Source organism: Panthera leo, chromosome B4 (assembly GCF_018350215.1).
Source record: "Panthera leo isolate Ple1 chromosome B4, P.leo_Ple1_pat1.1, whole genome shotgun sequence".
NCBI lineage: Eukaryota > Metazoa > Chordata > Mammalia > Carnivora > Felidae > Panthera > Panthera leo.
In genome coordinates this window covers 76,149,658-76,279,473 of record NC_056685.1, presented here as the reverse complement: position 1 = coordinate 76,279,473, position 129,816 = coordinate 76,149,658, and the positions used below count along the sequence as shown (strand labels likewise).

The window sequence follows — 129,816 nt, the reverse complement described above, 5'->3', positions numbered from 1 at the left end:
GAGCCAAGGTCACAGGGGTGTCTGGCAGGGAGTAGAGCTGGGCCCATTCACAAGTTGGTTAAACCACTGGTTCCTTCCTGTGCTCTGGCCAGCCCAAGGAAGCTTAGGGTGGGGAGGATGTCAGGGCCCCCCTTTATACTAGCTCCTTCCACCAGTGTCTCCAGCCCCTGAATGCTCCAGAGAGTGGTAGAACTCCCTCCATTAAAATAAACACCTACCATGCCACCAGCCTCCTGGTCCCTAACCACCTCCCCCCACCAAGCCTCATTTCAGAGATGAAGATGCCAAGGCTCTGAGATGTTCAATGGTTTTTCCAAGGCTGAGAAGTGATGGAGCCTGATGGGAGTGGTTCGCTTCTGAGGATGAAGCTTTCCTTTCTTCTGGCAGGACTTTAATCCCCTCCTCCCTTTTTGGCCGATGGATCAGTCCTAATGGACAGGGCTTGAGAGCACTAGACTGGAAGTTAAGAGTCTTGGCCATGGAGTCTGGTTTTGTGGGAAAGTTCCATCCTTTCTCTGGGTTTTGGTTTTCCTTCCCTATGGAAGATTAGGAGGTTGGGTCAGACCACCTCCGTCCTTAGCTCTCTAGTCTTCCTACGCCTCCCTCAGTCTGGCCTCTCTCCCTCTTGTTTCCCTTGGTTGATGTTGTCGAAGAAATTAACAAGATTTCTAGAAGGGTCAAGTCAGAGATCTTGGGTTTTCTTACTTCCACCTTCTACTTACAAGTCCTATCCCACTGTCCCTTCTACTTCTATGGGCTTAAGTATGATATTGCCATGCTGCTAATCTGCCTCTTGCCGGGAGGGCGTATAAAAGTCCTACATCCTTCTAACTTTTTATTTCTGGGGTTTTCAAGCCCCTTTCTCTGTTTGAACCTGTTGTATGACCTCATTTCCTTGTTAGAACAGAATTGTTTGCCTGCGGGATATTTATCCTATTTCCTTTCCGGGAAAGAGTTTGGCGCGGTGGGTTTGACTCTGGGCTCCACCTCTCGCAAGCTGATACCAAAGGGTCCATCCATGTTTCTGTCACCAGGGTCTGGTCAGTGGGCAGCCAGGCTCTGTTCCGCAGTGTTTGCAAATGCAAGGTGTCACCGTGGCCCCTAGGGCAGCGTAGGCCAAGCAACATCAGCCACACCTGGTTCTTTGGAACCAGCCCAGCCCTACTGACTGTTCCAAGGCGAGCAGCTCTCATTTCTAAGTACCCCCCCCCCCCCCGCCCACCCCGCTCCAGGGTGCTGCTAAGGAGTGGTAGGCCCCTGTGAGCCATCTCATAGCCCACATAACCATGTGTGCCCTCCATAGAGACCAAAATAGTCCATCTCAAGTAATTCTGTGGAAGGGGACATGCAAGTGAGTTAAAGACAGTCCTGGGGAATCAGTTTCTCCTTGTACTTCAAGAAAAGGGTTTGGCTAAAAGACGACTTGATCTTCACTATGGGGGAACACTTCATATCTCGGTTTGCAACATCTGCTTGCAGGATTAAGGTGACCTCACTATTTTCTCCATGAACAATGGGTGAATGTTTGTCTTACCATTGTGTGTGACCCTCTCTGCTGAATTTCCCAAACAGAGGAAGCCAAAACTGCCAGCCCCCCCCCCGCCTTATCCCTCCAAATGGCACCAGAGCATCAGCAAAAGACTGATAAGGTTTCAGGTTCCACCTCTCTGGGCACCCTGCCTTTTACAGGAAATGTCCTAAAATGTTAACAGGTTTTCTCTGGGTTGCCAAGAGTTTCTGTTGCTAGCTTTTCTACAAATGGTGTGTTTTGTTTTCTTCATCAAAAAAAAAAGTTTTAAAAAAGAAACAGTCACGGTCCGCAGCAAACTCTAGATATACACACCCATTCTGTAATCCTGTGTGAGTTAAATCAAATATAGATTTTTTTTTAAGACAAGTGAATTTGAAGTAAATATAGGTGAGCATTTCTATGACCTTGGGGTGGGGAAGAACTTTTAAAAATCTTTTTTATAGGGGCACCTGGGTTTATCACTCAGAGAGTGATAAAGAATAAACTATAGAGAGTATTTGGCTTTGGCTCAGGTCATGACCTCACGGTTTATGAGTTCAAGCCCTGCATTCGGTTCTGTGCTAACAGCTCAGAGCCTGGAGCCTGCTTCAGATTCTGTGTCTCCCTCTCTCTCTGCCCCTCCCCTGCTCACGCTGTCTCTCTCTCAAAAATAAATAAACATTAAAAAAATTGTTTAAATCTTTTTTTATAATTATTAAAGACATACAAATTATAAAAGTGCATGTTCACACTTTTTTCTTTTTTTTTTAAAGGAATTGAAGTTGAATAGAATGTTATATACAAGGAAGAAACATCTCTTTCATACTCCAATCCCAACCTCACTCCCCAGACAGAACCCAGGTTGATTGGTAATCTTTTAAAATAATTTTTGTGTGTTTTTTAAAAATTTTGAGAGAGAAAGAGAGAGAGAGAGAGAGCACGAGTACAAGTTGGGAAGGGGCAGAGAGAGAGGGAGAGAGAGAGAATCCCAAGCAGGCTCCATAATGTCAGTACACAGAGCCCCTTGTGGGGCTTGAACTCACAAACCGTGAAATCATGACCTGAACTGAAGTAGGACGCTTAACCAACTGAACCACCCAGGCACTCTGCAAATCATATTTTAGATGTGGGCACACACCTTCATATATAGAGTGTGTTTGTATTGACCTTTTATTAGACAATGAGATTATTGTATCATGACTGATCTGCTTCTTTTAGCATTTAGTAATATGCCTTGGAGATCTTTCCAAAGCCCATGAATCTCCATTACCATACATGGTCTTCCATTGTATGGAAGTGCCTTGTTAATTTGTGTTCCCATGACAAGCAGTGCTGCAGTGAATATTGCATCTGTGTCTTTGGCCATTTGTGATGAATTCTCACAAATGGAAGTCATAGCATATGCTTAATTTAAATTTTTCATAGATATTAACAAATTGCATTTCTCTAACAATGTATAAGTGGGACTATCTTCTACATCATTCAGTATTAGCACACTTTTTATTCTTAGCCAATCTGGTCAGAGTAAGCGATCATGTAGACAGTCTTGTAGCCCAATGGTAGGGACTTTGACTTTTACTCAGGGTGAAATGGGGAGCCATTAGAGGGTAATAAAGAATAAACTATAGAGGGCAAGTATGGAAGCAGACCAGTAAGGGGGCCTCTTGGGCAACTCCAGTGATAGATGGTGGTGACCTGTTCCAGGGTGGGGGCACTGTAGATAATAAAACCTGCTAATGTAATTGATGTGAAGAAAGGAGAAGAGCCAAGGGTAACTCCAAGGTTTTTGGAGCAATTGGTAGGAAGAAATTGTCACTAACTGATAAGGAGGAGGGTAAATAGAGCAGACTTCAGGGAGGGAAGATCAGGAGTTAAGTGTTGGCCATGTTAAATTTGAGATGTCTATTGGACAACATCCAATGGAAAATGTGGAGTAAGCAATTGGTTATACAAGTCCAGAGTTTAGAAAAGAAGCCTGGGCTAGAGATATAAATTAGTAAGTCATAAACATATGGATGTTATTTAAAGCCAGGGGACTGGATGAGATCAACAAGGGAGTAAGAAGAGGAAAGGTCTGAGTCCTAAATCCTGGGATATTTCATTTCTTTAGAGGTCAGTGGGAATGAGGAGAGATCACACAAGAGGCAGTAAAGACAGTAGTACCAAGAAAATGTGGGGTTCTGGAATACCAGTGAAGCAAATGTTTCAAGGCGCACCTGGGTGGCTCAGTTAGTTAAGCGTCCGACTTCAGCTCAGGTCATGATCTCACGGTTCATGAGTTCGAGCCCATGTCGGGCTCTGTGCTGATAGCTCAGAGCCTAGATCCTGCTTCAGATTCTGTCTCCCTTTCTCTCTGCTCCTTCTCCCTCATGCTCTGTCTCTTTCTCTCAGAAATAAACATTAAAGAAAATTTAAAAAAAAAAGAAAAGAAAATGTTTCCAGAGAGATTAATCAGTGTCAAATTCTGCTGACACACCAAGATGAGGATTGAAAATTGTTTTTTCGGGGTGCCTGGTGGCTCAGTCAGTTAAGTGTCCAACTCTTGGTTCTGACTCAGGTCATGATCTCATGGTTCGTGAGTTGGAGCCCCACATTGGGCTCCATGCTGATGGTGCAGAGCCTGCCTGGGATTCTCTCTCTTTCTCTCTTTCTCTCTCCCCATCCTGCACACTGTCTCAAAATAAATAAACTTAAAAAAAAAATAAAATTGTTTTTTTCAATTTAGCAATATGGAAGTCACTGGTAACCTTAGCAAGAGCATTAGTGGAAATGAAAGCTGCTTGGAGCAGTTCAAGAAAAAACGGGAAAGGAAGGATTGGAGTATAGACAACTCTTGTAAGAAGTAGTGAAGAGAACGGGAGAGGAGAGTGGAGTCAAGAGTGCAATTTTTTAAGTCTTATTTTTGAAACTATTTCAAACTTACACAAATGTTTCCAGTACAGTACAAAAAACTCTCTTCTCCCAAACTATTTGAAAGTTACCAATCTGATGCTTCATCACCCAATACTTGACTATAGATTTCCTACAAACAAGGGCATTCTCTTATATACCCTCGTACCATCATCAAAATCAGGAATTAAGATATGATAATCTAATCCCCAGACCACATCCGAGTTTCACCAGTTGTCCCAATGTCTTTTATACCCAGTTCAATAGTCACATATGGCTTTTAATCATATTCTTTTTTTTTTTTTTTTAATGTTTATTTTGAAAGAGAGAGAGAGAGAGAATGAGTGGGGAACAAGCAGAGAGAGAAGAGAGAATCCCAAGCAGGCTCTGCACTGTCAGCATAGAGCTGGACACAGGCCTCTATCTCACAAACTGTGAGATCATGACCTGAGCTGAAATCAAGAGTCTGATGCTTAACTGAGTCACCCAGGCGCCCCAGTCATATTTCTTTAGTGTCCTTCAAACTGGAACAAACTTCAGTCTGTCCTTAACCTTGGGACCTGACTTTTTTTTTTTAAACTTTACAGGCCATTATTTTCATTTACCTCATAACTAAGGATGTTCATGGTCATTACTTAAGTTGGTATTTGCCCGACTTCGTCACTGTACATTTACAATTTTTCCCTATATACTTAATAAGAATCTAGCGGGGAGGTACTTTGAAACTGTGTAAATGGTTCATTTTCGTCAAACTGTCTCTTTATTCATTTGTTTATATCTGTATGGACTCATGACTTCCTATTTTATTCAATGGTTTGTAAGCCATTACTGTCATCATTTACTCTGGTGCTCAAAATGTCCATGATTTGGCCAGTAGGAGCCCCTTCAGGCTGGCTTCCTTTTCTTTGACAAACGCCCGTCATTCTTTGAGGATGTACTTTCTGGCACAATGTGCTCGAGATTCATCTTGGACTTTCCCCAACCCAGCCTTGGAACCAGCCATTTTTCCAAAGGACCCTGGTTTCTTTTGGTGGGGAATGATATTTAGAAACCAAGATCTGGAGGGGCACCTGGGTGGCTCAGTCGGTTAAGCGTCCGATTCTTATTTCAGTTCAGAGCATGGCCTCATGGTTTGCGAGTTCGAGCCCCACATTGGGCTCTGCACTGTCAGCATAGAGTCTGCTTGGGATTCTCTCTCGCCCTCTCCCTCTTTGTGCCTCTTTCCCCCCAACATAAATAAACTTCAAACAAACGAACAAACAAACAAACAAACCAAGACCTGGAGGCTGGGTATGCTCATTGCTACTGGGGAGTTGCAGCTCCTAGGCCCTAAGAAAGGATTTCTTTTTTTTCTTTCTTTCTTTTTTTCTTTCTTTTTTTTTAATTATTTTTTTTAATGTTTATTTTTGAGACAGGGGGAGACAGAGTGCGAGTGGGGGAGGGGCAGAGAGAGGGAGACACAGAATCTGAAACAGGCTCCAGGCTCTGAGCTGTCAGCACAGAGCCTGATGCAGGGCTCGAACCCACGAACCATGAGATCATGACCTGGGTCGAAGTCGGACGCTTAACCGACTGAGCCACCCAGGTGCCCCTCTTTCTTTCTTTTTAGTGGGGTTATTTATTTTAAGTAATCGCTACATCCAATGTGGGGCTTGAACTCATGTCCCATGCTCTTCTGACTGAGCCAGCCAGGCACCTCTAAGAGAGGAATTCTTAAAGATAGAAGAAATTAAAGCATTTTCTTATACTTATGGGAAAGATAAAATAGAGAAAATTTGATGATCCCGCAAGAGAGAAAAGGTAATTGTTGGGCTCTAGAGCGTGAGTGGCCCTAAGCAGCATCCACAGGTACAGGAGGGAGGAAGGCACAGAAACAGTTGGGTGTATGAGGGTCTATTTTATAGAAGTACTCTTCTGGGGTGCTTGGGTGGCTCTATTAGCCAAGAGTTCAACTTCAGCTCAGGTTACAATCTCGCTGTTCCTGTTCGAGAGTTTGAGCCCTGCCTCGGGCTCTGTGTTGACAGCTCAGAGCCTGGAGACTGCTCCTGATTCTGTGTCTCCCTCTCTCTCTCTGCCCCTCCTCCACTCATGCTGTCTCTTTTTCTCTCTCTCAAAAATAAATAAACATTTAAAAATGTAAAAAAAAAAAAAAAAAAAAAAAGAAGAAGAAGTCTTCTAATGGCTTTTATTTTCTCAAGAAAATAATCAAGGTCATCAGTTAAGAGGAAGAATGGGAAAAGAAGTGCTGGAGATTTGAGAAGAGAAGATATAGTATGAGTAGCCACGTGGAAGGTCAAGAGTGAATACTCTAGGGAACACAGTTGGGGTATCGAGCAGCATGAAGGGTCCACTTGAGATGACTAGGAATTTAAAGTGAGACTTATTAACACAAACATGTGGGGTCTTTCTCCTGCCATGTTAGGTACAGAATAGGCAGGATTATCGCTTCTCTGCCTTTTGGCTAAGATCAAGTGCAGAATAGGCATGATCAGCCAGGGCTGCCAATTCACCAAATGAGTACAAAATAGGAAAGAGAGAGGCCAGGGGACTGAAGGTGTATGCAAGAGAGCGATTCTACTAGTTGGTTGTGGGCTTTACATGGGTGAAAGAGGGAAGAGGGAATGATAAAGGAGAGAGGCATGGTGGAGATGCGGGTCTTGCCAAGACCACGGGAATTTTGGAGATAGGGCACTAGAGGAATGAGTTGGGAAGAAGTGAGGTGATGATCAGAGGGTGGAAAGCATGAGATTGAGACGATAGGAGGTGTTATGGGTTGAATTGTGACCCCCTCAAAAAATGTTGACGTCCTAACCCCTGGTACCTCAGAATGTGACCTTACTTGGAGATGGAGACTTTACAGAGATAATCAAGTTAAATTGAAGTCATTTGGGTGACCCCTAATCCAATATGACTGGTGTCCTTATAAAAAGTGGAAAGTCAGACACAAGGACAGGTAGCACATGGGGAGAGGCCATGTGAAGGTGCAGGCAGAGGTCATGATGGTGCATCCACAGGCCGAGGAAGGCCAGCGACGGGCAGCAAACCACCTGAAGTTAGGAGAGGGGTATGAAGGGAACAGATGCTCCCTCACAGTCCTCAAGGAGAAACCAAGGGGTGCCTAGGTGGCTTAGTCGGTTGAGCGTCCGACTTCGGCTCAGGTCATGATCTCGTGGTCCATGAGTTCGAGCCCCGCGTCGGGCTCTGTGCTGACAGCTCAGAGCCAGGAGCCTGCTTCGGATTCTGTGTCTCCCTCTTTGTCTGACCCTCCCCCGCTCATTCTCTGTCTCTCTATCTGTCAAAAATAAATAAACATAAGAAAAAAAGTTTAAGCTTTAAAAAAAAAGAAGAAGAAACCAAGCCTGAGGGCACCTTGATCTCAGACTTCCAGCCTCCAGAACTGTGAGGCAATACACTTCTGCTGTTCAAGCCACCCAGTCGGTGGTACTTTGTTACAGCAGCCCTGGGACACTAATACAGAGGGGTAGCAGTCATAGGTAATGATGAGGACCAGAAAATGACCACCGAGTGGGTAATTCAGATAGGGTCAGGCCAGGTCATTAGAGGAGAAGAGATCATGGAACTCTCTATGTGGACACTGAAATCTCTAAGCATTAGGACAGAATTAGGATCAGAGGGGATGACCGCGAGGCAGGAGCCAAAGCCTTCAAGAAATGAGAGGAAATAACCCAGGGAGTGTAGATGAGTAGAAAAGGGAGGCATAGCAGGTGGTATAGTCTGTCGAGAGGAGATTCAAAGCCGAGGGACTTTAGGGTCTGAAAGCAGCACTGAAGAGCAAGGAAGACACCTGCCCACCTTTTGGCCTGGTGACACATGAGCTGAAGGAGAGAGAGCAGTGTCCTCAGGGAGAGGTGGCAGGGCAGAGGGACCCTTCACAGGGGCTATGTCCAGAGGGAGCTTGCTGATGGGGAGTAGTGAGCTCTAGAGGGACCAGGGGAATGGTTTTAGGAGATGGGAACAGAGCAGGGAATGTGCAAGGTTAGGAGAATCAGAGCGTGGGAGATGAGGGATCATCACACGCCAGGGGGAACAGTTACAAAATATCGTGGCCACGTTTATCAACTTACCACAATCCAATGTGCGTGTTTGTACCTTTTGAACTTCACAGCATGTGCGAGGGGAATGTGGTAAAGAATGTGGAATGGTCACTGCAGATAGAGAAGAGGGATCGGGCTAAGGACAGGTCAAGGATTTTCAAGCGAGGCTGGAGCCCAGTGGAGGCTGAAGGGCAGGAATGTCTAGTGGCACCAACCTACAGAATCGTGGAATTTGTGTGGCTTCTATTTCGTTTCTTGCTGGGGTGCAGAGGCCTGGTTCTAAGCCTAGTGAAGGAAGATTGTGGGATTTGTGCAAGGGTGGGTTTTGCTGATGAGGGCGTTGACGTGGCTGGTGAGGTCATCCACACAGGCTCCAGCTTAAGCAATAATAATAATATATCAGCGTATATGATATATCATCATTCACAGCATGCCAGGGACTGTTCTAAGTGCTCTCCGTATCAATTCAGTTACCCTCGCCAGTCTTTCAGGCAGGCATTATTGTTATCCCCACTTTAATATGAATGAGAGTGTGAGGCTCAGAGAGCTCAAGTAAGCGTCCAAGTTCAAAGCCTGTCTGTGGAAGAGCTGTGATTCCACCGAGGCAGTTCAGCCCCAGCGGGGCGACAGAGGGAGGAGCTGAAAGGAGCAGAAAAACCGCGGAAGGGTGAAGGGGCAGGGCTGGGGTTTGGGTGCGACCACAGCGCAGGGGAGAGGCAGAGGAAGTGAGAGCGGGACCCAGGTGTGGTTGTGGTCTGAGAGCGGAAGGGTAGACTTTTACATCCGGTGCAGCTGGCTGAGGTGAGGTAGAGGTGAAAGTCCCTGCAGAACTGGGAGATTTGGGGAACCGGGGAGCAGGGTGGTCCAGGTGGAGGGTCATCCACGGGACGCTGAAGTGTCCCAAAGTGACACGGACATGGAGGGAGAGGACACCTGGAGACAGGACTCTGATAAATACGGAGACTGCTTCCTGCAGCAGAGTGGGTAGGCAGGGAAGAGCCTGGGCAGAGGGCCACTGGGGCCTCAGGTGGCAGAAGCCATCAGGAAATCGGGGTTGTCACTGCCTCGTGTGGAAGGCAACAGGGTAGCACCGGGGGTCTTCTCTAAGGCAGGAGCACTCCAAAGAGTTATTTTAAAGTTACAAAATTAAGTTTGCCGCGTATTTTCTTGGCGATTTTTTGTACTCCAAAAAATCACTTCCCGCAGAACGGTTGGAAAATATATTGCCATCAGGTGGTGCAATGGCAGCGGCGCCCATCTGAGAGCTTCGCAGGCCTGAATTGCCACCCGGTGGTGAGAAGAGGAAATGCAGGGAGGCTTTATTTGCGACCGACACACCAAATCAGCTGCCATCTTCCCACGCCCTCACGAGTTGCGCAAAGTACAGAGAGTATGACTATGTGGACTTGGACCTCCCCTCTCATGCCTTCATTTCCTCATCCACCCACACTGCTTTTTATACAACAAACGCTTGTTGGGCTCCTCGTGGGTGTGAAGCACTGAGCTAGATACCAGGGACCCAGAGGGGAATGTGACATGTCCCAGCCCTCGGGACTCACAATTCTAGTGGGTGATGCCAAACGGTCACTGGGTGATCACAGGACAACGTGGGCAGTGCTGCAACAGAGCGCACCCAGGTGCTATGGAGGCTCCAGAAGGGGCTCTAACCCAGTCTTTCTAGATGAGGTGGTAACAGGACCAACACCTGCAGGGTGGGATTAACTGAGCCACGGAAGGTGGCGGTGAGAGTTCTAGGCAGAAAAATTTAAATGCCAAAGCCTAGCAGCGAGCGATCAAATGGAACATTCCAGCATAAAGATGAATGTATTATGGCTGGAGCCTACAAAGACTGTTGCCTGCAGGAGAGTGGGGAGGCACGGAAGAGTCTGGGCAGAGGGCCACTGGGGCATAAGATGGCATCTGAAAGTTGAGAGGACATAGGTAAGCAGGAGATTTGAGTATACATTGAGAAGTTTGGACTTTATCTTGAGAGCGAAGATGTACCATTGAAAAGTCCGGGGTTCACCCTCAGAGAGATCCGTCTAGAAATAGTGTGTGGAATGGACTGGAGAGACCCCAGGCTGGGGGCTGGGGGCTGGGGCCAGTGAGGAGGCTGGAGCAGTAACCCAGGCAAGATTCAGTAGGGCCTGAACCTAGGCAGCATTTGTTTTATTGAAGAGCCGTGGACAGATTGAAAAGGTTTCCATATGCTCCTTACATATGAGGTTCCTGGGGTTCCATTGGGCTTGCTCATTCTTCATGAAATATTGCTTTTGAGGGGCGCCTGGGTGGCGCAGTCGGTTAAGCGTCCGACTTCAGCCAGGTCACGATCTCGCAGTCCGTGAGTTCGAGCCCCGCGTCAGGCTCTGGGCTGATGGCTCGGAGCCTGGAGCCTGTTTCCGATTCTGTGTCTCCCTCTCTCTCTGCCCCTCCCCCGTTCATGCTCTGTCTCTCTCTGTCCCAAAAATAAAAAAAAAATAAAAAAAAAAAAAACGTTGAAAAAAAAATATTGCTTTTGAGATCCCTCCAGGTTGTTGTATATATCTATGGCCTATTCCTTTTTATTGCAGAGGAGTATTCCATTGTATGGATATACCACAGTTTATCCATTCGCCTTGAAGGATATTTGGATTGTTCCCAGGTTTGGCTTATTACAAATAAAGCTTCTCTGAACATTCACATACAGGTTTTTGTGTGAATGCAAATTTTTATTTTTCTAGGATAAACACCCAGTAGTGCAGTTGCTGGGTTGTATGGTTAGTATGTGTTTAATTTTATGAGAAACTGCCAAGCTGTTTTCCAGAAGTTCCAGAAGTAAACGTACCATTTTATTTTATTTTTTTAATTTTTTTAATGTTTGTTTATTTTTGAGACAGAGAGAGACAGAGCATGAGCGGCAGAGGGGTAGAGAGAGAGAGGGAAACACAGAATCTGAAGCAGGCTCCAGGCTCTGAGCTGTCAGCACAGAGCCTGACGCGGGGCTCGAACTCATGAGCTGTGAGATCATGACCTGAGCTGAAGTCGGATGCCCAACCGACTGAGCCACTCCAGGCGTCCCATAAACATACCATTTTAACTTGACCTCTGGCAATGTATGATGGCTCCCGCTGCCCCACATTCTTCCCAGTACTTGGTATTATCACTGTATATGTTTTTTTTTTTTTTTTTAATTTTTGTCTTTCTGGCATGGGTACAGAGGTGTTTCCTTTTTGCTTTAGTTTGCATTTGCTTAATATCTAGTTATATTTAACATCTTTTCACGTGCTTATTTGCTATTTGTGTATCTTTGGTGAAGTGTCTGTTCAAAGAGCTGGTTCACTTTTATTTTAAAATGTGCCGAGTCATCCACATCTCTATCTCTACCTTCTCTCCTGAACTTCAGATTGAGATGCAAATGTCTCCTGCCATCTTCATGGAAGTGCCCCACCGCCACAATCTCACGCGGAAAGCCAAAACTGCCATCCCGCAGGAGTCCTGGGCCTCCCCAGTGGAAGAGCTAACACTTAGAGGGTTTACTATGTGCTAAGCACTGTTCTGAGTGCTTTACATGCTTTAACTAACTTAATACTCACAATTACCCTTATAGGTAGTACTGTTTTTACCTTCATTTTCACACATGGGAAACGAGGCACAGAAAGGCTGAGTAACTCACCCAAGCTTGCACAGCTGGCAAGTGGCCAGTATGTCCATCCAGCTCCCAGAGTCGCTCTTGATTCTTCTTTCTCACCTCCCCAGGTCTGTTCAATCACTAAGACCTATATATTTTTACCTTCTGAATATTTTACTTCCATTGCCTTTCTTATAACCTTTATAACTACTGCTCTGTTGCAGCCATCTTTTCTCTTGCCTGGACCATTGAAAGTACCTTTTTTTTTTTTTTTTTTTTTTTTTTAAGGTAATCTCTACAACCAACGTAGGGCTCAAACTCACAACTCCAAGATCAAGAGTCACATGCTCCCCCCACTGAGCCAGCCAGGTGCCCCGTAAGTACTTTTAAAAAACATAACTTTTTGTGGGGCACCTGGGCAGCTCAGTCGGCTAAGCATTGGACTTCAGCTCTGGTTATGATCTCATGGTTCATGAACACAAACCCCATTTCAGGTGCTCCCCGCTTTTCTCTCTCTCCTTCTCTCTCTGCCCCTCACTCGCACCCTCTCTCTCTCAAATAAAATAAAATAAAATAAAATAAAATAAAATAAAATAAACTTCTATTATAGAAAATTTCAACAATATGAAAATCTAGAGAATAGTAAAGTGAATATGTTCATTGCCACAACCAATATAAACTCATGACCATTTGCTTTATCTATACATCCACTCTCTGCTACCGCTTAACTGCATTATTTGGAAGCAAATCTCAGGCGGCATGTTAATGCATCTATAAATATATAGTATGCATCTCTAAATGCATCTATGTATATAATATATATATTATTATTATATACATGTATAATATTATGTATATACATATACATATACATGTATAATATATATATTATATATATATAATGCATCTATAAATATATAGTATGCATCTCTAAAACAACTTTCAAATAACATTCTTCGCATTACGCATTCATAATATTTCTTTGTATCATTATCTAATCAGTATTTATATTAGTTATCTGTTGCTGTGTAACTTAGAGGTTTAAAACAATAATAAGCATTTATTGTTGCTCAGTTTATTTGTTGGAAATCGGGGAGCAGATGAACGAAGTGGTTCTGGATCAGCATCTCATGAGATGGCAGTCACCTGGAAGTCTGACAGGTACTGGAGAATCTGCTTTCCATGTGGCTCATCTACACAGGCTGGCAGGTCAGTGCTGGCTTTGGCAGGGGCACAGGTCCTCACCACAAGGGCTCTCTACGGGCAGCTTGAATGGCCTCAGAACCTTGTCCGGTTTCCCCCAGAGCAAGGATCCAAGGAGGAAGCTACAAAACCTTTCCTGACCCAGCTTTGTAAGTCACACACACGTCTACACTATTCCGTTGGTCACATGGGCCAACCTGCTTCGTTGTGAGAGGGTGTGAATACCGGGAGGCCAGGATCTTAGGGGACCATCCTGGAGAACGGTAACCACAAGTTCAAATTGCCCCACTTGCCTGTCTCTCTCTCATTTACAACTGGTTTATTTAAATCAGGATGCATCCTTGCATTTTGTCGATATGGCTCATAAGTCTTAATCTCTGGGTTCCTTTTCCTCTTGTTTTTTCATTTTGTTCTTGTTTCTTTGCCTTTTTAAGTTTATTTATTTTGAGAGAGAGTGAGCACAAGTGGGGGAGGGGCAGAGAGAAAGGGAGAGAGAATCCCAAGTAGGATCCATGCTGTCAGTGCAGAGTTGGAGGGGCTGGAACTCACAGACCGTGAGTGACCTAAGCCAAAATCAAGAGTCTGCCACTTAACCGACTAAGCCACCCAGGCGCGCTGCCTTTTTTTTTTTTTTTAAAGAAGCCATGTTGTTTGTCCTTAGAGTTTTACATTTACTGGATTTTTCCTGCTTGCACCCCCATGGGGGGGTTAAATCCCCCCATGTCATTTAACATGATGTCATTTAACATAGTCCTCTGATTCATGTCTTTCCTGTAAACTTGTACTTAGATCCAGAACAATATGATTTGGATTTTTTTTTTTTTTTTTTTTTTTTGCTTTTGCAAGAAAGCTTCAGCAGTAGTGCTGTTGACTTCCAGCAGGAGGCATATAATGTCAGGTTGTCTTTTTTTTTTTTTTTTTTTAATGTTTATTTTTGAGAGAGAGCACACATGTGGGAGAGGTAGAGAGAGAGGGAGACACAGAATCCAAAGCAGGCTCCAGACTCCAAGCTGTCAGCACAGAACCCCACATGGGGTTCGAACCCATGAACCGTGAGATCACGAGCCGAAGTTGGACGCTTAACCAACAGAGCCACCCAGGTGCCCCTGGTTGTCTCTCTTCATATGATGTTGAAGCTGTCGATTATTATTGCCTAGCTTAATTATTTCATTAGAGGTTTACAAAATAGTGATAAATTAACTCTATAATTCCATTATCTATTAGCTGGAATATCTCTATAGAGAGAAATTTTCGCTTACTTTTTGATTACCCTGAAGTACAGTTAATACAGAAAAGATAAATGCTTCTTTCCCTTTATTAACAAGTATTCAGAAGTCACTTATTTCTAACATCCTTCAAAGGTGACCAATATTTTATTTTTAAAAATTTTTTCCCACTATTTTAAAAATATCATCATGAACTTAGAGATTTAAAAAATTTGATTTCAATCCATTGCACTTGTAATTCAATACATTGCACTTGCACTGATGCTCAGATGATCCTATCGTTGGCCAGGAGGAACCTCTTCGGGTTAGCCCCTGCATCCTTGTCAATTATACCAGCCATCTTTTATGGCTTCTTTACTTCCTGCCATAGCATTATGTTCCAGGTGCATCTTGCACATCTACACAGATGTCTCAGCACCACTTGCCCCAGGAGCTCTGGTTCTTTTTAGTGGGAAATGAGAAAGACCACAATCTGGGTGTTAGAGTGTCTTTGCCTTCCAGCTGCACCCAACCCCGTCCTCCAATCACCAGAGCTGTAAAAATGCAAATCTGACCACTCCCTTGCTCAAAGTCCTTCCTCTGTTGCCCTCAGGACCAAGCCAGTTCTAAGCACATCAGGTCCTCAGTTACTGTTTCCCTGTTTGCCCCTCCCTCCCACTTCCTAGCAGTCTCTTTAAACTTCAAAACCCAGCAGAGGGGTGCCTGGGTGGCTCACTTAAGCGTCAGACTTGGCCTAGGTCATGATCTCCTGGTTCATAGTTCAAGCCTGCTATTGGGCTCTCAGCTGTCAGCACAGCCAATTTGGGATCATCTGTCCCCGCCCCCCGCCCGCCCCTTACCCTGCTCATGCTCGCGCTCTCTCCTCAAACAAAAATTAACCAAAACACAGCAGAACCTAACACGTTGCTGGTCCAGCACCTCCCCAGGCTGAGTCACACTCCTGGGCCTGTTCTCATACTAACCCTTCCACTTGGAAACATCCAGTCCTCCTTTGCCTGTCTTAACCTCACCAACTGTCTCATATTAAATCAATCTTGGAGCTTCGGCTTTAGTTCAGGTGTCATCTCCAAAACACTTACCTGAACAGCCAGGCAGGGAGGTCTCCCACTATTGTCTCATGGTCACTGTGCTTATACCCGTGTAAGCACATAACTAACGTCTCCGTTTAACTCTCCTGCGCTGCTCAGCCATGAAGGACTAAAAAGCAGTTACTGCCCTATCCATCTTTACCTCTGGTCAAGGGGGACCAGTACATGGCCTGCTGCCTAGCGGGTGCCCTCATCCAATCACCTGCAGGCAGGACAGACGTTCTCTTGCCAGGGCATACATCCTTCCACTTCTGCCCTCCACCAGTGCCTTCTTCACTGTAGGTCAGGCCTGCAGTTCCACTAGGCATGAACTGAGCTATGCATTCATCTCTCCTGTCTGATCTGTATTTGGCGGGCTTGCGGGGGGGGCGGGGCGGGGAGAGAGACTAAAAGGGAGCTCATGCTCCTACTCTGGTGACGATTGGGGATGGGGATTCCCTTCTCCACCCCAAACAGCTGGAGCCCTAGCCAGGATGAAGGTCAGGATGGGAAGGGTAACATCAGCCAGGAGGCACTAACACAGTGTAGTGTTGCCTATACAGAGCAACAATGAAGAGCCAGGGGCTCTGGAGACAGCCTGCTGTCATGACCCTGGAAGCTATTGATATGTGGTAAATATACCACCTTCTTAGGCTATTGGGAGTAGTGAACAAAACATGCAAAGCATTTTGCAGTGCTTGATTTATCGTTAAGCACTACGTTGTGCCATGTAGATAAAGGCAACACCCCCCAAATAGTAATGCTTTAAAAATATTTGACACTGGAGTTTTTCAGAGTCTGCAAGACAGAAACGGTTGACAACTTAAGGCATACTTTCCAAGTCAGGGAAAGTGGCTAACCTTGGCTGGGATGGGGGGTATGGGGAATCCAAGAGGTCAACTGTGCATAACTTGAACCAGTCAGGGTTAACAGATCCTAAGAGGAAGCTTCTGTGTCTACAAAGTACACAGTAACCAGAGAGCAAGCATGCCAAAATGGCATAACCTGATTGTAATGCAAACAGGTTTATAATCTCATCAACTCTGAGGACAAGGATTTTTATATTTTTCACTGATGAAAATGTTCCTAGCACCTACAATAGAGCCTGGCCATAGCAGGTGACCAAAGACTTGCAGAATGAGAAGATCATGAGGCCTTTCCCATTTATGCATCACCAAATTCCAAAGGTTGGCATTCACTAGAGCCATGTAGCTGCTACCACAAAGCACCTAAAGGCTGGGGAGGGGGAGGACTGGAAAAGGGCCCGGGCTATATAGTGGACAGGAAATTCCCAACATTTGTAGCAAGCTGGAGCTACAGAATGGGAGGCCTAACGGGGGTCCCTGTTTCTTTCTATTTACCAGTCTGATAAGTCTAGAGAAGAAACTTGAAATTCTGTTCCACTCCCAGGCCCCACTCAGCAAGTCAGACAGTACCCAAGCCCATGTTCAGCTGTGGCCTTGAACGTAACACACAGTTACACCGGGAAAGGTTAAGGAATTTTCTTTATTTTTTTTTACAAATTAAGACTATGTTGATTTCATATATTTCTGAATCAAAAACACCTTTGTCTTCACAGTATGAGTTAGAGAATGCAGCCTGAGCTGAAAACCAAGGAACTAGAAAAGAAAGTGATAATTACAGTGATTACTGTATTAAAAACCTGTTAGGCATTTTCTTTAAAAGTAGTTTTTTATATCTTGTCATTCTTGGCACTGTTTCTAAAGAAAAACTCCTTTATCCCAAGCAAAAAAGCGTAAGAGGTGGAGTTTGGCTTCAAGAGATAACTCAGATTCTCAGGCCTAGCAGAGAATCAACAAATTTATAGAGTGCTACTGGGATGGCGGGCGGGGGGGGGGGGGGGGGGGGGGGCAGGGCAGGGGGGTAATGGGAAGGAAGTCCCTTTAGTAAGTTCTCAAGCCAGAGGCTGGAGGCGGCAGCTAAATCAGAAGGCAGCATCCTCTGCAGAAGCAAGCCATTCTGGGCAGCATGGCACTCTAGGAATACCAACACCCCGGGAACAAATCTTTTCACGGGGTGGCCCGGGGATGCGGTGCCCTGCGAACCAGCAGCCACTGGGTCAAACTGTGTGCTGGTTGTGAACAGGGAGAGCCAAAAGTGGTATCATCCTGGCAGTGGACTCCTGATGGCTCAGTCCCCCTTACACTGAGGCCCTGTGAGTAGCCAGAGTCACACCTGCTCTCGAGGCTGCCTGCCCTTCTGTGCCCGCTGATTGTGGCAGCTCCCTGGGAAAGAGCTGGTGATCCCCATTGGTATCGCCCTCCCTCACTCACAACCACAAAGCTGAAGGGAATTAGAGGTGTTACAGGTTTGATCACCTAGTCCCCACCCGGAAGGCTACAGATTTCTGGGAACAGGTGAACAGCCCAAAAACTAAAGTGCATCTGTAAAATGAATGTTTATCTACTGCCCCGAATCTCTGGCCTGACACTATTGGCGTCCAGGCGGAAGACAGAAATGCACTGGACTGTCATGAATGCTGCCTAAGTCATCACCACCCAGTTCTGCTGATCTGAACAAAGAACCATTCAGTTAGCAGCGATTTTCTCCCCCACTGCCCCAAACAGGTCCTTATCTAGGTCTGCCTGGCAGAATTAGTTTACAATTACCCCCAGGCTCAACCATGCCCCTTCCCTATCCTTCCTCTCCTGGGATCTTCAATCAAAGTCACTGTGGTGGAAGCCATTCAACAACTAAGGTGATGACCAAAATAAAGATGGGAAGTTAGGGAATTCTATGCTCTATCTTGCCATACATAACCAGCCTTTTCAGAAATGTCTGACAAGAATCAGTCTTTCCTTTGTATTGAAACCCTCCCTCCTCACGGATAGAAACAGGCAGATTCCCCAACGGTCAGACAAGGGATGGGGAATAGGAACACATAAATCCACACTCCTTTTAGGATAGCAAGGCAGAGAGATGTGTTTGTCAGACCAGCAACAGCTTGGGCAGCTCAGAGGAAGCAAAGCATCCACCAGGAGAAGCTCTTCATTTTCTTTGTAGGTGTTGACAGAAGCTCAGATACAGTGAGCCTGGGTAAAAAAAAACGGGACCACCAAACTCCTTTCCAATGGGAAACACACTGCCTAGTCCCACAGGAACTGTGCACAAACCAAACGATGCTGAGCAAAGGGCTGAGGCGGCTCTACCAGTTCAGGTGCACCTGGCGAAGTTCGGCTGGAAAGTGGACTCCTGGAGTTTGCTCTGCTGTGGGTCCCACTCCTCGTCATGGTGACCAGCTGCCTGAGCAGAGGAAGAGGCTAGGACTGGGCTGGGCAGAAAAGGGAGTGGGGAAGAACCCCAGGAATACGAAGCCAAACTCCAAACTATATTCTGCTAATCAGTTTTTTGATCAAAAAATTCAAAGTAGAGAAAACCACAAAGTACAAAAGCTTTTCTGATGCTTTTCATTATCACAGAACACACCACCTGTAATGTGTGCGAAGAGGAAATGAGGGGTGGAGGGACAGGAGGTCAAACTGGACAAGGCTGGAAGGTCATTTCACTTCTTCTCTTTCTTCTTGTCCTAGAAATGGAGAAAAATCGCCCAATTAATTTTCGGCATCTGGCATTCAAGCTAAAACTCTTGAGGGAGCCAATACCTGGCTACCTTCGGTTAGAGACTGGAAGGGAACAAGACCATAAAAAGAGAGGAGAAATGCTTCCTCCGTGAGGGAGGAACTGGATCTTAACCATATTCCACTGGTGGTACCTCAAGTTGCTGACAGACCTGACAGGAGTAAAAGTTAAGCAGCTGTCCCCACTTCCACTCCAAGAGCACCCAGCTGGGCCACCTGACCACTCCTGGCTTACTCGTAACTACCACAGCTCGGATCTCATCCAGTGAAAGCTGCAGACTGGCAGTCCACCCCAAAATAACTCCAACAAGAGGCCAAGACCAACTTTCCATTAAGCCAGAGAAGCATAAATCCTGGGCACAAACCAACGCCCAGAAATGATCTAGTCCAGTGAACACGTCATTCAATCCTCGGTGGAAGCCTAGTGTATTAAACAAATGAAAGTTGAGTTGCTTTGCCTAAAACCTGCTTGGAGCTCAGTCTAGTCACCACACAAATAAGACAGAGCCACCAATCCCACCTACTCATCTGTTTCCACCAGCATCACACTGTCTCCTGTTTCCTATTAAGATCTGTAAAAAAAAAAAAAACACCTCATGATTTCATTTGTTCCCCTACTGCCAGAGGAGACTATGTATGGCACTCACTAACCATATACAGAATGCTTCTCTGGAAACAAGACTAACAAGCGGATAAAACTGGTCTACTTCTGACACATATTTATAAAAGCTGATTGCCAAGATTAAACAAATTCCCTAGAATATCTTTTCCTGAGTCATAACCATCTTTACAGCCTTTAAATTCTTTATATAGTAGACTGTTTCTTGGTGCCACTGAAGCCCTTTTCTCATTTGATACTAATCTCAGAGATCTGGTTTTTTGTTTAAGTTTTGTTACTTTTAAGTAATCACTACATCCAATGTGAGGCTCAAATTTACAACCCTGAGGTCAAGAGTCCCACACTAGGGATCCTCCACCCCCACCCTCCCCTTTTTTAAGGGAGTTGTTTTACTTGTTCCTTTTTCTCCTTTGGCTAAAGACTTCTGGTGGCCTTACAGTTAACCTGGACCTACACACTTCGTTAAATTTTCAAATTTGAAGTATACATAGATGCTGAGTTCAGGAGCCATTCTCTCATCTTTAGGTGGTAGGCTGACTAACCTTCTCATTCATGGCCAGGATCATCATAAGTTTTCTGAAGAGAGTAATGAAATCTAAGAAGAGGTCAACGCAGTGCCTGAAACAGAAGAACCAGATTATAAGTTGGCATTTCCCACCTTCCTTTATCCACAGTCCACAGAGGTGCAGGACATAAAAACCCCGTGTCTACCCCACAAGTGAGCTTCACCAAACCACCAACTAAGTAAAACTCTGGTGTCTGAGATCCTTTACAACTCAACAAAGCCATGCAGCACAGGGAAAAGAAAAACTCAGCTTTAGACTCTGCAGGGGCCTATATCTGAACCCTGAACTACCATTAACTAGTTAAGAAACTCTCAGAGGATTACTACGTTAAAAAAAATGTATATATTAAAAAGAATGTTTCTTCTTCTCATTGTTAAAGGTTTAAAAAATACAAAAATAGGGGTGCCTGGGTGGCTCAGTCAGTTAAGCGTCCGACTTTGGCTCAGGTCATATCTCCCAGTTCGTGGGTTCAAGCCCTGCATTGGGACTCTGTATTGACAGTTCTGAGCCTGGAGCCTGTTTCAGATTTTGTGTCTCCTCTCTCTCTGCCCCTCCCCTGCTTGCTCTCGCTCTCTCAAAAATAAACAAACGTTAAAAAAAATACAAAAATATAGAGCAAAAGGTGAAAGTTCCCTTTCCCTGTCCTATGCCTTAAAAGTAAGGATAATTAAATGCGTATTATTAATTCAATTTTTAAAAGATCTGAGGTCTTTCAGGAATTGAGGGAGACTATGCTATTTGGTATACAGTTCCAAAAGTATGGGTATCCTACCATACACACTCCTGGAGGCTGGCCACTTAAGTTCGGATAGGGCCACCTAGTCCACTTTTAACCCTACTCACGGGGACAGAAAGGGAGGCGTTAAAGACCAGTTTTCACTCACCAGATATAATCCTTATCTCCATTTTCAGCTTTTTCAATAATGAGTTGAGTATCAAAAAGGACGAAGCCACACATGACCACCAGCCCCACATATAGGTTTGCCTGACACAAGAAGAATGAGATGGGTGACTATGTGGTAGATGCCACAGAGGAAAAAACCAGCTGTTACCTCTTTCTGGCTCTTGGCTCTTGGCAATTTGAAAGTACAACAAATGCTAAGCCTAATGACATTAACATTCATGGGAACAGAAGTCTATGGTGGAAACCACATGGCTTCCCTAGGCACAATTCTTCACTGCCCAATGAAAGTGAGCTTTCTGGAAGATTCTAAGTCCACCTTGCTTTAAGGTGAAGCAAGAAAAAGAAGAGCAAGGCAAATGGCTGCTGGAAGTTATATGTAAAGTCTCACCTGGAAAAGCCAAATGGATCCAAAGAAAAGATTCCCCAGGGAAGACAAGAGCATCAGGCTCATGGCTGACATCAAGACACCTACAAGAGAGGACAAAATGCCGTCCTGGGAAAAGCCAAAGCAAAGTAAGGCAACCTCATTAAAGCCATTCCTTACGTTTCCCCCCAAATTAAGACTTTCAATTTCAACCCAACAGTCACAAGAAGTTGGAGGGTAGGCAAAGGGTCCCAGTGAGAATTCCGGCTAAAGCGGAGACCCTCTCTCTGTTTTTCAGTCTGCACTTACCTCCCAGAAAGAGGTAGCTGCGGCGCCTGGCATAGAGTGCACTCAGGGTGAAGCAGGTGAAGATCATTGCTGTGCCCATGAAGGCGGTGGGAAGAATGCTGTTAGAGGAAAAGACCATTAGACTGAAGACTACAGGTCTGCAAACCTATTTAGAAGGCATATCTGCAATGATAAACAGACATAAGATGCTACTAAAATAGTTACCTGGGATTGATGGCAATGCACAACTCCAGAGCAGGGCCCAGGCCAACTCCTAGAAAACAAAAAGCCCCAGAACACAGTATTAACATCAACTCCTGAAGAGGACCCTTGTACAAAAGTTGACCATCAAAAGTGCAGACATGCCCTGCTCTTAAAAAACAAACATGTGTACTAAAGTAATTAAATCTCTCTCTTCTCCATCTTCCTTGTTTTCCAGAGAACATATACTTGACTGAGTTGTTTATAGACACAGCTACAAAACTGTCCTCTTAGCTGAAAATCTTGGATGACCCAGGATGAATACGGATTAGGAAAAATGAAGCAGGCATATCAAACATTTTTGAGCTAGGGGCACCTGGGTGGCTGAGTCAGCTGAGCAACTGACTCTTGATTTCGGCTCAAGTCATGATCTCACAGTTTGTGGGTTCGAGCCCCCATCAGGCTCTGGGCTGATTCTCAGTCCCCCTCCCTCTCTCAAAATAAATGAATAAACATTAAACAAAAAATAAGTTAAAAAAAAATTTTTTTTTTTTTTTTTTTTGAGTTAAACTGTAAGCCTGCAATACTCTGAAGAGGAGTGATGTGAGACTAGAATGTAGGCCAGATCAGGAATCAGAAGAGAAGGATCAAGAGCAAACCAGTGCCTTGTGGCCAGCAACCTGTAGTCTTTCAGGGCCGACTCCTTTTATAGAAAAGGCCAGACCGGTTCTGCGGGTGGACACTGGCCAAGAGGAGGGTACAGTGGCAAGGTGTTCCAGCCCCAACGTTTCCTCTACTCTTGCTACTCTCTTTCCTTCTGATAATTCCACCCCTTAATGCCTTCACAAACTAGCTTTCCCTATTTAAAAAAATCCTAATCTCTAAATCCCTTCCCTTCTACTTCAACACTATACAGACACGCTCAAAATGAGTTGTAACTGAGTCAAATGCTGCTTCGCAAATATTTTTACTATGTAGCTTGAGTCCTGTTTCCTTTAATAATAATTGCAGAAGAGCTGTGCTTTTAACTGTTGTCTTGAGAATTAGCAATGTGCTCTGTAGGATGGCTCTCAATGTACGGCTTTAATTAACTGTCAGCAAAGTTCAGAATTGATGGTCACAGGAGGGACGAGTTGCCAGTGTTGAGTCCACTGTCAGGCTTAGTTATGCTACCTAAGCTCTTGAATCTCATTCATTCACACACATAAATGCTTATTTTGGGATACAAAAGTGTGTGTAAGTCACAGTCAGTAGTCACAAAGAGCTTATCCTCTGGATGGGAAAGCAAGATGTACCTCTATGAATTAAGAAAGCAATACAAGACAAAATACACTCAAATACAAGACTGAGTAGTACAGAGTGCCAGTTGAGGTCAACGAGAATACACACAAATCTTGGGCCTTAGTCTAAAGAGATACTAGATACAGTACCCACTCCCACCCCAAATTAGCCCAGTCCTTACCATACCTGTAAGGAAAGCAAATCCAGCAAGAAGTCCCAGTCTTTTTTGCTCAGTTTCACGGCTATGAGGCGTTGCCATCAGCCAAATCATCAACCCCAGAGAGCCCAAGGCAGAGAGCAGGCCAGCCTGTCAGATCCAGAGTCAATAATTAAGTACTTGAAAATATCAAATGTATTCTGGAGGAGACCTTATTGGGATCAAATATTCATCTGAACTTCCTAATACTGGCTTCTAACCTGGAGGAAGTGGAAAAGGCAGAGAGGGGTAAGGAGAAACCAGAAGCCTTACAAGACAGGATTAGGTGGGTTATGGTGGGTGTTAGAGGCTCTTCTGACCTGGGTAGTGTATCAGCCACAACTACCCAAGGCAAACTGTGATTCTTGCCCAAGAAAAAGATCGTGTGACAAGTGCTTGAAGCACATTCAAATCTGTAGGACAAGTAGAAATGACCTCTTTTTGATCACTTTAAAACACACACACAGGGGCACCTGGGTGGCTCAGTCAGTTGAGCATCTGACTTCAGTTCAGGTCATGATCTCACAGCTTGTGGGTTCGAGCCCCACATCAGGCTCTGTGCTGTCAGCTTCGGAGCCTGCTTCTGAGTCTGTGTCTCCCTCTCTCCCTACCCCTCCCCCGCTCATACTCTGTCTCTCTGTCTCAGAAATAAACATTAAAAAATTAAAACAACAACAACAACAACAACACACACACACACAGGGGTGCCTGGGTGGCTCAGTTGGTTAAGCATCTGACTTTGGCTCATGTCATGATCTCTCAGTTCCTGAGTTCAAGCCCCATATGAAACTGTCTGCTCTCAGCACAGAGCCCACTTTGGATTCTCTGTCTCTCCCTCTCTCTGCTCCTCCCCAGCTTGTTCTTTCTCTTTCTCTCTCTCAATATGAATAAATAAACTTTAAAACACATACACACAAACATATATACCTATACAGAGAAAAAAGACTGAGAGGGTGCTACAAATTGGATTTTTATGTCTCCCCAAAATTCATGTTTAACTTTTAACCCCCAATGTGCTGGTATTTTGAGAGATGGGGGTCTTTGGAAGGTGATTAGGTCATGAGGGTGGAGACTTCATTAGTGCCCTTATCCCAGAGATAAGGCAGAGATCCCAGAGAGCTCCTTGCCTCTTCCGCTGTGTGGAGACACAGCAAGAAGACGGTTATTTACACAGGAAGCAGGTCCTCACCACATAACATATCTGCTGGTGCCATAATCTTGGACTTCCAGCCTCCCAAACTGTGAAAAATGTTTGCTGTTTAAGCTGCTCAGTCTATGGTATTCTGTTAGAGCAGTCTGAATGGAGTGAGACCGAGGTTAAGAACTAAAATGTCAACAGTTATTTCTGGGTGATAGGATTAAGGAGTTTTTATTTCTTTTTCATCACTAGTCTATTTTCCAAATTCTCTACAATGAACATGCATTAATTTTGTAAGAAGATAAAAAATTCTTTAAAAAATCCAAGTGGGAAAAGCCAGGCACTAGAAAAAGAGAAAAATAATTAAGGAGGTATGTGCAGACTAAAGTTCCTTTCTTCCTTTAAAGGTATAGCTGATCCTCATTTTTCTTATAGTTATGCTCTATAAAGTTACTGTGAACAATGAATTAATGAATACTGAACAAATGCTCCTGAGGAAAATAAAGGGGTAGATTCTCACGTACCTCTGGTTATGTTTTCTTCAACTGAACAATACATGTTTTACGTGTGTTTATGTTTAAGGACACTTTATTTGATACATACTGTTGATTCATTAACCTTGAATTCATGGCCAACAGCACTACAACTCGTGCCTGAACAAGCTTATTTAACACACATATTTTCTTCATAAGACACATCACAGTCTTAGTGAACTTTTTTTTGCAGTTAGGAACATCTTTTGCACTTAGGAACACTAGACAGCACTCTAGCACCATGCTTGGGGTCCACTTTAAACACTGACATCACCATCAAAATTACAAAAATGCAAAAAACGTGGCACTACACAGACCAATAAAAAAGGATCCTTGTTTATAGTACAAGAGTTTGAAACAGGGCAGTGTGTTGCCTCATTCAACCTCAGCTGGAACACGTGAGATGCGCAACTCAAATTTTTTGCGGTTCTGCTTATGACTGCAAATGTCTGTAAAAGCACTGTGAGTACTGATTTTAGGCTTACAAACACATTTTAGTAAGTAGGTAAATTCATAAATACAGAATACATGAATAATGAGGATAACTGCATTTTACTACATTACTTAAAAAAACAAACCAAAAAACCCAACACACAACCAGAAGCCAAAATGGCCACTCTTGCCTAGAAGGTGGAGTATGTTTTAGTCTAAACTCCAGGGACCAAAGTCTTATCCTTTGAGTATCTAGAGTAATTTTTCACACAACCTCTGCCAGGAGATGCCTGAGCATAGGGACAGTTCTCAGTAGTGGCAAATGCCAACACAGACACACCCCCTGTACTTACACTAAAAAGGACACTTGGAAAGGACAAGTCTTGGTTAGTGAGAACTTCAAACTTTTTGGTTATTCCTCAACTGTCCCTTTTATTCCAACTGGCCAAACCCCAGGTCTCTTTCAACACAGGAAAGTGAGTTGTTGAAGGTTTTTACTCAACCATGCAGACAGAAGAGCATCAGAGAATAAAATAGGTCAAATCCTCGAAGGTCTCAACCCTGCCTCTCCTGATAACCATTCAATCAGTGTGTTGCATCTAAGAACTCCAATTACAGGCAAAAAAGAGGAAGAACGAAGGAAAAGATAAAAAGGTTACCATGCAAACCCCAGCAGTCACGTCCTGTCACTACTTATAGTGTCAGGGTCTTACACGTCAGCTGCCCATCATTCAGTGTCCAGGTTATGACATCCTGTTTTCAGTTTCTAGAGAGGGCACGGCTGCCAGAAAAATTTAAATGGCTCTGCATGTCCTTATTTACCACCTAGCTCTGGCTGATTCAGATAACAAACTACAGAAAAGGATTAAGGAGGGATACAGGCTTGCACCATCCTGCTGAGCTGGTTTCAACCTAATGCAATTTGTGCCACAACAACTGGGAGAGACACTGCTCTTACCTGAAGGAAATGAGTGACCACATGGACATAGGCCCCCGCAGCCGCCACAAACATACAGAGGGCAAAACTGGCATAGACCTTCTTCAGGTGCTGCTGTGTCGAGGGGGTTCTAGGAAAGAATGTTAAACAGCCATCATTCTAGGACCAATCTCATTTCTAAGCTGATAATCATTTCTCTCTCTTCTTCCCAGGGCATATGTATAAGTTATAATAAAGAAAGAATGATTTGAAAATAGGTTAACTGAGAATTTTAAATGCTGGGGAGGAGCCAAAGGCCCCAAATTATGAACAATCAGTATCCAAACTAGAATAACTAAATGGTTTTTCAATGACCACACAACAGCCCTTAGAATTGGGGTGCTTTTACTGATGAATGGATAAAGAAATTGTGGTTTATATACATAATGGAGTACTACGTGGCAATGAGAAAGAATGAAATATGGCCCTTTGTAGCAACGTGGATGGAACTGGAGAGTGTTATGCTAAGTGAAACAAGCCATACAGAGAAAGACAGATACCATATGTTTTCACTCTTATGCGGATCCTGAGAAACTTAACAGAAACCCATGGGGGAGGGGAAGAGAAAAAAAAGAGGTTAGAGTGGGAGAGAGAGCCAAAGCATAAGACACTCTTAAAAACTGAGAACAAACTGAGGGTTGATGGGGGATGGGTAGGTGATGGGCATTGAAGAGGGCATCTTTTGGGATGAGCACTGGGTGTTGTATGGAAATTAATTTGACAATAAATTTCATATATTAAAAAAATCAATAAAAAAAGAAAAAAATTAAAAAAAACTTTATTTGTGGAAACAAAAAAAAGAATTGGGGTGCTTTTATCAGAGTGTCTGGATTCTAGCAAAGCTAATATGTTAGTTTATACATACAAAAGTTAATAAAGTAGGAAAAGAAACAAGATATGAAAGGAAATGCAATAATAAACTACAGTCAAGATCAAAACACTTACATGTGGGAAAATTTTAAGAGCGCATCAAAGTTGATCTTCCGATCAAATATGTTCATGATGCCAGAGTCTGTGGGACACAGCCTCCACTCTGTAGAATCAAGGATAAGAAGAAAGGTTATTTTAAAGATATAAGATGTACAAAGTAACATAAACAACTTTCTCATGGAAAAATAGTACAAGTTTCAGAAAACGAAAGTATCTAAAACCCCACTGTCTTAACACAGCCATTTTCATTTTTATGTATTTGCTTCCACCATACGTTTGCAATCATACTCAACCATTTTAAAGGGGACAGAGGAAATAAAGCCATCTCCTCCCCAAACTATTTTGTTACTAGCATTTGCTTTCTATTCTTACAGAAGGTAACTTGCCCCTTTAATAGTTTCTTTCTTTGAGAAATTACCAGTAGCAATCTAGTTAAAGGGACCCAGTCACTGGAACATAAAGCAATCTTATGTCACTGTTTCAAGATGCTAGAGAATTCTCTCAGCAAAGGTGCACAGAACCTCAAAGATGAAGGGAGTAAGGGAGGGAGGGAGGGAGGAAGGGAGCTAGGCCAGGCAATAAGTCTTGAACTTTAAATATATACATGTAGAAACTTTCCATCTAGTGCATGTTAGAACTGAACTGAAAGGGATTTACAATTTTATTTTTTTAATTTTTTTTAACGTTTTATTTATTTTTGAGACAGGGAGAGACAGAGCATGAACAGGGGAGAGTCAGAGAGAGAGAGACACAGAATCTGAAACAGGCTCCAGGCTCTGAGCTGTCAGCACAGAGCCCGACGCAGGGCTCGAACTCACGGACCGCGAGATCATGACCTGAGCCGAAGTCGGCCACTTAACCAACTGAGCCACCCAGGCACCCCATGGGATTTACAATTTTAAAGAGAAAAGTGCAGAAAGGATTTTTTAAAACACAATTTCAGAATGTTTCCTATAGAAGAGTTGGAATAGTACAAAGAATTCCTATATACCCTACACCCAAATTTCCTAAATGTTAATATTTCGCCATATTTGCGGTATGCCCTGCCCTCTATATATAACACAATGTCCATTTACCCCTAAACACTTCAGCATGTACATCCTGAAAACTGACCAAAACCAGGAAATTAACACTGACACAATTCTACTATCTGATCTAGAGACCTTAATCAGATTTTGTCAATTGTCCCAATATGTCACAGAAAGGACATTTTTAATTGAACTATACCCAGGTTACATTCCATCAACACCATAAAGTTAGGCTCTTAAATTTTGCTCCCTCCTCTATCTCACATGCAATTCTAAATAAATACATTCAATCTACAGAGCTAAAAATCTAATCAAGAATTTTCATCTTCCCTAAATATCCATCATCCACAATCATCCAGATTCTTAATAGACCCATAATGTCTATTCATTTCAAATCGACCAAAAACGGGGTGTGTGTGGGGGGGGGGGTACTAAAATACAAAAGGTAAGTAATTCGAAAGATAGGCAAGATAGGCCAACTACTCCCACATATTCTAATCAGCACCTAGCCCAATACTCAGCAAAATTAATCTGAGCAAGAAAAGTTACAATCCCAAACTGACTTCTGAGAAATCCTGCGCCAGTGGAAAGATTCCATTCTTCTAGTTCTCACGGATCACTACCATTTGTTTACTGAGGCTGGCTCTCGCACACATGAAACAATTACAATGGCTAGCTGGCTTTCTCTTGATTTGCTCTTTCCTTTCTCACCAACATGCCTACTCACCTCAATTTTTTTGTTAGTTCTGTTCTTAAGGATGGATACAGTAAGAAGTTGCAGAGCCCACTAAAGCTGCTGCTCGCAAATCGAAGTCACAGGGCTCTGGGCCCTCTTGATCTAGATGGTGCAACTATTGCAGGCTGTTGCACGGCCAACCACAGCCTTCCAGAATCATGATGAACACATCCTCCAGAGAGCATACTTACTTACAGGCTGGCAGAATCCAGCACCTGGAAAGTGTCTTTGTTTAAGGCTTCCATTAACATCCCTAATGACATCCCTAGACAGAACTTGCAACAGTTCTGAAGCAACCTTCAGAGCCAAGTTTTTCAGTATTCACAACAACACTCAAGTACCTCTTGCTTCCAATTTCAAGAGTTAAAAAAAGGTGGTGAATGGGCCCTGCAGTGTAAATCCTCAAATACTCAGAGGACTGTTAGAAAGGGGCAACACCCTGTAATCAGACCCCACTGAGTGGAAACAGTGGGAGGGGATAATGACAGAAACTCCTCTTTCCCAGTTTGCTCTTTGATATTTCCCAGAGGGTACTGACTGCCTCTTACAACTGCTGATGGAAAAACCAAACTATCAAAAGGTTATGAGGACAGGGAGTATCAAATAGGAATTTCTCCATGATTTAGTAGTGCCTCGTGGTTTAAAATCATTAAAAAATCAATTAAACAAAACCAGTTTCCCAGCATCACCACTGATTCGAAAATTAAGTGAAATATGTAATTACCAACTTTTCTAGATGCAAAGGCACATAGCAATTGTAATAATAGGGTTACAGGGAAAAACACAGTAAGGTATACATTTAATAAATGACATGATGTATATATGACATAATTTATTTCAGAACTGTTAAAACATGAGGGGGGAAGTTAGGTCTTAGAATCAAGGAAATATGACAGTTTGCTCTAGGTCTGTTTCAAATAGACAAGAACTAATGTACAGATAAGTAACAAGTTAAAAACGGTTCTTAGAAGTTTTGCAAGATGGATTACACTAACCAAGTCTCTATCTTAGCCTCAACTACTGTGCTCAAAAGTTGCAGAGAAAGCATATCTACATTGCAATGGTCAATATGCAAACTCAGCTGAACAAGATTCAACTGCACTCATAACTCAAAAATAGCAGCTCCCATACCAAAAGTATTTTCAGTCCCAGGAAACAGTCAGCACCTAACAGGGCTTCAGGTATTCAAAACCATTAACCAAGTAACTCAGCTAACATTTCAAAGGGGCCCCACAATTAAATGAAAATCTTTGTTTTTAAAAAAAGGATGTTAAAATGTATCATACGCTTTGCATGTATATTTTACAATAAAGGAAAAAAGTGTATTACAAGTTGCTCAAAAATTATTCAATACAATAATTCCCCTAATACATATCAGCCCATTACAAAACCCATACCAGCCCTCTTACTCTGGATGCCAACTCATACAAAAATTTAAAAATTGTATGCGCTCTCCCGTTCCCCAGTTCTACACTCAAATTTAAACAAAGAGGTGGGATTATTTATTTAGAATATAATGTATACAGTGCCTCATAGACTCATGAGAAATTTGTCTGTATTGCATTTGAGAAGTAAATGTTCAGATCTTAATTATAATCAAACACCTTTAACTTGGTTCAGAGCTTCATTTAATTCTGTCAACCTTAGGAGAGCAGGAATATCTAATTTCTCCGAATTTGCCAACATCTGTCGTGCATATTGTCGTGCATATACTGCTAAAGCTTTGTTAGAAGCGTCACCATTCTGTGGTTCCTCTGGCCAGCCTCCTCTGCCAGAGGCACCCAAAAACAACAAAACTTACTGCACAGCTTTAGCAAGAAAGAAAAAATTAATACATTGTTTTGAGTTAGTATTCCTGAGGTCTGGAGGGAGGGAGGGGCAGGCAGAAGACAGACACTCTCATCAACTAACATCCATGTATTATGTCCCACTAAATCTCTTGTTTTGTTCTAGGTATCTTCCTTACCCTTGTCCTAAAATGAAAAATTATCATCAAGGGCCAAGCCTTAAAAACAAAACAAAACAAAATTCTCTACAATCTTATTTCAATATCTATTAAGTACAGACCACATGAAACATGGCCAACTGGCCAAAAGCTATGCAAACAGGAACAATCATGAATTAAAAAAAAAAAAAAATCCTTGCCTTTTAAAGAGAAGAGCCTGCTGACTGCTGGGCAGAAGGCTGTCTTGACGTATACAATTTAACAACATTAAACCAGCAAGTCACAGAAACATTGTTCATACATTTAATTAAAAATTTAGTTTGTGGAGGGGCACCTGAGTGGCTCAGTCGGTTAAGCGTCAGACTTCAGCTCAGGTCATGATCTCACGGTTCGTGAGCTCGAGCCCTGAATTGGGCTCTGGGCTGACAGCTCAGAGCCTGGAGCCTGCTTCAGATTCTGTCTCCCTCCGTCTGCCCCTCCACTGCTTGCACTCTGTCTCTCACATTGTCTCAAAAATAAAACATTAAAAAAAAAAAAAATTAGTTTGTGGAGCGCCTAGATGGCTCAGTCTGCTGAGCTTCTGACTTCGACTCAGGCCATGATCTAATGGTTTCTGAGTTCCAGCCCCACGTTGGGATCTGAGCTGACAGCTCAGAGCCTAGAGCCTGCCTCATATTCTGTGTGTCTTTCTCTCTGCCCCTCCCTGCTTGTGCTCTCTCTCTCTCAAAAATAAACATTTAAAAAACCATTTAGTTTGTGAATTGTATGGTTCTTCATTTCTGTTGTAATTCCACCATTTTGAGTCCTCTTCCTACACATCTAGAAGGGACCAACTGATACTTAAGAGAGAAGAAAAATCCCATTTGATTAAAAAGGTAGGGGGGGCAGGGCCTGGGTGGCTCAGTGGGTTAAGCATCCAACTTGGGCTCAGGTCATAATCTTGAGAAGTCTATGAGTTTGAGCCCTGCATTGGCTCTGTGCTGACAGCTCAGGGCCTGGAGCCTGCTTCAGATTCTGTCTCCCTCTCTCTCTCTGCCCCTCCCCTGTTCACACTCTCTCTCTCTCTCAAAAATAAACACTAAAAAAAATTTTTTTAAATAATAATAATTAAAAAAAAGGCAGGGCAGGGAGGGGGCAGAATTGCCTTTTTTTCAGTATAGCTTTCAGTCTCTGCATAACTATGTACCTAGAATAGTGGTTAAGAGCATGGCTATATGCATTTGAACCGTAGTTGATATTTCCTTAGCTGTGTGACATGAGGCAAGTTTCTGGCACTTGAACCTCACTGTGCTTTAGTTTCCTAATGTGTATATAGTAATATATAATATTCTCCACTTCATAGGGTTGAGGATTATATGAGATAATACAAATAAAGTGCTTAGAATAGTGCTTCATGAATAAGACTGGCTCCATAAGTTAACCATTGTTCTATTAGTGTAAATACTCATTACTCTCATGTCCTCAGTGCATTAATTTCCCCTAGTTTTAGAAAACATTAACTGTAGGGGGGCAAAACACGAGAAACTCTTTAAAAATATAGAGAACAATCTGAGGGTAGATGGAGGGATTGTGTGTATGGGGGAATGGGCTAAATGGGCAAAGGGCATTAAGGAAGACAGCTGTTGGGATGAGCACTGGGTGTTATAAGTAGGGATGAATCACTGGATTCTACTCCTGAAATAATTACTGCACTATATGCTAACTAACTTGGATGTAAATTTAAAAAAATAATAAATAAATAAAAGAAAACATTAATTGAAAATCTAATTTACACATGCCTTTTAAAAATATTATTCAACCATTAACTCACAGCTAACTATATCCTGAAGACTTAATGATTTTACTCAAAAGAGTAAAATTAAATGGGGAAGATGGGGAGAAATCTAAGAAAATTATAAACTGGAATTTAAAGGAATTTGATAAATTTTATTATTGGATAACATTACTTTTGTTTAAATGGCATGCCTCTCCTCAGGCGTATTTACACGGTACCTCCTGCCCCACAGGGCCACAAGGTGTTTTGAGACAGCCTAATAACCACTAAGTGATAATCCGAAGTGGCTGAGAACTTGATGAAGTAAATGGTCATTATCTTGATGCTTTCCTTGGCATCCCTAAGAGGTAGGTCTGTTTGGTTTCAGGAAATCCGAAGAACTGTTTCGACATGATGGTCCTAGATTTGAACCCTAGATGTCCCAGACCTTCCCTTAACTTGGACCAAGATTCCTGACTAGCTAGATTAGCTAGCTAACACTGAATCCTGTCTCACTAGGGTGCTGCCTCAGAACCAAGCCAGTTAACTAGACATGGAATGCCTCCTGCCTTCAATAAATTATTTTTTGCATCGAACTTTGACATTACTGAATCTCTTTCTCCATAACCACGTCTGACAGACTGAATCATAAGGAGGCACCAATGTCCTAAATACGACGTCATCTCCCAGCGTAAACCAGTAAATAAGCCTCCAATAACAACACATTTAGCCCAAATGAGAGCAGGCATAGATTAGGAAAAACAGCACACCCATTCAATTCGTATCCTTGAAGCTCTTTTTAAGTGTTTTGGACTCTAGTTAATTGTGCCGGAACCTCTCTCACATATTTGGCTGTAAGCACCCTGAGACCAGAGCTTGCATCTAATTCAGCTCTCTTGCATCTGATTCTAACAAAGCTTGTGTGATTAAGCACAACCAGGAGTCCCCAGAACAAATGTAGACCCCATTATCTAATCAAGAGTGCTGTAGCCACAAATTGACATTCCCCAACTGGCTCAAAAGGGAACCTACCATGAGGGGTAACGCGATGGCCCTAAAAGCCAATGTCTACAGTCTTCGGAAAACAAAAATGGGTTTGTCAAAAAAGCTACTCCGTGAAATTTGGTTAGAAACTCGGGGGGCGGGGAACTGGAGCGCCTGCGCGGCTCAGTCGGTTAAGCTTCCGACTTCAGCTCAGGTCATGATCTCACAACTCGTGTGTTCGAGCCCCATGTCGGAATCTGCTGACAGCTCGGAGCCTGGAGCCTGCTTTGGAATCTGTGTCTCCCTCTCTCTCTGCCCCTCCCCGGCTTACACTTGGTCTCTCTCTCTCTCTCAAAAGTAAATAAACATCAAAAAAAATGTTTTAAAGAAAACAATTACATCTCCATAAAAAAAAAAAAAAAAAAAAAAAAAAAAAAACACCTCTGGGGGAACAAAACAGGGTGAAGTGGAAGACACTTCTAACAGATTCTATGGCCAAGTCAAAATAGCAAAGGAAAACATAGCAGATAGAACATCAAGAGAATATTCAGTATTTTCCCAGAGGAGACTAATACCCACGGGTAGTTTATGAAATAAAGTGAAACTTCAGGCCAGTAGTCGTATCTTTTATAATATCACTAACCATATTTATTATATAAAATGTCACAACTTTTAAAGTGCTTTTATATACGTTATCTCCTTTGATGTTCACACCAAAAATGATTATTCTCCCTTTAAAAAGAAGGTTCAAAAAGGCAGCATAATAATGACACGAGCACTGGCTCTGGAGTCAGAAATCCTGCCATTTTCTACCTCATAATTTTGGGGAAATCATTTTACCTAAGATCATCTAGGCTTCCTTATCTGTAAGATAAGGATGATGATCCCTGCTCTACCAAGCTTACTGAATGCTGGTAAGAAAATCCGTGTGACGTAAATAAAAAGTACAGCACAGGGGAACAAAGTCGGTGAGACTGTAATAGTGTTTGTATGGTGAGATGGTAGCTACACTTGCAGGGAGCACAGCATAAGGAGCACAGCATTACGTATAGACTTGTTGAATCACTATGCCGTACACCCGAAAAGTGGTGTAACGCTGTGTCAACTATACTGCAAAAAAAAAAAAAAAAAAAAGAAGAAGAAAAGAAAATCTGTGTGAAATCATTGTAAAGTACAAAAGGGACAAATGGACATTAGTATTGACCAACACCGCAAAGTTAAGTAATAGAACCCAAACCAGATTAGGGGCCTTCTGACCTCTAATGTCTGGTGCTCTCTCTACTATTACACTCTATCTACAGCAGAAAAGCAAGTTTTCGTTAAGGCAGTTCCAGCCATTGGCAAAGAGAAATCTTAAAAATACTAACACACGCTGATTCCTGTCACACTCTTCTGGATTTTTCAGCACTTTGCAATAAACATGAACTATATGCATAACGAGGGGGAAAAAACCAGAAATGCTGACTAAATATTTGGATTAATTTTACCTTTCCTATTCTTAGGACAGTAAGACTTCAGTCACATCAATAGCAGGGAAGGGAGAGACAGGAAGAAAGGGGGTTCACTAAGCCATGTTTCCACAGTTAAATAATGGAAGAAGGAAACGGAATTCAAATTACAGGGTGTTTCTCAAGGATTCAACCATTCTGTCTCTACCAGGAGGAAAATGGCAGAGAATCTAAGCACCAGCATATTTTTGAAGTCAGAACAAAAAAAAACATTAGACAAAGATAAACTGCCAAAGAGAGTAAACCTAATAATTACAGAAATAGGTGTATTTGTAGAAACCATAAGAATTTAGTTATGCAACTTGAATAATCTTCCTTCAACTGAATTCTTACCCCAAAGATAAACTAAAACTGAGTATCAATAAATAACTAGAAAAGCCTATTCGCAATTAACTTTTAACCTTAAAATCTTTGTTTCAGGCACAGTCAGCTCTTCCACAGGGTTACACATTCACAAGTTAACTACTGCTAAAACAGTCAAGTTCAGAGCGGTTTTTGTTATTGTTTGGTCAAAGAAAGGCGGATGGGGTAGGCAATGCATTTCTGGCTGGCACTAGGTAACAATTTCACACTTAAATATACACCACAGATCCAGCAAACAGGTCCAAGAAAAAGAACAACCGCCCAACGACGCCTTTCCTGAACCGGACTTTGAGAAAGACGGCCACAAGGCTCAGGACCAAGCAAAGCCAAGGCCACCTCACCTGTCCAAAGGTAATCAATCAGACCAGAATGGGGCTGTTCTGTGGGGCTGGAAAGCCAGGAAGGGTCTTCCCACCTCCTGCCTCTGCCTTCGGCTTCCAAGTAACTAAGGAGCCTCGCGTGTCACAGAGAAGTGTGACATCACCTGACTGGCGTGACAGGGCAGCCTGCCTGACCAGGCCCTTCCTAGAGTCCTGGCCTTCGCCGCTCACCCAGAGGGGGGTCGGCCAGAGGGCCAGCAGCAGAGCAGCGATCAGTCGGGTGGAGCAAGGGTGACCACAAACCCATGAAGTTTCGCTTTCATTAGCCTCGCAAGAAAGGGGCGGGGGACGTGACCTGAATTCAAGTAGTGGAGGCTGGGCCAAAAGGGCCCCTGCGCCTACTCTTGGCGGGGGGAAAAAAGAGAAAAACCGCAGAGTGGGAGGGAGGAAGGAAAGAAAAGGGACTAACAAGAACCCTTCGCTAGCACTCGCGGGCAGAACCGGAGCCTCGAGGGCCCCCCAAACCTGCCGGACTCGCCCCCGCCCCTCCCCCGCTCCGGTACGGTTGCGCATGCGCAGTACTAGTTCCCGATCTTCTCCCCTCCCCGCCCAGCTTTCCAGAGTTCCGTCGCGGAGCAGGGCCCCATTCCCCAAAGGTGCAGTCTGTCCGAAAACCGAGACTATTCCCACTCTTGCTCAGTCGATAACTGCTAATCCCCTTTCCATTTCTCACTCCCGGCTTGCGCAGTCCCAGTTTTAGACGTTTGTTCTTACCGGCCTCTTAACAAGCTCACACAGCTCTTCTAACACCGGATGTGCTTCTGACACTCCCAGGGTCCGCTCCAGACTCTTCACTCAGCGTTTGCCAGTCGAAGGAAGCTCCGCCCCTGCATTCCGCTTAAAGCCAGTCCTCATTGGCCGCTGGCCGCACCTCTACCTTCCCATTGGCTGTACGTGCGTAAACAACGGCTGCTTACTTCAGAGCCATTCGCTAGTGCCCTTGTCAATCAAGACTCTGGCCGCCAACCGATGTCGTAGGAAAAGGTCTCCGCCTCTTCCCCATAGTTGGGAAAGACCGCGGTCTAAAGCCGCCCCTAGTGGAGGAAGTGAAGAGGTACAGGCCGCACCCAAGGTACCTGACTAGTCACGGAGCCCCCACAACGCTAGATGGTATAGCGCGGCAAAGTCCCGGGATTCTGGTTTTAAGCTTCTCATGGAATGTTAAAACGGGAAAAAAATTCAGATAACACGTAAAAAAGCGGTCTCACAGGAGCCAGTCTACCTTTAACCTTGCCGAGCTTAGGCTTTAGAGCACTCTTGTAGGCTCAGCGAATTGTCCAGGAATGCGAGGAAAATGTAGCAGCCCCCGTCCTGCACCGGAAGCACCGACACCCTCTAGCCCAGGTGGTGGTCCTGGGGCCGCGGGCGGGGCTGAAGGGCTTCCAGGATCACCTTGCCTGCTTGGGGGAAGTGGGCGACAACTTCACAATCACTTCGGCCTGTGGAGTAGGGTGGATGGGAGAGGGAACTAGGGCGGCGATCTGGCAAAGCTGCCCAGGCAACTGGGAGAAGCTAAACCAAGAGAGATCAAAGGGCTGGAGCTCCCCAAGGGCGTGTCCCAGGCCAGAAGCACCACTTGTGCAAGAACTTATAGTAAAGGGTTGTGAAGCTGGTTAGAAAAAAAAAAAAAAGTTTCAACACTATCAACTGTTTAAACTCGTTTTTTACTAGTTTATCTAATATCTCTATAAAAATAGTACAAAATTGACATATGAAGAGGCAAAAGTATGCAGCCAAAAATGTAGAAAAAGAGAGCTGATAGTGGTTGCCAGGTAGTTTAAAATGTTCTTTTTTTTTTTTTCCTGGATTGTGTGATGTTGTTTTGTCAGCATTTTAAAATAGGCAATGATTTTTTTCTTATTCTAAATAAATATTGACTTATTATATAATTTTGTATTCTGTTTCTTAAATGCAGCCCCAGAATTGCATATGTTTTAGGCTGCACAGAATATAGATTCACCCCTGCCTCTCATTTTATTTTTTTTAGTGTATTTTTTAAGGCTTGCTTATTTATTTATTTATTTATTTATTTATTTATTTATTTATTTATTTTGAGGAGGTTGGGGGAGCATGCCTGTGGAGGAGCAGAGAGAGAGGGAGAGAGAATCCCAAGCAGGTTCCTTGCTGTCAGTGCAGAGCACCCTCCCTCTTTGGGGCACAAACTCACCAACCCTGAGGTCATGACCTGCGTCAAAATCAAGAGTCAATGATACTTAACCAACTGAGCCACCTAAGCACCCCCTGCCTCTCATTTTGTAGATGAGGAAACAGGTCACTGGACAGAAAAGGTTCTGGCAAAATAAGGCAAGAAATGTAGATTAAGCATTGGATCAGTAGAGATAAGATCAGAATTCAGGATTTAGGAAATAACTTTCTAGAAGGATAAAACAGTTATCTTTTTTGTAAAGAATACAAATGTGCAGGGTATGATTCTCAGTACCCAACTCAGGTATGCAATAAATATAATTTTACTTTCTATAGTACAACCCAATATTTATCCTGAACCTCATTCCATCAGAGTGGGTGAAAATGTACTATTAGACTTCCTTGGGGTTTCTCTCCCTACCCCACCCCAATTTCTGCTGCATTTCTTGGGTAAAGTGCTTGGGAACAGGGCCTATCTGGTTCCTGGTCATCAACCCACACAGGTTGCTGCAGAGGTTTTTACCTTTGTACTAGTGCAGCAGCTCTATATTTCATGCCATAGTTAAGGCACAAGAAAACTTTTGTCAGGCTAATGCTGAACTCTCTGCCTAGAAGAATAAGTTGCTAAGGATTTGGTCTGCATGGTATTGACGAACATAGGTTATTCATTCCCTTTCTGGCTCAGAGTCTCTCATAAGGTTGCAGTGAAATGTCAGCAGGAGTTGCAGTCATCCAAAGACTTGACTGGTGCTGGAGGAATTCCAAGGTGGCTCACTCATAAAGCTGACAATTAGGTGCTAGCTGTTAGCTTGGAGGCCTGAGTTCCTCTGCATGTGGGGTCCTCCTTAAGGCTGCTTGAATGTCCTCACAGTATGAGAGCTGGCTTCTTTTCTTCTTTTTCTCTTTCAGAGTGAGAAATCACAGTGACAAGGAGAGCTAGATGGAAACTCTCTTTACAACTTATCCCCATAAGTCACATAGCAATCACTTCCTTTAATGACAGCCTATTCCAAGGCTCCTGCTTTGGGTTGTGTGCCTCAGAGGGCCTCATACTTTGTAGGGCCTTCCTGAAAATTTTCTAGGTATCCCTTATGTGCCTGGAACCAGCCAGGGCCAGCATTGCTATCAAAGCTGAGCCCAAACCAGGCCCTGAATGAACTCTTGTCCCAGTTTCTCTCCTTCATGGAATTCCCCAATCCCAGGTTGCCTGAGGAACTCTGGAACTCATGTCTATAGGGTTATCCCAAGGCTCTGAGACCAAGTCTCAATTTTAAGAGAGCATCTTCATGAGCCAACTACTCTTACTGGCCAGGACAGTATTCCTTTTGGGGAATCAAGTGAGATTGAGTCTCCAGGTTGGCACTGACAAGCCTATTTGTGGTCGCATAGAAGATAAGTTCAGGCCTCTGGACTACAAACAGAACTTCACCAGCTCTTGGACTTGAGTCATGTGTGTGGGTCCCTGTGTTGATCCTCGCCTCTCAGTGTCTCACTGTGGAACTACCTATGGCCCACCAGAGGATGGTAGAGTGGCAGCAGGCTACTTTTCTCCTGTACATCACCATATACCACCAGTCCCACTGCCTACCCCCCCAACACTGGCACCCAGGGAAGGAACTCCATTCCCTCCAAGGACCCTAGGACATAAATCAGGCAGTCATCTGAAAGAAGCCCCACCCTTCTCCTCCAATATCATTTCGAGGTGCTTTTGAGACTATCACTTCAAAGTACCAACAGGCCCTTCCCAACTGATGTCTTCTTTTGCTTCTGAATGATGTTGTGATAAAATGCCCTCCCCGTGTCAGTCTTAAGTCATCCCATATGAAGTATGCACAAATGGCATCATTCCTCTTGCTGCACCCATGGATCCCTAACATATATTCCCTGTTGGTGGTGGTATGTGGAAGACAGCAATGAGGTCAACATTGAAAGAGATCACAGTCTGGGAATGCTGTGATTATAGTTTACAGAATACAAGAGAAGACATGGTTGGAAGAGGTATTGTTCCATGTTTATGGTATAAAATTCTGGATGAAAATTTAACATGACCATACAAAAAACTATTGTTCAAAATTTACTGCATACTGTGGGTAAGACTTCCATTTCTGGTCATTATCAAGAGAGTACAGTAATAATTTTTGAGAGTCATGGGCAACATGATGAATGATAAGGTGTCATGAGTAATGATATAACCAGGAGTAAAATAAATAGTATAGAAGAACTACATCTTTATTGTTTCAATATAAAAAGTTTCCAAGGAGCCATGGTATTGTGTTAATAGTGTTACTATGTTTTCTCCTGGTAGGAGATATGAAATTAGCCAGGAAAGCATACTTGACAATAAAGAACATGAAGAAAACATGGAGGGGGAAGTAGGAAATAGGTGAAAGGGATTAAGAGGTACAAGCCCATAATCCTATTCAGTAAGCTGTATTGCCTCTCATTGTAAAATTGACATATATTGTTAATGTAATTTTGTAAATGTGTGTGTGTGTGTGTGTGTGTGTGTGTGTGTGTGTGTGTGTGTTAATTTAATAAAATCTTTGAAAGAAAAGGGCAGTTGTACCTGACTTTAAGCGCTAGGGACGTGTAAAATGGTGGGGAAGAAGGTGAGTAGATAGCAATAGATTATGCATTCCAGAAATTGGGAAGTAGGATGTGGCAGAGTTAAAGAGGAGATAGAAAGCAGCCTGAATTCCTCAGCGGAGGGCAAGGGAGAAGAGAACAAAGGAGAGAGCAAGCTGGGAATGACCTGGGGCCCTTGGTCTAAATTCAACCTTAGGAGAGTCACTGTTTTCCCAACAAACAGAGATAAACATGGCTTTCCTGAAGTCATTTTTTCTGTATCTCACACCTTTCCTTGTCTACTTTTACAACCTCAATACCTCATTCTGATCTCAAATGCACTGACCTTGTTCGGCCCAGTGGTTATGAGAACATGCAGGTCACAGGAATGAAACACATTAAAATCCATACCATCACTTAGAAGTGTGTGTATTTAATACCCCATTTAAGATTCAAGAGGAGCCTTGGGGTGCCTGGATGGCTCAGTCGGTTAAGATTCAAGAGGAGCCTTTTCACTTCCCAGATCTCATTTGCATATCCATTGACACCTGAAGGACAGGAATAAAGAAAATTGAGTTTTCTTTTTCCAATCTCAGTATTATGGGTTATTATTACCGTCAACTGGCAAGAAAAAAAAACTAAAAAATACAGCTTGCAGTATTCTTTAATATCAATTCAGCCCCTTCTAACTTTGGAAAGCATTGATAACAATAACAAGAGTATTAGAACTTTTATTCTTTTCAAATTAAATTTCACTTTGCATAATAACTCAGTAAGATGGTAATGCAGACCTTATCAGTCTCATTTTACAGATAAGAAAACTGAAACCCAGACTAACTTAGTTTCCTCAAAGAACTATCATAGATGCTTCATTCTTGGAAGTAATTAGCTCTTTCCATATCACTGTGGACCTTCAGTCTGAGTTTCAGATCAATTACTTCAGTATTTCCCAGCATTCTAATGTCCACATTCTTCTATTCTCTTACCATTTCCGAGTCCCAAACACTTGGCCAGCCTCTTCATCTACTTTCCCTGGTCCTGCTTCTGTCCTGTAGCATAGGTAGAAAAGGTATCACACTTGTATAACAGTTGCTTATTTACTACATTGACTCCTGTATGGCTGTTCACAACTGATGATCCAAATCTTTTCTTCATCCTTAAGGCATTGATATACCTTTTTTCCTTGCCTTATGGTGATGGTTTTCAAATAGGTCAACACATTCTTTGAGACTTCTCCCTTCAAGAGGTGGAGTCTAATTCTCCTCCCCTTCAGTGTGGGCTGGACTTAATGACTTGCTCCTAATAAATACAGTAAAGTGGAAATGATGAAGACCAGGGAGACTTTATCATAAAAAGCACTGTGGCATCCTCTCTGCTCTCTCTCAGATCACTCATGACCAGCTGTCATGTCAGGAGGACACTCAAGCAGCTCTGTGGAAAGGCCCAGGTGGTGAGGAACTAAGGCCTTTTGCCAACAACTAGCAAGGAATTGAGGCATCCTGCCAGTAGCCATCTAAGTGAGGCTTCTTAAAAGCAGTCAAGATTTCTGGTGACTGGAGCCCCAGGCAGTAGATTTACTGCAACCTCTTGAGAGACCCTAAGCCAGAAGAACCCAGCTAAGCCTGTCCCAGATTCCTGACTCTTAGAAACTGTAAGATAATAAAGTTTTTGTTTGTTTCAAGCCTCAGAGTTTTGGGTAATTTGTTAGGCAGAAATATATAACTAATACTCTTACTCAATCCTGTCCTGATTGCAGCTGACAATGTGACAAAATTTGAGGGTTTCACAGCTTGGGCACATGAGGGCATTATCCCTTAGTGTAAAGAGGGAGCTAAATGGTGAGGAGATCCCATGGAAGGACTAGGCACATGACACTATTAGTGTTTTAAAACACTCATTCTAGCTGATTAGTGGCAAATGGGTTGGAAGGGAACAAGAATGACGTCCAAGAAGGGAGTCAGGCTATCAGAACAGAACAAAGAGCTTGGATGGGAGTGGCAACTTGTGAAGATGGAGTGAAGCACATGGATACTTTCACCGAATGAAGAAGTTTGCGTTTTGTGTACATAGAGGACTGGGGCGGGGAAAACAATCTGGCTTCTGTCTGAAATCACTTTCTTCAGGGCACCAATGCCTTATAACTGCTCAATCTAAAAAATGGCCTTCTTCTAATCTTTCTCCTTGAAACTACTACTTACTTTGGCCACGCTCCAGCACTACTTGGCTCTCCTTCACCTTTTCCTTCACTGTTCCATTTCCGCCTTTCTTCTTGATTCCTCCATAGCTATCAGCAGTAACGCATCCTCTCTTTTACTCAGGTTAAAACTTGGAGTTATTCTCAACCCTTCTCTCTCTCTTCTTTCTTCAACAACTATGTGTCAAGTCCTTAGTAGGCACCAGAGTCTATGTTAAACATTAGAGATGTGCTTGTGCAAATCGGTATCGCCCCAGTCTCTATGGAGTTGTCACTCTAGTGGGAAAGACAGACATCAAACAATCAATCACATAAGTGAATATACACAGGGAGTATAGGGGTTTCTTTCCAGTCCAACTGTCTCTACTTTAATTTTTTAATAACTTTATTTAGGTATAACTGACGTATAATAAACTACATATATTTGAAGTTTACAATTTCATGAGTTTGGACATGAAATCATCATCATAATCAGGATAATGGACCTATCTATTATCCTCCCCCTAAACTTCTTCATGCTCCTTCATAATCTTTCCTGCCTTTACCCTCCCTTATCCCTAGGCAACCACTGATCTGCTTTCTATCATTGTAATTAGTTTGAAATTTCTAGACTTTTATATAAGTGTATTCATACCGTATGGCCATATTGTTTGGTCTCTTTTAATCAGCATAATTATTTGAGATTTACCCATCATTATAGTATCATAGTTCTTTCTGTTCTTTTTTTATCCCATTGTATGGATTACCATAATTTATTTATCCACTTACCTGGTGATGGGCATTGAGATCTCTTCCAGTCTTTTGCTATTCCAAAGTGCTAAGAACATTTGTGTGCCAGTCTTTGTGTGCTCATGTGTTTCCTTTGGAGTAAAGATCTAGAATTAGAATGACTGCATCACATGGTAGGTGTATGTTTAACTTTTTAAGAAACTGCTAAACTGTTTTCCAAAGTGGTCGTGCCATTTTACACTCCCAACAGCAATATATGAGAGGTCCAGTTTCTTTCTTTCTTTCTTTTTTTGTTAATGTTTATTTATTTTTGACAGAGAGAGAGAGACAGAGCATGAGCAGGGGAGGGGCAGAGAGAGGGGGAGGCACAGAATCTGAAGCAGGCTCCAGGCTCTGAGCTGTCAGCACAGAGCCCGACAAGGGGCTCGAACTCACAAACCGTGAGATCATGACCTGAGCTAAAGTCGGACACTCAACAAACTGAGCCACCCAGGTGCCCCTGAGAGGTCCAGTTTCTATACATCATCACCAACGCTCAGATCAGAGTTTTTAATTTTAGGTGTGTAGTGGTATCTCATTGTGGTCTTAATTTGCATTAATTAATGCAAATTAATGATACTGAATTAATGATTAATTAATTAATGCAAATTAATGATACTAATGATACTGAATATCTTTTCATGGTGTTTATTTATCATCCATATATTTTTAAAAATTTTTAAAAATGTTTTTATTTATTTTTGAGATAGAGAGAGACAGAGCGTGAGCAGGGGAGGGACAGAGAGAGGGGGAGACACAGAATCTGAAGCAGGCTTCAGGCTCCCAGCTGTCAGCACAGAGCCTGACACAGGGCTTGAACTCATGGACTGTGAGATCATGACCTCAGCCGAAGTCGGACGCTTAACTGACTGAGCCACCCAGGCGCCCCTATCATCCATATGTTTAGTTTAGTGATCTGTTTAAATTTTTTGCCCATTTTTTTAAAAAATGGGCTGTTTGTTTTCTAATTATTGATTTTTTAGAGTTATTTATATTTTCTGGATACAAGTCCTTTGTCAGATATGTGACTTGCAATATTTTCTCCTGGTTTGTGGCTTGTTTTTACTTCTCCTAACAATGCCTTTTGGGGCACCTGTCTGGCTCAGTCAGTGGAGTATGCAGCTCTTGGTCTTGGGGTTGTGAGTTTGAGCCTCATGTTGGGTGCAGAGATTACTTAAAAATAACAAAATCTTAAAAACAAGCAAACAAATAAACAAACAATGCCTTTCAAAGAGCATTAGTTCTTAACTTTGATGAAGCCAAATATGTCAATTCATTCTTTTACAGATCGTGTTTTTGGAATCATAGCTAATAAATTTTGCCTCACCCAGGTCACAGAAAAGGGCAAACAATAGCCTGAAGGAGCTTACTAACAGCACCAAGACCAAAGACTAAACCAGCCACTGGGGCAGGCATTGGGAACAGTGGGTGGGGAAGGAGGAAAAGGCCCAGTTGCAGATGATAAGACTTTGGGTGGATTTCAGGCTAGCAGAGTGGTGGGTATGATTAGTTAGCATTCAGCATATATTCCTATCTCCTTCTGATATGCAGAAGCTGAAAAGCTAAGGATTATGTTTGTCAGAATGCCTCCTAGCCAGTCAGATGTATTTGGATGAGGTTTAGAAGGCAGAAGTGAGACAAAGGCCATTGTACTGCTGCTTTGACTATTTCTCCTGGTCATGGAGATGTGATATATTTGTATAGCAGTGATTCAGTGACATCTCTAGCTTTGTAAATATTGAGAGGTGGTTGCATCAGAGTGTAGCAGCAGCAATGTCCTGATCATAGCTTCCAGATCCCTGGATCACACTTGTAGGTGTTCTTAAACCTAGTCATCAGTGGAGACCTCCAGATACACCACTCTCCCGACTGGGGCAGAGATAGCAGCTTCCTTGGCAGAGTTTCAGCCTCCAAGACTGGGCTCCTCTAGACTTTCCAGTTGATTTTGTAAGCACCTATCTCCTAGTATCCTTACAATACTTGGAGGGATTTTTGTTCTCTTCGTTGAACCCTAAGTGATACAAGCAGACAGATTGTATCTGGGAGGAGTGATAAAGAATAAAGGGACTGCCATTGTGTGGGAAGATTGTGACAATATATGAAGTCATTCATTTGTTCAGTGAGCATGTAACAGACATGAAGTGGGTGGTATTGCTAGGTACTAGGAATATCTACCTGCCCGGAAGGAGCTTACACAATTTGATGATTTCATGATACGATGATGGAGATATGTTGAGACACTATGTGCTCACAGACATGTTCTCAATTAAATGTGGAAGTCATAAAAGAGGTGACCTGTAAGCTTTGTTTTAATGGATGAGTAGGAATTAGCAAGCAAAGAGGGAGGGAAAGAGCATTCTGTCTGTAAAAGGGTAAATTATTAAGAAATACTTTTAAATATCTGTGTTCACACCCCACCCCTTCCCAGGAAAGGGAAGAAAGGAAATGCGTATTTCTCAAGACTTTAGAGGAGGAGGCTAGGGGTAATGTGGGAACTTCTTCAGTGGAAAGGGCACAGGTGGAGGCATGAGTTTGAAAACATTTTGACTAAGGAGGTAGAAGCGGTTGACCTAAGAGAGATTCTGGGCTTCCCTAGAGATTAAGGATAAGGCATCCTCAAGGGGGCCTCAACTTTCCAATCTTCTTTACTCCCTTACCTCTCATAAGAGAATCAGAATGGCATGGGATTTCAAAGCCAAGGCCAGGTTCAGTGCCAGGGTCACCACTTACTAGCACATAGCTTTGAACATATTATTTAACTTCATTTAGTCTGTTTATTCATCTATGTAATGAGGATAATGATAATATCCCCCTCCTACAGTGTTGTAAAGATAAAATCAGATAATGGATGTGAAAAAAAGTATTGTAAATTACAAAGCACTGTAAAAATATTAGACACTATTATCTAATAGGTATAACTAAGTCTTCTTGATTCTGTCTCAAGTATATCTCTGTTATAGAATGAATTTTGTCCTCTCCAAATTCATATGTTGAAGCCTAACCCCCAACGTGACTGTATTTGGTGATAGGGCCTTTAAGGAGGCAGTCAAGGTTAAAGGAGGTCATTAGGGTGGGGCCTAGTCCAATAGGACTGGTGTCCTACTAAGAAAAGGAAGAAAAACTACAACCCTCTTTCTCCGTGTGTGAAGAGAGGGGAGACCATATGAGCACATAGTGAGAAGGTGGCCATCGGCAAGTCAGGAAGGGAAGTCTCACCAGAAACCAACCCTGATGGTACTTTGATCTTGGACTTCTAGCTTTCAAGACTGTGAGAAAATAAATTTCTGTTGTTTATGGCACCCAATCTGTAGTATTTCGTTATGGCAACACAAGCAGGCTAATGTAATCTTTCCCTGCAACTTTATTTCTCTTCATTTCCCCTGCCCTGATTTGGTCCAGGCCCTTCTGTTTTCCACATCAGCTCTGCAGACCTTTCTATATTCTCAAATACTGATAAAGGAATCTTTTCAAAGATCATACTTAAAAACTGTCTAGGATACAGAACCATCTACAGCATAGGACAAACTTCTGAGCTGAGCACAAGGCTCCTCTTGAACTTGATTTCACGTGCATGTCTAGTGTTGTCTCCTGTCCTCCTGCTACACACACATCCTATGCTTCAGCCTCACTGAAATTCTTATCATTGCTTAGACATCCGTGCCCCTTTTGGCCTGTACTTTTCCTCCTTCCTGAACCGCCTCTTTCCCTCCTGATCACCTTTTCATCCCACTGTCTTACCTTTCCATCTGGCACATCTATTCATCTTTCAGCCCTGGCTCAAGTGTCACCTTCTCCCTGAAGCCCCCCCTTTACAGCTCCATCCTCAGTTCTCTTGGGAACATTTTGTACACCCATCTGTTTCAACATGGATCACACTGTTTTGTAAATATTTTGAGACTCTTTCTTACTAGATTGTGAGCACCTGAAAGAAAGAGACCTAGTCATCATTGAATCTTCCTTCACGCTTATGAAACAAAGGAGGTACTGGATACATATGTTTTAAGTAAACAAAAAATCCCATGGTCCAGACAAGACACAGACACAAATTAAACAATAGAAAGCAGTAGAGGAACCACGAGTTATGAATCCGAGTATCCTGCATGGCCCCTAGCACAGTGTCTTGCATGTAGCAGACTCTCAGTAAATGTTGTTGAATTAAGTTCTAAGTGAAAAGTAGAGATAATAAGAGTTATGATCATTTAAATCTGGGAGAACTCCAGGATGGGACTTAAAACCTGGTATTCACCAATGTAACACCAACGACTCCATCTGATGCCTTCAAACTCAGTCCATATTCCTTCTCTCTACCTTGCCTCTCCTGCCTGTGAGCTTTTACTCATCTTTGTGTCTTGCATTCTTTCTCTATGTACTGGTATCTAGCCAGATGCTTTGCACATGATAGGCATCCAATAGGTATTTGTTGCATTTGGTTAAAAACAAAAGATTGTGCTGACTCTGGGTGGGATTTGAATAGGCTGCATAGAAGAAAGCAGAAATCTAAATCAGGGACACAGCAGGAGTGTGTTAATTCTCTGTTACTACTGTAACAATTTACTGCAAATTTAGTGGCTTGAAACAACACAGATTTATCATCTTACAGTTCTAGAGGTTAGAAGTCTGAAAACAGGTTTTATAGGGCTAAAATCAAAGTGTTAATAGGGCTGTGTTCCTTCCAGAGGCTTTAGGGAGAAATCTATTTCCTTGCCCTTTCCAGTTTCTAAAGGCTGCTGCACTCCTTGGCTTGTGGCCCTGCATCACTCCGACTTCTGCTTCTGTTGTCATGTCTCCTCCTGTTATTCTGACCCTTCTGCCTCCCTCTTAGAAGAACCCTTGTGATTGCATTGAGCTACTCTGATAACCCACAATAATTTTCCCAAGACCTGTAACTTGATCACATCTGCAAAGTCCCTTTTGCCGTGTAAAATAACATATTCACATGTTCTAGAGATCAGGACATGGGCATGTGGGGGAGCCATTATTATGCTTAGCACAAAGAGCAAAGCTGAAGATATACAAATGTATAACTAATGTCTAGAGATGGACCTTTCCGGCTGAAACAAAGCGTTCATAAAATATTAGAGCCAGGTAAGATAGGAAAAGTAGATTGAAGGGACATTGGGTTTTAGAGATGATATAGACCTATAGATCTGAATACCAGATTAAGTTTTGGCTTCATCTTACATAAAGTTAGAAAGCTTTGAAGGGGGTGAGCAGAGAGTTAACAATGAAAGCAGTAATATAGCAGACTCCAGTAGTCCCTAGAGTATGTAAATCTGGTGGTCAAGCAAAACTAAAACTACAAGACTGGGGACCAAAAGACCACACCAGGGTAAATACACTGCTGTTTACCATCTTATCAAGTCTCTTCTTTCTGCTGGATATTGCTTGGATCACTGTTAAAAATGATTGATGAATTATTTCCCCTTTTGAATTCTTAGTTTTTTATCTACTAAAAGTCTTCAGTCATATTATTACTCTTCTGTTCTAGAAGAGTCTGCTACAGCAGTTGGGAAATTATGTGTTTGGGGTGGAGGGGGAGGAAAAGAGAGGATGAGCTATGAGTTGATTGATTTGTCCAACCGTTTGGAAGAGGTTGGGCTTCACAGGAGAGTTTCAGTGGTCTGAAAAGACAGGGATTCCTCCACTTTTTGGTTGTTACTGACAGAAACTTAATGTAGGGGCACCTGGCTGGCTCAGTTGGTAGAACATGAAACACTTGATCTCAGGGTTGCAAATTCAAGCCCCAAGTTGAGTGTAGGAATTACTTAAAAATAAAATCTTAAAAAAAAATAAACTTAATGCAGACTAATTTGCAAAAGATAATTTACCATCTTTAAATAGCATCTATATGCTGATGACTTCCAAAATGATGCTGCCAACCTGGATCTCCAGACTCATTTATATCCAATTGCCAAGTGGCTACCTCTACTTGGATGTCCAGTCAGCAAATCAAACTCATCATGGCCAATGCCTTGTTCCTAACCTTCTCTTTCCGGCTCCCCCTCAACAAACCTACTCCTTTCTCCATTTCAGTTAATGAAGACTCCACCATCCCAGTTGCTCAGGTCAAATACTTTGGAATTTTTGGTGAATTTGGGTGAATTCTTTTATTCACTCTCCACAAACTGCCAAACAATTCTATTGGCTCTGCTTTCATATCCATCAAGAATCTATTTCTGGGGCACCTGGCTGGCTCAGTCAGTAGGGCATGCGACTCTTGATTTCAGGGTTGTGAGTTCAAGTCTCATGTTGGGCACGGAGCTTAATGTAATAAATAAATAAATAAATAAATAAATAAATAAATAAATAAATAAAGTTAGAGATAACTATGCTTGTATCTATAGACAAAATGTGGCAAGAAAAAAAAAGTTTTTTTAAAAAAAGAATCTGATCATTCCTCTCCATCTGCACAGCTACCCTGGTTCAAACCACTAACATCTCTCACCTGTACTATTGTATTAGCCTCTTAACTGGTCTCCCTGTCCATGCCTCTATTCAGTTTGTTTTCTTTTTTTTTTAATGTTTACTTATTTTTGAGAGAGAGAGAGAGTGAACAGGAGAGGGGCAGAGAGAGGGAGGACAGAGGACCTGAAGCAGGCTCTATGTTGACAACAGTGAGCCTGATGTGGGGCTTGAACCCACAAATCATGAGATCGTGACCTGAGCCGAAGTCAGACACTCAACTGACTGAGCCACCCAGGCACCCCATTCGGTTTTTTTTCAATGCAACAGCTATTATAATCCTGTTAAAACATAAGCTAGGGGGTGCCTGGGTGGCTCAGTCAGTTAAGTGTCCAACTCTTGATCTTGGCTAAGGTCATGATCTCACCGTTTATGAGATCCAGCCCTGTGTGAGTCTCTGAGCTGACAAGTGTGGATCCTGCTTGGGATTCTCTCTCTCCCTCTCTCTCTGCCCCTCCCCTGCTCATGCACACACACACTCTCTCTCTTTCAAAATAAATAAGTATTTAAAAAACCCACATAAGTTAGATAATATTATTCCTTTGCTCAAAGTCCTCCAATAGCTATCTATCCTACTTTGAGAAAAACCAAAGTCATTATGGTAGCCTACAATGGCCTGCACAGTATGATTTCTGGTTACTTTCTGACCTCATCTTTTACTCCTCTTTCTCCTGCTCATTGCACTCCAGCCACACTGGACTCCTTGCTGTTCTTCTAACACATGAGGCATAGTAGGCATTTACCATCCTCTCTGTCTGGATCATTCTTCTCCCAGATATCTACATGGCTTACTCGCTTACTTTCTTCAGATATTTCTCCAAATCCAAATGTCATCTTATTAATGAGGCCTTCTCTGACCATCCTATTTAAAATTTTAACCTTTCTTCCACCTCTATCCCTTTTTAGTTTTATTTTTATTAACACTGATCCCTAACATCTGTACATTTTACTTCTTCAGTTGTAAATTTCAAAAGGGCCAGATATATGTTCTTTTTGTTCACAGATATATCTTCAATGTATAAAACAGTATCTAATATATAATAAGGCTTTCAATCAAAATTTGTTGAATAAATAAATGAAAAGTCAAGGTGATAACTTCAGGCATGGTTGGATTCAGGTTTTCAGCATGTTACTAGAACTATGTCTCTGTCTCTTAGCTTTGCTTTCCCCAGCAGGCGTGAGGTGTGATGGGTGATGGCATGATGGCCACCAGCAGCTCCAGATTTACATTCTAACAATCCAGTAGCCCTAATGGAGAGTATCTTTTTCCTGACTGTTCCAGTGAAAGCCTTGGAAATGAGCCTTATATTCTGGGTTTGGGTCAAGTCTAAAACAGTCTCTGACGATGGGGCAAGAAAATACTGTGGTAAGGCCTGGGTCATAGGGCCCCTTGGAAAGGGGGTGAAGTTCAGCTCTATTTGGACTGAGAACAGGGGACTGGGGGTTACCTAAGAATAAAGGGGGTGCTTATTACTTGAAGAGGAGGGATGGAAGCTAGGCTAGCAGAAACAACAAATGTCCATCACATCATCAGTGATGACCGATCAGCAGACCTGGCCCAGAATAGCATTCTTCTGCACCTCCCTTTTCATGTCCAGTCAGATCAACCTCTGAACTTTTGTAAGACTCTCTCCTCCTAAATGCTTTTTCACCTGTCTCTGTCAGTTAAGGTCTTCCTCATCCCTCAGTGCCCAGTTCAAATAAGAGTCCCTGGAGATAACTCTTAACAGATGTGGTCTCTCCGTGTCCTGAGCATTCTAATTGTTTTAGCATCCTACTTCTCTTGTAGTTAGTTTTACACACTATGCCCTGTATTTTACTTATTTGTATACTTTACGAGCTCCTTGCGGGAAAGGGCCGGGTGCATTTCCCGGATGTCCAAGCAGGCGCCTCACACCTTCAGCACCCCCGGTGATTCGATTCGTACCGGGGCCGCCAGGGCGCGCTAGGCGCCAGGCGCGAGGCCGCCGGGGGGCGGGAGGCGCTGCGATTGGCAGGTACGGCCGTCAATCAGGCGCGGGGGAGGGCGGGGCGGGACGCCCGGGAGGCCTGTGGGCGGGAGGCGGGCCCTGCATGAATGGGGCGCGCGGCGCGCGGGCTGCAGTCGGCGCACGGGGGGGAAGCCGGAGTCTCAGCCGGGAGTGGGTGGGAGGAAGCGAGGGGGGGTGCAGGGAAGGGAAAGAGCGCGAGGGGGCGGGGAGGGGCAGCGGCAGGAGCGGCGCGCCGAGAGCGGCGAGGCGGCGGGTGTGAGCGTGAGCGGTGGCCGCCGTACGGGTCGCTTCGGTGCCGCTGTCCGCTGCGCTGCCTCCGCCCTCGCCGCGCGCCACCGCCTGCGGGACCCTGTGGAGCTCCCAGCGCCCCTCACGGGGCAGAGGAGTCGAGACTAGGGGAGCCGGCGCAGAGGGAGGAGCCGGGTCGGAGCTGCCGAGCCCAAGGCCCCCGGGCGTGGAGGTGGGGGGCTGAGGCCCCCGAGGGGGCCCCGCCGCGATGGGCAACCTGGAGAGCGCCGAGGGGGGCCCGGGCGAGCCGCCTTCAGTCTCGCTGCTGCCGCCGCCCGGCAAGATGCCGATGCCTGAGCCCTGTGAACTGGAAGAGAGGTTCGCCCTGGTGCTGGTGAGAGCTGAGCCCGGTCCCTTCCCCCTCTTACCGTCTCCGAGGTCCCAGCGCCCAGGGTAGGACTTTGCCCGGGTTCCCCCATCCGGCCCACCCCTTAAGGGGGGCGCTTGCGACAGACTCAGTGCCTTCTTGGCAACCTCTGAGCAGCCGCTGGCCGCCCGACAGCCCCGTCGGGGACCTCTCGACCGCGGCCTCAACCGCTGGACACTTCGGAGGAGGGGTCCTCAGCCTGGGACCTCCCCAGGATCCGCGCTTCTCCCTCCTCCCAGTCCCCTTCTCTGCAACCCTCTCACTTCTCCTCACTTCCCCGACAGCCTTCCCGGGTCCCTGGAATTCTCACTTCTAAGTCTCTGGCTGGTGCGGGGGAATTCAGAAACTTGGGGCCGGCCCCTTCCTCAGCTTAAGTCAGGGTTCTCGGACTGGGGAGACTGCCTCTCGTTAACATGGAGGCTTCCCAGGGAGTGGGTCCCACTTCTAGCCTAGACCAGATGTTTGGGGAGAGCGGTGGGGGAACGGAGAGGGGGCTGGGAGCTCTTGAAGGGGGTGGAATAAAGAGTGATGCCATTCTACTTATTTTCAGAATGGCCTGCAGGCATCCTGCAAAGTTATAGTGGATTTGCCTAAAAGGCTGAACATGTGGATAAGCCATTTCACCAGTGTATTTTTCCAATTGAAACAATACACAAACTATCCCGCCTCCCTTTTTTTCTCCTTCTTTTTATGTTAAGCCCTGGTGGCTGGTTTGTGTTCTTTGCCTGTGCTTCTTTTTAGGCTTTATGTAGGTTCCCCAAAGACCTGTGTAGATGAATTTTAAGCTGACTTTGGGAATCTCCTTTGGTGTGGGAATTGGACATTGATGTCAATGGCCCTGTGGATAGAGAGGATCTGAGCTGGTATCACTGAGATGGAGCCAGAAAATATGTTGGAGGTAAAAATGAAGTTTTGGAGAAAGAAAGTGAACTAGGTAACAGAACATTTGCTAGGAGAGGTAAACCTTTGAGAAACTTGAGGAAGTAGTTCCCAGTTCCTCAAAGAACTCTCTAAAGAGGTTAATGCTGCTGTTATTGTTGGTATGGCCTGAAGGGCCGACTTTGCCTTTGCCCATGCGGAAGGAATAGTTGTGGATTTAGCAGCCTGATTGGATTACATCTGCCTTGGAATAGGGAGATTAGATCTGTTGGCATCAGTGGGACTGTCTAGAGATCCTGGCCTCTCCGATGGTGGAGAGCCTGACATTAGCCCACTGGCACCACAGCCAGCTTAGAGGCATTCCAAGGGGAAGTGGTGTTACTGGCACCTCTCGGCCCATCAGGTCTGCAGAGGGCCAGAGGGATCTGGGCCACACATCCTGTGGCCCTCTGCATTTCCCCCAGCCTCCTCAAGGGGTTGGGTGAGTCAGTGATTACTAATATGCTGTGGCCAACTCAGAGGCTGAGGAGGAGAGATTGAGATTTGGTGCCCTTGAGAACAAGAGCTCAACTGTTGGGAGAACGAGTGGGAGGGAATCTGTACTCCAGTGGGGGTGTGAACCCCCCCCCCCCCCCCCCCAGTGAGCTGACAGGAGGTAGTTACAGAAATTGGAGAGAAAGGGATGGTTTGAGGTGGACTGGGTGGGGAGCTGCCTTAGATAGGGGCTGCCAGGCTACCTGCCAGGTTGTAAGAGCTCAGAACCAGAGTCAGTCATGTCCTCACTGGAGCTTGGTTGACAAGTTTGTTTAGTTAGTTGGCAAATTGATGGCTTAATATCTACAAAATGCACGTGGTGTCTTGATTACTAACCAGAGCACCCAAAGAGCACAGGTCAAGCCAGAGACAGGACCACCCACTTGCAAGTTATACTATCTGTATAAAGTTTTGATTTGTTTCGTCTTGGCTTTTGTTTTGGTCTTGTTTCTGTGTGCCTGAGCTGCTGCTGTTGGGGGGTTGGGACAGGGCAGGCCAGGGCTAGTTAGCTGTCTTATGGGAGGAGGGGATTTTACCTCACTTTTCCAACACAGGAAAATCATGCTTTCTTGGGAATTTGAGTTCTTCTCTGGGGGCACTTAGAGAACTCTCTTTCCTCTGCTTCTGAAACATGCCCTTTTTTACTATCCTTCTTTCTACTATCCTACTGTTTGGGAACAGTACTGGCTGTTGGATACTTGAACCTAGAGCAAGCTCAGGTGTATTTCTTGAATAGTCAGGAGAAGCATATTGTAGTAGAAAAAGCAAGGGCTGTCTTAGTAACTGTCTTAACCTCTCTGAGCCTCATTTGTAAATTTTATAGATTTCCTTATCTAGAAAATGGGGTAATAATCTCTGTCCTGGTAGGTTTATGAGAATTAGATGAACCATGTATATAAGGCCCTTGGTACCCAGTAGGTACTCAATATAGATTAGCTTTTTTTTCTTGATTGTGAGTCAGACAAGTTGCTGCTTTCTTACTTTTTTCTTCCCCAGATTGTTAGCATCACTATGATTGATTTGGTTTATGAAAAAGCTATTTGGGAGTTTGTTGCAGTGTCTTGGTTAAGTGTATGGATGGATTTTCAAATCAAAGTAGGCTGAAATACTGGCCTCTCCACAGTCTCTAGTTAGAAAAGTGTTTGGACTTAAGCAAGTTGCTTAATATCTTTGAGTCCCAGTTTCTTATAAATGGAGATAATAAGAGTAATTGCCACATGAAGTTGCTTTGTGCATATAATGAAACGGGAAGTCAAGTACTTAGATAGCAGAGTCTGGCATCTACTATATGCTCAGTAAGTGGTAGCTTTTAAATTTGTAGCTCCCAGCAGTGACTCAGATCTGAGATCACTGGTATTCCCAAAAAGGATTTTAAGTTTAGAAATCTGATGAAACCAATTACCCTGTTCTGTGTAGCTAGACTCAGGATATGCCTTCTGCTGTCAGATGGAGGGCTTCCCCCAATTCCATTGTATCTGTGGAAACTCCCCCCTGAAAAGAACACTGGCTGGGAAAGTTGTATCATTGTGAGTCAAGACCACAGGCTCCCAGCTTTCTGGTGTAGACACATGATCTGACCCACAGCCTGTCAGCCGAGGTTGGAGAGCTCAAGGTCTGAGGCCATGAGGTGATTTGTTCAGGACATTGATGGCAAGAGTCCTAACCCAGCCCAGTGCCCTAATGCAAGGCTTCCCTACTGCTGTGCTGGGATACTAATTCCCTTATCCCTGGGGGCAGCTGAGGTCCCTGATTGGTCACCTCTGATTGGGATTAGTTCTACCATTTATCCCATGTGCTGTACAAATAGTATTATTTTCTAGGTGTGCCCTAATATGAAAAATGGTTGTGAGTCTGTGTTATGCTGTTTCTTTGGGTTCCTTCCTTACCCACCCTGTCTGAGCAGCAGCTCCTATTGAGTACTGACAAGTTTAGGGATGCTGCAGCTATTGGAGCTTCTCTATTAATACCAGAATGAGAACCTATCTCTGGTCTGATAAAGCCATAGTCTGTGTTTTGGTCCCAACTAGATTACTACCCAAGCTCAGTTTCGCACAAATTAGTATTCTGGCCAGTACTGGCCTTTGCTTAGATAGAGACGGGAGGCAGAGGGCTTTAAGAGCTTTGGAAGGATAGCCGTCTGCCCTTGTGTTTGTACCCTCATTTTTCTCTTTGCTGACTTATTACAAACTTGAAACAGAGTCCAAAGGTTCTGACGCCAGAAAAAACCCTGGATATCCCTTAGGAGGAGGCTCTCAGGGCCTAAGGGTGGGGTTGTATGACAGAGCCTGTCCCTACCATGGGTCCTCCTCTCACATTTCCCTGGTGATGACTGATGGCTTGGGGTTTTGCTGTAAGTGTAGCATTGATGTGGGAGCTAAGCTAAGCTGGGTGCTAGTTGTCTAAGAGGCTTTGAGGGCCTCCTTTGACACAGAAAGGGGCTGGGAAAAACTTGGACTAAATATCAAGTTCCAAATGGCCATGGTGGAAATTTTTTTCCCAGCCCTGGGGATTGTGGTGAATTAGTTCGGGCTGGAATAGGACATGGGGGAGGGAAAGGACCCTTGACAGCAGCTGGTCAGAGGAACCCCTTGCTCAGAGACCCCACTGAGAAGACCTTAGGAGCCTCATTCCCTTGACCTTCCCATATGACCCTGCCTTAGACTGGGAGAAGTGTGTGGGGTGGGGGCATAGGACTGACAGAGTGGACTTCTTGTCATTTGGGAATGTTTTCTTTGCTCAGAGGGAGTTTCAGCTTTTTTTCTTTTTTCTCTTAAAGTAGTACTCATTCCCTGAGAAAAGTATGGGTGAGTTAGAAAGGAGAAAAGATTAGAGATTTATATTGAAGAAAAACATCCACATTTTCTCTAGTTCCTTTACCAAATGGAGCCAATGCGTTTTAAAACTTTTCATATTTTTCTCTGCATAAGGTTTTGTACAGTGTTGTAATATTGCTATGTATATATTTTTAATCCAGTCTGGGGTGTTGTTTTGTTTGTTTGTTTTTGGGGGGGGGGGTTGGCTTTGTTATTTCACTAGTTTTCCCAAGCTAGTCATTGTAAACATTTTTAAATGCTTGTACAGTGGTGCCTCAAGTGAATGTACCATTGTGTACTTAACTGTTCTATTGTTGGACATTTAAGTTGTTTGCTTCTGTTTGCCATCATAAACAATGCTGTGATGAACATCTTGGTGTACAAAACCTTTTCAATATTTAGAGTTTTCCTTAGGATAGAAGTCCAAAACTGAACTCGCTAGGTGGTAGGATATAAAATTTTTCAGGTCCTAAATACACATTGCCAAATGTTTTTTAGAAAGGGAGTAATGCATGTGAGTATCCTCAAAGGGAGGGAGGAAGATTGAGAAAAGCTTCTTTTCTCCTGATTATGACAATAATACATGTTTGTTAAGCAAATTTAGAAGTTAAAAACATAACAAGTATAAACTGTGTAGAAAAGAATAAAGAAAAGAATTAAGGGGCACCCGAGTGGCTCAGTCGGTTAAGCGTCCAACTTCGGCTCAGGTCATGATCTCACAGTCTGTGAGTTCGTGCCCTGCGACGGGCTCTGTGCTGACAGCTCAGAGCCTGGAGCCTGCTTCAGATTCTGTGTCTCCCTCTCTGTCTGCCCCTCCCCCACTCACACTTTGTCTCTGTCTCTCAAAAATGAATAAATGTTAAAAAAAAATTTTTTTAATAAAAAAAAATTAAAATCACCTGTAATCTCACCGTCTACTATTAACATTGTGATGTACTTATATATATTTTAACAATTGGGATTATACTATGAAAATTGTTTTGTAAACTGATTTTTATTTTACTATCTTAGGCATTTTCTCCTTTGTTTAAACATTCTTTAGTATTAATAATTTCATGGCTGGATAGTGTTCCATAGTACAGTACTTTCTTACTGCTTTATCTTATATTTCGCTTTTTTGCCACTATAAATAACACTGTGAAGACTATCCTGTGCATAAATATTTGTGTGCATCTCTGATTATTTAGGATAAATTGCTAGAAGTGTAATTATTGGGTCAAAGGGAATATGCTTTTTAAGGTCCTTTGAGAAATATGCTTCTAAAAAAGTTGTACTGGTTAGCTTTTCACTGATAGCGTGCATCTCTCCCTTTCTTTGTAAGCTAAACATTACTGGATGTTTAATATTTTTAAAACTTTGCCAATTTCATTCATGAGAAATGCTGTCTTGTTTTACTTTGCATTTTTCTTTCAACATTTCGTCATAAGTGTTTTGGCCATCTTTTTGTGACCTTTGCTCTCTGTTGGGGATTTATTACATATACATATTTCTATGTAATAAATGTATACATTTCCACATTTTCATTATATAACTTTTTCACATATGAAAGAGCATATTATGTAAGATTAAAATAATAAAAAAAACAGACACTGGTTTATCTACTGTGGAGTTCTTGGAATTGCTTCCTGTCCCTTAATTTCTTCTCCCTGCTATTTTATCTGGGACGAAGAAACCCTTAGCTCGGGACTTGTTGGGTCTGGTACAAGTCTGCAGCTGGGACGGTCCAGGTGGCAGGCACACCAGTGTTTCAGAGCTCTGTCTGTGGGGAAACAGCCGCTACAGCTGGTGAGAACAGGAACTGGTCATGGTGGAAATAGCTAATCTTCAGTGAAGTGAAAAAAGGAGCCAAGGTGGAAAGGAAATGAGACCACAGATCCTCCCCTGCCCCTGAGGTCGCCTGGGAAGGCTGGTTGGAGCCAGGGCCCTGGTTCTGTGGTCAAGACCAGAGTTCCGCCCCAGAACTGACTGCGGCGGGTCCCGGGGACAGCAGCACTGGCTGCCTGAAGTCGGTGTGTTAACTGGTCACCCAGGCTGGTCACCTCCTTTCTGGGGAAGCATTTTTCCCAAGTCTGAGCTGAGCTGAAGCAGTGCCAGGGAAAGGCCGGGGGTTCATTCCAGTTCGGAAATGCACTTCAGAGAAGAGGAAGGACCTTTTCCTTTGAAGATAAGAGAGGGTGCTGTCTCCACACAGCCCTCCCACCCCCAGCTCTTTGCTGGGTACTTTAGGGCTCCCCCTTTGGATAGCACCAGTTGGGAATTTAAGGGGTTTTTGTCATCCATGAAGAAGTGTGTTGCAGAATAGAGATGAGATGAACAGCTAGAATTCCTGGGTTCCCAGTTCCAGTCTCTCTTTTGCCTCCCTCAGCAAAGCCACATCTTTGTATGTTGTTTTCCTTCCACAAGGGAGAATGAATCACCCAAGAAAGATGTGGAGCTGTCAAGCTGCCTCTCTGTCCTTGAGATACTCTGGTTTTCTTTCCCTCCCACCCTGCTCTCTACTCTTTATATCTTTCAGAATCCTCCTCTTTCCAGATTCTCTCACCTTTTCTGTCTTTCATCCCCTCGCAACAAAGTTGTGGGTTGGGAGTTTCTGTGTGGGGTAGGAGAGGAACCGGATAGGGGTTTTTGGAAGTACCTTTCCCCTCACCCCCAGATTTACTAATTTGCATATTTCTCTCAGTTTATGAAGTACTCTGAGATCCTTAATGTGTTGCAAATAATGTTCAGCACCACAAAGGGCTGGCAGAATTATTTACATGATGAATTTTGCCAGTAGAGGAAGGGTTTAGGCTGTTCACAATGTGATGGCTCAGTTCTTGTCCTTATCTCTTCCTCCTATCCCCTCCTCATCTCTTACCACCTTCCCACCCCCATCCAGACTTGGGCTGGTAGCCTTGCCTCTGGTTCCCTAGAAGCATTAACAGAGCTGGTATACTCTTTTTTCCCTACTTGCTCATCGACCCAAGTCTAGACTAGAGAATGCCATACCCTCCTCCAGTCGCCCAGTGCTTCTTGAAGTAGGAGCTAGGGATGAGCCTTGTGTTTGGTACTTCAGGAGATGGTTATCTTGTTTTAAGAACTGCTTACCTGAGGCTCAGAGTAGAGTTAGTTTCTGCTCAGTTTTTACAGGCTTCCTAGCTGGGAGCTGGGAAACCAATCCCTAGATCTACCCAAGTGTTTCTCATGAAACTTTTTAAAAAGCATCTATTCTGGGTGGAAGGAGCTGGTTTGAGACTTTTGCTGGCTCTTGCTGATTATTGGAAAGGAAGAGCATCAGTTTTGGAATCAGAAAACTTTTTGTTTTTCAAGTTTTTATTTAAATTCCAGTCACTTAACATACGGTGTGGAGTCAGAAGACATAGGTTCTGATCCCACTTTATTTATTTTTTAAATATTTATTTTGAGAGAGAGGGAGTGCACTTGCATGCATGCAGAGTGGGGGAGAGCAGAGAGAGAGAGAGACAGAGAGAATCCCAAGCAGTCAGCACTGTCAGCACAGAGCCTGACTCTGGGCTCGATCCCATGAACTGTGAGATCATGACCTGAGCCAAGATCAAGAGTTGGATGCTTAACCAACTGAGTCACCCAGGCACTCCTCTGATCCTACTTTATAGCTTTTTTCCCTCAGCTGAATGACCTGAAGCTGAAAGCCTATAACATTTCTGAGCAAATTTCATTATGAAATGGGTAATGATAATACCTATCTTACAGGGTTTGATGGATATTTACAGTAGAAAACATAGTAAAAATACTTTGTAACCTATAACGGTTCTACCAGGAAATGTTTGTGTCATATACATTGCCCACTACACCGACTTCTGTTCCCAATAAATAAAAGTGGTTGTCAAGTGTGGGAGGTGTGATCCCAGAAGGGAGTTTTTGGAAACAAGTGGGGATATTTTGGTTATCACACTAACTGGGTGGTGCTATTGGCACTTAGTGCCTGAGGGTCAGGGATGGTAACTATCCTACAGTGTTTGGGTCAGCCAAGCACAGTAAAGAATGATCCTGTCCACATGCTGATAGCACCCCCACTGAGAATCCTCATCTACCAATCTGTACCTCCGTTACCTTGTGTCTCAGTTGGGGATGAAGCTTCAGGTGCAGCGAAAGTGAAGGCACAACCATAGTTTTTGGTACTTTCTTGATTTTCCCTGTTATGCCCTCAGGCAAGAAGTGGACTTCTTTTGTGACTTCTGTCTTTAGGTTTAAGGCCTGATTCCCTGATGCCCTCTGTGCTTTGGGCCCTACCCTAAAACTTACCAAGGAGCAGTGTGGGGTATGCATACTCCACTGCTGACCTTTACCCACCCCAGATAGCTCCTTAAGCCAGGGTAAAAATTCTTTTGGGTTGGGAATATGTATGAGAGATCTTTCAGCAATGCTTCTGAATCTTTTGGGTAACAGGCCCTGTTTCGAATCTGATTAGACGTGTGACCCCTGGTTCTCCCTGCCCTAATGCATATGTGCACACACAATATTTTGGGGGGTTAAAGCTTATTCTTGGATCTGCTTAGGAATCTCTGGCTTTGAGCCTAGAGTAATGGGAAGGTAGAGCTGAGTGAGTACAAGATACAAGTACTCTTGATGTTTTGTAAGGAGCAGCCCTGGTTATCAGGTCAGATGAAATGATGTCTCTTGGTGGTGGTTCCAAACAAGAGAGCTTGATCAAACTTGGCTGACTCCCATTCAGAGGGAGATATTCTGGCCCCTGGACATTTTGACTTAATTTTGATTAAGGACACTGTGTGGTGGGGTCTGCCCTTTTGAGCTACACCCTCAACCTCCAGGAACATCTAGGTAGGGATGACAGGATGTACTTTGATAAACCAGGGGAACCAGTGGCATCCTTGCAGGGAGACCCAAAGGTTAGCTCATATCCTGTGTTTGGAGGTAGTGCCATGTAGGCCTAAATTCTCTGGGAATATCCAGGCAGTCGGCTTCCCAGGGTGTGCCTGAGAGGGAACTGTGAACAACCAGTCTCTAGCAGTTAAATCCTCTTGCTTTCTACCTTACAACAGCTATTGTTACTGCTACTACCAAAAGACTTTTAAATGACCTGTATGTTTTTTGGCTGCTTGGAATATTTCATAGTAAAATCTTTGAAGAAAAATTCAGATCTTTTAGGGGCCTTATTATGAAAAAAAGTTTTTTTTTTTTTTAAGACAACATTAAAAACATTTTCTTCTGGGTAGAGTCTCCCATCTCATCCTTATAGGAATAGATCAGTTTCTGGTTTCCACCAAATGCCTCAATTTAACTTGCATAGGTTAAGGAAAGAGAATTAACATTTGTTGGGTATATGCCACATGTTTTACATGTGTTATGTCAGTTAACTTGTCAACAACTCTGTGGGGCATTTATTTCACTTCTATTTACAGGTGATGAAACCAAGGCTCAGAGCGGTTAACTAACCTGGAGAAGGTCTCTACTTAAATGTCATTTACTTAGGCCTTCAGCAAAAAATTTTTAGTTAGTTTTTTTTTTTTTTTTTTTTGTTCATGTTGAAAGGACTGCTAGAAATACAACTTTTAGAAAATGCTTAATCTTTGATTGTATACATAGATTTGTTTAATGCATAGAAACATGTCTGGAAGGATCAAATAGAGTTAAGAAGAGTGGTTATCACTGGGATGGAAGGAGGGAACCATATTGGAAGGAACAGGAAAGTCAAAGGGAATTTAATTTACCTTTATCTACAGTGTTTACATTTTTTACAAGGAGAATGTACTTATGTGTTACTTATGTAATTAAAAGTTCAAGGAAAGGAAAAAAAATTCTTAATCTCACTAGAAGTCAAGAAAATGAACATTTAAAATATATACTTTTTATACTAATCATCTAGCGAAATTTTAGAGATTGATTAATGTCTGTGGTTGTTTTTAATAGTACAATAATACACTATTAATGGTAGGGTAACTTAGTAGAGGCATTTTAGAGGGCATTTTATAGTGTGTATCAATTTCAAATGTGCATACCCTTTAACCAGACCATCTTCTAGGAAACCATCCTACAGAACTGTTTACACATGTACATGAAGGTACATGTAAAGAATCCTCAGGGCTGCATTGTTTTAACAGTAAAAAACTGGGGACAACCCAATGGTCTATTTTGTGGTCAAATCTGTTTCTCTTCCATTCACCTAGTTACTTAAGGCAAATGCTGGGAGTCATCCTTAATTTTTTCCTTCTCCCTTTCCCATACCCTATCAGCAAGCCCTGCTGATTCCATTTCTAAAAATATGGCTCAGATCTACCCATTCTCTCTATCTCTACTGCCACTGCCTCAGTCCAAGCAATATCAGCTCTTACTTGTATCATATCCAACCAACTGGCCTCCCAACTTCCCCTATTGCCCCTTTCTCCATCCCCCTATTCATTCTTCATAAAGCAGCCAAATTTAAAGTCTAAATCACATAGCATCTTTCCCCTGCCTAAAACCTTTAATGGCTTCCTTTTGTACAATAGAAAAAAACCAAACTTCTGGCATTGGCCCTTAAGATTTGTACATTGTTTGGTCCTGCTGACCTCTTTGACCTCACTCACCCTCCTGTTTACCAAGCTCCATGTTAGCCTTCTTTCATTTCAGTACAAGCTCCTTTCTGTCTCAGGGCCTTTGCATAAGCTGTTTCCTCTTCTGGAATGCCTCTGGATCTCCAAATGACTTGATCCAGTGTATACTTCAGGTCTCAGTTAAAAAACAAAAATACCGCCTATTAAAAAAAAAAAAGCCACCTCTCAGAGAGGCTTCCTTCACTTATTATTCTCTAACTTAGCATCTTACTAATTTTTTGTATTGTTTTTTTATTTTTAAATTATTTGTTGATTACTTTTTATTATCTGTCTCCTGAGCCTGTTGACTCCATCAGGGTGGAGACTTTATGTATGCTTATCACTGTACAGCCAAATAACTGGCCCTGGGTAGGCACTCAGTAAATGGCTGTGGCTGATGGGAATCTCCAAGCTGTGTGTGTTTGTGTGTAAATATAATCATCTAAAAGAGTAATTAAAAGAAGACTGTGTATAATGCTTTATAAGTCACATATGTTTATATGTAAACATATAGAAAAAAGGCCTGGAAGAGTCAACACCAAACTGTCAATTGTGGTGACCCTTGGAGGGGAATGGATAGAGTTGGAGGCTGAACAGTGACTTATTTTTTATTCTGTAAGCTTTTGATTTGATTGAAAAAAAATTTTTTTTATAATATGTACTTGTGCATTTATTCCTCCTCTGAGGCAAAAGGGGGAAAAATAGGGGAGGAGTACTCAACTTTTATTGCAAAGTAGAAAGCTCCTCCTTCTTATTCTCTGCACAAAGGCAAAAGAAGAGTGTAAGAGAAAGGACACCAGTGGGGTCAGCAACTGGCCGCACCCCATTCCCTGCCCTGTGCTGAGCTGGCACTAGTTTTTAGAGTAGAAAGAATCCAGGAGATGCTCTTCTGCCCTGAGGCTGTATTTTAAATTCTTTAATGCCATCATGATCTTGGTCCCTAGATGTAGCCAGCTTGTGTATTTTTAGCCTCTTTTATGTCTAGGGCAGTGAAAGCTGTAGCTCCAGCCTTAGCAGAGCTGTAGCAGGTGAAATCAGCAAAGAGAATAAATGTGAGCCCTGGACTTCACTGCAGCTAAGTTTCTCAAAGTCAAGTCAGTTTAGCAGCCCTGACCCCCAGGGAAGCCACATTCTCTAGATTCTTGTCTCCCAGGAATACAGATAGCTAATCATTTTCATAGCTAACATTTCCTGAGTGCTGATGGGGTGCCAGGCACGGTGCAAAGCTCTCCACACATCATCTCATTTAGTCATCACAATTGTATGAAATAGTTATTATTATCTCCATTTTATAGATGAGGAAGCTGAGGACCAGGGAGGCTCACTTAGGATCACACAGTTAGTAAGTGATAAAGTCAGGATTTGAATCCAAGCAGTCTGACTCCAAGCCCATGTTCTAAACTATGGTTTCCTTCTCTTTCCAGAGTCAGCCCCTCGTCCTCAGTGCTGCTTTGGAGGGGATTGTGTAGATTAAGGCAGAATATAAGGGAAATTCCAGAACAAGTTTTCCTCTGCTAAGAGGTGTGGTGGGAAGATTTGGACTTGGGAATCAGCTAGACTTATCCCACCAGGACATGGGCTATTCAAGTGTTGGGTTTTGGTTTTCGTTTTTGGGGGGATTTTTGCTTTGTTTTTTACTCACTATGTGCCAGCGATATCATTGGGTATACGCTGGTGGTGAAAAAACAAGTATCACCTCTGCCTTCGTGGAATTTAGAGGGAAAGACAGATATTAAGCAAATAAATATTTAATTGCAAATTATGATAATGTGCTTAGAGGCAAAGAACAAGTCGTTAGGAGAGTGCGTAACAAAGACTCCCCCTAAATAAGAAAATGTGTCTTAGGTGCCTGCTATAAACATAGCACTTTCCTGAGTACTTCAGAGAATTCCAAAGAAATAGAAGACAATGATCACTATCCAAGTTGGAGAGACAAAATATATACTTAGAACTGTACTTTGAATAAGTGTGTGTCATCAGATTGTCTACAAGATTCTTTGTGTACCTCAGTCTTATCCATAACATGTGCATCTGGTCACATGCATTTGTGAAGGCCAAATGAGATCGTGAGGTGATGGGGTCACACAGTTACAAGTACAGAAGGATTGGAGAGTTAGGGAAGGATCGGTGTGGCAGAGGATTGCTAAACAGGCAGTACTCTAAGAAGGACAGGGACTTCCAGTCAGGTCAAAAGGTGACAGGTGTGGATCAGGAGTTAGGAGGCTGTTCTAGGCCAGAGCAGATGGGAGGAGATTAAAGAGATTAAAGAGGAAGAACGAGCTAGCCATGTGAGGGGCAGCCAGGAGCTCTGCTGCTGGGACAGAGGAGCCTAGTTACAGACAGAGGCTGAGCTTGGATCAGGATGGATGATGGGCAGTTCACAGAGTTTTGTCGGAAGAGTCCCTGATTGGTGGAAAAGGCTGTGGAGGCCTTCTTGCCTAGGCTTTCAGTGGGGAATAGAGATTAGTTGGTAAGTGGTTCATAGCCATTCATGGGTTTGCTCTTTAAACTGAACGATTGAAATATAGGAGAAATGAATGGTGACTCAGTCCTTATAGGTTACAAAATCAGAATAATTTCATGTAAGTATCACTGGATAGAGGATGATCCATATGTTATCCCTGAACTGCAGAAGTCCAAAAATTTAGAAGATTCCATTTCTAGTCACCAGGTTTTGGGCATTCTTTCCTTTGCCAAATCTCTCTTACCTTCTTTTATGAAGGTATGAAATCTTATCTTGCACTAAATAATTTGTATTATTAACAATGTCTTGTTCACAGTAAGTGCTCAATAAATGTAGCTCATTGTATAGTAACAGTATCTAGTGTTTGTGAGCCGCTTTCTACCTCCTAGTGTTTTCTTGCACACTATTGGGGTGCAAGGTAGAAGGATGGTACCATACCCTCTTCCATCTAGTCATCCAGGCCAGATGCCTGGGAGTCACTCTAGGCTACTGTTCCTCTCACCTTCTCTCCATATGTACTGCCAGGCCATAGTTGGTCCTCATCAGTTACCTGGTCTGTTGTAACAGATTCCTTAGTGGTCTCTCAACCCCAGTCTTGCAGACCTACCTGCCCTGACCCCTCACATAGCCATATGTAAAGACCTCGGGGAAGGGTTTTCTAGGAAGAGAGAACAATCTGTGCAAAACCAGAGAGTGGGAAACAGTTCTGCACAGTTGAGGACCTGCAGGAACATCAGATTGGTTTACAAGAATGCTGGAGAGAGGTGAGCAGGGCCTAGGTCACGGGGGACCTTGTCAGCCTTGGTAAGGAGTTTGGATATCAATTGTAGAGGGAGTGACCTGATCTGCTTTATAATGTTAAGAGTTCACTATGGCTGTTGTGTGGAGAGTCCCGGAATCTGGCTCCCCTCTGGGCAGCGTGGTGGCCTGAGTGATACCAGGCTCCTCACTCGACTTTGCCCAGCAGAGTGATCATGCCCTCTGTCCTTTCAGGTTTGACTGGTGCCCAGTCCTCACTCCTATACCCGCCCTCAGGCCAGAAAGGGCAGTGCCTGTGCTAAGCTGGCCTCAGTGTTTGGCGTGCCTGCCAGTGGCCTGAGCCTATAATTTGGCGGGTTGGCTGGTTACAAAAATAAAAAGTGCGACCTATAACTAAAGCTGAGTGGATTCAGTAAAGAGGGAGCTTTTAATTTGCAGAGGTCCTGGGCTGTATTTAAGTGGAGGAGAAATGTGTCTCCTCCCTAGGAGCTGCTCCATTTTCTCTCTTTAGTACCTGCTCTGGGGAGGGTTGGGGTTTGGGGGTCTGGGGGGCGAGCTGTGCAAAACTTTAGGGGGATATTTGGAAGGGATGTAAGGGTCCAACAACAGGTTTGATGGGGCTTCCTGCAAAGTCAGTATTATTCAGTCTTCTTATGTAGCCCACTGGGATAGAAGTAGAGTTTTTAAATGATTTATTTGTTTATTCATTCATTCATTCAGTCAGTCAGTCAGTCAGTCATTCAACAAAGTTTATTGAGTGCTCTGTATCTTAGACACTAGGGATACCATAGTAAATGAAAGAGACAAACTTGCCTGGCAGAGTTCATGCTGTTGGGGTGAACAATAAACAAATGTATAGGTATGCAGTGTAATGTTAGGTAGCAGTAAGTGCCATGGAGAAAAAGAAGGTAAGAAGAGTTATAGGGGCAATATTTTAGATAAGATGGCAAGACACTTTTGGGGGATGAGGTATAAGAGAAAGTGAAGGACTACTTTCTGTAGACTCTGGATCCCAGCTCCTGAGGGAGAGTGTCTCAAGAAGGGGGCTCCCTCTGGCAGCACAGCGAGTCTGGACAAGGGTCAGATTAGCATTCATCTGGAGGCACAGCTGGTTCCTAGCCCCAGGTGGGTCCCTGTCAGAGCCTGTGGTTGTCTCTTTCCCCAATCCGCTTGTCAGAGCGGTTCGCAGGGCTGGGCAGGGTCTTCACTGATTGTAAATAGTTACTTGTCTTTCAAGGGCTCCTCAGGCCTGATTCTCAAGATTTCCTCAAGTCATTCTGTGTGTTCTTAGCCAATGGAAGAATAAGAAATCTGACCTAGGAAACTGCAGGGAGTTCAGGGATTCCTTTTGCCTGCTCAGCCAGGCCTTTTGCAAGAGCTTTTGGGCTCAATGAATCTGGATTTGAACCCTGGTTCTGCCAGTTATTATCTCTGTGACCTTGGGCCAGGGCCTTAACTTCCTTGAGCCTTAGTTTCTTTATATAATCAGGATAATAATACTTAACTTCTAGGGATTTTATGAGGATTAAATAACATATGTAAAGGATCCAGGGCAGTGTCTGGGATACTGGGTGCTTAATAAATTTTAAGTAGAAATATTCTAAGACCACTAACCTCATAAAGTAAGGGATTTAGTATTAAGGAGCCCAATAAGAATATTCAAGAAGTATGAATTATTGTTGATGGGTAGGGATTGGTTTTATGTACCTCAAGTGGTAAAATCACTGAACTGCCCACCACACGGTAGCCACCTTGCTTTACCACTTGATGACGTTGGCCTTGTCATGACCTATGCAAAGGCCTTAGGATCTCTAGGAACTGGCATAGCCCTTGACCTGCCCTTTAGCACATTTCATTTCTTATACATCCATGGAAGGATCAGACTTTAAGAGCCTTCTGGACTGGGGCATTTAGCAAGGCCAGAACAGTTAGCATAAGCCTGCCCAGGTCCAGACGTGTGCTCCTGGGACAGTACTGAACCCTGGGGTGGTAGGGGCCACTCTTATGTGGGTTCATTTGTAGATTGGAGATCACATACTCCCCTCCCCTCAGTGGCAGCCTTAGAGTGAGGCCCATACAATGTTCTAGAATGGATGGATGAGAGCTAACTGGGGAAGAGTGTCTTTGTTTAAACCTTCTGTGTCCAGAATATGCTTGAGCCCCTTACTTTGGACAGGCTTCTCGTTTGTGGTTGTGGTTATTTTGTTTTTACTCACTGCTCAGCGGAATCAGCATCACACAAGCACTCATTATCCTCAGGCCCTGGCAGTCAGGGCACTTGGTGAATCCCTTGTAAAGTGCTCACGTCTGCAGATTATTTTCCAATGCATTTGGCATGAGTTCCAGAATGATGGTCCAATAGCAGCTATTACTCGCTCCCTTTGGGTTGGCTAATTACTGCTGGCATCATGGGTGACTAAGGAAGTAAGAATCTGTGCTTTTATGGGACAACTGGTCCTGGTGAGCTCCCAAGACATTTACTTGTCATTTCCCCAGAATATTCTTGTTAAAAGTTTTGAGCATAAGCTCAGGAGGTGTGAGGGGTAGCCAGCTAGACAGTGTCTAGTGGCATTTGGCTTCTCCATTGATTCTTTCCAAGAATTGTAAAGAAATCATCTAGGACCTGTTGCTGCAGATGCCCAGGGAAATATCAAGATGGTGTCATAACATTATAAAAATACTACCAGCTGCTTCCGATTGTCTTGGAAGCAAGAGGGCAGGCAGCTTAGTCCATCCTTATTCTGTGGCAAGGCAGGCAAAGATTCCCGTCAGTGCTCTGGAGGGCCTCTGAGGCTGTGAACTGAGAATGGTTAAGGTGTCATCTTCCCTGCCTGGAGAGGGGAGAAGGACACAATGCTAGCCCTCAGAGATTTGCTGAGTGCAGCCTAGCTAGCCTTCATTCACTCAGTAAGCATTTATTGAGCACTTAAAATTATGTTAAGTGTTAAGAAAAGTAAAGATGACTAAGACCATGTCTGCCCCCAGGAGTTCAGTCTAGAGGGGGAGACAAACACACTAAACATATAATTGCAGTATACGGCTTGGGAAGTGCAATGGTATAGATAATGCAGGAGCATCTGGGGAGCACAGAGGAGAGGTGGGGCTCAGGGAGTGCTGCCTGTGGGAGGAAATCTATGCTGGCTAAAGGGATAATTAGGAGTTGGAGAGAAGTGTAGGAGAGAAAGCATTCTAGGTAGAGGAGACAGCATGAACAGAGGCAGCAGAGTGAGGCAGAGCAGATAGGTTGAGAATCCTCATGCAGCCACTTGAAGTCATTGAATTGTAAGGTGTCAGGCAGAGTGGTGGGAAAGAAGACAAGAGTCGTAAGGAGGTTTTGAATGCCGTGCGGAAGAGACTATACTTTCTACTTTTTGTACAGAGTGGCATGGTCAGATTTTGAGTTGTGGGTAGGTCAGTCTGGCAGCCATGGGTGGGAATCAGAATTGGAGGTGGGCCGCCGAGTGGGAGGCCTTGGTAGTGGAGTGATGGCAGTGGGATTCTGAACCAGGGCTGGTATGTGTGATGGAGACCGTGGGACAGACTCGATAGATAGTTACCAAAATTAAATTTGGGGGACTTGGGGTGCCTGGGTGGCTCAGTTGGTTGAGTGTCTGACTCTTGATTTTGGCCCAGGTCATGAACTTAGGGTTGTGGGATCAAGCCCCAGGTCAGGCTCTGTGCTGGGCATGGTGCCTGCTTGAGATTCTCTCCCTCCCTCTCTCCCTACCCACCCCCCCACAAATTGAGGGGACTTGACAATTGATTAGATTTGACATTGGGAAGATGGAGATGAGGGACAAGGGAGGAATTCAGGATGACACCAGGTCATCCAGGACACCTAGCTTGCTAGGTTAGCTAGATGGAGGTTCCACTGGTTAAGAACATAGGAGAGAAAATAACATAGAAGGAAAAGTGATAAGGCCAGTGTGAGACACATGAAGTTGAAGAGCCTGTGGAAGTCCAGGTAGAATGTCTAATGGACTGTTGGATATTTTAAGCTGAAACTCAAAGGAGAATTCTAGGATGGAAATAAGTATTTGACAGTCATCTGTGTCTACTGATCAAGTAAAATTGGGCCTGAAACATTTTCATGCCTTTCTCTGTATCCCCACAGACAGCACAGCCCTTTAAGTGACTGGGAGGGACAACAACTAGGACGTATTCACTATCACAAGGAGAAGACAGACTCGCTAGGAAGAGTGGTTAGTTGAAGGGGCCAAAAATAGAGATTTGTGGTAGAAATCAGACCTCAGGTTTGCACACTACAGGTTTAACCTGAGGAAGTCAGGAGACAATGGGGAAGTGATTTGAGATAAGGTGGAACACTAAAGTCAGCTTAGCAAAATCTCCAGAAAGTTAGAGGACTTGTTCCAGATCACTCAGCAGGGTGCCTTAGTCAGTGACACATTTGTGTCTCCCTGAATTCTGGTCCCAGCTTTCCTGTGAATCCCCTGGGTGACCGATGGTGTCTCGGTCTTATCTTTCAAAGGGGAGTATGTGCAACTGCTTTAACCTAGAGAATTAAGAAATGTATAAATAGATATATTAACCTATACTGTTCCACTCTATATAGTCTCACTTTTATGTATTTAAAAAAATTGTTTTAAATTTATTTTTTAATGTTTATTAATTTTTGAGAGATAGAGAGATGGACAGAACACAAGCAGGGGAGGGGCAGAGAGAGAGAGGGAGACACAGAATCTGAAGCAGGCTCCAGGCTCCAAGCTGTCAGCACAGAGCCCGATGCGGGTCTCGAACCCACAAGCCATGAGATCATGACCTGAGCCGAAATTGGATACTCAACTGACTGAGCACCCCGGTGCCCCCCACTTTTATGTATTATAAAGCTATGAAATTGTATTTTGAATGGGTGCTTAGAAGTTAACTCCTGGAGCTGCTCATCCCAGTTACTGTTTACAGAGCTCTTCTCCCGTGCCAGGCACCATGCAAAATCCTTTTCATTTATTCATTCATCCCTTCATTTAATTCTTATAAGAAGTAGATACTATAATCTACATTTTATAGGTGAAGAAACTTAGGTTCAAAGAAATTTAATAACTTTTCCACTGTCTCATAAAAAGTACCAGGATTCCATCTAGGTCATCCCCGATTTCAAAGCCCACGCTGTTATCTGTAGCACTCTGAGTATTTATTTATTTTTTAAATGTTCATGTATATATTTAGAGAGGGGGAAAGGGGCAGAGAGAGAGAGGGAGAGAGATCCCAAGCAGGCTCTGTGCTGCCAGGGTAGATAGAGCCCGATGCGGAGCTTGATCCCACGAACCGTGAGGTCGTGACCTGAGCTGAAACCAAGCCACCCAGGTGCTCCAATAGCACTCTGAATGTTTTAAATGCCATTCATATATGAGGGAACTGTCACCACGTGGTATCCAAGAAGGCAGTTCCCTTGTCTCTTTGCGCTGTGTGGTCTCCTTCTTACTCTGAGACAGAAGTCTTGAACTTTAGGTGTCTGGCACACGTACCTTGTTTAGCTGGTTTTACCCCAGTCACGCTGGCCAGGGAAGCAGTGTTTAATAATCAACCAAAGCCAGTCAGACAAATCCAGGTGGACCTTCCCAAGTTAGAATGGAGATTTATATTTATTCATTTTTTTGGTAAAGAGATGGCAAGACATGGTAGAAAAAGCCATCCTGGCAAAAGTTATGTTGGAGGCCACATATCTGGATTGGAATCTGAGTTTTGCCATGTTCTGTGTGATCTTCAGCCAGTTGGTTTCAGCTTCTTAATTCTCTCACCAATTAAACAGGCATAACATTTACCTCCAGTGGTTATTGAAGGCGGTAAGGGAGATTATGTGAGAAAAGTGCCTGGCATGCAAGAGGTGCTCAGTAACATTCTCCTCCCCATCTGTGGCCCTGAGTGAATATGGCAGTTAGGATGCCAGACATCGCAAGAAGCAGAGAAGATTCAGGATCTCTTTGGGTCATGGGGTGGGAACTGTCAGAAGGCTTCTGAGAGATGTTGTGTTTTGTTTTTTTTGTGTGTGTGTGTGTTTTTCCTAGCTGGACAGTCAAATGAGATGTAAAAAATCTGGGGCACTCAAAGGTGCAATTGGGGTGTGGGCACCTACGGCACCTCTGTCAAGCTCTGGCCTTAAAGGCATTAGGGGGACAATGTTGGGAAGACAGCTTCGATCAAGAGCATACCGGAGTCGTTATTGTTCCTCCCCCCCGAAGCACTGAGGACAGACCCCCATTTGAGAGCAATTGAGAAAGCAAGGAGAGACAGAAGACTTGTAGTGCCTCTCCCCAGCTCATAGGACTTGTGACAGATGTGTGCCCTTGTTGGGCCTCAGTTTATCCTTCCATAAAGCAGGAGTCATGCCCCTCCCACATACAGTCTGGAAGTAGGAAGGGATTCATTAAGTTTTATGGTTTGGTAATAAGCTCCTGGATTTAAAATGAGACTCCTGGAAAGCCGGAGCCTGGTCCGTCGCCAGTGTACTGGGTGAGATGGAGTGCTGCCCCCAGCTGGCCTCCGCTGTCCACATGGGTGGCCCACCGTACCTATTAAACTTGTTCTGGGTGCCAGACATTTTTGTTTAGGAAAAGCGTGTTCAAAGCAAAGTCCATGCCCTCATGGAGCTTACAATGTAGTTTGGGAAATAACACAGAATGTGAAAGGTGAATAACAAAATGAGAGAGAAGTTATTTTTCCATGATATCTTGTAGTTGAAGGATCTAGTACAGTACCTGGCCTAGGGTAGATGTTTATCAATTGCAATTTCCCCTTTCTTTGTAAATATGTAGGAGTTATCACAAAGGAACACATGTCTTCCAGTTGGCACAGTGTGTGATAACATCGAGGACACTAGAGTTGTTGAAGGTGTAACTGAATATGATTGTCAATAGGAGGTGAAGGGCAAAAAACCTCAAGGAAGTTCAGATGAAGGAGTGTGAAATCTGGGTGGTTTGGGGGAGGTTCCATGAGGAAGGTTGATTGTATTGATCCTGAAGGATGCATACAATTTGAAAAGGGACAGAGAAGGGCTAATGTAATTCATTGTCTCATTGTGTGAGGTTACAAACTCAGGCTTTGGAGTCAGACTTGGGTCCAGATCCCAGCCCCACCACATACTTGCTCTGTGAACTGGGGCAAGTTCCACAGCCCTTCCAAGCCTTTGCTAACTCGCCTATAAAATGGGAATAATGCAGGGTGCCTGGGTGGCTCATTTGGTTGAGAGTTGACTCTTGGTTTTGGCTCAGGTCATGATTTCATGTTTCGTGAGTCTGCATTGGGCTCCGTGCTGACAGTGTGGAGCCTGCTTGGGATTCTCTCTCTCTCTCTCTCTCTCTCTCTCTCTCTCTCTCACTTGCTCTCTGCCCCTCCCCTGCTCGCTCTCCTCTCAAAATATTTTTTTTTAATGGGAAAAATGCTAGTCCCAACTTCATAGAGTTGTTGTGAGACTTAAGTGAGATAATTCATATATAGTTCTTACCACAGTTCTGTGAATAAATGTTAGCTTTTGTCATTATTACTGTTTTCACTTTAATAGTAGTATCATTATTATCCTATTCATAGCCACCTACTTACCTTAGCTCCTAAGACCCTTTATGTTCTGGCTGTTCCCTGCCTACTGTAATTTCCTCCTATACACCATCATTTCATTATGGCAAATCACTTAGGGACTTCTGGACTTTTTATGATGTTTTGTGCTTCCAGGTCATGGAGATGCTGTTTCCTTGCCTAGAATATCACCATCTTCCCCTCTTTCATTGCCTTTTCCTGAGTCCTTCCTGCTTGATGTTTAAGACTAAATCCTATAGGATCTCTTCCAGGAAACCTTCCTTGGTCACTCTCTCCAGTTAGATGTTGCCTCCCTGGGCTCCTACAGCCCATGTGCAGCTTTTCACACTAGTGCTGCCTACACTCACCCTCGTTTGCTTATCTACCTTGCCCTTTGGGATGTAAACTTCCTGAATATAGGGATCCTGCCCTATTTATTTTTATATTCCCAGCTCCTAGCTTAGTGCTTGGCATATAGTTGTTTTCCAGCTAAACCTTGAATAAAAAACCCAAACAAACAAACCAACCAACAAACAAAAAATGTAACTAGCATTATATGTAACATTTACTATCTAGCTTCTGGTTTAAATGCTTTACATATGTTAACTTATTTAATCATCATAGCAACCCTATGAAGTAGATACTATTTTTACCTCCATTTTATAGATGAGGAATCTGCATCTCATAGAGATTAAATAATTCTCTCAAGGCCACATAACTGGTAAGTGGTAGAACCAGGATTCATGCCAGGACAGTGTGGCTCATCATTCGCCGCTTTAACCACGCTCTGAGGTTGTGATAGGATATTTATTGGATGTCCAAGAAAGGGTGAGGAGACATTAGCCATAAATCACAGCTCTATGAATACATGTTTAAAGGCATTAGTAAATGTGTGGAGACACTGTTGGGGTGGTGGTGGGTAACCTTCCCACTTTCACTTATGAAAGATTTGCTAGAAAAGGTGGGATTTCACCTGTTCTTAATAGAAGAAGAGGCTTGGCTGACAGTTTGGAATGATCTCTCTAGGGTGTCATGGAGCAGAACACTCAAATCTAGGAAGAAGAGGAGTATATGTATGGGGAAATTGAAGTTGCCCAGTCTTTATAGAGCACCTACTACAGTGGTAAACAACCTGGTAGTGATCCCTCTGGTGGTGATCCCTGTGCTCAGGAGCCTGTGGTCTAGCAGGCTGTAAGAAGATGAGTCTAATTATAGAGAAAGGCAGGGAAATGACTCAGATTTATGACATGAACTGAAGGACAGAGTTTAAACTCAGCATGAGGAGTGGGAGCTTGCTGAGAGAGCTGCAGCATATAAAGAAAGTGATTTGTGTTACAGTAGAAGGCAGATTATAGGAGAGAGAACCCGGAAGTAGAAAGGGCAGTAGTGAGAAGTTGGAAAATCCCCTCCAAAAATTACCAAGGGCCAAAAAAGAAGTTGGTGGTAGAGAGGTAGTAGCAGGATCAGTTACTTATTAAGCACCTGCACATGATTCAAAAAAGGAAAAGGCAGGGTGCCTGGGTGGCTCAGTTGGTTAAGCGTCGGACTCTTGGTGTCGGCTCAGGTCGTGATCTCATGGTCGTGGGATGGGGCCCTGCACTGGGCTTTGCACTGAGTGTGGAACCTGCTTGGAATTCTCTCTCTGGCTCTCCCTTGCTCACTCTCTCTCTCTCAAAATAAATAAATAAAGATTTAAAAAAAAAAAAACAAAAAAGGAAAAGGCATAATGCCTACCCTCAAAAAATTCATGTTCTAGTTGTGAGTAGAGGAAACACACACATGAAAGACACTATATGGAACACATTTAATTTGTGCTGAGATCCATGATATCAGTGACCAGGTATTTTCTTTCTTGTTGCTTCACCCATCTGGACTTCATTTCCAAGGTCATGTCATGGTCCAGAGTAGTTGTTGAAGTTCTAACCATTACCTCTGCATTTCAACCAGCTGGAAGCAGAAAGGAGAAAAGAAGAGTATGCTCCCTCCTTTTAATGACAGCTCTCAGAAATCATACACACTACTTCTGTTTATGTCCCATAGGTCACATAGCTATACCTAAATGCAAAGGAAGATGAGAAATATATCAATGCTGGGCTGCCAACTGCTCACCTGAAATTTGGAGATTCATTACTAAGGAACATGAGGAGAAGAAGTTGGGGCATAGCAAGCAGGTCTCTGCCATATCATTTTTCACATATGATTATGCTTTGGAGCTCGGAAGAGGGGCTGATTATTTTAGGCTGGGTGGTCACGGAGCTGATGGATTTTGAGTCAGTAAGAGGTAGGGATTCAGGAGATTGGGGAAACATCAGTTACAAGCAACTCCAACTACAAGCAAGAGTGGCTGTTCCAGGAGAGGACAAGGCTGGTCAGAGATGCCAGAGCCAACCCAGGCAGAATCCCACCTCTGAATCTCTTTCTTAGTTTAAGATGTTAAGAGCAGCATGCCAAAGTTCAGGTTTTCTTCTGTGAATGATAAGAAGTGAGAGAAGATATCTTGTTTGAGAAGAGACATGGTTTATCTTATGTTGCTGAGAAGTTGAGAAATTTCATCCATGTGCAGGTTGGAGGAGAAGGAGGGCTGAAAGTAGGGATGCTAGCTGGAAGGTTATCCCAGAGGGTCGGGAGTAAACAATAAGGGCCTATCTGATGGTGATAGTGGGAATGGAAGGGAAGGTATGGATGAGAGGCCCTGGGAGGGATGTGCGTTGAGTCTTGGTAAGTAACAGGCTGTGGTCTGGGGAGAGAGAGGAAAATGCCCTTTGTGGGATGTAAGTATTGTGTCCTCTGAGAGGTAGCGCTGCCTATCAGGGCTCCCCAGGCAGGAGGGCAGAGTATCATGAGGAGAAGGGGGCACCTTGGCTGTCCACAGGGAGAATGTGAGGCTCTCTGTCTCAAACCTCCTTAGCTTTGGAAATCTAGCTGCCCCCAGCAGAATAGTTTCCATTCTGCGTAACTGGGGAGTGTGTGGGTCTGGCTAACCGCGAGGAGGGGCTGAGGAGCCAGCAGACAGATCAAGTTGCTGTGGCAGTAGCTTTTTAGCTAGGGCCTGGGGGCTCTGTTGGGAAGAGCTAACATGAGTTCCCCTATCTGAGCTTGTGTGCTCCTTGACCGAATAGGCCATAAGGGATGTCCTCAGCTGGCGTCTGGATGCCAGGTTACGTGACATCAGTTGTGAGGCCAACAGTGTGGCAGAGGTGGAATTGGGGATTTGCTGGCTTTCGGGATGTGGCCAACTTCCTTTGCCTTCCAGGGTCGAATCTAAAGGTCCTCCAGGGTTAGGAAGAGGCCTTGGGGGTACGGTTATATTTGGAAAAAGCTACCTCTTTGATTGATGCTGGCCTTTTAGGGCCTCTCCTTCCTCTGACTTCCCTGGTGTGAGTTGCAGAGCTCAGCCTGAGACATCTGGTGAACCCATCTCTTTTTCCTCCAGGCTGCCCAGGGACTTGGCCCATAACTGCTCAGCAAGTCATTTCTGGTTATAGAGTCATCAGTGACCACAGAAGCACGTTCTCCGGTCAGGGCTCCAAGCCTGTGAAAGCTGGCCTTCCCCTGGCAGCTCATCCCCAGAGCGATAGCTCCAAGGAAACAAAACCAGAAAGCTACACCTACCCAGTACAAACATTTAGTCGAGGAGCACCTACTTTTCTGATGTCCTCTGTCGTGAGGTGCCCCAGCAAATTTCCCCTAAGTGTGATAGGGCAGCTCGGGCCTAGAGGAAGCTGTGTGTGGCTAGAGATGTGTTGCATGTCTGCAGCCTGAGCTCCCTGCCGGAGCTTGCAGCCCGAGGACGATGAGGAACAGAGGCGAACTGCACTCCTGAGGCAGCACCAGGGCTGGAGGCCTAGAATGCACCTCTTCTTATCCTCGAATTCTCCCATGTGCAGGGGGCTGAGTGAAGCATTCACCCCCACCTCTCCCTGCAGCCAAGTGTCCTGAATCCATCTTGTGATTGCTTTCCTGCCACAGGACACGGTTCTTCTCCCAGAACCTTTTACAGTTGACTCCATTTCATTCCAGGCTGTCTCAAGTGTTATCTCCATACCTGAGTTCTGGAAAGAGGATGGGAGGGAGGCAAGGAGAGCAGTCTCCCACTTGACAGCAAAACCAGGCTCAAGTTGGTTTGGTCCGTAAGGGCTGCAGTGAGACCTGGCCTCCTATCCGTTTGTTTCCTCCCCTGCACTACTCCCACCAGTTACGGGACTGGGGAAAAGTGGGGGGCTGTAGAGGGGCTGCTCCGGACCTTCTTCCCTTTAGCTCTTGGATCTTTGATCAAACTCTGATTTTTAGTTTGACTTTTTATTTCTTTTTGACAGGATTGTAGTTTGGGGGTGGGGAGTTTAGGAGGAGCTGTCCTGAAAGAAGATAAACAGTGACGCAGAGGCGGCAGCAGCAGCGTAGGCAGTGGGCTGGGCTACCGGCCTGCCTGCCTGCCGTCTGGGCGGGCTGGGTGGAGGGCTCCCGCCCTGCACACTGGCCAGCTGGCTTGTGTTAAAGCGCTGGCTGAAAATAACTCTCATTGTCTGGGAGCTGCTACTGCGGCAGGGCTGGCTGTGGCCGCCAAGGGGGCTGAGGCGGCAGAGCTGGTACCTCCCACCTCCTTGGGCTCTTGCCCTTTGGGAGCGATGCCCAGCTGGCCACAGCTGTGGCTGCTGCCCACCAGTAGAGATACGTGGAGGGCAGGCTGGGCCACTCCTAGTGCTCTGTCCTTTTGGCAGCTGGGGTTGGGCCTTTGTGCCTGGTGTTGCTTGCTTTGCTGTTGGCTTGGGCAGAGTTGTTGGTTTGTGAGAGAACGCAGGGCGGGAACACAGGGCGGGAACGCAGTGCTCCAGCTCCTCCTACAGCAGTCTCCTGGGCTCTCAAACCTTGTGCCTCCTCACCATATTCTATCTCTGCCCATCTGTGTAATGGGCTGATCTGTGGGTGCCTAAGAGGACTTGTTGGCAGCTGTGGCCAGGGGCTCGGCAGCATGTGGTGCCCAGGATAGTGCTTCACTTAATCTCTGGGGAAGTTCTAGATTCAGCTTCTCAGACTCCCCACCCTCCATGGACTGAGCACAGGGACTGGGGCTACCATACTTGGGAGAAGTGTCAGCCATAAGGCACTTGGTGGGAGGTGGTTCTGAGAGGGAAAACACTGAGAAAACCAGCCCACATTCTATATTTTCTCAGAATAAACAGTCCCTACCTGCCTTCCCTAAAGACTCCAGAATCCCCTTCGCAGGAAAATTTCAGACATCCCTCTTCATGCCTCTCAGAGGAGCTGGGCCAGCGTTCGTCTCTGTTCCTAAGATTTATCATGATTGACTGGGACCAACAGAAACAGGAGTTTTTGGTCCTTCCTATTTCTGTTTGTTGGGTTTTCCCCAGACCCGGCCCAAGGAGACTGACAGAGTCAGGGGTGAGTCCCAGAGCAAGACCCACACCTTCAAAGGAAACTCCAACCCCACCGGCATTTCCCTTCCCCTGCTATGGGAAGGAAATGAGGAGGGGCTAACTGGCTAGGGGTACAGAGCAGGAAAGGGAAGGGAACCTCTGTGACCAGAGCCCCCTCATTCCTCCTTGGCTTCACTGGGGCTGACAGGGGGTGGGTGGGGAGTCAGGAAGCCTTGCTGGAGGGACTGAGCCCTTGCTCTCACAGAACCCAGGAGAGGGTTAGGCACTGATCAGGGCTCTGTGCCTGACCTCAAACTGGCAGTCAACCAGACCAGCCCTGCCGGAGAAGCATCAGACCCACCCCTTTCTGCTGCTTCCCGTTATAGGTTTTTATTATTAGATTTCTGGCTGGTTGCTCTGATTTAGGAACTAGTCTCAGAGTTGCTTTCGGTGTGAGTTCATCTTCCCCTTCTCCTTACATCTCTCTGGGGTCTCCCCCTCCCTCCTCAAGGATGTTGGTATATAATTGTCTCCTAGTCTTAGGGATGGGAGGGCTGAGAGGGTGGGGGTAGGTATAAAGGATTACTCTGTCCCAAGCATTGAGAAGCAGTGCTGAAGGAGGGACAGAGGCAGAGATAGAGACGACCGAGAAGCCAAGAGGGGTCCTTGGGATGTTAGAACATTACACCGGGTTCTCAAGAGGAAGGGGAACGAAACTGTTGAACACCCACAGTGTTCCAGACACATATGGACATAAAATATTTATCATTTAATCCTCAGAAAATCCTGTGAAGTAGTGAGATTATCTCTGTTTTATGGATGAGCTTTGAAGAGCCCAAAGTTGATCTTGGGCTCTCTGACTCCACAATTGGTGCCTCTGTTCCAAGACAGCTGCACCCCCTTTCTGTTCAGCAAGGGTTTCAGTGAAGAGTTAGCAAGAATTTAGCCTAGCTGCTGCCTTAAGAGAGCCCACAGTCTCTGTGGAACCACTGAACAAAAATGTCAAGGAAACACACCTTTGAGACCGGAACATGTCAGGTTTGTTCCCTGGCTGTCCCCGGAACTCAGGAAGTTGTCCTTCCTCAAGACGTCAGAAGCCTGCTGGACTCACACACGTTATCGATTAGAGTCAGAAGCCCTAATGCCTTTGTCTGGCAAGGAGAGAAACCCATGGTGGGTGGCTCCCACCCCGCAGCCGGGGACTGATTTCTTGTGGGAGTGCTGGAGGCTGAGGGAATTCCCCCACCCACTTCCTTCCCCATCACACTTGGGCCCCACAGAAGCAGAGAAGCAGAGACAGCATCACTGTCTAGAAAGTGCCACACAAAGCTCTAGACTGGAGGCTGTGGGCCTGTGGTCACAGCTGATTCATGCTTTTGCCCCAGTGTCCGTACTCCGGAAGGCCATCTCTCTTGGGCATCTAAAGTTTTACCAGGTCCCTGAGGTGCCTCCTCCAGGCTCTTAGGCTAGGGTTCCCAAAGGGGGTGACTTTGTTCTGCCTCCGAAGCCCTGGGGGCACCAGACATTTCCTCCCCAGTTCACCTGGGGAGGTGGGAATGCGCGAGGCCACAGCAGCTGATAGTGGGTGGCTGAGGAAGTTGGTGTAGACAGGATGTGATGTCTGCTACAGTAGCAGCAACCCCACCCCGCACCGCCTTCTCCGCCAGTCACTTTCTTCCAGGGGAGACAACTATTTTCTATTTCCATGGCATAGACTTAGGAGAAACAGGCAGAAGACAATGAAGTGCTCAAGATGTACACAGAACCAGAACTAGGCCTGAGGTCTGTTTCTGCTCTGGTCTCACCTAGGCTTAGCTAGCAGCAGCCTGGCTGTGGTTAAGAGGGAGACATTGGTCTGAGCTCACCTTCAACCTTTGGGTCTCTGTTCTGTTGTGGCCTCTTGCCCCTGTCCTCTTCTCCACACAGACATGCTGATATTGGCCCTTAGCCTAGGAGTTGCAGAGAGAACATTCGGGATTGTATTTGCCCAGCCAGCCATCCCTACTGCATCAGCAGTAGGGGGATTTGATTAGCCCCTCTTTCCTGCAGGAGTTCAGGCAGACTAGCAGGGCAGCAGAAACCATGAGGAGGGGTATGATGGGTGATCCTCTTCCCCTTCTTTCTTCTCTCCCCTGCCGCATTTTGATATTCCTAAACACTGAGCAAAAATCCCAACCGTACTCCTTTTTTGAAGTGTAGTGGAGCTGGGCCCATTACTCAGAACCAGGATGTCTTAACCTTAGGTTTACCATCCACTTACTCTCCACTAGGTGCCTATCATGGTATTAGACATTATCAGGGGTTGGAGACCATATGAATAGACACAGTCCTTTAGGGGTTAAGAGAGTGTATAACTAGTTTAATAGTATGTGTGTAGATAAATACATAATAGATAAATCTAACAGAAATAAATGATATTTAAGGTTTTTCTTTCAGTTTCTTAGAATATGGAGGGCCGACTCCCAGGATACTCCCACTCTTCTGGAATAATGCAGGGCCTGTGTGACTCCCGAGGATCGTGGGTGCACACATTTTGTGTCCCCGGGGATGAGGATGTCAAGGAGTGGGCAGATGTAACCCAGTGGTCACGCTTGGGTGACCAGGGAGTTAGAGCTGAACTTGGAGCAGTAAGTAAGGGAGAGAAAGATGAGAGGAAGGCCTTTCAGGTGGCCTGCAGCGTGCTGGGGGAAGAAGTCAGATTTGTGGGAAGTCCTGTGGGTTATCAAACAGCCGTGGTACTTCAGGTAAGAGATCATATTTGATTCAGGAATATGGGGTGGGGGGCAGGTGCAATGATCTGCCTTTAGAGGCAAGGGCTATGACCTCCAACAAAGGCAGCCACGCTGGTTAGAAGAGAAGCTTGACTGGATGGGGGTAAAGGAGGGGAAGGTAGGACTGTTAGCCTGTGTGGGGATAGACCATGGGTGCCTTGGGCTTCCCTCACTCTTTATTCTTTCTTTATTCATTTAGCAAACAGTAGTGAGCAAAAGAAAATGACTCCTGGTCCCTTCCATAGTCTAGGTTAGAGTGTCTTTCAGTAAGGGGGTGGGACATTTTATTGTGTCTTAATTAATTGGAAGGTATGTCACAAGTAATTTGCTATTAATGATTAAAGTACTGAAATTGTGTAAATTATTTCCTTAGAAAAATGAGCAGTTATCTTCATGCTAGGGTCCTTCTCATGCATTTGTATCCCAGTATGGGGAAAAGGGGTAGACTCGTAGCATCTACATGGGCTGTGGCTGGTTCAGGATTCACCCTCGGTTGTGCACCATGCAGGAAGGCCACCCATCCCTCAGGCTGAGGGGGAAAAGCAGATTGAAAGTTGCTGTCTTAGGGGCACCTGAGTGGCTCAGTCAGTTGAGCATCTGACTCTTGATTTCGGTTCCGGTCATGATTTCACAGTTCGTGAGTTTGAGCCCCATGCTGTGCTCTGTGCTGACAGTGTGGAGCCTACTTGGGATTCTCTCTCTCCCTCTCTTTCTGTGCTTCCACCACTTGTGTTCTCTCTCTCAAAATAAATACATAAACATTTAAAAAAAAAAATGTGTTGCTTTAGACAGGTGGCTTTCAAACTTTTTTGCCTTGTCCCATGTTAAGAAACACATGTTATGGCCTGACTTCTGTGTGTGCATATGTATATGAAATTACTTAAGACATGAAAGAAACAAAAGTTTCATGAAACATTGCAGTTAATTCTGGTATCTTCTAGCCTATTCTATTTTAATCTGTTTTCATTTTAAAATAAAGTTAATCTCGGCTCACTAAATTGGAAAACATTGCTCAACCAAACTGAATTAAATATGAAGGGGAGGCAGATGGACTGCCCTGCCTCTCTGAGCCTTCCTTATCAACCACAGAGTGTCAGGGTGAAGCTGGGGGGTCCAGGAGGGAAAAGGTATGCATGCTCCAGCCTTTCTCTTCTCTGGGTGCAGGGAGCTTTCAGCCCATTGACTCAGGTTCTCTCCTCAGAGCTCCATGAACCTGCCTCCTGACAAGGCCCGGCTCCTGCGGCAGTATGACAATGAGAAGAAGTGGGATCTGATCTGTGACCAGGTATGAGGTTTGGGGCAGGTCCAGAAGCAGGGGTTGTGTCTTGGGCTGGACAAGGCAGCAGGGCCAAAGGCACTGACCATAGCCCTGGGGTCCCTCGAGAAACTCTGGCCTGGGCTTCACCTCGGTTCATGCTCGCTTTCTGTTCCAAGAGGATGCTCCCAACAGAGACCGGGCTGGTAGGCCAAGTTCCTCTCTAACTCCTACAAAGAGCTGTCTTGATTTCTTCCTGATGGGCAGGAGCCTGAGGAAGTTTGTGTAAGTCTAGCTGTCTGTCTGTCTGCAGAGGAGTGGAGTAGTTTTCCCCACAGACCCTGTTTCTGCCTTTTCTCAGGATGAGGGCTCTGCCTGGCAGGGTAGACCGAAGGACCGTTTCTTTCTCACTCTGCCCTAGACCTGCCTTTTCTCATTATTTACAGGCCTCTAGGAATGAGAAGACTCAGCCCCCTAGTCTTCTGTTCCCAAATCTCAGAACGTGAGGATGGAAAGCTCCCCAACATGAATGGTGTTTCAAGCTGGAAGAGAACATAGAGATTATCAGAACCAAGAACCAACACCCATGGCCTGGTTCTTTCCCTTGCTCACATTTGGAGACCACAGGCCATGAGGTTCTGAACTCAGATGGGCCTGTCTGCACAGCCAGGAGAGTCCACTTTTACTTCCTTACCTCCTGGGGTATGAAAGCACCTGGTGCAGGATGTAGGCCACGAGCTTACCCAGCACTTTGTCTTCAGCCTTGTCACAAATTTATTATTTCTTTTCAAGCACTGAGCAGAGTCATAATAGCTAACATTTATTAAGTACTTCTTGTGGACCGAGGACTTTACATATACTGAAGTATCTCGTTTAGTCCTCACAAAAACCCTCAAGGAAGGCACTGTTATGTTTTACGGATGAAGAACCCCAAGGCTCAGTACCTTGCCTGTCACTTGGAGCCAACTCCATCTGTGCTATTATTATGCTCCACTGTCTCCCAAATCATTGACCTCTGGTAGAATTATGCTTCAGAGAGCCTAGCCCAAGTCCCCTCCTCTCCAGGGAAGGCCCATTTCCATGTGTTCTGCATTAAGCGGAGCTGGTGAGCATGGTCAGCTTGGGGGTTGCAGAACAGTAGCCGGTTGGTACTGAGTTTCTTTAATTGATAATGTCTCCAGTCTTTTTTAGGTCACATAATTTCAGCATTTCTCAAACCTTTCTTTTTTCTTTCATTTTGTGTTTAGTTTCTATTTCCTAACATTATGTTGTTCTCCTGGACCCTCTGCAGCCCCTCCCCCCTCCCGCCCCCCACCAACTCTTCAGATATCTCAGTTGTGAAGGCCCTAACAGGACCAGAATGCTTAAGAGTTTTCCCTGAGTTTTCTCTTGGGTCAGATGTGGGGGTTGGGCCAAAATGGGGAGGGTATGGTCCTGTGCCCTGTGTGGAAGGGGATCGGGGGATGACCTCACCAAAAGCAGGCTTCAGCGTTTGAGGTTGCCTGAATTGTCAGGGCCCGGGGCCTGGGCAAGGAACAGAAAGTGTGTTTGCAGCCCTGAATGTGTTAGTACTGTGACGCCAGTCTGGTCCCAAGTCTGGGTTTCAGGGCTGAGGAAGCTGCATTCTGCAAGGCCTAGCTCCTCTCTCCGTGGCCTTCCTAATCCCAGCCCATCAGTTAGCTAGGCAGTGGGCACCATTTCTCAATTGTATCTTTATTTTGGGTGCTATTCTCAGCTCTGTAATCCCCACATCTTATCAAGCAGCAGGCTCTTAAAATAATATTCAGCATAGAAAAATATTTTAGGCTCAGAGATCACTAATTGGAGAAGGGGAAGATGGCAATAGATGGGAAGCACCTGAAAATAAGGAAGAGAACCTATGGTTTAGGTGATATTAAGGGCCAGGTGACGACTTTAGGAGGCTGGTCCCCTCACACTGGACACCATGAGTGTTTGACTTCCTCAGCACTCTCCTCAGAACTCTGGGTGTCTGTGCGCACACGTGTGTTTCCCTCACAGGAACGGTTCCAGGTGAAGAATCCTCCCCACACTTACATCCAGAAACTCCAGAGCTTCTTGGACCCCAGCGTAACTCGGAAGGTGAAGTGTGAGGAAGGGAGGCCCCCCCTTGCTGTCCCTTACAGTCCTATGGGGTTTGGGGCGCAAACATTTTGACTCAGGGTGGGACATTTGCTTCTGAGCAATGGGACTTTGGTTGCTGGGTTTGGAGGCCATGGGTCCGGAGTGGCTGGCTAATAACAGAGGGAAGGCTTATAACCGCTCTCTTGTATCCCTTCCTTTTCCTTTTCTACCCCTTTTGTTTGTACTGCAAAGTTGGATTGGGGGCCTCCAATAGTGACAGGAAATTCCATGTTTACAGAAGTTCAGGAGGAGAGTTCAGGAGTCAACCAAAGTACTGAGGGAGCTGGAGATCTCACTTCGTACCAACCACATTGGGTGAGTCCGAATCGGCCATCAGGATCTGGTGTCTTCTGAGGATGGTTTGCCTGTTTACTTCCCTGCCATCAGGGACAGTTGCCCCTTGAATGGCTTTGGTTCCTCAGAGCTTCAGACTGTTCTTTTTCTGGCTTTTCTCCTTTTCAGCTCTGCCAGCTGCTGACTGATGCTGCTGGCAAGCTTGGGGCCTCTCCTGGGGTCTTCAGCCTGTGGCTTTGAGTAGAAGACATTCCCATAGCAGCTGAGACTAGAGTCTGCCTGTGGCCTGGGGCTGGGCCAAGGGAGGCCCAGAGAATGCTAGGAATGGGGGAGCATATTACATCGGGTAGCTGAGACCTCGTTCCTGGACTCTTTGGTGCCCAGGAGATTATTTTCTTGATTACAAGACAATCTTAGTTCATAAGCAGAAGAAGCTTCCTAGTGCACCAAGGAAGAAGATCTAAGGCAGTGGGGGCGAGGAGTTGAATGTCTTCTGTATCTACAGACCCTGGTACTGCCAACCTATTGATGGGGCCCCTGGGAACTTCGTGAGTCTTGTTTTCTAGTTTCTGAGTGGGAAACCAGAACTTGCTAAACAGGCAGAAGGCTAATGCCTGAGGGACAATGAAAGGTGGCAGTGGTCTCAGTTTTATAAAATCATAACCAATCAGAGTATATGTAGTGAAAGTGAGAGAGAGAGAGAGAGAGAGAGAGAGAGAGAGAGAAAGGTGTGTGTGTGTGTGTGTGTGTGTGTGTGTGTGTGTGTGTATGTGTGTGTGTACACAAAGGATAGTGAGGGATACCTGATGTTGGACTGCAGGCAGGGCTACAATCCTGATCGAAGGGCCTGGCACAAATGTTGAGAGCTTGCATGAGTGAGAAGTTGAGCCTGGGGTGGGGGTGGAGTGGCTGGGCAGGTGCCATCTCCAGGGTCCTGGGCTTCCTGAGAGCAGAGGTAGAATGAGCCAGATGACATCATCTGCATTTCCCCCTCTGTCCGCAACAGCCGCCCACTTGTTCACCCCAGGCTGAGTCTGCCTGGGGCTCTTATAGAGGCTACCTGTTTGTAGCCAGCTGCTGCAGCCATCACAGGGGAAATGGCACAGGAGAGAACAGGAAAGGGATAGTTCCTGGCCTCGGAGCTGTGCCTGGTGGCCAGAATTGGCTCCTACACCTCATCCACGAACCGGAATGAAAGCTGACATGCTAGGAAACTAAACCTCCGGCTTTATTTGGTAAATCCTCGCACAGGGAGTGACAGGGCCTCGTCAGCTACCCTGTGTGTGAGGGCAAGAGTGAAACAGATGGCAGCTCCCAATCCCACCTACCACCCGGCACCCTACCACAGGGCCTTCTCCTCCTCTCCCCTCCCCTCCCCTCCCTCTCAGGCCCTCCTTTCTTTCATAGTAAGTCTAGCTGCATGAGGATGGGGGCCCGTTCTTCTCCGGAGAGGGCCGCAGAGCAGTGTGCGACACTCCCTTCTGCTCACCCCTTCTACCTGGTGCCTGCCTCTCTGGCCACTGGCCAGGGGCTGGGGCCAGAGCAGCACGGTTCCCAGGCCTGGGGCCTCTTGGCAGTTGGCACACAAGTCAGAGGTCTGGACCTGGCCCTTGGTTCCCAGGGAAGAGCATAGTGTCTGGCATTTTAGGAGCTCCTGTTGTCTGTGGGGACGGGCCAGGCTGTGGTAATCATGTGGGGAGGGCCAGGCTCCTTCCTGGATTTCTGGGCAGGAAGAGTTTGTCAGGCTGGGGTGTGAGTGCTCCAGGGCAGTAGGAGCCCAGGGCAAGGTGGGGAGAGGAGGATCCTGCTTCTGTCATAGCCTGATCAGCCCGAGGGCCTGCCGAAGCTGGGTGTGCAGGGGCAGCCCAATGGGAACTCAGGCCCTGGAGCGGGGCAGGCTGGGAAGTGGGATTCCAGAGCCTCACCAGCTCCTCCTCTCTCTGGTTTGTATTGGTTTCTCTCCCTTGCCGAAGTGCCCTTTAACCTCTCCTCAAAGTGTCAAGATCCCGAAAATAGCAGTGTAGACTCAGACAGGAAATGAGAAGGGGGTGGGGAGCTGGAGAGCAGACAGACAGGAAACGGGAGGCCTGTCGGCCCCCAGAGAGGAAGCTAACTTCAGGCAGCTCCGGTGTCAGTCAGCCTCAGCTGAGCCTGGTGCTCTGGCCCAGCCTCTCACTGTAACCCAGGGTGTGGCCAGCAAACATGGCGCTGGTGTTCCAGCCGTGGGGGAGACGCGGCTTTGCAGGGCTGTGGGGTACAGCTGGCCTGTAAAGAGCCCCAGACATCCAAGGGAACAGAACGCTCAGGAGAGTCAGGGTTTTGTCCTGAGAGTTTTATATCTCTCTGTGCTGTGGAATGAACCTGTCCTGTAACAGTGTTCCTGGGATCGGCTCTTGAATTTCCTTCCAGGGATATCTTAGGCCAAGAGGCCTGAAGGCAGAAGGATGGAAATGCCTGGTCCATTGTCTTTAGGATCTTTGTTGTCCTTGTTCCTGCCTCTCTGGCTGAAGGGGCCTGAGTCCTCAGTCTGGCTCTGAGTGGTCATAGCCATTCTAGAATTACTTGAGTCCCTGACTATTCCCCCATCCTTTTCCTATTCTGCCAAACTCACCCTAACTAAACACAGAATCCCCACATATCTCTCTTTGCTCACTATGGTCCCAAATATCTTTCCTTGAACTTGGTGGACGGCCCCTTTGGCCCACCATGTCTCTGTTCCAGATTTCTCTTTGACCCCTCCCGCCTGTCTTTTGACTGAGACTCACTGGGGACCTGTGAGATGTTATTAGGCATAGCTCTGCACAGCGGCCTGTGGTAAATGCTCTTGATAAACCTCCCCACCTCCCCATAATTCTGCCAATAAACATCAAGCAGGGACAGTGCACCCAGTGTTGTGCTAGACCTCAAGGACACAGAAAATGATTGAGTCAGGTCCCTGCCATTTAGGAGAGGATTCCTGAAAGCTTGTTTGGCTGACATGGTATTGGAAGGCCTTGTACCTTTCCCCATTCCTGGCTCCCCAACCTAGCAGAGGTCTAGGCCAGTGATGTGACCGTAGATGAGTCTGCCATGGGTTTTGAACTTCAGCATTTTCCCAGCCTGGTGCTAAGTTCCAGAGGATTCAGGAGTGGGTGTTGGGTCAGAGACCCCTCCTCACCCTCGACTCACTTTAGCAGACCCCTCCACTATGTTTCCTTTATCTGCAGGTGGGTGCGAGAGTTTCTGAATGATGAGAACAAAGGCCTGGATGTGCTGGTGGATTACCTGTCCTTTGCCCAATGTTCTGTCATGTGAGTACCACCCTGGGGCCAGGGCTCAGGACCAACAAGGGAGGACACAGTCCCATTCTGATTTGCTTAGGAGGGGTGAGGTTGCCGTAGTGAAGATGGGAATGGAGATCCCAGGCCAAGACGAAGAGCCCAGGCAATGGTGTGGGAATGGACAGGCAGCCAAGGGGATGTCTGGGATCTGCAAAGAATGCCAGGTGGGGAACAGAAGGAGAACGATATGGAAAGGGCACTCGGGATCAGAACTCAAAGGATCCAGACTCCAGGCTGAGAGCAGTCAAAGGAAACGTCCTGGATTCTGGGAGAGATGCCTGGTGGGATTCATTCCTTTGGAAAACTGTCTTTAAGATTCTCCTTTGGGTCTCCAAATGTGAGATGCGAGAGGGTTACTCCAGGTCATTGCTGAAGGGCCCTAGGAGCAGTGGACATGACCTTTGACCCAAACTAAAAATGAAGTATTCAGGAGGCTTTTTCAAGCAGGTTGGGGGTTGGAGGTAGCCCTAAGCGAATTGGTACAGATGAGAAGGCAGCATGAGGTGGTGAAAAAAACGAGGGCTTTCAAAGTATGACAACCACAAAGCTGGTTGTGGGTCTCGGTTATGTCCTTTACTATCCATGTGACCTCAAGCATATTTACGTCCTCTTCTATAAAAGGAGATCCATGTTCCAGGGTTGTTGTAAGGTTTAGACGATAATGTGTGTAAAGCAGTTAGTGGTGTTTGGAACGTAGTAAGTCCATATTGCCCTGGCCACTTTAGTGTTAATTATGATTATTCAAGGCGGTGTAACCTACCATAATTACCTGAATATATGGAATTACAGTGGGATTACAGTGATCATTCATGTGATGACCAATAAATACTTCAGACTTCTACCCAAGACTTAAGTCAGGCCTTGGCTGACTAATCATCCCAGTTTGCCCAGGGTTTTTCCCAGTGTTAGCACCAAAAGTCCCGAGTCCTGGGAAACTCCTCAGTTCTGAGACTTGGTCCTAGCCTAGACTTTCACTTTTGTTGTTACTGTCCTTGCCCATGGCCATTCTCCTTTGTCTAGCAGATCTTCAGTCTTCTCTCTTTAGGGGTTTGAACTAATGCCTCTCCTAGGTTTGGCCTGTCACTTTTTCCAGGTCACCCCCTGTTAAAATCAAGAGTGGCCTAGTCCTCATTCCCATTCCTGCAGAACTCATGCCTCATGATCCTCCTATCCCTTTAAAAACCACTCTTTTTATAGAAAGAAATGAAAAACATTTGCTGAAGTGATTTTTTTTTTAAATTCAGAGCTTTTATAGTAAAAAGATGTAGATCATTTTTCCAAATAAGCCTATCTCATTTGAAAAGCAATCAAATCCCAGCTGCTCAAAACCAAAATACACTGGATCCTCAGTATAGTAGTGTCCACAGCAGTGCCTTTGACTCTGTTTTTGAAAGAAAGATTCAGGGCAGAGGGAAGGGGGTAGAGGGGAAAGAAAGTGTGTTTTGAGAAGGGTTGAAAGGAAAAGGGTGAAGCCGGATAGAGTTTGGGTGAAGGCATTTATTTGTAAACTGCATGTACCAGTGCTAGGGAATACTATTATTGATTGAGGGAAGCCACTGCCAAGCCACTGGCAAATTTCCCTGTCAGGGAGACTCCTCTGATGTTTACTTGAGAGCCCATCGAACATCTGATCGTCAAGACTCTGCAGCCTGCTCTGGCCCCTTTGGAATATTCAGATATCTGCAGATATCATTTCTCATTTCAGAAAGCCTTGGCCTCTGTGCCTTTGACCCTGGGGCTACACATGTCTGAGCAGAAGGTTCCTTGGGGGAAGAGCCTGTAGGAGATGCTTGTTCAGTCCTTAATGACCTACTTGGGGGAGGAGGACAGGAAAGAAGAGTGGGGCTTGTTTCTCAGATGTGGGGATTTGTAAAAGACAGTGCCCCATGGGTTTGTGACCTCAAGCTGCCCTCCTTGCCCTGGTCACACTCCCAAACTGCTGATGGTGATCACAGAAGTAGAAAGTGACAGAGAAACTGTCCCAACTCCTGTAGGCACTAAGGACCCCAGTCCACACCCTCGACCTGTGATTTCTTCCCCCAGGGAAGCTGAAGCCCAAGGAGCCTCTATACCAGAAAATCTAGAAGTCTCAAGTAGAACCACAGAAAACCCAGTCACTAAAAACCAGTGCTGGGATGGGACCATGGTACTCTTGAACATAGAGGACTGTCCCACTCTAGGTTGGCTGGGACCCCCATTCCCTTCCATTCAGACCTGCCCTCATGAACCCAATTCAGAACCAACTGGGCCACTACAGGGCACCCCTTTGGCCGCTGCCGCTTGCCAGCCAGCAAGACCTGCAGTTGACCTGTTCCCCACCACCCTTCCACAGGGCAGCTTCTCCATGGGGAGCCACAGCTTCTCTGGGATGTCCTGTCTAAGGCCAGGAGTGCAGAAAGACTGCCAGCTCCCTGGGTCCCTTTGGGCCCAGGAAGAGGTCACTCCTGGAGTTGCCCGGCCAGTGGGGAGCAGCAGCTCACCTGCATCAGCCTTCCCATGTCCTCCGGCCCTCCTCCTGGTTGCTGCCTGTGCCTGTACTGCCCTTGTCCTGTGTTGGTGGCTCTCCTGACCAGAGTTGGGTCTCTGCTGCCCAACTCTGCTTGCTCTTCTTGCCCTCTTTGCTTTTCATTGCCCTAGAGGTCTAAGTGGGGGGAGGTGGGCTTGCCAGGGGGCTTAGCACTGAATTTCTCCTGTACGTGCGCTTGTGTGTCCTTTCCTGCTCCAGGTTTGACTTTGAGGGTCTGGAGAGTGGTGACGATGGCGCATTTGACAAGCTCCGGTCCTGGAGCAGGTCAATCGAGGACCTGCAGCCACCCAGCGCCCTGTCAGCCCCCTTCACCAACAGCCTCGCTCGCTCTGCGCGCCAGTCTGTGCTCCGGTATGTGTGCTCTCGCTCTGCCCGCCTGCCTCCCATCCTAGCCCCCAGTCCAGGTCGTGGGTGACAGCGGTGAGTGCTCATTGCTCCTCCCTCCACTCTTGCTTCCAGGCTCAGCTCTCTTGCCCTCTGCCTGCCAGTCTGTCTCTGGTCTGTCCTCTCTGTCTCCTTGATTCTGCCCAGCAATCTGTCCTGGGTAAGTACATCACCCTCGGCTGTGCCCACCCCATCTGGGGTTCCAGCTCTCCCCTCTCCGCACTCCCCTCCTAGGGGCCCCCTCCATTCCTCTTTTTCACTCTGCCCTTCCTCCCAGCCTCTTGGGCAAGACTGTCCCTCACCCAGCTCCCTGGTCTTCACTGGGTGATCAGTTCCTGCCCTCATGTCTGTTTCCCTCTGGCTCTGCTTTCTGCCCCATCAGCTGCTCCGAGACCAGCTCCCAGACAACCTACCTGCTGCTCACCTTCCCTTCACTTCTTCCTTTAGGACTTTTCTCTCCAAGGCTGCCTTGTGTTCATTTTTTTTGCAGTATTTTAACAGACTTCCTGCCCAGAGGCAGGTGGACAGACCGGATGACTTTTCAGAGCCCCTCCTACACAGGGAGGCTTTCCTTTGGGCCCTGTGGCCCTTTCTGTGGTCTCTGTCCCTCTTGTGGCCATGCTTTTCTCCTGGTCTCCTTTGGGTTTTGTCCTTCTGACTCTGCTCATCATTCTAGTCCTGCGTGAGCAGCTACCATTTGTGCTTCCTCTTTCTTTCATGAAACATCATTGGGGCAAAGCCAGATGTAGCCCCCAGCCCTCCTATTGCCTTTGGGGTCTGCTCTGCCCTTTCCGGGACGTAGAAGTGGGATGGGAGCCAAGATGCTCCTGCCCCAGGGAATTTGTGGAAGATGCAGCGACTGGAAGGAGGAGGAGGGAAGGCAGGGATAAATGTCTCCCTGGATCCATCTGGAGGACTAGAAAAGCCTGCACATCTACTGTTGTACTTTGGAGGGCCCCTGGGCTCAGGATGGTTTGGGCACTGATTATAAAGTTGGGACCCTGGATATTTACTCACAAAGGCCTATTGCAGAGAGATGAATACAGCTGAACACCCTGTCCCCTTCCTCCGTCCCCCACTCTCTAGGCTGTTGGGTCAAGGTCTCCTGTGCCCCTTTTGTGCTGCTGTTGTCGGGGTGATGGTGAGCGCTCCTAGACCCTTCACCAGCAGCCCCCTCTTCCCCAGGTATAGCACTCTCCCTGGGCGCAGGGCCCTGAAGAACTCCCGCCTGGTGAGCCAGAAGGATGACGTCCACGTCTGTATCCTCTGTCTCAGAGCCATCATGAACTATCAGGTAAAGGGGCAGCACTAGCCTTGGATGCCCCGCCTGTTCTGCCTCATCTGCCAAACTAGAAGAGCTAGGAGGGCACCAGCTTGTAAAAGATGATTTTGAAAAAAAGAAAGGAAAAAAAAAAGACACATTTGCTGGCAGGCCTATAGTCCAGGAGATCCAGCCGGGATATACCTTCCTCAGCATCAAGGTTTTCCTTCCTCTGTCCTTTCCCCTTGTTATAGTATGGATTCAACCTGGTCATGTCCCACCCCCATGCTGTCAATGAGATTGCACTCAGTCTCAACAACAAGAATCCAAGGTAAGTTCCTTCACTCCCCTTTCCTCCCCACTGTGCCCAGGGCTCTGGAGATTTGGGCTCCACTTATCCCTTATAAGTCCTGCCTGGCTTTCAAGTCCTGTGGCCCTGGTCAGTGCCTTGGTTCGGCTCCCTCACTTCAGCTTAAGGAGAAGGAGTGTCCCTGGCTTCCCTCTGGTCTGCACAGCTTAGTGAGGGGCAAGACTTCCTTCCTCTGCTTCCTTTCCAAAACCCACTCCCCTCACTTCTGAGGCTGTCTCCACTCTCTGAAGGGACTCACCTAGTTGTAGAAGTGAACTGTATGGTGGCTAGGGTGGGGAGCTAGGGTGTTCATTGTTTTTCTTCATCCCTTAGGACCAAAGCCCTTGTCTTGGAGCTCTTGGCAGCCGTGTGTTTGGTGCGGGGAGGTCACGAAATCATTCTTGCTGCCTTTGACAATTTCAAAGAGGTCAGTCTCCTGCATCTGTGTGTGTGTGTGTGTGTGTGTGTGTGTGTGTGTGTGTGCGTGTTTGGTGAGGAGGTGGGGAGCCAGGTAGGTAAGCACCCTTTCCTGTGATCTCACACATCCCAGTGATTCTAACATCTTGTGCTTAGCTAAATAGCCAGTCCCACTGCTTCTTTCTTTTCTTTTCTTTTCCTTTTCTTTCCTTTTCTCTTTTCTTTTCCTGTTCTTTTTTTTTTCTTTTCTTTTCCTTGTCTTTCCTTCTTTTCTTTTCTTTTTACCAAAAACAGAACTTCAGTCTTAGCGGATCTTATGGCAGGACAGCTCCTGAATGGCCAGCTAAAGATGCCCTCATTTGAGGGCTGTAGTCCAGCGGCCCTAACCTGGCCATGCATCAGGATACCTGAACAGCTTGTTAAACTTACAGACCCCTGGGAGGCCTGAGTACCTGTGCTTTAACAGGCTTCCCAGGTGGCTTTGAGGTGGTGAACCCACCGGTAGAACCCAAGGTAGATGTGTTTGTGGTGGGAGGAGAAGACAAGCAAGGATCTTCCTGAGTTATTGGCTGTTATTGGTGAGGGGAGAGGAAGCTCCTACTTGGAATTTCCCCAGCCTCTGGCCCTGGCTGTGAAACTCTCATCTGCTTGAACGTAGGATTCCTCGACATCCAGTTGCAGCTGCTGGCCCCACCCCTTCCTCCTCTCTGGACCTTTTCCCTAGCATCCATTGTTCAAGCCAGGAAATAGCTCTTCCTCCTAGAAGCCAGAGGCTCAGAGGAGTCTCTGGACCCCTCTTAGCACAGGGCTTTCCTGCACCCTGCCAGTCTCCTGTGTCCCTACTCGGACTTCAGCCTCCTGCCTCAGCCATGGCCTCCAACCTTCCTCCTGCCTCCCTCCTTCCTTCAATAACTGACCAACAGTGTTTCTTCTTGGCCTACCCCAGAGGCACCTAAAGTCCTGATTAATGGCACAGGCTTTACTGGGTTCCCTCAGCAAGTTGATGTGGGGATCAGGGACCCCGGGCAGATGCCAGGTCCCGGGCTTTCTTCTGCCTGACAAGTTTGTTAAACTTACGGGCTTTCTTCTAAGTGTCCCAATGGCCCCTTGCACAGAAAGAGTTGTAGTTCAGCTTAGTCTGACTGACTAACCAGTCAGTCCTTCTGCCATGATGTTCCTGGGAGCCAGGGCTCAAGGGCTTAAGTTCTGCGTGGGATAGATCTTTTCACTGAGAAAATTTGTTTGTTCAGGTATGCAAGGAGCTGCACCGCTTTGAGAAGCTGATGGAGTATTTCCGGAATGAGGATAGCAACATCGACTTCATGGTGAGGAACTGAGCCTGGGTCAGGCACATGCCCAGCAGGTCCCATGCTCCTGGAGAACGAGGCCAGGCCAACAGCATATCTTGATATTCTGTGTTGAACCTAGAAGGATTCTCTCTACTCAGTAAATGCTCCTTGTCCACTCACCTACCCTAGAGAGCTTTTAGAAATGTCAGGGAAATGTCATTTTTGTGTCTTGGGTCTACCTCCTTTGCCCCCTTTTGTGACCTTGCACGGGGTCTTTAGTTAAGTAGTGTTGTCTCAAGAAATACCTGCTGATGTACAAAAGAAATAAGTTGCATCTTCATTTCCATCTATTTCTCGTGTAATTTACTTGTCTTCATAAACTGAATATTAAGTTTGATATTTTTAAGTTAAAATACTCATTATTCCCAGAAAGACTCAATTTTTTTATTCACTCCTTTTTTTTAAGTTCGTTTACTTATTTTACGAGAGAGAGAGTGTGCATGAGTGGGGGAGGGGCAGAAAGAGAGGGAGAGAGAGAATCCCAACGTGGGGCTCAATCTCACAAACTGTGAGATCTCGACCTGAGCCAAAACCAAGAGTTGGGAGCTTAACTGACTGAGCCACGCAGGTGCCCCTATTCACTCCTTTTGATTATCCACCAGATGATACTGATTCTAACACCCTGGCTCTTCCATCTCTCCTTTCCCTTCCTGCCTCTGACCCTCTGGGCTGCTTCTCCAGGTGGCATGCATGCAGTTTATCAACATCGTGGTGCACTCAGTAGAGGATATGAACTTCCGGGTCCACCTGCAGTATGAGTTTACCAAGCTGGGGCTGGAGGAGTTCCTGCAGGTGAGCTGGGCCAGAGTCCTCACAGGTGAGGAGCTGGGGGGGCAGAGGACCAGCTTAGTCACATCACAAAGGATTTTTTCTTTTACAAGAGCCTAGTCACGGATGCTCCTGGAACCCTGCCTGTCTTCTGAGGCCTGGGTCTCAGGCCCTCCTGCACAGGGCTCTCCAATTAGGCAGCTCCACTGGGTGAGAATGTGACATGGGTGCAGAGGAACTCCTTGGGTCTTATGCTCTAGAAAGTGGTCATAGAGGGTGGTAAGGACTGAGTCTCTCTCAGGAGGCTCCCCCAACTACTACTCTCTCTGTTTTTTCCAGAAGTCAAGGCACACAGAGAGTGAGAAGCTGCAGGTGCAGATCCAGGCATACCTGGACAATGTGTTTGATGTGGGAGGTTTGTTGGAGGATGCTGAGACCAAGAACGTGGCCCTGGAGAAGGTGGAGGAGCTGGAAGAACATGTTTCCCATGTAAGTAGTCTTTTTTTGCTGCCAGGACCACTGTTGAGGGAGGGGAGAGGAAGGGGACATCTCAGTTCCAGGAATCTTGACCTGACCCACTTGCCTCGAGATTGAGTCCCAGGGAAGCCTTGGAACTCAGCATGCTCTGACTCAGGCCCTGGATCATCCACAGATTCGAACACACACGGACCTCCAGGACTGGGCGTGGGGTGGCCTCAGGCTTGAGAGAGTCAGATGTGGTCTATTTCAGGTGGTCTCAGACCCTGGGCCCATAGGAGTGATGTAGGGAAGCCACTGGGCCACGCTGCCTTAGGAGTAGAGGGGTACAGGGGTCGGGCTCAGGTCCTGACTGAGATAAAAAAGTACCCAGGCTTTAGGGTCAGCGCCAAATCTACCCTTCCCATCCTGTAGCTCACGGAGAAGCTTCTGGACCTAGAGAACGAGAACATGATGCGTGTGGCAGAGCTAGAGAAGCAGCTGCTGCAGCGGGAAAAGGAACTAGAGAGCATCAAGGTACCAAGTAATCTGGAGAAGGCAGTCTTTGACGGGTACTGGGTGCCAGGGCCTGGGGATCTGGCTTTTCTTTCTCTCTCCTTCTCCCTTCCTTCCTTCCTTTCTTTTTTCTTTCTTTTTGATATTTTTCCTATCAATTTATTTTTTATCTCTTTGCTCTTTCATATAGCTAGCTGCATCCTATTATATGAAGTGCATCTGACAATTGTAATTTTTTTTAATTATTTTTTTGATGTTTATTTATTTTTGAGATCGAAAGACACAGAGTGCCAGCAGGGTGGGGCAGAGAGAGAGGGAGACACAGAATCTGAAGCAGGCTCCAGGCTCTGAGCTGTCAGCACAGAACCTGATGTGGGGCTCGAACTCACAAACTGTGAGATCATGACCTGAGCCGAAGTCGGACGCTCAACTGACTGAGCCACCCAGGCACCCCTGAAAATTGTGGTTTTTTTATTTGGCGTTTCTTTCTTGAGATTTTCGTGTCTTTGAAAATCCAGATCTTGATTCACACTTGAGGCATTCACATGAGGGTGGGCTGATGATTTCACCCTAATTTTTAGTTGGAGAGGGAAACTGAATCCAAAGTGGGCCAGACACACACAGAGGAGGGTGGGAGCAGGTGGGGCCCTGTGTGATGAGAGGGCCGAGTAGCCCATGTGCTAGCCACCAGGTATCCTAAGTCAGGAGACCAGAGGCTTAGCATATTTAAGCGCTTCTCTGCCCCTCACCTCACCTGTTGTTACAGAGTCATGCCCCAACCTACCTTTTCTTCCAGAGGGATACGATTATATTGGTTCTACTGAGCTTGGTCAACATCTGCCAAGCCCCTGCTAAGAGTCCAAAGTGCCGTCCTGGGGAATGCGGAGGATACAGAGATGGCTAGGGCAGGCTCTTGTCCACAGGGGGCTGCCACCAGAGTGGTTCTACAAGGCCAAGTACAATGAGAGCAGTATCGAGGAACTGAGCGCTGAGGGCAGTGTGGCAGGAGGCTAGAGGTGGGCCCGGGAGGTTTACATAGGAGCAGCTTCTGACCCAGGCCTTGAGGAACCAGCAAGACTAAGGCTGGGTCCGGGAGGAAGCGCACTGGAAGGTGCCACCTGGGCCAACGGCTCTTCTGCTCATCTCTTGTTCTGTGGAACAGCCTCCCCAGCCCCCACCTGGGTTTCCGCTGCTCTCTGCCTCTGGGCACCCTCCCAGAGACCCTAGCTGAGAGACCTGGGTAGGGGCAATGACTGCTGCGTGTGCCTTCCACTTATGCTTTCCTTAATGGTGCTGTCTCCCGATAGGAGACTTACGAGAACACGAGCCACCAGGTACACACCCTGAGGCGGCTCATTAAAGAGAAGGAGGAGGCCTTCCAGCGCAGATGCCACTTAGAGCCCGGGGCCCGGGGCCTGGAGTCAGTGGGCAGTGAGGCCCTGGCCCGGGTAGGCCCTGCAGAGCTGAGTGAGGGCATGCTGCCCTCCGACCTGGACCTTCTGGCTCCAGCCCCACCACCTGAGGAGTCCCTGCCTCTGCCTCCACCGCCAGCTCCTCCCCTGCCCCCTCCACCACCCCCATTACCAGGTGAGGAGAACCCTAGGAGTCCTGAAGGTCTGAAGGGCAGCCTCATCTTGGGGCCAGACCAAAACCTGGGCCCATAGTGCCTCCCTTAGGGAGAAGCCGGGGATGTGGGTAGAAGGACGTGAAGTCAGGTGGGGGAGGGTTGAGGGAGGGCAAGAATCTGAGGGAGGCTCAAGTTACTGGGCAGGGGGTGTCCAAGGGTGGACGTGGGTCTGTTTTAAGGATTATGAAGGTGTTGCTCCTGATTCCTCTGTGGAAAGCCAAAGAGAGGGCTTAGACCAGAGCAGAAGACAGGGAGCCAGAGGCTAGTGAGACCTGCCCTACCAGAGTTAGGACCCCTGGGAGCCAGAGGGGCAGGGAGTTCACGCATCCTCTTTCCCCAAGAGGCTTTGAAGACAGGTTGGGCAGCACTGGGGAGGGCGTCTCTAAAGAGGCTTTTGGACCGTGGGTCACTGTGGCATTTGTTTTTCCCCAGACAAGTGTCCCCCAGCCCCACCTCTCCCTGGCGCTGCTCCCTCTGTGGTGTTGACAGTAGGCCTGTCAGGTGAGTGTCCCCAGGACTCTGGGCAGGGCTAGTGGGGAGGGAGACAGAGTGTCCTTGGCCCCAGCCTCACTGAACCTCCTTCCAAATTAGCCATTCGTATCAAGAAACCTATCAAGACCAAGTTCCGGCTGCCTGTCTTCAACTGGACAGCACTGAAACCCAACCAGATCAGCGGCACTGTCTTCAGTGAACTTGATGATGAGAAGATCTTGGAGGTAGCAGGGCCTGGAGCCCTCAGGGGTGGGGTTGAGGGCTGGGGACTAGATCATGCTGTTAGCCAGATCTCCTGGCCTTAGAAACACCCTTAGAATCAGGCCTCCGTGAACCAGAGCTGAATGGACACTGGGCGTGCTGCCAGGGGCCCTTTAGTAGAATGAGGTGACCGCATTGTCCCTTCTTGTCCACTCCTGCCAGGATCTGGACCTGGACAAATTTGAAGAACTGTTCAAGACGAAAGCCCAGGGCCCTGCCCTTGATCTCATCTGCTCTAAGAACAAGACAGCGCAAAAGGCCGCCAGCAAGGTGACCCTGTTGGAAGCCAATCGTGCCAAGAACCTAGCCATCACCCTACGCAAGGCTGGCCGCTCGGCCGAGGAGATCTGCAGGGCCATCCACACGTGAGGCTCCCACTGACCTCGCCCTGGTCCCCAGCCAGTTGGCAATCCAGTTCTCCACCTACTATCCTGGCTTTCCCTGGATTCCAGGGCGTCGACAGAAGTGTCTCCCGTCCTTCAGTCATTCACTGGCTTGGCCAGAACTTAGTATATTTGTGCTGTGTGCCAGGCACCGTGTGAGGTGCTGGGCATTCAGCGCAAACCTTCACTCAAGTTGCTGCCAGTCTAGGCAGAACAGTTCAATAGCGTGGGTGATAACCACCTAGGTGGCAGAGGTACAGGCAGCTTTGGGGGAACAGGGCAGGCCAGGTAGCTGAGCTTGGTGATTCAGGAAGGCTTCCCAGAGGAGGTGAGGAAGTATAGGAAGTCCATTTCAGTGCCTGGAGGGAGAAGCTTGGTGCCCTAGGTACTGAAAATTGACTATGACTTCAGCATAGGAAGGGAGTTGAAGAGACAGGGTAGAGACAGGTGGGCAGAAGTCTTGCAGGCTGAGCCTCATAAGCCACACTCAGGTATTAAGATTTCTCCCTAAGGGTAGAGGGAGGGCGCTGAGGGGTTTTAAACCAGGCCATGGACTGTTCACCTAGGATGTTACTCACGCACTGATAGATGAGGCAATAGGCCCTCTAGGCCTCTGGCTGCATCCTGCTCACCGACCCCACCGGCAGTCCCTCTAGGAGCTGGAGAAAAAAGGGATGATGGGTAATGGGCAAATGCAAGACCTGAACTAAACTCCTTCCTCCTGCACAGGTTTGACCTACAGACCCTACCAGTGGACTTCGTGGAGTGCCTGATGCGCTTCCTGCCCACAGAGGCTGAGGTGAAGCTTCTGCGGCAATACGAGCGGGAGCGGCAGCCCCTGGAGGAGCTGGCGGCCGAGGACCGCTTCATGCTGCTCTTCAGCAAGGTGGAGCGGCTAACCCAGAGGATGGCTGGCATGGCCTTCCTGGGCAACTTCCAAGACAACCTGCAGATGCTCACACCGGTATATCCTCTGGCCCAGTCGGGGTCATCTGCGGCTACCCCTCCACCTGCCAGTCCCCTCCCCTGCCCTGTCAGTCCGTCCCCACCAGCCCCTCTCAGACTTTGCCCACCATCCCCCCCCCCCCCCCGCCCCCCGGCCTAGGCTCACGCAGCTCTTCATCTTCCTTCCAGCAACTCAATGCCATCATTGCAGCCTCTGCCTCTGTCAAGTCCTCACAGAAGCTGAAGCAGATGTTGGAGGTGAGGAGATGTTGTGGATGCAGGCACCGGTGGGCCTGGGGCCTGGGTGGAGGAAGGAGCCCGCGGGGCATGGCCTGACCTCCTCTCACGCATCTTTTGGATAGATCATACTTGCACTAGGGAACTACATGAACAGCAGCAAGCGAGGAGCTGTGTATGGCTTCAAGCTCCAGAGCCTGGATCTGGTAAGATGGTGGGGACAACCCAGGGCCAGGAAGCCTGAGGAGCCATGGTGCTCAGCCCTCTCTCACCACCCTCTGCCCCCCTCTCTCAGCTGCTGGATACCAAGTCCACTGACAGGAAGATGACACTGCTGCATTTCATCGCATTGACAGTGAAGGAGAAGTACCCAGACCTGGCCAACTTCTGGCATGAGCTACACTTTGTGGAGAAGGCTGCAGCAGGTAAGGGGAGCTTGGCCCAGCGAGCCTGCTCTCGTGTCTAGGCCAGGACAATCCCAGGAAGCTTAGGAGAGGGAACGCTTGGGTCCTTTGTTTCTGGCCTTTGTTATCTCCCTTCTGGCCACTTCAAAGCTTTCCGCTGGGGCCATGGGTAGGGGCCACCCCCAAGGGAGCCTTTCTGCAGGCACCCGCCTAGCCCAGCCCTTCCCATTTGGGTGCCATGGGAGTAGGCAGAGGAAGGCAGAGGTGGCTCTTCATTCCCAGCTCCCTCGTGCTGGCCCTGGAGACTGCATTTTCTCCATTTATAGAAAAACTATAAAGCCCCACAGACATAAGGCAGCTGTCATTTCTGCCCCACTCATGAAAACTGAGGTGGGCTTGAGGCAGCTCCATCTTGGAGACCAGCAGTCTCTCTGGCTTGCTTTCCTGTGCTGCCTTGCTCTTTGGGGTCATGAGCTCATAGCCCCCATTCCTTTTCCTTGCCTGTGAGAGCCCTGGTAGCTGGGTGTGCCCTTCTAACCTGGAAGCAGAGGCAGGAGAACCTGCTTGCTGCAGGGTGTAGGGTGGGGGTCGGGGGGTTGCGTGGACAGAGTTCTGTGTAGCCCTGGGCTGGGAGATGGGCATGTTGGCCCCTGGGTAGGCCTCAGCCCAGGCTCTGGTGACCACAGTGTCCCTGGAGAACGTGCTGCTAGATGTGAAGGAGCTGGGCCGTGGCATGGAGCTGATTCGGCGGGAGTGCAGCATACATGACAACAGTGTCCTTCGGAACTTCCTCAGCACCAACGAAGGCAAACTGGACAAGCTCCAGCGTGATGCCAAGACGGCTGAGGTGGGCAAAAGGTGGAGGCGGGTGGGAGCGGCCAGGGCGGAGGCACTGTGTCCCTCCAGGTGAACTTTGTTCTGGTTCTCGAACCAAAGAACTTTTACCACACAGTTGGGTGTCTGTATGTGGTGGAGAAGAGGCATGGCAGAGGCCGGGGTGCGGGGGCAGACAGCTGCCCCCGGGGACATATTCTAAGGAGCTTTGGGAGCCCTGAGTTCTCTTCCATCCCACAGGGCTGGGGGATGCTGGTTTTCCTCCTTTGGCCCTGAGCACTGCTTTCTGTGAGCCTCCTGTCCCCAGCGGGGAGCCGGGCTTCTCCTCTGCCAGCCTGATCCCTTCTGTCCACCCCTTCCCCAGGAGGCCTACAATGCAGTTGTGCGCTACTTCGGTGAGAGTCCCAAGACCACACCCCCTTCTGTATTCTTCCCGGTATTTGTCCGATTCATTCGTTCTTACAAGGTGAGCGGAAGAAAGGCTTTTAAAAAGGAGTTTGGCTGCAAGAAAACTGGTAGGGGGAGGGAAGGCTGGGATCCAAGTCCTCGGAGTCCTGGGAGGGAGCGATGGAAGCTGGCCACAGGCCTCTCAGCTGTGAACGGGTGGGCAGGGTGGGGGCCCAGGCCCTTCCTGTCATTGTTCAGGGCAGGAAGTGCCCCTCCAGAGGGTGGCCACCTGGGGTTGCTGGCCCCACTGCCACCCATTCTCCACCCTCAGTGTCAGCCCCTCCCCTCACAGCCTGTGTGAGCCTCACCACCACCCCCCCAACCCCCCATGGTTCTTAGGAAGCAGAACAAGAGAACGAAGCTAGAAAGAAGCAGGAGGAGGTAATGCGGGAGAAGCAGCTGGCTCAGGAAGCCAAGAAACTGGATGCCAAGGTGGGTGGGACCAAGAGCTGGGGCCTGGAGAGCAGAGCAAAGGATTAGGAGGGGGTGGGGAGAGAGTTTGAGAGGTGGAAAACTGGAGCCCAGAGACCACCCAGAGGGTGTGAGGCTGGAGTCCGAAGGGATGGGGAGAGGGGCTTTGGGAGGGATTCCTAGGCAATGATGAGGAGGGGGCTGCTGTACCCAAATCAAGGGCATCTTCAGACTGCATCTAGGGGCAGGAATCAGCCCCATGGTAGGTTAGTGATGACTCCCTTCCCCTTCAAATGCTTGGCCCTAGACCCCCTCCCAGCGGAACAAGTGGCAACAGCAGGAGCTAATTGCAGAGTTGAGGAGGCGCCAGGCCAAGGAGCATCGGCCTGTTTACGAAGGGAAGGACGGTACCATTGAAGACATCATTACAGGTGGGGCCCTTGTCCTTCCCTTGGGTCTGGCCACTAGGCCCAGCTCCCAAACTCCAACCCTACCCTTTTGGGCCCTCCTCCCATCCCATCCCCATGAGGCCTGACCACTGTGTCTCTTTCCTGGGCCGCAGTGCTGAAGAGTGTCCCTTTCACGGCCCGTACTGCCAAGCGGGGCTCACGCTTCTTCTGCGATGCAGCCCACCATGATGAGTCAAACTGTTAACCCCCAAGGCTGGGGCCCTTGACAGGTACTGGGCACCGCAGCTGTCCCCTCTGCATGCCCACCTCCCAGGACTCCTGCTGGGCCCACAGGCACCTCCTCCCCTGCATGACTTGGAACCATCCTCTGGCAGCCTCGTGGTGATGGGGGCACATACTTCTCTACTTGCATGCCCCATGCTCTGAGAACCATGGCTTATCCCTTGCATGTGCCCTCAGGGAAGTATTCTCTCCCCGACTAATGCTGTCCTGGCTTCTACTAAGACCCAAGGGGCAGGGAGTTTCCAGAGCAGGCAGGACCAGGCCACCACCTCTCATTGCTGAGGCTCCATTCCTGGGCCCTGGTATCCTTTGTGACCTGTGCCTCTCCATCCCCATCATAAAAGCTCTGGCAGTAGCTTCTGCCCAGGGCGTATCAGATGTCCCTTGATCTGTTCCCCGATATTTGGTCTACCTGGGGTCTCTCCCCAGCTTCTGGCTATTGTTGAGTCTACTTTGTTTCTACCACTGCCCAGTGGCCTCTAGTCACCCCCACCTGGTCTTCTGAAAATGCAGAGCCCCAGCAGTGTCTCTGACTATCCTCTCTACCCTCCTTTAAGCTTCTCCCTCATCGGCCTCATAGCTGGCTCTTCTTTGGCCCTGCCTGTGGGGCTGCTCCTGAAGGGACTGTTCCTACAGACGGCGGGCCTGGCCCAGCCTCCCTGCCTGTTCACAGGCCTTCATTTTCCCCACAGGCCTCCACCGCCAGCCCATTGTCGTTCGCCACCAAGCCAGGAGTGCCGCACCACCCAACGGCCCCCCTCGGGCTCCAGGCCCCCACTAAGGCCCTCTTGGTGGCAGAAGCACTTCAACTCCCAGAGTCCTGCAAGTCCAACCCGTGGACCTGGAGCCCTGGAATTGGCTGAGGGTGCAGCAGAGAGCTATGCTGCTTTCAACCCAGCGTCTACCCCAGCGCTCAGAGCTGCGCGTGCCTGATGTCAGTGTGGGCACTGGGCCTGACACTCCCCTGGTGCCTCTAGTACTGCACTTTGCCCCCAGGGTCTTCTTTTCCTAAAAGGTCACCAATGGTCAGCTCAGGGCTGGGAAAAATCATTTCCAGCCTTAGCCTATACAGGGGCCCATAGGCCCTCTGTCACTAGGCCAGAGGGACAAAAGGAGAAAGCGACTATTCCTTCTGTTTTTCCCCTTCCATTTTGCAGCTCTGTGGTCAGCTGTGGTCTGCAAGTATCCAGACTTAGGGAGCTCCAGTACCCTTCCAGTCACAGATCATATTTTACCAGGAGCAAGGCCCACCTAAGCCTGGGCCCCACCCAGCTGTGCCCCGGTGATAAGGGTAGAGGAGAGATGCCATGCCACACTTACTGCCCTTGACCCTTTCCACTCTAGGCTGACTCTGTTCTTGTCGAGGTGGGCAGAAGGGTAGAGGTTTTCCCAGCCCCAACCCCAGGATAGCTAGAGAAAGGGTGTGATATCAGCATCCTCACTTCCTTTCCACAGCAAGGGTTTTGGTTTTTTTTTTGTTTTTTGGTTTTTTTTGTTTTGTTTTGTTTTTTTGGCAGGGGACAGGGGACATGGTGGTCTTAGCTATTTTCTCAGTCTCCTGCCAGTTTCTTCTCAGCCCCTGGAGGGGAATACAGGGAGCCACTTCTTTTTGTACATGTACCACCTCCCTTCTCCCGTGTACATAAATCCCAGACCTTCTTTCTCAACAAAGGCTTGAAGCACCAGGCCTGACTCTGTCTCCTTTTTCTGAGTGTGGGGGACTAGGGTGGCCATTTGGCCTGACCTGAACCGTGGAGACAGAAAGGAGGCTGCATGGAGATGCCCCCTGCTTGGGGGAGGTGAGGGCAAAAGCTTGGGGAAGGGGAACCGGGCTGGGTGGGCTCCAACCACACAAAGGGAGGCTGGCCTGTCATGGGACACTAGTGCTCTCTGCTGGCCACACATGCACCTGCCCAGTACCCAGCCTACCCAGCAATATATGGAAAAGATAAAAGAGCCACTGGCCATGTTATAAATATTATTTAAAAAACAAAAACAAAACAAAACAAAACACACATACACTGGGTCCCGGGGCTGAAGGAAGGAGTGGTAGAGCCCGAGGGCCCGGGCAGGCAGAAGCAGGTACTGGTGCTAGAGGGTAAGGACCCCACCTGTCACCAACCTGTCATTCTTCCCTAGAGGCCCCTTCTCACATTTCTCTACTGGCACCACCCACCCCACACGGCATACCAATCTCTGGTCTGGGGCTGAGGGCAAGGACTGTACTAGTTGCCCGGGAAGTGGAGGACCCTTAAACACCACAAGCAACCTTGGGAGGTGCCAAAACAATGGTGTGTTGGGGGTGGGGTTACTTGAGGAAGAGTGGACACAGACCAGACTAAGAAAGGAGTCTAGTGCAGATGGTGAGGGTGACCTAGGATCCACAGCCTCACACAGACCCGAGGCAGAGCAGCTCGTCGGGTCACTGGTGGTCATCCAGCTGCTGCAGGAGTGTCCGCCGCCGTCTTTCCAGCTCACCCTCGCTCAGCTCACTTTCCGACGTGTCCCAGCCCGTCTAGTGGAGCAAAGGCACAGCTCACCCACAGCCTCCCCCGAGGGCCACGGAGGTCTGGAGAGAGTGCTGACTGGGTTGGGGTCAGGTGCCTGCCTCTCACCTTCTCCTTCTTGATTCCAAAACCTGGGGAGCGGTTGGGGAGTTCTGCCCGCCGGAGCTCCCTGTCCTTGTCCTGTTCTGGTTCTTTCTCATCACTCTCCTTGCCAGCTTTCTCCTCAGGGTCTGTCTCGCTCTCAGGACTGTTCTGTAAGAGCCCAGAGTCCGCCTGCTCAGTTCCTGTGAAGGACAGCCCGGGAGGCGGCTGAAGAGCTCTCTCAACATGGCAGGGCCCTGGGTTGAAGTCCCTTCTCTACGCACCGACTTGTGTCTTCTCTTCTTAGTTTTCTTTTTTGGTTTCTTGGCTTTCCGAAGGCCATGATCTGGAGACAGAAAATGCCCAGTAAGTCTCACAGGAGGAGGGAGGGCTCATCCCTTTCTCTGCCATAGACCTCATTCTTTAGACAGGGAGCTATCTGAGGAAGTCTCTCAGTCCAGTTTTCCTTCCTTCTCCCAGTTCCTGCCTGGGCAGGGATGGGACATTCTTCCTACTCGGTCCACTCCACCTCCAACCTCAGGGAACTGGCTGGGCTCCTCAGGGGCCTTCTCTCATCTGAGTCAACTCTCCAGCTCTCAACTTCTTACCTGATCCAAGGAGAAGGCGAGAAGATGGGGAACCCCGTCCTCCAAGGGCAGCACCCCCACTTTCAACCGAATCAAGTGAGGAAGAGGGCTCAGAGCCTGACTCCGAGGGGTTCCGCCTTCTCCGTTTGGGGGGTCGGAGAGACGGCGGGGGCAACTCCTCCTCTTCCGACTCAGAACCCTGGGCAGATCAGCAGACACATGTCAGGGCACAGGTTCTCTGGCCTCCAGAAGCCCTCAAGTCTAGGAACTGGGGACAGAGAGGCGGATCCAGGGCCAAAGGAATTTTCAAATCTCACTCGAGGGGGAGGTGATGTAGGGAAAAAACAAGAAACATGGTTCCTATTTCCGTAAGACAGTCCAGCCTCCCTCCACATCCCTTCGGCCCACCAACTCACTGATGGCGAATGGGAACGCTTTCGATGGTGCTTCTTGCCCTTTCTGCCATGTTTTCGGCCTTTGGTGTGGAGGTGCTGGCATTCAGTCTGGTAGAGGCAGAAGGAGCGGTGAAGGCGGCACCAGGGTTAGCCCCAGGAAGGACCCTGCACCCTAAAATCTGATTTTGCCTCCTCTCAGGCTAGGGCCTCAGGCTTCTCCAGGACACTGTCAGACCTCCCCTGGTTGTTCAGGGAAAGGAAAGCCCCAGGGGAAGGAGGAGGCCACTGGAGTCTCTGTTGAGCTGGACTGGGTGTTCATAAGCCTTGGACAGGGGCAGGGGGCCAGAAGCTCTGCCTCACCTCCAGTACCTGCAGGAACTCCCGGAAGAGCCGGATCCGTTCCGACTCCAGGGTGATCTGCTCAAAGGCTGAGTCGCACACAAAGCGCTCACGGACCTTGAACGGGAGAGCACTGCTGATCAGACCAGCCCCGGCACGGCACGGACACCGCCATGAGCACAGGGCAGGGCTGGGGCAGAGGAAGGAAGGGAGCCGAAGCTGGCCGCGAGCTGTGCTATGACTGGGGTGGGCCCCCAGTGGTGGAGAAGCACCGCTGCCCTCAGGACTGAGGGGGTGGTGTTTGGTGCCAGGCTACAGCCCTGACCTCTTCCCAGGCAGTGCCCAGCTCCAGAGCAGGCACGGCCTGCCTCAGCATGCTTCGGAAGGCAGCTTCCCTGCGCCGCATCCTTCGCGCCTCCTCCTTCTCCCGCTCTCTCTCTCGTGCCTCTGCTTTCTCCAGCAGCTGAGGGCAGAAAGGACGTAGAACTGGGTCACCCAGGAGGGTGGGTGCCCAGGCCCCACTCAAGCACACCATAGGTCGAGGGAAGCTGGGGTCTGAGCTCCTGTTGCCATCCCCTGAACAGGGGGTACGGTCACACGGGGGCAGTGAATGAGAAGGAATGGAACGAGACAAAGGGATGAGTTTGAGAATGGAGCCCTGGCTACAGCCCCGCCCTGCCCGGCCCCTCACACTATTGAAGGTCAGCTTGATGTTGCCTGCGTCCAGCGCAGCAGCCCTCTTGTCAAAGCTTATGACGTGGGCGAAGTCCTCAAAGGCTGTGTTCACCTCCACGCAGAAGCCCCGGTCCTGTGGGCACAGTGGCACATGAAGCAGGGGCCAGCACGGGCCTGAAGCCTGAAGCTGGCCTCCAGGGCTGGCAGAGGGTCAGACTACAGAATGCTCTAGAAGTCCCCCAGCCTCCAGAAGAGACCCGCAGGACTCAGATGCACTTCTGAAACCAAGCTGTCCAAGTCCTCACCATCTGATGATTAAGCCTCCCATGCCTACCCTTGGTTTGGATGTCCCAGGGAGCTGGACAGGGGCGGGGGGAGGGGTGGGCGTTGGGTCACATGGGGAGGGGGAACAGGGTGTGTGTGTGCCATGTCTGCTGACTGATGCCTGGGTTTCTCACAATTAATTCTTTGTTCCTTGGGCCTAAGGCCAGGCCCCAGGGGGGGCCCTCCGGCCGCTCAGTAACTTCCTTGCACTCTCAGTCAACACCTGCTGGCCCCATCCTCTGGCTCAGTTCTGGAGTGCTTACTATGTGTCAGGTACCATTCACTTCGCATACGTTATCGCTTTTAATCCTCAGTATCGAAATTTAAGCATAGGTCCTGGCCTCCTGATTTTATGTGGAAGGAGAAACCAAGGTTTAGAGAAACTAGAGCGCTTGTCCACGGTCTCACAGCTAGTATGTGGCTGACAGAGAACTCCACCCCAAGTCCTTCTGACACCAAAGCCCACAGATTAAAGCACCACACCCACACAGACCCCTCAGTCCATGTGGGAAAGAGAGGCCATCGGGTGTGCGTCTCCAGAACACTACTAAAAATACCTTCCCTTCTTGAAGCACCCTGGGCCAGGCTCAGGGCTTCACATCTCTGCCTCCCAACACCTTAATAAAGCAGAAGCTTAGGAAAGTTATCTCACTTGGCCCATGTCAACCTGGTGAAAAGCGGAGCCACTGGAGTTGGAGTCGGCTGGGGCACCAGCCCAGTTCCCTCCCCTTCCTTCCACACCGCACTCACTTGCTCTGGCTTTTGTGTCCATGCACAGCACGCTTTTCTTTTCTCTAAGTTCTTATTTGAATTCCAGTTAGTTCACATGCAGTGTTGTATGCGTTTTCAGGTGTACAGTATAGAGAGCATGCTCTTGTTTATTCCGAGAGCACTTCCTCAACCCATGCTCCAGCCCTTCTTAAACACACCAGTCTCTCTCTCAGGGAAATGAAAGCTCCGATCTCACCTCTCCACTGGCTCCTTCCATCAAGCTCATACCTCGCTTAACCGGGAACATCCTGTCCACCCTGCTCTCCCCTTCCTCAAGCTAACAACCTCTGCTTCTTTCTCTTTGACTCAAAATCTTTAAACGCAGCACGAAAGGAAACGAATACACAGTTATTGGGCCTACTATAAGCAAGACACTTACAAATACTACCACTTCTCACAACTGTGCACAGAAATTATCTCTATTTTGCCGATGAAGAAACTGAGGCTCAGACATTCTATAACTTGCAGAGATCTCAACCACTAAACAGGCAGGAGTCACCTGACCCTAAGGTCTGTGCCGTACCTACTACTCTACCCTCTTCACAGACACTACTTTCCTAAATGTGCTCATGTCCTCCTCATAGCCAACTCCAAGGGCCCCTTCTCAGTCCTCATTTGACTGATCAGTCCTTGCACCTCTGCTGCTCACTTCAACACTGTCCTCCTGTCTCTGACCTCTTTTAGTGCCTCTCTTGCATGTGGTGTTCCCCTGAGAATAGCATTTAGTCTTTTCAATCTACACCGTCTCTAGCAATCTCAACCCCTACCTCCCTCCTGATTTCAGACCTGTAACTGACCGGATATTTTATAGAAACTTCAAATTAAGCAGATCCCAAGAGGGTTCATTTCCTGTGAGCTACCCCCCCCCCCACCCCTACTCCCATGGATGTCCCAGGCCCAGATCTTCTGGCTTCCAGCTGTTCCAAGTCCAAGGCTCTTTGCATTATCCTATTGGGTGAGAGGTGCCCTCCCAGTCTGCAGGGCTGGTGGGTGGCCATAGAGACTCCTGGGCTCCTCAGCCTTCCATAGGCAGGAGCTCAAAAAGGGGCAACAGAAAGGGGAACTATCTAAAGCAGCTTCTTTCTCAGGAGATGTGGCCAGACAGGACTCAGCGAGGACTGGATTCCTACAGGCCTGTCAGCAAAGGCCAGCCACTCCGTGGCTAAAATGTAAGCATCTAATAAAATTTAGCTCTCCTGAGATTAAATATTTATACTTTACATGATAATCCTATTTAAAATACAGTATTTGCTTTATTCCTCCCTGCCCCAGGTTACTTTTGAGACTAATTCCCCAAATGGAATTTCTATTTTCTCCAGCCTCTCTCTGTCCATCCTACTTCTGAGTGACTTTAACCTACTGATTTTAAACTTCCTTTTTTTTCAACAGCAGAAACATTTTTTTCAACAAAAATCTTACGTAGAACCCCAATATATAAAAGAGAAGCTGCTGTACTTAGAAACAGTAGGAGCATAAAGTCCCTCCCCTCACTCAGCTCCCCTTCCCTGTCCCAAGGTGCCCCCAAGGAAACTCAGGGGGTCTCAGAAACACAGCTGGAGCACTACAGCTCTCCCTCATCTGTTTTCCCTGTGGAGCTCTAGCTTGTCTCCCACCTAGATTACCTCCGGACTGGTCTCCCTGCCACCTCCTGCACCTCTAACCCCGCCTCCAGAGTCCCATGCTGCTCTAACCTTTCTACCAAAGGGCTCCAACAGCAGGGGAGAGAAGGCTGGGGTGAGCCAGAAGAGGATGGCTCGAGCTCAAGATGTGTTTAAACCACTTGCCACTAGGACTTTCAGTGTCCCAAAGCTTCAAATACTATCTCATCACCATCAATCCCTAAGGACACAAGCACTGAGTCTGAGAGGTACTACTCTACACTCACCCAGTGGCTCTTCCGGGACATCATCTGACCCTGGCTCCCTGTAACTTATAAGATAAAAATCCAAATTTCTTATTTTAGCATTCAAGGCATTTTATACATAGGGCTCTACTTCCAAACTGGGGTGTGTGGTTCCAGAGAAACAGAGGAAGCCACGAGACCATATGGTATGTCTTACCTAATGGTAAGTAACTTTAAAACATTAAGTTTATATTAAAGAGAGATATAACGTGGCATTAAGATGCAACACCTGAATCTGTAAAGCAAAACGCCGGATTTCAAAGAAATGTGTGTGCAGTGGGACATTCCTAGCTTTGGTCTCAGACCCTTTTCACCCCAGGTACCAAGTTATTCCCCTTGGTAATTAGGTGTATGTTGGTGGAAAACTCCCCCATTTTTTAGATGAGGAAACTGAGGCCAAGGAAGGTTAAAAGCCTGCTGCAGGTCACACAACTAACAAGTGGTTAAGCTAGACTTGTGCCCCAAGTAGTCTGTCTCCACGGTGCTGCTCCTAACTGCCGGGCATACTGCCTCCCCAGTGCATTTGCATGTTCTTGACTTCCACAAAGAAATATGCTTTCCTTAGGTTTTCTCCTTCTGAAACAAAAGGCTCTCTTATAGTGTCTCTATCACTTCTCTACCTTTGATGGACACAGACATTGAGAACCCTCTCTCCAGTGTCAGACAAGCAATGTGCATGCACAGCAGTAAATGGCAGCTGAACTCGCTGCCACGCCAGGGAGGTGATAGGGAGTGACGACGATAAGGATGACATGCATGGCGTCCCAGCCTGGGTCCACTGAATGCCTTGCAAAACCAGCCAGTGCTGCCAGATAATCCACATTTTGTTTTTTTGAGAGAGAGCGCGTGAGCTGGGGGCCGAGGGGCAGAGGGAGAGAGAATCTTAAGCAGGCTCCACACTCAGTGCACAGCCGATGCAGGGCTCAATCCCACAACCCTAGGATCGTGACCTCGGCCGAAATCAAGAGTCGGATGCTTAACTGAGACCCCCAGGTGCCCCAATAATCCATATTTTTAAAAGAACTGAAGACTCAGATTTTTATGTGCAACCTCCCAGTTTTAAAATATTAGCAACAAATTTGAAAGTTTTCTAAAATACTGTACAGGCCAGAAGGAACACATCTGTGAGCTACCAGTTTATGATCAGCTATGCCATGGCCTAACGTGCCGTGGCCTCTCCACTCCCTTGCCTCTGCTCCTGTAATATCCTATGCCCAGGACCTCCATCCTTCTCCACCTACTTGTTCTTAAAGTAGGAACTTGTTCTTAAAGTAGTATAGTTCAAATGTCAATTCTTTGGGTTCCTGTCTCTGTAATAGCGCTTGCCCCTCTGTGTAATAGGTGTCATGTCTATCTTCTATGAGATAGGAAGGCCATGAGCTCCTTCTAGATAGAAATTGTACCTTACTTATTTCTGTGTCCTCAATGCACAGTAAGGGATCATAGTAGATATCTGCTGAACTGAGCTGCAATGCTCCTACAAAACAGGACTTATCAGGAAGTCCTGTCCAGAGAGTGTGCCCTGCACCCAGCTTGCATCCACCCACAACCCCAGGCCTCCCTCACCTTAAGAATGTCCTTAATGATCTTCTTCTCATCATGGAATCGTGCCTTCAACTCCTCCACATAGAACTTGAACAAGTCCAGAGGGGTGGAGCCTGCGGGGGAGGGAGGGAGGGGGGCCTGGCGGGCGGCAGCTTCCCAAGGCCTGGGGGTGGGGTCGAGGACAGGACGAGGGAGTGGGGGTGCAGACAGGCTGGCAGGGCAGGAAGCCAGGCTAGAGAAGGGGGAGCCTGGCTGCCTTACCCGGCTGGCCCAGCATGTTGGCAAAGCGGACATCAGTGCTGACCGCTGGGTACAGCTCCATCCAGGTGGACATGGAGTGCAGCTGCCCTGTCTCATGCAGCTCATCCAGGAAGGTCTGAGCAGAGAGAGGCCAGTTACAGGGAGAGTGAGACAGGGAGAGAGGCAGAGCCAAAGACGCGAGGAAGAGAGGAGATGGTAGGGAGAGGTAGGAACAATCCAGATTGAGGAAATGCAGGCAAAGGAGGCAGAGATGAGGAGATACAGATGGAGAGGCAGACAGCAATGCAAATGCAGAGAATGTAAATACAGACAGGAATGAACTAAAACTTGAGCAGAAGCTGAGCTAGAAGGCAGAGAAATAGAAACTTGTCTGGAGAATGTTCTTCCTATAGTTTTTGCTTTCAGCTTCCCAAAGTGATACATCTCAGTAACCCGCCACCACCACCGCCACCTCCAAGCTGGGGGACAAGCTAGCTATGCCTATCTGGCTCCCTACCAAAAGGAAATGAACTTGGCTGAGCTGCCAAGCTGTGCCTTTAGGGTGCTCTCTGCTGGCAGTTTCTGGGTGGTGCATACATCTAGTCTCCCTAGAGGAGCAAGGCCCAGAGTTGAGGGGACACAGCAGGAGCAGAACTGCAGGCACAGAGAGGCCTCGTGGAGGTGGGACAGGACGAGACACAGATGAAACAGTGGGCCTAGCTGAGAGGAGGCAGGGCATGGGCAAAGAGGTTATGGTCCAGGGCAGAGCAGAGTTCCAATCTAGTGGGCAACAAAGATACCTGGAAGGCCTCCCGGTTCTTGCGTTGCTGACGCCGCTCCCGAAGGCGGGCCCGCTCCCGCTCTTCCTCCTCCTCCCTCTCCAAAGCTCGGATGTGCTCCTCAAAGCAGATCAGTGCATCTTCCTTGTCCATGTCTAAGTGCAGGGCGGGGGGAGGCTCAGCCTGTACCGCACTAGTGGGACACCCTCACAGACCCCAGCACCCCCAGGGTTCAAGGATGCTGCCTTGGTAGATGCCAGGGTCACCCAGGGTGGTGGGCAAGAGGGCCAGAGGGCTATGTGGGAGAGCTGCTGGAATGGTGGTTCTGGGGGAGGGTTCATTCATGTAGAAGAAAAAAAGTAGCATGTATTCAGCTCTTGTGAATTCAGTTACTGGAAGTAATCATATGAAACTAGTAATCTCAGGATCTGAGGTTTTCTAGAACTGGGAATCAGTCAGACTCTGATGCAAGTTCAGAAGATAAATTTCTGATATTACCAGTGATTACAGGCCAACAACAGCTCACTGTAACACACGTGACCAGTTAAGACCCACAGTGCCATGACAATTTAAGACCATATTCACATGAGTTATAAAAATCATCATCTCCTGGTCTTCTGACACTTATCCTAGAGCTCTTCCTCCAAGGACATACAATGTCTAGGTCAACAGTGGACACCAGAGGGGAGGAGGGAGTGACCCAGCATTCTCCATCTCCAGTCTGGAGAGTGGGGTCCCAGGTCTGTGAGGAAAGGGGAAGGGACAGGCAGGAACGGAGACCCGGGCTTACTCTGCAGCTGGTGGTCCTGAGCAAAGCTGGGGTTATCCATGAGGTACTGCTGGGCCTGGGACCATGTGGTTTGGAAGTTGACACTACTCATCCCATCCAGGATGCTCTTCAGGGCCTGGATGTTGCGGCGCCGGAGCTGCTTGGCCTGTTCCTGGGGAGCCACAGTGTCAGGGTCAGGGTAAGGTAGGATAGGTCGGAGCTACTCAAGTGGGCCTGGACAGAGGAGCATTCGGGGAAGGCAGGTAGCTAGGGAACCTAGGAGGGCCAGACTCCAGACTTTCATGCTCCCAGAAAGGGGAAGGGGCACAGGTTACAGACCAACCCCTCATAGATGCTTTCTTGCCCTCCCATACCCAGGCTATAGGCCCAGACCAGAAACAGGGAGATGTGCAAGTGCCATACCAGCTTCTGAGTAAGGAGCTGGGACCCTGGGACAGTGGAGAAATGAATGGCCAGGGTCCATAAGGATGCAAAGACATGAACAATCTAAAGTGAGACAGGCTAATGGATCCAGCCAGTGACTGTTACCTTCTCCTTCTTGGCCAGGAAGAAGAGGACATCATCATAAACCTCTTTTCGATCCCTCTCAGGGACCACAGCCCATACCTCCAGCTCCCCAAAGGTCTGTTCTGCCCGCCTGTGGAGTATATGGCCCATGGGTAGGTAAGCAGGGAACAGAGACCCTGGGCCCGCATGTTCTCAGGGTTCCCAGGCCCCACCCCAGCCAGGCCCCCTGACCGGTAGCGGGTGGTAGAGGTCATGCGTTCGTGCTGCTCCAGGAAATGCTGCAAGGTCTGCTTGGCCTCCTTGGCCCTTAGCCGGGCCTCTTCCTTCTCCTCCTTCTCCCGCTGAGCCTTGTAGGCATTGAATGCCTGCTTTTTCTCACTCAGTTTGGGCAAGGCACTGGGGTGGAAGAGGGTGGGAGCGGGATGGGGATAGGGGAGTCAGCCTGAACCACCCTGCACAGCCACCAAGCAGGGTCATGGCAGACAGATCTGAGTGAGGGGTCCATGCATGGGCACAGCAGGCTGCAAGGAGGCAAAATGGGTCTCTGGGATGAGGGGAGGGGTGGGAGGCAGTCAGGGGAAGACTGGGCTCCAAGACACCACTAACACTGGGCCCTTTTGCTCAAGGTGCAGTCAGGCCTCCACCCTTTCCAGCCCCCTCACCCCAATTAATTCAGTTCCAATCAATTCAATTCAACAAGCATTTATTGAATATCTCATATCAGATACCTTTCCCCTCCTCCTCCAGGAGGCCCTCCAGCTTCTTTTCCCTACACCCTTGCCCTTCTATCGCTCTCCTGACTCAGGCCCCCTTGGGGCCTGAGTATTGAGCTGGGCTTCTCAGGGAGGCCCTAGCCCAGCTGCTCTCACAAACATGGTCTGGAGGGCCTGGCTCCCTCTGCCCAGGCCTACCTGTAACGGGGGTCGGTGACCACCATCTTCATGGCCTGTTCCCACGAGGCGTTGGAGGGGACAGCCTAGAATGGAGCAGGCAGGGGTCACGGGGCCTGCCCACCTCCAGCCCCCTCCAGGCCTACCCTGGGAGCCCCACCCCCGCACCTTGTCCCTCAGCAGCTCCTTGAAGGCCTGCTTTGCTTTCTCCCGGTTGCTCCAACTGAGGCCAGACCTCTCTGGTTCTGGCTTTGATTCCTCTTCCTCCTGCTGCGGTGGCTGATGCTGTCCAGCAGCACTGGGGGGCAAAGGGGACTCAGCCACAGCCATCTCCCAGTCCCCACAGTTTCAGTGCCCTATGCAATCAGCAGCATACCACCCTCTCCTGGCTCCCCAGAGCAGCCCTTTTCTGCCCTTCAGAGGCCAAGCCCAGATCTTCACACCCTTCCCAAGAGACCTGGCAGAGTTCAAGGGTTGAACTAGGTTGGGAGCTCGAGGCCAGTATCTGGAATGTCTCAGGGGGCAGCCCTCACCTGCTGGGGCCCTCCTCCGGCTGCTGCAGAAACCCTTGCTCCACAGGCTGGGCAGCCTCTGACATATCGCAATCTTCACTGCCACCTGGCTCAGGCTCTAGAAGGCCCAGAGGCATAGGGGTGGGGCCGGGCGGCACAGGTGGGGGCTCAGGCTGGGGCTGAGGTGGCTGCGGCTGCTGCTTCCTACAGATGAGCCAGAAGGGCAGTGTCCACAAGTAGAGCAGAGACAGGGAGAGTCGGACCAGCTGGTCTCTATCCTGCGAAGGACTGGGGCCAGAGCAGACCACTCCACAAGGAGACTGACAGCTGGCTCTTCCACGGAGCAGGGACCATGGAGAGAGGGTTCACTCCCACCCCTCGGGTGGCCCCCAAATTTGGATGGATAGGTGGGCAAGTCACTCACCCTGCAGCCTCTTGTTTGACTAGAGCTGCAATGGGAAAAGATAACATGGTCACAGGGTGGCAAGTGCCACCCCCCAGAACCACAGCCCAGGCCCACCCCCTCCTCACCCTCCAGGTCATCCAGATCCTTGGGCCGGGTCCAGCGAGACTCCTTACTCTGGTTGTTATAGTAGTAAGGTTTGCCCGTGTCTGACTTGTACTCTTTCCAGGGACACTGAGACAGCAGCAACTGCAAGAGGATGGGCAGAGGACATCAGTGGACTGGGCATGCCCTCTAGCCACAACTGGGGGAGCTAAGGGGATCCAGTGAATAGAGAACGTAGGAGTTTTTAGTTACCACCTGGCCTGGCACAACATGGGGGAAGGTAGATTTCCTGAGATCCTAGGGAGGTTGAGGGGTGGTTAGGGATCTTGGGATCAGAGGAACCATGTGCATGGTTAAAGACTCAGGGGAAGCCAAGAACTTGGAGGGGTCAGGGAAGCTGAAAGGAAGGGCCAGAAAGCCCCGCTCAGGACCTCTGCCTTGGACTTGAGCACGCTGGGCTTCTCCCACACGGACTGCTTGTCGTCAGCATTGTAGTAGTAGATGCGCCCATCAGGGGCCACATGCTCACTCCACAGGGCCCTCTGGGGGGGGGGGGGGGCACAGAATGGTGGTCAAGGCTCCTTTCCCAAAGCTCCTCCTCCTCACCCCAAAGATTTAACCATCAGCCCCCCAACTTTCAGCCTTTCAACCCAGAGACCCCTGAGCTGGAAGAACTCACCGGAGGGCCTGTCCCAGCCACAGCAGCTAGAAAAGAAGCCAAAGGAAACATTAAGTCCTTGCTCCAATCCCCATCTTATCCCACCTATTCCTCCCTTACTCCATCCCCAATAAATATCCCCTGGTCCCATCAACATCCCAGGCCCCCTGGCATCCCAACAGGCATGATCCAGGGTGGGCTCTAGTCCATGTTCCCCTCTCCCCTGTACCCCCCAACCTCCGAGCCTGGGGTGAGCAGACCCCCAGAAGACTCACAGCTGGCTGTGTCCGCACCCGGAGCCGTCTGCCGAAGAAAGAGGAGGGGGAAGGGTTGGGGCCAAGCCCAGTGGCCCCCAGGACCCAGGCCATGGGGGATGAAGAAGCAGGCCAGGCCAGGATCCATGTGTCCTGCTCCCAGGGACCTCTGCTCCCTAATAGGCATCCCCCACCCTCTGGGGCCGTGGCTCTAGGACCCTAAGGGGAACTGCATAGCAGCTCTGTTGTCTTCCTCAGGTGACAGTATTTTGTTGAGTCAACCTCTGAGACCCCTCTTCCATAGTGGATGCCAAATGCCACATCCTACCCAGACTCTACTATACTGAGCAATGGCACAAGAAGGTACGGTGAGATCCCCAGGTGCCGTTTCTTCCTTCAGAAACAAAGAAGATGTGAAGAGGGGACTGTATTCGAGTGTCCGCAGTGCTAGCTCTGCGACAGTAGTGTCAGCCATGAATGTGTTCCTTAAGGAAGCTGGGCACGGCGAGAAGTAACAAGAGAGAATGTACATGCCGCTGGGGATGAGTGAGAAACTAGAAGAGCAGAGTACATGGCTGGAGAGGAGGACTTGAGTGTGGGGAGTGCTGCCAGGACCAGGGTGGATCCGATGAGAAGAGGGAAAGAATGGAGGCCATATCCCTGTACTTCAAATCAGACCCACAGGGCTGCAGTGCAGAGCCTGCTTCCTGCTGGTCCCCAGTGCTTACCGCTGCGGTGACAGGCACCGCTGGCATCAGCATTCCTGGCATCATGGGAGGTACCATTCCTGGTATCTAGGGATACAAAGAAGACAAAAACTAGCTACCAAGGTGAGGGCAGGCACAGGCTAGGCAGGCTCCTGAGAGATCCCATTTGGGGCCATGACCTTCACATGGGCACTCCCTCAGACAATCCCCGGCTTCTGGGCTCTCGGCCTAGCCGAGGAGTGTTCTCCAGTCATTCAGCAGACAAATCCTCATGGGCCTAGCCAAAGCTCCCTCTCTTTTCCCCTTACTTTCTGAAGTCCAGATGCCCACTCTAACCCCTACCCCCATCTAGGCTCACAGGTTTTCTGAGGCACTGGTGAGGAGAGAGGATTGATTACCTGTGTGAGTGGTGGTGGCGCCCCCATTGGTGGAAGCATTGGGGGCATGATGCCAGGTGGCATTGGGGGGATGGCTGGCGGTCTCTGACTCATGGGAGGTAGTCCCATCGGAGGAAAGGGTGGGGGGATTCCTGGAGGGGGCATCTGAAAATGAGGAAAGGAATGGATACTGAGCAGAGAAGGCACTGCATTGACCTATCAGGGAATATCGACTTGTCTCCCACCCTTCTTGACCCTCCACCCCAGCTCTGAGGCAATTTCAAGGCTTTAGTTTGAGAAGCACAAAGCATGAAACTGCCTGCTCCTCACCACTGAGAAAGACTGATAACTGGGGGGGAGGGGGAGAGGGTCTTCTGGGTCTAACAAGCAAGCACACAACTTCTTCAGAGGTAGGGAAGGGAGAGGGAAAAGGGAAGTGTAACTGCCGCCAGACCGTGGCTGGAAGGCTCCACCTCCTCGCCAATTCTCCCCAAAGAGGCCTCTCAGAGTAAGGGCCACAAGGCAGGACTCCAGGTATCCAAATCCCCCAGTCCCCTGCCTCCCATCCCTTTTTCTCCAACTCTGTGTCCACCAGCCGCTATTTCAGTCTGCCTTCTGTGGCGTATTGAAAGAACAGAGATAAGGAGTAGTGAAAGAGAAAGGCAGCCCTGCCACGCCCTCACACTAACAGGGTCTTTTCCCTTCCACTTCTCCTACCCCAGCCCCACTGCATCCCAAGGACAAAAAGACAAAGGGGGAGCTGTCAGCTTTATGGACTGGATGCTTAACAGCAGCTCATCCCACCCCAATGCCCAAGCAACACCACCCCTTTACCAAGGGCAGCAGAGGGGACATTACACAAAACCGTGCTGGCGAGGCAGCAGCGCTAGGGACTGGGGAGCTGGGGGTTGCAGGCTGGAAAAGCCAAGCCCAGGGAAAGACATGAAACTTACGAAGGGTGGTGGCATCATGGGGGGCCCCGGTGGGAAGGGGGCAGGCGCTGCTGGGGGCCGGGGACCAGAATCGGGAACCGACTGTTGAGGGAGAGAAAAGTCATAGGACCCAGGATGGGCAAAGAGATGGGCTTTTGCAGAAGGGAAGCAGAGCGGTGAGGATGAAAAAGGAGCACAAAGTTCAGAGAAAGGGTCTCCTGGCCCAGTTTCCTGCCCATGCCCAGCTCTGAGCCCTGGCTAGGTCTACTCTCTTCCACCAGCCAAGAGCCAGCGGGCCATGCCCCTTCAATAGTCATCTTTAGGGGCACCTGGGTGGCTCAGTCAGTTAAGCATCGGACTTCAGCTCAGGTCATGATCTCACAGCTCGTGAGTTCAAGCCCCGCATCAGACTCTGTGCTGACAGCTCAGAGCCTGGAGCCTGCTTCAGGTTCTGTGTCTCCCTCTCTCTCTGCCCCTCCCCTGCTCATGCTCTGTCTCTCAAAAATAAATAAACGTTAAAAAAAAAACTTTTAAAAAAAGTCATCTTTATTTTGCCAAAGCCACAGAAAAGATGGAGGCAGCTGTACCGCAGGCACAGACTAGCTCTTCCCAAGGCTTTTCATCCATTCTCCCGTCTGTGGGCAAAGGCTGAGCCTCCCTCAAACCTTCAGCAGAGGCCTCTCATTCCCAAAGTATCCCGGGAGGAAGTGACCTCTTTTCCCATTCCCCTACCTGAATTCACCCAGTTAGATTCAAACCCAAAGCCCTGTGAACAGTCACTATGCCTTCAAAGCACTAGCCTCCTCTCTTCACTGCCAGCCTCCCACAACTGGCCTCATCCTTAGTCACTCACTCACTCTGAGACCTCCCACTCCCAATCACCCCCTCCTCTTTAGCTCTACTCCCCCTCCCCTATAGATCCCAAACCCATCTCCCTGTGGCTGATACTCTGAACAGCCTAGGTCTCCCTGTCCTACACCTACCGGCTGCCACATCCCATCCTTCAGTGGTTGGCTTAAATATCACTTGCTCTAAAAAGACTTCCTGACTATTTAAAGCAGATCCCTTCCAATTTATTCTGATTCCCTTCTAAGTTTCTTGGTGCATATAACAGTTTTGTAATTATTATTATTATCCCCTTACTAAAGTATAATAACATTCCATGAGAACAGGGATCATGTCTGACTTGTTGAAAGCTGGACTCCTCATACCTGATAGTGTCTGGCACATAATGGGTACTCAATAAATATTGAATGAATGTAAGAACAAATGAAGGAACAAACACCCCTAATTCTAAAAATTCATTCTGTAAATATAGCCCCACGTGGCCAAAATTACGTATGTATGTTTCCATTCCATATTATTCGTAAAAACAGACTGGAATCAGCCCAAATATCCATCACTAGGTAACTATGAAATTATACGCAAACATACAATGGAATACTATATAGTCATAAAAAATGAAGATGCTCATTGTCTTGATAGGAGCAATCTCTAAATACGTTAATAAGTGGGAAAAAAAAAAGCAAAGTACAGCAAAGTTGGATCATTTGTATGAAAACTGGAGAGAAAAGATGACATACAAGAAATCAGTAGAAGGGGGACAGAAGTGGGAAGGGAAATTTCTCACTGTATGTATACCCTTTGTAACCATGTAATTATACCCCCTATTCAAATATATATATATATATATTTTTTTTTCCCCCAAGCGAACTGAGGCTTGGAGATGCAGCCAACAGCCCTGCCCTTCCTCCTTTTTGCTTGAAGGTTAGAAGGTGTCAGGAGGAAGGAGTTCTATGGAAAGGTGGTAGCTGGCTGAAGAGGAGACACCTCACTGCTGCCCAATTTCCCTACTTACCCAATGACCCCTATGCCAAGAAGGCTCAGCATTTAAAGATGCTTTTTAATCTCTACCTCTAGCAATATCTGTCCTTCCTTTTTCCACTCATCTTGTCCTAAGGAGAGAAGGGCATAAGCCAAACTATTCCAACTTGAATCACCTCTTTCAGTGTTCACCTACTCTGGCCCTGTATTCAGACCTGCTCCTGCTCACGACTGTCCTTAGCGTGAAAAATCAGAAACTAATCAATATGGGAGGAAATCCATTTCTCTGTGCCACACTTGCCCTGGGAGGTCTGACCTCCCAGACGCTGCATAACCATCTTTGGGCCCTCTTAGGTTCGAGTTGCCCATCTGAGATTGGCACCACCAACCATACAGTTGTCTAAGATAGAAACCAGTGAGTCATTCTCCACACCTCCCTCTGCCTTGTCACTATGTCATGGAGTCCTGCTAATTGTGCCTCATACACATTTCTTGAATCCATCCACTTTTCTCCATTTCCTCCTCCACCCTACCACCCCTTTTGTTCATCCAACCTCCTGTAGTAGTCTCCTCACATCCGCTCCAATCAGCAGCCATAACAAGCTCATCAAAATGCACCTCAGACCATGCTACTCCCTGCTTAAAATTCTTTGACGGCTCTCACTGTTCTCAGGGTGGAGACCAAAACCCCTACCCAAGGCCTGGAAGGCTGTGGGAGGTTTGCTGTGCCAGCCTCATCCACGCTGAGCTCCTGGGTTTGTGCTCCATCTGGCCACCCTCACCTCCTCTCAGTTCTCCCATGTCAGGCATGCATCTTTGCCAGGCACAACTTCCTGCCAACCCCATACACCTAGCCTACAGGTCTCACATCTGTCAATCACCACCTCCTCAGGAAAGGCTCCCTCCCAACCCAGTGGACCAGGCTAGTCAGAGCCCTCTTTTGCATGTTCATGTACCATGTACCCTCCCCCTTTAGCAATTACCCACTGGAATTTTACAGTTTTTTGCACAATGCTGATTGTAGGATTATTTTAGGTGGCACTAATAAAATCCAAATGCTGACACTTAAATTATGATACTTCATCGATTTTAAGAAGTTATCTGTGGGGTGCCTGGGTGCCTCAGTCAGTTAAGGGTCCGACTCTTGATTTTGGCTCAGGTCATGATCTCATGGCAGGAGATCAAGCCCCATGTTGGATTCGGCACTGGGTGTGGAGCCCGCTTAAGGTTAAGACTCTCTCTCTCTCTCCCTCTCACTTTCTCTTTGCCCCTCCCATACGCAGGCACACACGTCGTCTCTCAAAAAAAAAAAAAAAATTAATAAAAAAGATGTATTTTGACAAGAAATGTTAAAATGTGAGTCTTAGAATCAATGAAATTATCTGCTGCCTCCACTAGACCTTAAACTTTAAGGGGCAGGGACTTTGCCTGTTTTTGCTCACTCTGATATCCTATCCCCACTGTATTTTCCTCACTGTCCCTGGCTGGCACACAGTAGGTGTTTATGTTTGTTGACTTAATGACTGAATGGTCTTGGCAGGTCCCACAAAACACAGCCACTGGTAAGGCATGGTAGTTACTCAGGAACACAGAATGGCAGATCTGGAGGGTCTTCTGGCAACCACCCAAGGTAGTCTCCTTTCTCAGATGAGAAAACTAAGGGGAATTATCAGTCCCATACCCCGCCTGTCAGGGACAGAGCCAGGACTGGATCCAACCTGCCCTCCAGTCCTATCTTCCGGGCATAGCCCTTGCCACAGGAAACAGGTCTGGTTTTTTCACTCTAGCATATTCCCCACTCCCCCTGTGGTTAAATCAGCAAGGATCCAACGTTTCCTTGAGGACTAGTGATGACTCCCTATTGCTCACCCCACAGAATCCTACCTAACATTCAAAGCCTTTCAACAACGCTCTTCCACTCTTCTTGGTTCAGCCTGACTCCATGGCTGCCCTCCTCTCTGCACAGCAATTGTTAGGTTACGCCATGTGTTCCTCTTATTCCACGGTCTCTGTTCAAGATGATCCAATCTTCAGATTACCTTTATGATTATCCTCCACACATATACACACTCCTACCTACTTGAGTCCCCTCAGGATAAATGCTGCACTACTTGGCACCAATGACCTGCTACTCTGTGGACGTTTGCTGGGTGTTTCCCACGGGACTGCCCATCTCCCTATTCAGGAGATTTCTCTATATTCAGGGATTATGTTTTCTCCTTTTAAGCCTCCTCTTGAGTGTCTAGTCAGGGCCCTGCATACAAAGTACTGTGATCAAATGCAGGCTCATCCTTCACCTTATTAGATTTTTGCATACTGGAATATCCTAAACAGGCAAATGTGTGCATGTGTGTGCATATGCTCAGGTACATTTGTATAAATTCTCTGGGTAAAGGCAGCCTGTGATGAGAGGGACAGAGGCTGGCAGAGGCTGTCTATATGGCTGGGGAAAGGGAACTGGAATAAAATACTAGCATGGGAAAATCTAAATAATAGAAAAATGAACTGTATATGACTATCTTTAACTTGGTATATGTGCTGCCAAAGCGAGCACTGACCATCTTTAACTTGGAATGGAGACCCCTGGCCGGGATCCAGATACTGGACTGTTTTGGACAGTTCCCGCAGAGGACAGAGCAATGGAACGAACATAAATTACCATGGAAATTCCAAAGCCCTCCCTTTCTTCAGCTTCCCCTGTGCAATGTGTACACTTTCTTTCCTGAAACACCCCTGCCCCTATCTCACTCAGTGCCTGTACAACTTTGGGTCTTATTACACTTTGGGGTGAGACTCTGAAGTAACTCGTGTGAGAGAGGGATATAGGAAATGGGGCTAAAAGAGATCAAGATCCTGTGTCTTCCTGGAACAAAAACAGATTTGCGGGCTGGAGAGATATGATGAAGAGACAATTGATCATCTGATCATCATATGTTCACCTGGGCCAGTGGAATCACCCCCCCCCCCCAAGGTGCAATCAATTCTCAGACTTCACATCTAAGGGGCATCTCAGAACTAAAGATTCAGAAGAAAGAATAAAAAGAGAAAAGAGCAAGAATGGAGAGACAGAAGGAAGAGCATGGAAAGAGGGATTAATATCATCTAACAACTAATATTTATTGAGTGCTTATTACGAGCCAGATACCATGCCAAATACTCATTTAATCCTTGCAACCATCTAAGAGGTTATTATTATCCCCATTTTATAAATAAAGAAACTGAGGTTCAGAGAGATTAAGTAACTTGACCGAGGTTCTAAGAGATTAAGTGGCAGAGGCAGGTTTGGAATCCAAGCAGTCTGACCCCAAAGCCTGCACTTTCAACTACTCCACCGAGCTGCCTCCCAGCAAGGATGGTGGTGCCACAGCTATTTCTTACAAACGTATTCTCCTGTTTTCTTTTCACCCCAGTTCACACACAATCCTGAAGGTTGGCCTGGTCTGACTCACTCCCTAACGGGATTTGTGTTGGAAAACGAAAGCTGGAAGGCACACCTCTCAGAAAGGGTAGCTATCATCAAAAAGAAAAATGCCATGGAGGCTGAGACCAGCTGACTACCCCGCAGTCTACCTGCCTCAGCTGCCCCAAACAGCACGGGCCCCTCCCTGTTTTCAAGACCATCCTAGTCCCCCCTCCTCTATACCAGCCTTAGCATTCCTTCTCCCCAAAGAGACTGGCTGTCTCACTAGAAAACACCTTCCACTGCTTCTCTCTGATCTGCCATCCCCTCAGGATGAAGACCTCATTCTGGTCTTCATTTTCTTGGGTTAGGTCTCAACCTCCTCTGTGACTTCCAGAGTTCTTCCGTCTCTCCAATAGGATTCCAGAGGCGCTGCCTAGCCTGCTCCAGCCCTGCACGCTTTGTGCCTACCATCCCCCCACATCCCAGGGGATTTTCTGCAGCCCCAGCTGAAGGCCTCGCCTCCATCTTCAGCCTTCTTTCCCTTGCTTCCCCACATCCTAGAACCCGTTCTCCTGAACTCTTTCCTCAAGAACCACCCCATTTTGAAGCTGGAAAAGATCTGGGGTATCATTCTCATGCATTTTCCTTGTTTCTTTTTTAAAAACCGATGGGAAATCTGAGGCCCAAAGAAAGGTAGTGACTTGCCCAAGGTCACACAGAGTTGTTACACAGTTTGTTGATGGCAGAGTCAGGGTTGGGACCAAGGGTCCTCTGCTTTCTCGTTTCTTGGACTATCCAGCACTGGATGGGGGCGGAAGCCTCTCTTTCCTCAGGAGACAATGCCCCCTCCTCACCTCAGGAGACAATGAGGGGGAAACGAAAGAGAGGGGGGTCTCCAAGTGGTCCTACGGGGTATCCTGGCCTCCAGAGGAAACAAGCACTGGGCCTGGGGAGGGGCGTGATGCACGCCAAATATCCCAGGAGGGGAAAGTGTGGCCCCAGCTTTCCCCTTATTCCTCGGTTCCCACATTCCCACCCTCTCTCCGACCTTTCTCCAGAAACCCACCCTTCACTTCTTCCCTTCCCCCTCCTCACCCAGTACCGCAACTCACGTTTCACTCAACCCCCCTCTCCCCTCACCCCGCCATCCTCCATCATGGCCTCCCCGCCCCTTCTCCCCCAAATCCCTACTCCCCTCCCCCTCCCGGGCTCCCTTTCCTAACCCCTCATGCCCCTCGCCCTCCCCCGGGGTCCCGGGTACCCCCGGCGGCCTCCCCGCCCCCCCGGCCCTGGCCCGAGCCGCCGGGGGCGCTGTGGGACCGCCCCGGGCCCCTCCACCCCCGCGCGGGGACGTTACCATGCCAGAGCCTCCGAGCAGCTGGGCCGGCTCGGCCCACCCGCCAGTAAAAGCCGCTCTGATTGGTCGGGCCGCAGCCGGGAAGGCGGGGCCAATGGGGGGTCGCACCCCTTGGTGGCCGGGGCTCCGGTCGCGCCCGCGGACCAGCCGGCCCTGCACCGGCCCGGAGCGCCCGGCCCGGCCCCGCCCCCGGCGCGGAGAGCCTGGCCCCGCCCCCGCGCCGCCAGGTCCGGGGCCGCCCACGAGGGGCGGGGCGCGGGGCGCGCCTGCTCCGGGCTCTGACTGGCGGCTCCAGCCGCCCAAGTTCGGCTGCTCCGGAGGCCAGAGCGCGCGTCCCGGGCCAGCTCCGCGCGCGCCGGCAACTCTCCTGCCTTCTTGCCCTTCCCGCCCGGCCGCCTCCAGACCTGGGCGCGTCGCTTCCCGGCGTTAGCCGTTCGGCTGGCGCGTCCGTCCCTCACGGGCGCTCGGAGCGGCTGGATCCCGTGCGCTCGCTCCCAGGACCGGGGGGCTGGACCGACGTATTCATTCTGACTGTAGGGGTATCTTTGCACCTCACAAAAAAGTTTTTTTTATTCGTTGAGTACTTGTGTTTAGCACTTTTAAATTCATTCGTTGGGTAAGTATTTGTTGAGCCTCTGATATGTGCCAGGAATTGTTCTGGACACTGGGCAAATGGCAGTTTAAAAAAAAAAAAGCAAACATCCGCTGAAATTCCTGCCCTCGTACGTGCTTCTCACGTGAGCCTGAACTTTTAAAGATTTGGTTCCCACCGAGCGATGAAAGGAGAGGGGGGGCAATCATCTATAGGCGTTAAAGATGTGAGCTAAATACTGTGTTGCCCACGCGCATAAGGGAATTACAACCCAAAGCTATTTAGTGAATATGCTGAAGGTCTCAGGGCTACTAACTGACAGGGCTCCTGCCCGAAAGGGAGATGCACCTTCTCTCCAAAGCCTCGATAGAGATGCTTCCATTTTCCTTTATTTGTCAACACTTTGCTGAACCTGTGCTCTGTACTTGGTACTGTGCTAGGTGCTGGTGATTCAAAGCTCTGAGCCGGGTCCCTGCTTGCAAGGGGCTTAGAGTCTACCGGGGAGAGGTAGAAACACTACCAACAGAAAGCAGAATTCCTAAATTAAAGGAGACAAAAGGGAGGAAAGGAAGAAGGATTCATGGCGGGGGAGGGGGGGCATTGTAGAGAGGAACTTCATTGGGGGCCTAGTCCTGTGGTTTTCAAACTTTATTACTAAGACCTCTGTGCATAGCAGAAGTGGTCAGAGTTTCCAGAAACTTATCAATCACGTTTTATTTTATTTTTTTTTCTTTTTTAAAAGTAGGTATTTCTTAGAATACGTAGGCATCTATTTTAAAGGATCAAATAATTGTATGAGATTTGTTCATAAAAACCGCAGAGCCCTGCCTCCATCGTCTCTCTCTGCCCGGAGGCAGCCATTTTTAGCTCTTTTAAGCTGTTTCTTTTGGCATTACCTTCATTACCCTGGCCCTCCTTCAGCTGCATCCCTCCCAGGGTGAGGAGTCCAAGGGGACATGCCTATCCAAAGCCCACTTACCCCCTTATAGGCCATATTCTGAATATCTGGAACCCTGGATTTCCCTGCACAGCTTACTTCCTTGCTGATGATGTAGGCATCCCTAGTCCTGAAGGGTAGCCAAGGGTCAGTTACTTGAGCAAGAAGCAAGAGAGGCATGAGCACAAGCTGAGGTCTCCACGGGATCCCGTGTGAGGCTCTCTCAATGTAGGACAGAGGCAAGGGCAGAGGAAAAGAGTGAGGCAAGAGCTAGGGGCTGGGGGCTGCTGTTTTTTAGACTAGAACTCTGAAAATTCCAAAAATTCTAATTTAGAACATGTCTTTCCAGGTCCTTATGAAAGTACATTGGTAAAGTTAGGCATTTAAAAAAAAATTGTTTTAATGTTTATTTACTTTTTGGGAGAGAGAGAGCGTGAGCACGAGCTGGGGGGGGGGGGGCGGTGCAGAGAGAGGGAGACACAGAATCTGAAGCAGGCTCTAGTCTCTGAGCTGTCAGCACAGAGCTTGATGCAGGGCTCGAACCCAGAAACCGTGAGATCATGACCTGAGCCGAAGTTGAACATTTAACTGACTGAGCCACCCAGGTGCCCCCTAGAAGGTATTTTATTTAACAGTTTGTTAGCTTAATATGTAACATTAAAATATTTGAGTAATTTTCCCATTTGTACTCTTGTTCCAGCTCCCGCAAATAATAGAGGCAGATTGGAGGATTTAACTTTTTTCCTTCAGATCTCCTCCCCTGCCCACTGATACCTCATTCTCATCTCCCATCTGTCAAATTTAATTCAATAATTTTTGTTAGTTCAGTTTTCAGTTTTCACCATACTGACTTCATATGGTACTTTGAGTTGAGTCATGTAAAACACTTTGATTACTCTTCCTCTCTTGAACAACTT

At 47.2% G+C, this 129,816-nt stretch overlaps 3 protein-coding genes and 1 long non-coding RNA gene across 14 annotated transcripts; 1 reads left to right on the top strand and 3 right to left on the bottom strand.

Annotated features, from left to right (window-relative positions):
- Positions 1-18,907: 18,907 nt before the first annotated feature.
- Positions 18,908-37,077, bottom strand: TMBIM6 (transmembrane BAX inhibitor motif containing 6). Of its 2 annotated transcripts, none has more exons than XM_042946451.1 (10): positions 36,996-37,077; positions 27,600-27,687; positions 26,637-26,745; positions 23,566-23,686; positions 22,123-22,171; positions 21,919-22,016; positions 21,634-21,713; positions 21,226-21,326; positions 20,318-20,393; positions 18,908-19,104 (listed from the first exon to the last, which is right to left on the bottom strand). In XM_042946451.1, the coding sequence occupies exons 2-10, from the start codon at positions 27,653-27,655 to the stop codon at positions 19,081-19,083; spliced, it is 714 nt and encodes a 237-aa protein (XP_042802385.1). In that variant the 5' UTR covers positions 27,656-27,687; positions 36,996-37,077; the 3' UTR covers positions 18,908-19,080. The 2 variants fall into 2 exon arrangements, with proteins under 2 accessions (XP_042802385.1, XP_042802386.1); XM_042946452.1 differs by lacking the exon at positions 36,996-37,077 and adding an exon at positions 36,243-36,349.
- A 4,360-nt stretch (positions 37,078-41,437) lies between these two features.
- Positions 41,438-52,323, bottom strand: LOC122225646. 2 transcript variants are annotated; one of them, XR_006205271.1, is made up of 5 exons: positions 52,248-52,323; positions 43,954-44,045; positions 43,190-43,461; positions 41,978-42,290; positions 41,438-41,539 (listed from the first exon to the last, which is right to left on the bottom strand). It is a non-coding gene; the product is annotated as an uncharacterized LOC122225646 (long non-coding RNA). The 2 variants fall into 2 exon arrangements; XR_006205270.1 differs by having other exon boundaries at positions 41,978-42,040.
- Positions 52,324-52,636: 313 nt separating this feature from the next.
- Positions 52,637-106,190, top strand: FMNL3 (formin like 3). 6 transcript variants are annotated; one of them, XM_042946442.1, is made up of 27 exons: positions 52,637-53,028; positions 83,936-84,019; positions 86,009-86,089; positions 86,370-86,446; positions 89,632-89,715; positions 92,471-92,623; positions 93,842-93,950; positions 94,172-94,248; positions 94,600-94,693; positions 95,934-96,008; positions 96,714-96,824; positions 97,143-97,289; positions 97,692-97,793; positions 99,080-99,359; positions 99,832-99,900; positions 99,991-100,115; positions 100,315-100,517; positions 101,265-101,499; positions 101,670-101,738; positions 101,843-101,923; positions 102,013-102,142; positions 102,808-102,968; positions 103,320-103,421; positions 103,742-103,834; positions 104,121-104,244; positions 104,376-104,492; positions 105,198-105,280. In XM_042946442.1, the coding sequence occupies exons 1-26, from the start codon at positions 52,903-52,905 to the stop codon at positions 104,465-104,467; spliced, it is 3,084 nt and encodes a 1,027-aa protein (XP_042802376.1). In that variant the 5' UTR covers positions 52,637-52,902; the 3' UTR covers positions 104,468-104,492; positions 105,198-105,280. The 6 variants fall into 6 exon arrangements, with proteins under 6 accessions (XP_042802376.1, XP_042802374.1, XP_042802375.1 ...); XM_042946440.1 differs by having other exon boundaries at positions 97,140-97,289; XM_042946441.1 differs by lacking the exon at positions 104,376-104,492 and having other exon boundaries at positions 97,140-97,289; positions 105,198-106,190.
- A 279-nt stretch (positions 106,191-106,469) lies between these two features.
- PRPF40B (pre-mRNA processing factor 40 homolog B) lies at positions 106,470-127,433 on the bottom strand. Of its 4 annotated transcripts, none has more exons than XM_042946446.1 (26): positions 127,371-127,386; positions 120,808-120,888; positions 119,876-120,019; positions 119,499-119,564; positions 118,792-118,819; positions 118,538-118,563; positions 118,290-118,400; positions 117,882-118,002; positions 117,775-117,799; positions 117,372-117,554; positions 117,007-117,136; positions 116,860-116,924; positions 116,180-116,344; positions 115,970-116,078; positions 115,442-115,592; positions 114,673-114,806; positions 113,894-114,008; positions 113,654-113,745; positions 109,106-109,222; positions 108,740-108,877; positions 108,436-108,531; positions 108,097-108,183; positions 107,702-107,879; positions 107,378-107,439; positions 107,121-107,264; positions 106,470-107,020 (listed from the first exon to the last, which is right to left on the bottom strand). In XM_042946446.1, the coding sequence occupies exons 1-26, from the start codon at positions 127,371-127,373 to the stop codon at positions 106,928-106,930; spliced, it is 2,664 nt and encodes an 887-aa protein (XP_042802380.1). In that variant the 5' UTR covers positions 127,374-127,386; the 3' UTR covers positions 106,470-106,927. The 4 variants fall into 4 exon arrangements, with proteins under 4 accessions (XP_042802380.1, XP_042802381.1, XP_042802384.1 ...); XM_042946447.1 differs by having other exon boundaries at positions 117,930-118,002; XM_042946450.1 differs by lacking the exon at positions 127,371-127,386 and adding an exon at positions 126,742-126,757.
- Positions 127,434-129,816: the final 2,383 nt, after the last annotated feature.

Coding starts and splice junctions, on each gene's coding strand:
- FMNL3 (XM_042946440.1), top strand. CDS start 52,903: ATGGGCAACCTGGAGAGCGCCGAGGGGGGCCCGGGCGAGCCGCCTTCA. Junction 92,624..93,841: donor GCGCGCCAGTCTGTGCTCCG/GTATGTGTGCTC, acceptor CCTCTTCCCCAG/GTATAGCACTCTCCCTGGGC. Junction 100,116..100,314: donor ATGATGAGAAGATCTTGGAG/GTAGCAGGGCCT, acceptor CACTCCTGCCAG/GATCTGGACCTGGACAAATT.
- PRPF40B (XM_042946446.1), bottom strand. Junction 116,925..117,006: donor AGGAGCTGCTGAGGGACAAG/GTGCGGGGGTGG, acceptor GCTCCATTCTAG/GCTGTCCCCTCCAACGCCTC. Junction 115,593..115,969: donor TCCTGGCCAAGAAGGAGAAG/GTAACAGTCACT, acceptor GTGGCTCCCCAG/GAACAGGCCAAGCAGCTCCG.
- TMBIM6 (XM_042946451.1), bottom strand. CDS start 27,655: ATGAACATATTTGATCGGAAGATCAACTTTGATGCGCTCTTAAAATTT. Junction 22,172..23,565: donor TGGATTTGCTTTCCTTACAG/GTATGGTAAGGA, acceptor TTTGTTTTCTAG/GAGTTGGCCTGGGCCCTGCT. Junction 20,394..21,225: donor GGAGATAAGGATTATATCTG/GTGAGTGAAAAC, acceptor CTTCTGTTTCAG/GCACTGCGTTGACCTCTTCT.